This window comes from Panthera leo, chromosome B1, assembly GCF_018350215.1.
Source record: "Panthera leo isolate Ple1 chromosome B1, P.leo_Ple1_pat1.1, whole genome shotgun sequence".
In the NCBI taxonomy this organism is placed as follows: Eukaryota; Metazoa; Chordata; class Mammalia; order Carnivora; family Felidae; genus Panthera; species Panthera leo.
In genome coordinates, this window is record NC_056682.1 from 154347504 (window position 1) to 154491682 (window position 144179).

At 36.1% G+C, this 144179-nt stretch overlaps 1 long non-coding RNA gene across 1 annotated transcript; it reads right to left on the bottom strand.

Moving 5' to 3' along the window:
* Window positions 1-15902: 15902 nt before the first annotated feature.
* On the bottom strand, window positions 15903-88103 carry LOC122217136. Its single transcript, XR_006201305.1, has 3 exons — window positions 87920-88103; window positions 16212-16371; window positions 15903-15963 (listed from the first exon to the last, which is right to left on the bottom strand). It is a non-coding gene; the product is annotated as an uncharacterized LOC122217136 (long non-coding RNA).
* Between the last annotated feature and the right edge of the window lie 56076 nt (window positions 88104-144179).

Sequence of the window (144179 nt, forward strand, 5' to 3'; positions counted from 1 at the left end):
TAACTCTGTAAGCATCATACAGATGGGTTTTGATTTGGAAGGCATTCCAAGAAACTTCTTTGTTGCATAAACAAGTTTAACTTTTTACATTTATTGTCAACGCTAGTACATTTTTCTTCTTTTATAGTTTATTGTACTTGCTGTCTTTTGAGCTTCTTGGCACTTGTTCATTACATGTATTTTCCTCTGTGTACAAATTCTTAGATTTTTTTAATTTTTGATATTTTTATAACATCCATGCTATGTTTACTTTACAAAGATGTTAAGATATTAAATTTATACTTAGACTTATAATTCTCAATCCTGATTCCCTGGAAACTATAAAGAAATTAATACTCACTTCCTGTTTTCTGTGTATATTATCTGGAATTTCATTATTAACATTTTGTATTTCATGTAGTTTTTTCTCAATTAGGTTTTTGAAATTTTAGTAATAGACATAATATTATGTATACAGAAATGTTATTTATAAGGTCTTTTTAACTGAAATTAGTCTTTACTTAAAACTCCCATGCCATGTGACTACAAAAAAACTGACTCTAGACATGATTAAGTAAAATCAGTAACTTCTGAGCTTTATTAGTAATTTCAACTTTAAAATTTATTAGTAGAAAATTGTCCTTTACTTGCCCTTTTCCGTATCCTGGCTTCTAAGGGCATAATGGGAGGAGGGAGCAGGTGTATATAGCCTCACTCCATCAGAAACAAGTTGTCTTTGGCAGTCATTGAAATTGGTATATTTTGTTTGGCATCAGATTTTAGTTTTGTTTTGTTTTTTCTATTCTTCTGGGGGAACCATGCTAAAGCAGTGTCATGCAGCCCAGAAGATTATTCATTTTCTAGGCACCACTTGAGAAATGAGATGTCTCCTTTCTGTGCTCAAATCCCCACCATCTTAAAGTGCCCATCCTATACTTGGCCTGGCTGTGGATGCAAACTTCTAATGTTTGCACTGTTCTCCTATCTGGTCTCTTCATTACATATACAGCAGGAAATCTTGTTGTGCTTCACAATGCATTTTTCCCAAATCTATTAATATGGTATGCATTTTGACTCTAGGTACTCTAAAGTCAAACTATTACCTATGCCAGAAGCTTCAAGAATGCATTTTAAAACATAAAATCTCCACATACAATATTTAATGGTCTTCTCTTTCCATGTGCTTGTCCTTCACAGAAGTCTAGGTACTCATGTAGTTTCTAGAAAGCATGGTATGAATGTCATAGAAGTGCCAATACAGGGACAAAAAATATAACATCAAAATAATAACTCAGTGACCATTTTTATAATTACATTTTATAAGTGTATTGACAAAGTCTATTTTCACTTTATTTGGGTTTGGGTTTAAATGACAGGAGTTTGTCTCTAATTTCTTTTAAGATGACATTTGAATATTGTATTTGACTATTCGTGATCATATTTATCTTAGAATGCTTCTGTACTAGATTCATCCATGAGAACCACTAAGAATACATTTTTCCCCCTTAGGGTCTTACTAGTCTGCTAATTTTTGCCTTCTAAAACTATATATGCAGATAAGTCAAGGTCTCTAAACCAAATAAATTGTAACAAAAATTGAGCAACAATCCTATATTTTTATGCATTTACAGATCAAATAAAAAAAGATAAGTTATGTTTAAGAATACTTTGGAGGGGCACCTGGGTGGCTCAGTCAGTTAAGCGTCCGACTTCGGCTCAGGTCATCATCTCGCGGTCCGTGAGTTCGAGCCCCGCGTCAGGCTCTGGGCTGATGGCTCAGAGCCTGGAGCCTGCTTCCGATTCTGTGTCTCCCTCTCTCTCTCTGCCCCTCCCCCATTCATGCTCTGTCTCTCTGTCTCAAAAAAATAAATACACGTTAAAAATTTTTTTTAAAAAAGAATACATTGGATACTTGTTAAGAAAAACCTATGGACAGACTCTTCTTGGCTCTTAGTGCCCTTTATTAAGGTTAAAATATCCTTAATAATTACATAGTTATTTTTTTCTTTTTAAAGAAAAAAATTATAAATGCTAAAGCTTGAGTTATTTCCACTTATATCCAGGTACACATTTAAATATCACACTATTGAAAAATAAATTGCAAAGCTTACAAAGTTCATAGTAAAATTTTATCCAAATATTTTTTTCTGTATGAATTATGATAATAATTCAACATAGCTCAGTGTATAATGTTGCTAATAACAAGTAGAGATAGGCCTGCCCGTTAAACCTGCCCTTAATGGAGTCAGAGTTATGACTGAATGCTATCAGTGCTATCATTTTCAAAAATGTGCCAGAACACTTTCCTCTATTTGAGGGACACAGTTGCAAGCAAAAACCCATTTTATCTACCTTTCATAAAGATGACAGCTCCAAATCTCCTCAAACACATGAAAGAAGATGGAAAACAAAAATGTTCTGAGGACTGAAACAAATGTTTCCATGCTTAACTTATTTGAATACTTAATGTTTCTTTCTTAAAACTCCAAAATAAATATTAAATTTTAAATAAAAAATGCTTTGAGATTTGCTTGTAAAAATTTGAAGTGAGCATAAAAGTCTACTTTCCTCTGAGTTTCCTTTGCAAATGATCAATTGAAAAAAAAAAACCTACCATAAACACTGAAAACTTAGCATATCGATTAGTATATCCATGTCTGAGACCTCCGAATATTGTTTTTACATGTTGAAATTATGGGACAGTGAACATTACTGTATGAAGCAATATTATGGGGAGACCCTTAACTCACTACCAAAAACAAATGGAAATGTTTAAGTAGAAATTGTTTTTCACAAATAACCTGCTACTCAAAAACATTAATGGTCCAATATATGAATCAAGAGATACCACTGGCTGCAAGTTATGGAATAACCTATTCAAATACTTTAAATATTTATTATAAATACCAAGAAGTCTAGAGGTAGGTTCTTCCAAGGTAGTTCAATGTCTCCTTGTCACCAAAGATCCAGACACCTTCTACTCATCCATCCTGAACAAACTGGCTTCTGTTTTCATGGTGTGGCAACATGGTCGCAAGATACTGTATCCACAGTATCTTTATAGCATATTCTTAAACAACAGCAACCAAATGAGAAGTGAATGTAAGGTTCTATCTTCATAGCAATATCTTTTCATTAGGGAGTGTATCTCATACTGCATGTGTGTGTGCACATGCACACACTTACACACACTCAGTTTTTATTTTAGTTTTTGGCTAGAGCTATGGCCTAGCCTTACCGTAAGGGAAGCTGGCAAATGAGAACTTGACATTATCAGCCTTTATAATGAGAGGTGAACTTTGGCAGAGTAAAATGGGAAAGGAAATGGTTAGATCATCAAGGCACAGTGTCTGGCATTACATTACTGCATTGAATCAAGTTTTTAAAGTAATCAAAGAATGTAATGGGTTAAGCATTAAATCATCAAAATATACATTCTGTGGGATTTTAGTTTTAATTTATTTGGAAGATAATGTTTAATTTTGAGGAAATGAGAAATAAAATCCTTAATCATATGTAAATATATCAGATTGTTTTCAATAACTTTAACATGTTTTTATAGTTTAGGTATAAAATTTATCAGCTTTCAAATCCCCAAAGATCATCAAAAATCTGTTTCTCAACCCAAGTTAGATTTGTTAGTTTCAGTGTAAGGGAGAGCACCACATTGACAGAATCCTAGTTGCATCCCAAAAGCGAGAGATCAAGGAAGGAGACTTAGAAAGTTGAGGAAACCAGGATTCAGGCTCAGACAAGAAACCAACTGGTATTAAGCACAGCTTGTGACATAGAATTGGTGGATGCAGCAAGGTGAGTGTTTTGTTATTAGATCTTCTATAATATGTTAGTCCTTGACACCAGCAGTCATTCTGTTTTTCTGATAGGAAAGCTGTTTGCCCACAGGAGCATACTGTTTGCCCAGATAAATTGGTTTACAGCAATTTCCTGAAGTAAACGGTAAAGTGGTTGTGTGTGTGGTGTGGTTTATGCTCTTACCATCCTGGAAAAGTACCTCCTGAGACAAAGAGTTATGTCATAGCATCATGATCGCTACAAGTTCTCCATTCTCCCTTGTAATTCTTATACCTGTGCTGAATAATAAATCACTATCATCTGGGGACACAATCAATCCAATTCTGGACCATTCTTTGTGGAATATGATCACATAACAAGTTTCTGCTTGTGGTCATTTCAATCTCCATGAAGTTTATGCTTTCCTATTCTTTTTGGTATATGATGGTTTAGGGACAGTGGCTCTGTACCAGCAGTCGAGACTCCGGAGAGCAAACATTTGAGGACCTCAACATAGCAAGTACTAAGAAAAGAACACGAGCAGAGTTTTTAAGATTTCTTCCAGCCCAGAAGATAAAAGTGCCCAAATTAAACCAGGAGAACAGATCCTCTCACCAAGCTAAAAAGCTCACAGAATGAGATATTGGGGTATTAAGCAAACCATGTTGATCATTTTGTGTGCATGTATTATGTATACATAAATACGTATGTATATATGAATGTCTGGAGCTGAATTGGTTCTCCCTAAAATTCATATATGAAAGTCCTAACCCTAGTACCACAGAATGTGGCCATATTTAGAGATAGGGCCTTTACGGTAGTAATTACATTAAAATTAGGTCAGTATAGTGGGCACTAATCAAACAAACCAGTGTCCTTATAAGGAGAGGGGACTCGAATCCGAACAGCTGCACAAGGAGGATTTGTGAACACACAGGGAGAAGATGGCCATTTACAAACCAGGGAGAGAGGTCTCAGAAGAAACCAACCTTGTTGACACTTTGATCTTAGACTTCTACCCAACAGAATTATAACAAACTAAATTTATGTTACTTAAACTATCCAGTTTGTGGTCTTCTGTAATGGTTAGGTAGCCCTGGCTAACTAACAACATATGCTGATATTTTTCTTTAACCTTTTTTTTTTTTTAATGTTTATTTTGGGGGGGAGGGGCAGAGAGAGAGAGAGAGCAAGAGCTAGACAGAGAGGGAGAGAGACAGGGAGACACAGAATCTGAAGCAGGCTCCAGACTCTGAGTGGTCAGGACAGAGCCCAACGCAGGGCTGGAACCCACGAACCATGAGATCATGACCTGAGCTGAAGGCGGATGCTTAACCGACTGAGCCACTCAGGCACCTGAGTATTTTTCTTTAACTCTTAAAACTTGATTGCTGGATACTTGATTTATTTTTCCAAACTCAAGAAAAAAAGGGAGACACCCCCAGCCCCATTTCCTTTTCAGTGAAATATTTCCTCATGTTTGTTGTCAACATGTATTTTGCCCTTCTAGGTGGAAGGGTTGTTTAGGATGTGTTTACTATGGAGTTTTAAGAGGTCTTTGTATATTCTAGATACAGATCTTTGTCAGACACGTGGGTTGCAATTAGTTCCTCAGTTTGTAGCTTGTCTTTTAATCGGCAGTCTTTCTCACAGTAAATGGCTCTAATTTCAATGAAGTCCAATTATCATTTCATACCTCATGCTTCTGGTGTCATCTAAGAACATTTGACCCAAGCCTTAAATTTTCCCCTGTTATCTTATAGGAGGTTTATAGTTTTTGGTTATCTCTTTTGAGTTCGTTTTGGAGAAAGCTGGAGGTGTGGATCAAGGTTCATTATATTTGTCTACGGATGTTTAATTACTTGTGCACCCTTTGTTGAAAAGACTATCCTTTCTCCACTAAATGGCTTTTACACCTTTGTCAAAAATTAAAATCTGTATTTGGGTGGGCCTATTACTGAGTCTAGAGTGCTTTTAAATAAGTTACTGGAAGTGGTCGTATTAATTTTTGCACTAGTTTTGTCACTTTGGTATAGGTAGGTATGCAGTGTCTATATTGTATTCAGATAATCCTTAAAGACTAGTAAAATTACAAAATATATAATAAGTTTCTAAAATAACCTCTTTAAGATTACTAAGCAACGTTTTAGCACCTGGACTAATTTTAAATGTTTATTCAAACCTTTTTTGATCACTCTCTTCTCCATCCAAATAATGAAATAGAAATTATATCCTACAACATGAGATTACATTCACAACATAAAAGTTCTGTTCTCCAATTAGATGAAATATTCAAAACAGTGATTGGGAAAGCTTTCGTATTCTACTGGAATGATATGATATCATTTGGAACATCATGTAATTAAATACTAGAAATGAGCTATTGTTGAAATAAGAACACTGTCTAAATGAATAATCTTTACTTATACAATTCTTTGCAATGTTCAAACATTGGCCAGAAAAGTTTGGCCTTGTAAAAATGATCAGAAATATAATTTTTCCCATTTAATTCTCTATGCAGAATGAATCTAAAAGGACAGAGAAATTTTTTCATTGATGCTTAACATAGAGGAACTTTAACTGAATAACTCTAGGGGAAAAAAAACCAGCCAGCACTATTAAAAATCAAGTTTTATCTACATTCCCCAGCAATTTATAAAGTGTACCATCTAACTCTCTGCAGAGGAGAAGAGAGACAGAAGCAAGAAGTCTAAGCACTGTCCTCTTCTCCACCAAGTACATTCCCCAAATGCATCGTTTAGTTGATGCCCAGGTTTAGGATTGGTTCTTTTCAGTTTTCTTTACTTCGATCTCCTTCTAAAGAGTTCGGATTAAGGAAATACTTGTGCAACTCAGCAAATGGAGAACTGCTTACTCTCCTTGAGCCCAAGAGTCAATACAAAGCTACATTAATAGTATGTAAAACATGAGTGACATGTAAAACATGAGGAATCCTTCAACTTATATAAGAGGATTATAACTATCACTGCAATTCCTCCAATTATTACCATTATTTATCTGTGACAGTGAATTTTATGTGTTGACTGGCCATGGGGTGCCCAGATTAAACATTATTTCTGGGTGTGTCTAAGAGAGTGTTTCAGGATGAGATTAATATCTGAATCTGTGAACTCAAAGTTGATTGCCCTCACCACTGTAGAGGAGTTTCATCCAATACATTGGGGGCCTAAATAGAACAAAAGATGGAGAAAGGAAGAATTGGCCCTTTATCCTAGATCACTGCTTGAACAAGGAAATCTTATCTCATCTTCTCTTGCCCGTGGACTAGGATTTACAAATATCAGCTCTCCTGGTTTTCAGGCCTTCAGACTCTGACTGAGTTACACTACTAGCTTTCCTAGGTCTCCAGTTTATAGATGGTAGATTGTGGGAAGTCTCTACATTGACAATCAGATGAGCCAATTTCTCATAATCCCCATGTCCCCTCTCAGAGCAGGGTTATGTTTCTCCAAAGTACCCCAACAAACATATTGCCCTTTTCAAGTCACCTTCAACTGTTGCAAGTTCCAAGCAAAGTTCTTAAGTTACTCTTTTATATTATACATGAATATGGTAAGAAATAATTACAGTGATAGTTTCATCGAGATCTCATTCTTCATACCACACTGCTAAAGAAGCTCTTAAACAGATAAATTCTATAGTAATTACAGAACAGGAACTATCTCAGCTTTTATTACAATTATGGTCAGATTAACTGTGCCAGGCACTGTCTGACACCCCTTATCCGTACTTGGCAGGATAAGTGCCAAGAAAAATGAGTGCCCAAGATCACAGTATTACTAAATGGCAAATTCTGTTTGCTCAGGCAGTCCATCTCAAGAGTTCATATCCTCAGACTATAGGACTCAAACCACATAGTCTCTAGTGGAAACTTTTCCTTTTATAGATATGAACCAATCCCTATAGACGTTTTGGATTTTTAATCTTTTGTAGCAGAATTTATTATTATCAATGCCAAATGCTCATATTTTACCCTAGTATAATATGCTAGAAACTACTTAATATAATTTGAGTTATTCATTTTACAAGTCACTATAATATTAGAATTTGATATCTTTATTTGGCTCAAATATCACTTAGGTTCAGAATGACAACTTAGAGTCTATAAGTAACTATAAATCAGAAGTCTGCAATGATTTGAATCTTTCCAATGCTTGAAGGATAAATGTACACACACACACACACACACACACACACACACCAACCATTGCCATCATTGTATACATTCCTCATGTTAGCTGTATGTATATCAAATGTATGTGTCTACATACATACATGTATGTACATACATATGTGTTCATATGTGTGCATTTATATATGCCTATATATACGCCTGTACATGCAACATATATACGCCTGTACATGCAACATATATACGCCTGTACATGCAACATATATACGCCTGTACATGCAACATATATACGCCTGTACATGCAACATATATACGCCTGTACATGCAACATATATACGCCTGTACATGCAACATATATACGCCTGTACATGCAACATATATACGCCTGTACATACAACATATATACGCCTGTACATACAACATATATACGCCTGTACATACAACATATATACATATATACTCACCTACTTGGAAAAGTAGTATCAATGACAGCCTATTTTCTAATATGTTGATAAATGCACGACATATAAGTGTTTTTTTCTTTTTATATTGATGTCCAAATAATTTGGTCTCACTATATACTCAAATGTGTTAGAGAAATCTGGTAGACTTGAACAGTGTTCTCTCCCCCAGTCTCCGCAAAGTTATCCAATTAGCTGTTAGTGATTGGCACGTATGGCAAACCCAGTTGTGGTATGTTTTCTAAAGAGAATTGCTAGTTCTGTAAATACAGCACTTAATCTTCTATACTCTGTTATTAAACTTAAGCTCCGTGGACTACAAACTTGAGATCTAAAATGTCCTCCCAGCCCAAGAATTAGCAGTAATCAAACGCAAGATTTTCAGTAGGGAGAATATACTTAGTTATATTGGAAATTTTTCCTAATTTCTCATATAGCTGCTTAAAATAAAGCATATTTTTTATGTCAAGATGATACATTAATGATGTTTTAGAGCTGTGATGGACTTTAAAGATAAATGTCCACATTATATAAATGAATAAACTAAGACCTCCACATAGTAACTCATTTATTCTGGATGCACCACTAATTAATGGCACATAAAACATTGCCTAGCTAGAAAAGTACTTGTTCCACGAAGCCTGGTCTTCATCCACAAAGAATTTATAAGTCCCTGGACCCTTGGCAAGATGATCAGAGAAGATTTTCTGCAACTGGCCTTTGGGATTGAACTGGCGTATTAGAAAAATGAAGAGCAGACACATTTATTACAGGGCAAATCAAAGGTGGGATCTGTTTTAAATAACTAGAATCATGACTAATATTAAGTATTCATTATGTGTGAGGTGCTGTTTTAAGGATTTTACAAATATTGTCAGTGCACATTAACAATTTTCAGATAAAGTAACTAAATTACAGTGACTTTAAATAACTTGCCCCAAAGTCACCCAGATTTAAGGGTCTGGCTCCAGAATTCATACATTCAACTACCGTACTCTGCCACTGTGAGTAGGTTACAGCCTTTGTCAGAACAGAGGCCTTGACATCTTACGATGTGTCAGAAGCTGGTTCCTAACCTTGAATGTGATAGGCACATGGAAGACATTAATTTCGTTTCCACTGAAAAGCAATGGCTGGGTAAGCTGAAGCCTAAACCAGCGGTCTAATACATTTTCAAGCCTCGGAGGAGCAGCATCTTACAGTCCTTTGGCTCTCTGGCCCCAGAGTGGCAAGGATGCCTCAGCATTGTAATTCTCTAGGACTCATTTTGATCCACTGATCTGTCCAAATTAAAGTAGATCAAACAACAGCCTTGACTCCTTTCTCCTAGGCCAAACCCAGGCTCTGGGAGTTATTACTCTGTAGGTAATCAAGGACAGTATTTGTCATACACTTGAACAGAATTTTCCTAAGCTGCCACTCTGGACCTGATTTCCATCAGACTCTGCCCTGGCTCCTTTTGGCTTGAAACATGGAAAAAGGAAGAAGTGGAAAAATCTCAATTCAAAGAATGTAACATTACAAAACAAGAAAGTTCTTCAGACAAAGAAATACCTAGCAGCCTTTTTTAAACAGAAACTTGTAATTCTTCCTTCTCCCTCTGCCCTCTTAATATACACAATAGGCCTGAGATTTAAGTATTCCATTTTGCCTATTTAGCCTTTTATCCTTGAGATGGAAGAAAAGGCCAAAATATTTTCATTGCTTTCTCACATCCTAAATTTCAAAGTGATCCACTATTACTAGTTAAATAACAAGTTTGCTAAATTGAATTAAAGAGACCATAGGCCATATTAAAATATCAAGAATGAAAAAAAAAGTCTAAATTCTACCTTTTCCAAATTATGAAAATATTTCACAGACTATAAGAGGTCTTTTACCAATTTTTCCATTTATGGATATAGGATAAAAATCGTTCTATAAAGTATATTCAGATATATTACAATAGGTTAAATTTTTTAAAACTATTTAAATTAATGGTATTATCATTATATTTTCTTTATCAAAATTATTTTGATACCAGGGAAACAGCAGCTATGAGAATAACTTTTCAAGTTAACCACTGCTTATTTATATATATTTTTATTAAATCAAAAATCATTGCTCAATGGCCACACAGCATAAAGTTATCTCTTCTGTATGGTCAACCTAACTTCTTTCAACGTTTTTTTTGTTTTTTTTTTTTAATTTATTTTTGGGACAGAGAGAGACAGAGCATGAACGGGGGAGGGGCAGAGAGAGAGGGAGACACAGAATCGGAAACAGGCTCCAGGCTCCGAGCCATCAGCCCAGAGCCTGACGCGGGGCTCGAACTCACAGACCGCGAGATCGTGACCTGGCTGAAGTCGGACGCTTAACCGACTGCGCCACCCAGGCGCCCCATGGTCAACCTAACTTCTAATAAGAAATACTATTAAAAACTATACCGAGATGGCATTTCTCAACTCTTAGGCAAAAACCCAAAAGTTTGACAATCTACTCTACTGGCAAAGCTCTCAGGAAACAAGCATACTAAAACACTGCTGGTAGAAATACAAAATGGAACAACATTAATGGCAAATAATCTGGTAGTGTCTAGCAAAATTTCATATGCATTTCCCTTTGGCCCTACAATCTCAGGTCTAGGTATCTATCCAAAATACATACTGGCAGAAATACAAACTGAGTATTCACAAAACTATTCAATGCAGCACTATCAAAACAGTAAAGAGCACAGTCCACTCAAAAGTCTCCCTGTAGCAGATAAGTTGAATAAAATATGACAGTGTTACTCAAGGTATAATTCATGCTCTGAAATCAGCAAAATCCCCAGTGCAGTTAATTTTATAGGACAAATACTCTGGCCCCTTTAGCAAAAAAATTAAAAATGGAGATGAAAACTATTACTGAAAAGGACTCAAGAAACATCAACCATTTATCTATATGCACAGGGTTTAATTTCATCCTTATTTAAACCAATTGTATGTTGTAAAACTGAAGAAATGTAAATAACAGTATATTTGGATATTAGATGGATATTTGGATATTTGAAGATGTTAAAGTTATCAATGATTTAGATGGGATACTTGATTTGTCATGATTTTTAAAGATCAAACCAAAATATTTACAGATCAGCTGACAGAATATCTGAGATTTGCTATTAAATAATCATGTGGGAGACACTGGATGGGGCTATCAATAATAATAAGTGATCGGTCATCCTAATTATTGAAACTGGCTGATGGGTATTTCACATTCTTTTTACTAGTACCTTTAATATTACATATGCTTCAAATTTTCTATAATAAAAGTACTTTTATCTCTATGTAAACTACAAAAGTTTCTTTCATGCACTTTTATTATTCTATCTAAAAACCATGCACATATTTCAAAAGTTGGTAATTTTGGTGGTTTGTTACTTTTCAGTTTGGCATCAACAGTCCCATACACATGAAATAATTCAGAAATATTCTATGAGGAATAAACAGCAACTGAGCATTCAGTCTTTAACATTTATGATAAGAGAACTTATATGATAGGAGTTATGAAGAACCCTATGGAAATTTAGAGTCTTCAGGAACCTAGGAAATATCATACAAAAAACACAAGATTTTGTTTTATATTCTTTCACATAAAGCATATGCAAATATTTAGAATAACCAGAGTATATTAAACAGTAACAAGCAAGACTCATGGCATGCCACTGACTTTTATTCCTAATAACCTCAAACACAAGAAGTAATCAAAACGGATAGACTCTAGCTGTATCTTCACATCGTTACTGGAGAACCAGCTTGTATAGTTTGCTTGTGACTCACATTAATCAATGATTTTGCTATTGGGAGTCATGAAGCACAACTAGATCACGGAAGAGGTGCAGTATGTAAACAGATCATTCTAAGAAAGTAAATAGCCCTTATAAAAAGCTAAGTAAGGTCACAAGCAAGCATATCTCTATAGCACTCAGCTAGCAATGGGCCAAAGAAAGGTGTTTACCTTTAGAGAGAGAAAGAAATGCCATGTACCTTAGATACTGCACTTTTTTTTTCTTTTTGCACTGTCGTTTTTAACAAAGTCCGAATCAGTTATTTCTTCAGAAAACAAAGATACTGTGGCCAGTAGTCACACGCCATATGTGGCTATTTAAATAAAAATTTCAATTAAAGTTAAATAAAATTTAAAATTAAAGTTTTGAGTTGAACTAGCCACATTCCAAGTACTCGATAGACACATGTAGGTATAGGTGCAGCAACCATACTGGATGGTACAGATACAAAATATTTCCTTTATTGTAGAGAAGGTTCTATTATACACTGCTCCTATAGGAGGTTCCCATAAACAAAACATTTTAGGACTTGTAAACTGTTTTCATTCTTGAATCTAACTAACTGCTTAGTATTTTTACTTACTCCATTTTATTGTTAATAACCAGATTTGTCTGATTATAACTCAGAAAGTAGCCATTTGGGTGAGGAGAGTACTTACCTCTTTTTAACATGTATACATGTTTTATTGGTGACTGTAAAACTTTGTACATTCTGCTTTCATATATACATGTGTGAATGTGCATTTAAAAGATATACATATTTATTACAAGCAAAAGATGATGAAGTCCTTGAATCTCCTTTACTGTTCTCATCATGAGCTCCATCTCAGCTCATGAATTCGCTCATTCTAAAAATCAATGGAATCATCTTTAATGGCTCTCTTTCTCATACAAGACTTTCCTCAGCAAACATTGTTAACCCGCTCTCCAAAATATACCCTGAATTGCACCACCTCAACAAAAATCAAATGATCCAAGTCAAAATATTTTTTTAATTTACTTTTTAAAATGAGTTAACATTTATAGATGGTAAAACACACAAATCTTAAGTTTACAGCATGGTTTCTACATATATATATAAATTGTATATAAACATATAGGTATAAATTCTATATAAAATACAAAGCTATATAAATTCTGTAAAAACCTATATAGATACCATTCAAATCAAGATATATAACACTTCTAGCACCTCAGCAGGCTTCCTCACACCCCACCCAGTCAGCAGTCTGTGTCCAAATGCAAGGCCTATTTTAGGATTAATGTTTTGTTTATTCTTAATATCACTTAAATCATACAACACAGACATTTTTTAACTAGCTCTGTTCAGTTGCCACTAGGTCTGAGATTTATGTTATACATAGTTGTATTTCCTTTTTTCCAAAAACGTAATCAAAGTGGTAATGAAGGTCCAGAATGAAAAAAAAATCCTATTTTAAAGTTCCATTTTGGAAATATGGAATTTATTTATTCTTGCTGTTGTTGATGGGCTATTAGGTTGTTTCCAATTTGGAAGCTCTTATGAATAAAGCTTCTTATTAGCATTCTTGAGCATATCTTTTGATATCCAAATATATTCATTTCTCTTGGGTAGGTAAATAGAAGTAAATGTCTTGGTCATATGACATACATAGGCTTAGCTTTAGTAAATACCGCCAAGTTTCCCAAAGTAGCCATGCCAGTTTACATTCAACATCACTGTATGTATAGGTCTATATGAAACTGCCCCAATATCCTGCCTGAATTACTTATAGCAGTCTCTTAATTGGTCTCCCTTCCTCAACACTTGGCTTTCTACCATCCATTTGCCACACAACAATCAGAAAACTGACAGCATACCTGAGGAAAGATTTTAATAGAAAAGTAAACCATGTGAATAACCAGTCAAAGAAAGAGCAAACGTGAGTAAACTGATGCCATCTCATGACCTATCCCTTTGAGGAAGCCAAGGAGGCCTCTGTGGTTGGTGGCAAGTGGACAAGACAGGAAAACAATGGGAGATGCAGTCACAGTGGTAGCCAGAGTCCAGATCATGCAGGTCATATTGAGAAATTTAGAATTTTTATGAATGTGATGGAAAGTCATTGGAGAATTTTGAGTGTAGGAGTTACTTTAAATCAACTGCATAATTTTAACCCCCAAAACTACACCTTAAAATATTCACTTTATATATGCTGTGATTTCCTAGCCCATGCAAATCAAAGAAACTCGTATTTTCAACTTACCTTTGTGAATCAATAGTCCTTCAAAAATTGAAGAAATAAAAATCATGCATATGGAAAATCACCCTGAATAGATCACTGAAAGAGATTAACTTGTATATATTCCCATATCAAGTTGGTCAATTACTACAGCAATGGCTACTCAATTTCAGTATAGATTATTAAGGTTAAAAATTTCCTAAAGCAGTGGTCCTACTGTGGATTTTAGAAACAATTAACAGGGCATCTGTGTGGTTCAGTCTGTTAAGCATCCGACTCTTGGTTTCAGCTCAGGTCATGATCTCACAGTTGTGAGATAAAGCCTAGCTCAAAGAGCTGAGTCTATGTGGGATTCTGCCCACCCCCCCCCCCACCCCTCCACTTGTACGTACACACACACACACACACACACACACACACACACACTATTTTTTAAAAATGTTTACCTATTTTTGTGAGAGAGAGGGGGAGGGTCAGAATCCAAGGCAGTCTCCAGGCTCTGACCTATCAACACAGAGCCTGACAAAGGGCTGGAACACACAGACCACGAGATCATGACCTGAGCCGAAGTCAGATGCTTGACTAACTGAGCCACACAGGCACCCTTCTTTCACTTTCTCAAAAATACATAAACATAAAATAATTACCATGTGGATTACAAATATCTATTTACTGATATTTTCAGTTTGCAGCTGCCACAGATCCAGTCTACCTTTCTCTAAACAGAGAAAATGTACCTACCCTTTAAAACTCCATCGGTACTCTTAGCCAACAGTTCTTAAACCCTTCCAGTATCCAGAGTCAATGGAGGAACACTTAAAAATAATTTATACCATTAAAAACTTGGTCCCAAAGCTCATATGGGAAGAAAAACATGCAAAAATAGCCAAGAGGGACACCTAGGTGGCTTAGTTGGTTGAGCACTGGACTCTTGATTTCAGCTCAGGTTGTGGTCCCAGGGTAGTAGGATCGAGCCATGTGGCAAGCTCTGAACTGAGCATGGAGCCTGCTTAAGATTTCCCCCCCGCCTTGCTCACACTCCCTAAAATTAAAAAAAAAAAAAGTTTAAACAATAGCCAAGAACATACACCCCCCCCCAAAAAAAAAAAATAGAAGGACCAGCCTTACCAGAAATTAAGGCATACTGTAAGACCTCTATAATTAAAACAGTGTGGTGCTGGAGTACAAATGAAAAATACACCAGTAGAATTGAATAAAAAGCCCAGAAGTACACTCATGTGCATATGAAAATCTGATTACGGTAAAGGTGACATCTCAAATTACTGGAGCAAAATAATAGCAACATAATAATAACAATTTCTAATCCCCCTCCCATATCTGAAAAAATCTTACTCTCTGAGGGTGAAAACCTACAGTCTTTAAAATTCCTCAACGACCAGCCTGATAAAGCCATCCTGATATAGCTCCTATGTTGGTTTTTTTATTGCAATTATAACAAATTGCTACAAACTTCATGTCTTAAAACAACAAAAATGTATTACCTTACAGTTCTGGTGGTCAGAAGTCTGAAACGAGTCTTAAGAAGCAAATCAAAGGTTGTCTTTCTGGAGGCTTTAGGGGAGAACACAGTCCTTGTTTTTTCCAGCTTCGGGAAGGGGCCCATGTTCTTTAGCTCTTGGCCAAATCACCCAAACATCTAATTCTGTCCTCACGTCTTCTTCTTTGACTCTGACCCCACTACCTCCCCTTTATAAGACACTAATGACTCTAGTGGAGCCACCTGGATAACCCCTCCATCCCAAGAGCCTTAACTTAAACACACCTGCATGCCCTTTACCCACTTAAGGTAAAACACTTACAGGTTTCAGGAATTAGGACCTGGCCAGCTGATAGCCATGAAATCTGTTGTGAAATGTTGTTTTGCTCAAGGTATATGCAGACAATCTGGCCTCACGCAAAAATGTAGTTAGGGAAGGCAGACCCCAGACATCCTTGGAGCATACTTTGAAATTCCCCGGCCTAGAGAAAATTCAAAAGAATGAAGATTAGAAATTAAAGGATTGTCTTCATTTAGAAGGGAAAACAACAAAAGCAGGAGGAGAAGAAAGAGGACATAGGAGCAGAAAATTAAAGAAAGGAAACAAAATAATCAGAAAAAAGAGAAAGTAAAAAAGAAAACAGCAGGTGGAAAAAGAGACAAAAGAAGGAAATAAGGAGAAAGGGCAAATAGAAGTGGAAGAAAAACAACTGAGGAAGGTATAATAGACTGAAAATCAGCATGGTATGGTAAGACTATATTAAAGTAATGGTGAGAGAGAGTTACAAGAAGATTTCAATAGTATTAAACGCTAGAGAATACTTAAGTGTTTTTAGGAAAGGTCAATTGATTTGGTGACAAATACTATAATGATTATTACTATAATCAATATTATTGGTAATCCTGAGACATAAGTTCCTAAAATGGGATCATAATAACAAAATGAAAACATTGCATTCTGTAAAGATATAAGCATAGATTTTTAAGCTATATTTAATTATATTTAATTCATTTAAAAATTTTAGTTCCAATTAAAGAGTTAGACGTGGCAATTGCCCAGTGAGTTAAATGAAAATAATTTGGCACAACTTCAATATCCAATAATATGGCTTTAACTGGGGAGTAAAATTAACTGTCCGACAAGAGGGAATTAATTGAAGCAAACTAAATGTTTTTCACACCTAAGTATAAACTGAAAACAGAGCCAAAACAGTAGGAGATAAATAAATGGTTTATAATTTTTAAGTATAAATCACTGGGATCCCTAAATGCACTTACTTCCCTTTTATAATAAATATTACTTTCAGATTAATTCTAAATTTGACTTGTTATAAATGTGAGGCTTAGTACAAAATAATTAAGGTAAAAATATGTTGAAAAAAGGTGTAGGAAAATCACATGCATCCAGATACTGTCATATATCCAGATATCCTTGTCACCTAGTAGACCCTAAGACCTGACCGTTACTACCTGCTTGTACTCACCGATCTTTGTCCCACATTTTCCCCTAAGTTCTTCTTTCTAGCTTATCTCTTTTAAAAAAAAGTTTGTTTATTTTGAGAGAGAGATAGGGAGAGACAGAGAGAGAACACAAGTGAGGTATGCATAGAGAGGGAAGGGCAGAGGATCTGAAGCGGGCTCTGTGCTGACAGCAGAGTCCAATGTGGGGCTTGAACTCACACACCATGAGATCACTGCCTGAGCCAAAGTGGGATGCTTAACCAACTAAGCCACCTAGGCACCCCTCCAGCTTATCTCTGAACTCAGGCAAAAGACTCAAGGGGCACAACATCCCCAACAGAAACAAAAACTACCATTCAAGCAATAACAGCTACTCAGACCACCCAGATCAGTTTGAACTTCACCCCCGACTCACACCTGCACCGATTCCATAGAATGATCTCTAAAATGGGTGACAATTACCTTTACTTCATTATAATATTAACATCTCCCCCAAAGAGGAGCACAATCCTTATTTACCTAACATACAGTGTGCGTATCGGCATATTTCTTTAAGGTCCATGCATGACCTTATGCTTGCCGCCACATATGATGACAAGGCTTCCCTATCTAAATATGCATCCTGACCCTAAATAATAGGAACCCTGTCACCCTTGCGTGGAGAGTCATGGCTTTGTAAGTTATTCCCCATGATCTCCTTATTTGCCACAGATAAAGTTTACTTTGTGTGACAAGTCCACAAGTTTTATCTGTGACTCACCAAAGAGCAAACTCATGTTAGTTCAATTACACTACCTCTGGTAAAACTTTGACGTTAATATTTCCAAACCCCATTCTACGTGTAAGTAAGTTTTATTTATTTTATTTATTTACACTATCATATTTTACATAAGGATTTCATCAATTGTGGGATCTTCAAAGTGTTCTCCCTTGACACACTACTGTTAAACTTGTTCCTTCCAGTGCACTGGACTTAGATATTCTGGGTTTTCCAACTAATATCCAGCTGTTTGGTAGTAAAATTGGCCTAAGTTTATGTTACAAATAGCAACATACATATAATAAACTTAAAATTGACTGAAGTACAAAATTGAGGGAAATCTAAAACTAAAATAAGTAGAGATCCATAAAAATTTACAAAAAGCACAACAGGATACACCCAATATGCCAATACTCAAAACACTAGTAACTGAGACTCAGGCCTCAACAATAATTATCATGTTGATCAATTTGTTTTCTCCTAAATTGCTTTAGGCAATTAGCAGGAGAAAGCGTTAGGAAGCTGGAAGAGAAGCAAAAGTTAACTTCACAATACTGTTCTCTCCCAGGGGATGGAATAAATGATTTCTCCAGGAACTAGATTTATAGGGAAATAAATTGCACTCTATCACTGCCCAGATTGCATTCTCTTAACCTATGGGTCTTAACAATTAACCCTTTATAATTAAAAACAGGGATATGGCTGTACCCCTGGGTGGAGAAAACCATCATTCTCTCAGGCTACTCCTACTCCTACTTCCTAATTGTCCTATACCAGAGAAAGCTTTTGTGAATATCATTTGGGGACCACTGGATATGGTTTCGCTTTTGCCTCAAGAAAATATTAAATTATTAAGTCAAAATATTACACAAAATTAATTTCAAGGCCACACTGCCCTCATAGGCAAATAGAGTAAAATAAAATAAAATTGCTTCCTACAATAATTCCTATCCTACTGTTATATTTTGTCACAAATACTGATAATAGCTTCTTAGAAATTAGATTGAAATTTATTCAATGATGGCAGAAATACCTAAAAAGACAATATTTCAATATTTGACAGTTAAATCCTATTTTTTTTAATGTTTATTTATTTTTGAGAGACAGAGAGAGACAGCATGAGTGGGAGAGGGCAGAGAGAGAGAGGGAGACACAGAATATAAAGCAGGCTCCAGGCTCTGAGCTGTCAGCACAGAGCCCGACGTGGGGCTCGAACCCACGAGCCGTGAGATCATGACCTGAGCCGAAGTCAGACGCTCAAGTGACTGAGCCACCCAGGCGCCCTTGACAGTTAAATACTATTAATTACTCTCCCCTGTATCAAAGCCCAAGAAGAAGTTTAAGTGTCCAGAATTTAATTCCACTTCAAAATTACTAAAAGTTCAAGAAATAAAGTCCACAATAACCATCATCAATTTCTTACTGGTCACTCTCAGGCAGAGGGGTCTCATAGAATCCCCAGTAATTATTCTCTAGACTGTTTTTCCCAGGAATGGAAAAAAGTTGTCTTAAGATTCAAAGCTGAATTCATTGAACCCCAAATCTATTTATGTTTTAAATTATAAAGACCTTAAAACCATAGTCCCTGGCACATACTAAGAATAATCAATAAAATTATCATTATTATTAGATGTATGTATTGTTGAAAACAGTCTTAAACAGTTACTAGACACCACTTGTCATTGCAATACCAGCCCAATTCCCACAAAATTTAAAGAACAAAAGCAATTCCCAAGTGTCCATAGGCAACATTATGTTATATTCTTAGTATTATCTTTAAGCCAATATTGACCAAAATTCCCGTTATTCAAAGGAAGTTTCAGACCACAAATGTCATGAGAATAAAGGAAAAATCCTCTTGGTTTCACCTCAACAGCATGTAAATTAGTCTGTGAAGACTGATGGAGCTCACCATCTATTAGTTTAATATCAACAAATAGAATAAGTGGTTAATTATGCCACCATGTTTATCCTATGTCAGGAGGTGGAGAAGGATGGTGGGGACTCCTGAAAAGTGACACTCACGATGACTCATTTTCATGTAAAATGTGGAAGTCTACGGTGCCGATGCCCACAATCCCTGTGTCTTGCATGGTAAGGTCCCTGCTTCCCCATCTGGCATTCTAACCCACTTACCATTGCTTCTTGCTCCATAAATTGGCTATCTCTGATGAATCTCCCAACTAAAGAATTTTCTCCTATTTTTTTTTTCCCAGCTGGAAGATTGTCATCAGCAGAATCCTGAATCAAAGTTCAACGAATCCTTCTGAAATTTGTGTTTTGAAATTCTGAAGAGGACCATAAATCTACCTCAAAAATTTCCCTTTTGAGAACTTTTCCATTTTCCATGCCTTGAATAATTTCTACTACTTCAACAGTAGCAGAAACATCTAATTTTGCCAAATCTTTTTTCTGCTTTAATGGGATATCCTCCGTGTTCTGTTTTTCTCTGTTGTTTCTTTTAGGCAGACTTCGCATTTTAATCTTTTCAAGTTGTCCCTTCAAGTGTATGTTTTTCTCCACCTCTTTGCTTTTTGGTCAAGATAATACTTTTTAAGTTATTGTTAATATTAAATATTCAACTAACCCAGGATTAGATTCTGTTAATGTCCTGCCTGGTTTCCCTTTAGTATATTTCACATTCCCTATGCCTTTCTTTAGAGTCCTAACTACATACGTTCCCCTGGTGTGCTATCAAAGGATGTATGTCATATTGAAAATCTAAAACTCATAAGGTAAGTCACAATAATCTTCTTAGTCCCCTTTCAAATCTATCCCATTTTTTTTCTTATCATGTTAATATGTACCATTCCTTGATGAATGATTAGCCTAGTGCTATATTTACTGACTTCATGCCTAAAGTTTAACAGGGAAAAATCTCAGTCCTCCTTTGAACCAGGCTTTCTTGGGAGAATCACTTCAGTTTACTTCATGAGGTCACGCCTTTTCCATTAGGTTTCTCTGACCCAATTCAGCCCAGTAATAACTCACATATTTCTGTCTTTATAATATCATTTTAAAAGGAGTAAATTCTGAGTATGTCTGTTAGAATATGAATTCTATGAAGAGCAGGGATTTTTCTTTTATTTTTTTTACTAAAAAATATTGCAAGTCCCTAAAGAATTATTTTTCCAATGAATAAATAAGTCTTTATTTTTAGTCTTTCATATAGATCTAGTGTGACTTCAATGACCTTGCCTCCCTTTAAGCATGTCTCTTTAATAATCCTTATTACTTCCCAGTGTGCTTACTGCTATCTCCAGAGTTAAAATAACTTCCTAAGCTTCGTTCTTCTAACATCTTGAAATTCCTCTGGTGTCCCAAGTTCTTATACTCTTTGGTGCCAATGGATTCTCCACAATAAAGCATCCACATACAAGGGTTTTTTTTGGTTTTTTGTTTGTTTGTTTGTTTGTTTGTTTACTAACTTTGACCTTGGCATGTGTGGTGCTCTCATTCAAAGTTTATTCTACCCATTTCAAAAAGAAGCAATATTAATATTGAAATAGAGCCCCCGTTTCATTTACCTGTTCAATAAACATTCACCACTCCTCTATGACTGAATTTGCTAAATGTCTCCTAAAGTCAAGGTCCACAGTCGAGGCATATATAATCAATAAATGACATATGATTTGAAGCCATGTGCCAAAAGAAAGATGGGAGTGGCCCTATAACTAATGGGCAGGCTACATAAATTCAGTAAGTTATCTACTCTACAGTGTTTTCTTCTTCAGTCCTAAATATAGCTAATAATGAGATGAAGTGGGACAATCATTTTGGCTACTTATTAAATATGTCAACTTAATGCTCAACACTAAAATTATACAGCAAAAGCTTCAAGCTCTAATTATTGCTTTGTAGCCCATGTGACATATTGTTTGTCTTTGTAGTTTAAAGTCATAGCTTGTGGGCTTTGTTGAGAAAATACAGTGAGGAAAAGGTATCCCAACAACCAATGCGTCCAAAACCTATATACTGCTCCCTCAGAGGTAAGCCTCAATGAGACTAAGAGCCTCTCTCTCTCTCTCTCTCTCTCTTTTTTTTTTTTTTTTTTTTTTTTTTGGTTCTCTGGTGCCTGGCTCAGTTGTACCCACTTAAGCTACTTCTGTTATCCAAAGTCAACCACAGAGGCATGGCTAATCCTGTTGGCAAAAAACAGCCACCATTTTCTCCTCCTTTGAAAAAGTGTATCTTGAATCTTATCACTAAGTACTTAGAAATGTTGCACATACTTATTTATCTCACTGATATTTATGGAACACATCCTAAATGCCTGAAAGCACATTAGGTGCTAGAAATTAAATGGTCCCCCAAACCACATGGCTTTCAGTCCAGTCAAGAGTGAGGCACGGATGGCTGGGTGTCTCAGTCAGTTAAGCAACCAACTTTTTTTTTTTAATTTTTTTAAATGTTTACTTGTTTTTGAGAGAGAGAGGCAGAACATGAGCAAGGGAGGGGCAGAGAGAGAGGGAGATACAGAACTCAAAGCGGCCTCCAGGCTCCATGCTGTCAGCACAGAGCCCAACATGTGGCTCCAACTTACGAAATGTGAGATCATGACCAAACCCATGACCTAAGCCAAAGTCGGATGCTCAACTGACTGAGCCACCCAGGCGCCCATGACCTACTCTTGGTCTTCGGTCTCACTGTGAGATAGAGCCCTGTGTCAGGCTCTGGGCTGACAGCACACAGCCTGCTTGGAATTCTCTCTCTCTCCCTCTCTCACTGTCCCTCCCCTGCTTGCTCTCTCTCTCTTTCTCTCTCAAAATAAGTAAACTTAAAAAAAAAAAAAAAAAGAGGCATACAGGGGTGCCTGGGTAGCTGGTTAAGTGTCAGACTTCGGCTCAGGTCATGATCTCATGGTCTGTGAGTTTGAGCCCCGCGTGGGGCTCTGCACGGACAGCTCAGAATCTGGAGCTGCTTTGGATTCTATGTCTCCCGCTCTCTCTGCCCCTCCACCTCGTGCTCTCTCTCAAAAAATGAATAAACAGGTATTGAGGAGGGCACCTTTTGGGATGAGCACTGGGTGTTGTATGGAAACCATTTTGACAATAAATTTCATATATTAAAAAAATAAAAAAATAAAAATAAAAAATTTCAAAGAGGCATACATTAAATAAATAACAACACAATTATCTACAGTATTTTATCAGTGTAGAACACAATTTTTTTTCACATTTCATTGTAACTCACTTTTCTATTGTGTCTCACAATGAATGGTGTTTTACAATCTTTGAAAGCCAGGCAGCAGTCATCATGTAGTTGTCATGATCAGCATAGGACACAGCTGCCCACTGTTGTCACTCAGGTTAGAAAATGTGTGTTGTTGGAAATACACTGGTGAATTTCAGTGACATTTTAAATGACTCCCAAAAATCACACAATGATTTGCCCTAAAATTAAAAATGTTATTTTTATACCAAAAGAGAAAGACAGAGAGAGAGACAGGGTAAACCAGTGTAAATGTAATATGAGAGAAGAGGTAGTCAGTAGCCAGATAATGATAGTAGCCTATAGGTACATGTTAGTGAATTTTAATTTCATCATAAGTGCAATGGTAAACCATTGAAATAATTTATTTAGGAATTAACATGATCCAATTTATATTCTAAAAGATCAATCTGTCACCACTGTAGAAGCTGATTGAGAAATAATACCAGAAAGGGAAGCACTTAGGAGCCTATTAGTAATATAGGATGGTAGGGCAGAGAAAAGATCAGGAAAAGTATACAGTTGGAAATACATGTGGACATAGAATCCACAGGATTTGATGGTGAACTGAATTTAGGGGGAGAGAAAAAGGGAAGTGTCAGGATGACTCCCAGATTTCTAGACTGAACAGTCGGGCATATGATTTATTGCACGGTTATGTTTACTGAGATGGATGAGATTGAAGGAATGCCTAAGACTTGAGTCCACTAATATTGAAAATTGAGGACAAAAATACTTACAGTAAATTTTATCACTTCCTCATTATATTAGTCAAGGCAGTTAGGAGATGGAAACTAAACTGGTTATTGGAAAAGATAAATTCTAATATAAAAATTATTAACCAGTAAAATGGGGTTAATTACTGGAAGTAACACAAGTGGACTCTGAGGGAATCTAGAGGCATATACAAAAAAGCAGCCTTTTCCTCTAGACTGAGGATGAGAAATAATAAAAGAACTAAGAACCAGGAGACGCCACAGCCCAGCCAATGCTGAGATTCGGACTTCCGAAAGAGAGCGCGGCTGCCACAAAACTCACAGCCCACGGGTGGTGACAAAACTTGTCAGAAGTCTCCAGCTGACAACAGTCTGTACAGGCAACCAGCCATCAGGATGTGGGCAGACTGGAGCCCTCAGAAGGGCTGCCGGTGAAAGAAGATGGCCTGAGAGCATAGCTGGAGCTTGTCTGCATAGGCCCCTAGAAGACCGGCTCAATCATAAAAATAGAGACCTTAAACCTGAGTCTTCGATGGCTATCACCTGCAGGACCACTCGAGGCTCTCTATTGGTGAAGCTTAGCATTTGGTCAGCTGGCAAAGTGGCTTAGAGAGCCCAACTCCAGTATCACGAGACAAGGTAAATAAGGGTAGATGAAAGACAATACATTTATAAATGGTACAGTCATTTACGTTTTAATTCTTTTGATAATAATTTACTACAGATATATTAGTTACCTTAATTTAATCTACTATAATTAAGGCGCCAGCTGAATATAATGCTATCCCTAACTAACAAAAACAGATGTCAAACACAAACAACCCTGGACATTGGTAAGGAAAGACTTTATTAGGAAAAAATAAATATTGTAAGGGAAGGCAAGAAATTATCGTAATGTGGGGAGGGGATTACAGCAATGGGAAAAAGCTCTGACCACAGATCAGCAAGTGTCTCAAAGTTCAGGAAGAAAAGGGTTTTTCTGATATAAGGAGTAAATAAGGCTAAAAGGGAATCAGAATGAAAGGATAGTAGATAGTAAATCAGAGTGTGTTTTACCACTGGGACCTCAAAACAGCTTGAGAGAGGGAGTTAAGAAAGGTTGTACGATGAGTCAGGCTGAGGGTACCAATGTCTAAGGGCCTGGGGGAAGGAAAGAAACTTAACTGAAGTTTGGTTAACAAGCATTTTTTTCTGATTGATCAGCAGGACAAGAAGTTCAGCTAATCGTTTAGAAGACAAAAACATATGGGAATTTGGAGAGTCTGTGTCTGGCCCTGTGATAGGTAAACCAGTCTTATCCAAGTCATGGGGGGAGGTATGGTTCTCTGCGGTAGGCCTTTCCGAAACATAAAAAGGTTGGAGGACCTCTTTAACCTTCATTCTTCCATGGTCATAGTGCTCAAAATTCAACATCATCAGTATTGATCTGTTTGGAAAATAAATACTGTCCTTTTTAGGATTGTTTCTATAATAAAAAACTAAACCAAGTAAATAATTTATCTTAATTCTTCCTAGTAAACATATATAAAATTCTTAAAGTTAGAATACACAAAAAGGGACCCTTTCAAATTACTTGAACCATATAGATCAAAAAATGTAAGAGAAAAAAAAAGCTAGACCAACAAAATTATACATAAGACTTTCCTATAAAAGCATTCTTTTGTACCAGATTTTAACTAAAAGAACTATAAGCTAAGTATTGCCTAGTGCTTGGGACTCAGGACAAATCCTAATGTCACTTATGCAAAACAATGTTAAGAAAATTAAATCCATAATTAGAGTTCAGAAAAATAAAAAAAGAAAGTTAAGTGCAGAGTTCAACCAGGAGCTATATTACTCAATGCTTCCTTAGCTCAAATTCTGAATGACATCTCAAAGGAATGGTTGTCCTTTTGCCTACCACGCCTCTCTTTTTACTGTTTTCACACACAGGCTAGAACAGAGAAAGCCCAAACTGCACCTATTTAGAAGCAGCCTATCTATCATATCCTATCAGTATCTGGAGAGTGTTACTAAGAGTATTTCCATATAGAATGTTAATGTGACTAGTGTTGTAGTAACAACGAAAATGCTGATGATAATGTTGTTGGTGATGATGATGTTGGTGATGATGATGATGATACAAAAGGTACATGCCCTAGGAAACCATAACTCTGAAGAGTGTTATCTTTCACAGGGAAGAAGAGATTTTAACATCAATCTGAAAGCCCACTATAACGTTAATCCTGATTTTTCCCCTTATTTATTTAAACTGCATCTCAATTTTAACTGTCATTTATAAGAGGACAATATTTTTCAACCCAGAGAGGCTATAGCCAGGGAGAATTAACTTAATTTGTGAAGCCCTTTGCAATTTGAAATTATCCTTAAATCATCCCTTTCAACCACTCTGGTAAGGAGATATATCCAATGTCATGCTTTAAGAGCCAATTAATTTTTAAAGTCAGAAAGATATAAAATAGGCATGTACCTGCCCTGAGAGAATTTTGTTTATTACTCTGCCTTATAGAAGGTTCCAAGTTTAGAATTAAAATTATGCTTGCCTTACTGTCAAAATATATTTAAAGTCACAAACTGTAAATTAGCCAGAAAAATGAGAATAGTTTACCTCTCTTTGTTTAATCCTCAGTAATAGGCTTTTATTCTGTGTGACCGAAACCCAAAAAGAACTTTATTTCTTTTCCTTTGTCATTACAATTAGCCGTATACACTCAAATATACCAATTAATCAAAAGCAAAGGCCGTGCCCTATTCCTTTTTCTATCTGACCAGAACAAGGTCAGTCCTCAGTATCTGTAGCAGTGTGTAACTCTACACTCTTATGGACAACACTCAAATCAGGGTCCGATGGAGTCAATTTTTGAGAATGTAATTCACTTCCATATTTCCTCTACCAGTTATTCCAGAGTACATTTCAATAACTTCTCTTGTCTCAATATTCTTTTTTGGAGAGTCAGCACTTAATGCTTTCTTCCACTGTCCTAAACAAATCATTCTCTGAATAACACGCATCTTTCAAATATTTTTAGTTTATTCACCCAATTCCATTTGCAATGAATCCATTTCCACACAGCGACAATAGACCCTGAAATTATTTTAATTACAAATTCATTTTGGTTTGACCACAAAAACTACGTAAGTTTCTATATCTGACACATGCAGAGAAAGTCATTTTTAATTACAGGAAATGAGTGGAGAGAATAGGTTGCTACTAATATGGAGGATGGAGGTGCAAAGTAGGATCTTAGGAAAGCTGAATTTTATAAAATATAAGAACAAGGGACCCCCCCCCCACCAGATAACTAGAAACAACTGCAGTTTGGTGAAGAGAAAGTTATAATAACCATATGGAATGGAACTTCTCATTCTTCTGACTGAAAAATGTCAAATGAAGAGAATTTTGCATGAAGCAAAGAAAAGGTGAGGCAGTGGAAGTAGGTAAATGTGTCAAGCAACAGAGGAGACCTAACAGAAGAATAAACGGTCATTTTTATTCCCTGAACAAGCTCTATCCTTTGCAGATCCCAAAGTTTTGGAGATGTGCACATTGAACCACTCTGATGTAATTTAACCATCTCATCCTTTTATATTTCTTGCCTAAATAATCCATACCAAACTTTATTCAGCAGATTCAACATTTCATCATGAAAACAACCTCAGAGAAAGGAAAGAATACTCTATGCATTCATGAGTATAGTAGCCTCGGTTGTTAAGTGCCTAGTAATCTACTTGGCTGAAAGCTGCTATACAATGTAAGCCTATCATTTACATAAATAGATTACATCTACAATTGGTTTGCAGAAGTTTCTTAAAAGATTTCCACCTCTTAATTATTTTCTCTGAGCTCCTTCTTGCAATAACCATTCATTATTGACAACACTGTAGTGCAATTCTTTTTTCAAATAAAGGGTTTTATTGATTTAACTAGCAAAACACAGTAACTCAGAGACCCATGGAGAAACTTCCACAATGATAAAGAAAGATAAAACAAGCAAAAAACAAAACCCCCAAAAGATAATGAAAGGCATCTAAACACGCATGTTTTCTCTCATGTATTTTGCATGGAAAGAGAAATCTTCCAAATATAGATAAACTGAAAGGAAAAGAATGTTCACTTCACTTTCTCCTTTATTTTCCTTTATTTCATTAGGTATGGTACTTTAAAAGAGGCTACAGACTTTATTAGTAGGAAAACTGGAAATGAAATTTCTCGATGGTTCATGTTTGTACACATGGACTGCAGCTCTGAGATCTTGAAAGATGGGATTTTAGAGGCAAAAGGCTTTCCAGGAGTATTACTGGGAAAATATACTCTTCACAAACAGATATCATTAATGGAGGAAATCAAGCCTAGCAGTTACTTTTAGTAGGAGTGACAGACTCAGAAAAAAAAGAAAGTTGTATTGCTGACTAGTTTTTTGTTTTGTTTTGTTTTCTTGTTGTTTGGGTTTTGACAGTTTTTGTTTTGTTTTGTTTGCTTTAAGACTGGCTAGCCAGAACAAAGAAAATTTTAGATTGCTGTGTCAAAAGCCTTCTACTAGTTTTCTTCATTTAGTAAGAGAAAAAATGTGTTTTTCTTTTGCTATACATGTTTAGTGCAAATAAAGTAAAGACGTGAAGGGAAAAATCTTTCTTTGAGAGATAAGATTAAGGAAGCAAATTTTTCACTGAAGTGAGATATTACCTGAAGATTGTTTGTTTGTTTGTATTGTTTTTATTAAGAATACATAAGGTAGGAGTTAACAGAAAAGTTAAAGACTTAAAGGTGGGCAAAATTTGTGTTTCTATAATTAATCTGTCTCATTATTCTGAGACCTTACATTTTGTGTACCCACTACTGCATAATTTCACTTCAGAACTTTTACCTCCTATTGATAACTTATGATAATTTGCATTTTTCCTGTATTTGATGGCAGGGAAACAATCTGAACATACTTACGTTTAATATTATATGTGTACTGCCTGGATTTCAGAAAAGGTAAAAAGCATGGGGTATCTCCTATAAGAGTTATTTATTTTGAGGTTAACAAAGTATAAGGAATTATTTTCTGCAGTTTTCACTCGAAAACCCAAGATCTAAAATCACTTCAATGTAAGAATTCAATGTTTCCTCTGGAGATTAAATTGATATGTCTCACATATCATAAGAATAACACACATAAGGGGCACCTGGGTGACTCAGTCTGTTAAGCGTCCGACTTTGGCTCAGGTCATGATCCCATGGTTTGTGGGTTCGAGCCCCACGTCAGGCTCTGTGCTGACAGCTCAGAGCCCAGAGCCTGCTTCAGATTCTGTGTCTCCCTCTCTCTCTCTCTGCCTCTCCCTGCTCGTTCTCTCTCTCTCTCTCTCTCTCTAAAATGAATAAACATTTTAAAAAATAAATTTTAAGAGTAACATACATAACAACATAAGAATAACCTGTATGGCTTAGCTAATTTCTACAGCATGAAAAAATTTTGAATGAAAGTCAGTGTTGAAAATCCCATGGCAGTTAAGCACAAATTCAGATCACAAGAACATACTTATTTAATATTTTATTTCTTTTAATTTATTTTGGAAATCTTTTTTCCCTAAGATTTCAATGATTAGAATCCAAACATATTTCATATAAATTAGTATTGAATAGGGGCGCCTGGGTGGCTCAGTCGGTTAAGCGTCCGACTTCAGCTCAGGTCACAATCTCGCGGTCCGTGAGTTCGAGCCACGTGTCGGGCTCTGTGCTGACAGCTCAGAGCCTGCACCCTGCTTTGCATTCTGTGTCTCCCTCTCTCTCTGCCCCTCCCCCGTTCATGCTCTGTCTCTCTCTGTCTCAAAAATAAATAAAACATTAAAAAAATTTTTTTTTAATTAGTATTGAATTTATTTTCTCTTGTTATTCCTTCAACTTAGGGACTGTGTGGTTCAAAATCAGAGAACATAGGAATCATTTTACAACAGTTGTAAAAATTGATACAATTTTAAAATTAAAAAGAAACTCAAGAGATACTTTAATTCAGAAGCTATACTATTCAACCAGAAATAAATTTTAAGTTATCATAAAATATCAAATTTGGATATCTTTGGTTATGTTTTCATATGAACTAGAAAAAGCTCATATCTAAATTAATATTCCTTTATATGAAGGTATTTTTCTTAGCTCAGTCCTTATAATTATAATTTCCTTATAATTCAGGAAATAGCTGTAGCAACTTTTTTCTAGATATGTCGCCTGAGGCAAAGAAAGCAAAAGCAAAAATAAACTTTTGGGACTACATCAAAATAAAAAAGCTTATGCAGAAGGAAGGAAACAATCAAGAAAACTAAAAGGCAACCTACAGAATGGGGGAAGAAATTTGCAGATGACATATCCAATAAAGGGTTAGTATCCAAAATATATAAAGAACTTATATAAACCAACACCCAAAAAACACATGACCCAATTAAAAAATGGACAGACAGAAGACAAAAACAGACATTTCTCCAAAGAACACGTTCAGTTGGCCAACAGACCCATGAAAAGATGCTCATCATCACTTATCATCAGGAAAACACAAATCAAAACTACAATAATACCTCACACCAATCAGAATGGCTAAAGTCAACAAAAGAAGAAACAACAGGTGTTGGTGAGGATGCAGATAAAAAGGAATACTTGTGCACTATTGGTGAGAATGCAAACTGGTGTAGCCACTGTGGAAAATAGTATAGAAGTTCCTTAAAAATTTAAAAGTAGAACTATCCTATAATCCAGTAATCTCACTACTGGGTATTTACCCAAAGAATACAAAAATAAATATTTAAAGGGATACATGCACCCTGATTTTATAGCAGCATTATCTATAATAGCTAAGATATGGAAGTATCCTAAGTGTCCATCAATTGATGAATGAATAAAGAAGATGTGGCATATATAAACAATGGAATATTACTCAGCCATAAAAAAGAATGAAATTGTGCCATTTGTAATGACATAGATGGAGCTAGAGAGTATAATGCTAAGTGAAATCAGTCAGTCAGAGAAAGACAAATACCACGTGATCTCACTCATATGTGGAGTTTAAGAAACAAAAGAAATGAGCAAAGGGAAAAAAAAAAGAGTGACAAACCAAGAAAGAGACTTAACTACAGAGAACAAACTAATGGTTACCAGATGGAATGTGGGTCATGGAGATGAATTAAATAGGTGATGGGTATTAAGGAGTGCACTTGTGATGAGCCCCAGGTGATGTTTGGAATTGCTGAATCGCTATATTGTACACTTGAAACTAATGTAACACTGTATGTTAATTAACTGGAATTAAAATAAAAGCCTAAAAAAATAATTCAGAAAATAGATACCACTACCTACCATGTTTGATTATTAAGGATTCCTAATAAAGGCTAATAGAACGTCCTAGAAGAAACTGAAGGGGACTAGGGTGCCAACATGATTCTATTATTGCAGTTACGATTTTCTTAAATGCAGATATTCTAGAAAAATAACTTTGTTTTTGCATTTAATAAGGCATTAACATAGTATTTTGTACATAGAAAATACTCCACAAATATTAGTTGAAGAATACTTCTGGTATTGCATTATTTTTCTATTGCTGTGTAACAAATTACTACAAACTTAGCAACACCCATTATTATCTCACAATTTCTCTATATGAGGAATCTGTGTATAGCTTGGATGGGTCCTCTCCTCAGCATAGCAATAATCAATATGTTGGCCAGGCTGTGGTCTCATCTGGAGGCTTGTCTGAGGAACAATCCACTTGCAAGCTAGTTTAAGTTGTTGACAGAATTCATTTCCTTGCAGCTGTATAACTCAGGGTCTCAGCTTTTTTTCTGTTAGAGAATGCTTTCAGGTCCTAGAGGCCATCCACAGCTCCTTGCCATGTAAGCTTCTTTAACATGGCTGCTTACTTCATCAAATCTACAAGGAGAAGGCCCAGTATCTATTTGAAGGGCTTTTGTATAATTAGATCAGATCCACTCAAAATAATCTCTCTTTTGATTAATGCAAAATCAACTGATTTAGGACTTGAATTACATCTGCAAAATCCCTTACCCTTTGCCATATTCTATTGTCTATTAGCAAGTCACAGATCCTACCTATACTCAAGGGACATGAACATCAGGGTATAAGGATCATGGGGTCTCCCCTAGGATCTGTATGCTGCAGAGGTGATATGTTTCACTAATATATTATGAGACTTACAATTAGACAAACAGACCCTTTCCATTCCTTTATGTGTGATTTAGGATAAAACATTTAACCTCTTTAACCCTCAATCTCCTCATCTTTAAAAAGTGATAACTATTTTGCATTATTATCACTATGAACAAAAGATTATGAATATGTAGGAATTTGTAAATGGTTGGTAATGACATTTTTATAGTCTAGCCATTGTGTGAGGTATCAGAAGTGAGACCTGACTTTGTCTTAAGAAAATTCATTAAATTCATCAGACCTAAACTAAACCAAAAGTATCTGTCACTAATGGATTCCAACTTCTTGCTTCCTTCTCTGGTTTCAATTGAACATTAGAGTAGACCCTTTGCACAAGTAAAGATGAACTATGGTCTACTAAGAGCCTATAGTTGGTCAGGCTTTGTGCTAAATGATGAGATAGATATGAAGACAGAGACCTAGAGAGACGTGTTTGTATGAATATGTAGATTATATTCATATACATAAGGAGAGAGAAATATTATTATTCCTATTTCACATGAGGACACAATCCATGACTCTTAGGAAAATAAAATAACATATTGGTTGTCACACACAGTAACCAAGAACAAGAGAATTTAAGTTAAAAAATTTCATTTAAGGGGCATCTGGGTGGCTCAGTCAGTTGAGCATCCGACTCTTGATTTCAGTTCAGGTCATGATCTCACAGTTCATGGATTTGGGCCCTGCACTGGGCTCTGTGCTAACAGCGTGGAGCCTGCTTGGGATTCTTGCTCTCTCTCTCTCTCTGCCCTTCCCCTGCTCGTGCTCTCTCTCTCTCTCTCTCAAAATAAACTTCAAAACATCTTCATTTAAATGACAACTCTCCACTTAACAAATTATTTAATCTCTCTGTGCTAATGATAATAATTCTTACCTGCATGGATTGTTACAAATATTAGTTTAAATGACATGTAAAATATTTTGCGCTTGCCTAAAATACAACAAATATTAGTTATTAATATTATTATAAGGGTTTGGAATTGGGATTCAACTTCAGGTTCTGACCAATAATAATTATCCTTCCCAATGCCATTGTAGGAGTTGCTAATTCTCCTTGAAACTAAAACTACACTCAGGAGAGTAGTTAGCCCAGACATGTGAATTGCACCTGCAGCTCTAATAAGCTGGAAGTTGCACAGCTGCCCAGGGTTGAGCCCACTCCTTCCCAAGTGCAGCCAGAGATTTCAGAGTTCCAACACAGAACAAGCAGACCTCATTAAGGGCCTGTAACCTGGAAAACTTCATTCCTACTCCTAGAATGAAATAGGGAATTGCAAACCATCTAGGGGGCTTTTTGTTTCCCCAATTGTCACAGAAGTGCCTGTGTCACATGTAGCCTGGGATCCTCTCTCTCTCCATAGGAGAGAGGACTCTCCATATTATATTTTCTAATACTTCAGTAATTTTCACTCTTTATACCTGCAACCTCTCTTAACCAGTTAATATAGTTCCAAATGAAGAAGTACCTAATAAAGAAAATACAAATTAAACAAAAAAGTGGTATTACCTCAAAACTCAATCTCAGTACCACAAGTCTTTACAGGAAACAAATAAAAAAAACATATCGACTTAATATTAATCATCATCCTTGGTGTATGTTAAATATTTCACATCATCTAGTGCATTAACTGAAATAGTAAATTTTATCTCCAGAATTTACCCTGAAAATCAATTTTGATATCTTAAATTCTAGCTTCAAATATAAATGGAAAATAGTGAAGGACAGTGGGGAGCAACACAGAAGTTACATCCATTGGGTTAAACTGGTCTCTGGGTCAGGTATGGAAATAGGTATTTGGTTATCCAGGTTGAACTTTTTTTTTTTTTTTAACTGGCGGCTGTGAATCACATAATAAAGAAGTCAAAATGTGCCTACCATAAAGGAAATGAGAAATCAATAGAAATAACTGTCCTCCTCCAAACTTCACACACCTAGCTCGATTTACTTTCTTCATAAAACTTACCATCATGAGAAATGCTCTTACTCCTTTATCTGTTTGCTAATTTACTAATCTGTTATTATTCTCCACAAGAATGTGAGATCAGTTAGAACAATCATCTCACTTGTCTTGTTTAGCACTTTATTATTAAAATCTAGAACAGTTCCTTGCACATAGTATAAGGTCAGTTGACATTTACAGAGCCTCTTTTAATGGCCATTAAGTCTAAGAAAATAATTTGCCATAAACTCCATACTCATTTGCTTCATGGCCATGTGAGTACTTGAAAGTATCTGAAGGTAATTTTGATGATATTGAATACTTTACTTGTAGAAGGTGATAATGACAAATATCGAGTCAGGTGTCAGAAAAAAGCTGCAAAAAATTCATATATAGAGAGCTGTGGCTATTCTGTACTTCAATTATATTTTCTATAAGTTAAAAAATAATTTTATTCTCATCTGAAGATTGTTAAGGAAGAACTTGAATTTGCAAGTCTTATTTCTAACAATTGTAAGTCTCTGGGTCACCTGAATGGCTCAGTTGGTTAAGCGTCCGACTTCGGCTCAGGCCATGACCTCAGAGTCTGAGAGTTCGAGCCCCGCATCAGGCTCTGTGCCGACAGCTCAGAGCCTGGAGCCTGCTTTGGATTCTGTCTGTCTGTCTGTCTGTCTCTCTCTCTCTCTCTCTCTCCACCTCCCCTGCTCGTGCTCTGTCTCTCTCTCAAAAATAAAATTAAAAAAAAAAAAAACATTAAAAAATTAAAAAGAAAAAAAAAACAATTGTAAATCACCAAAAAATCGTCGGATTTTGGCTTTGGAAGGAACCCTGGAAATCATGCAGTCTACTCCCTTATTTTCTAAATGTGTGAAGTGAAACCTGGAGAGGCCTGGCAACTTGCTTACCTTACCGAAGTCATAGCTCTCAAAAAAGGAGTAGAAGTATGTTCTCCTGACACTCAATCTGGATTTCTTTCCGCTAAATTTATGGCCTTCTTAGCAAAACTTTTTCTTTTTTCAACGTTTATTTATTTTTGAGAGAGAGAGACAGAGTGTGAGCAGGGGAGGGGCAGAGAGCGAGGGAGAGACAGAATCTGAAGCAGGCTCCAGGCTCTGAGCTGTCAGCACAGAGCCCGACGCAGGGCTTGAACCCATGAACTGCGAGATCATGACCTGAGCCAAGTCAGATGTTTAACCAACTGAGTCACCAGGCCCCTGACAAAATTATTTTTCTAACTTCAATCCTGCTGAAGTTCGGTTAGTCTGTGTGCATGTACATGTGTGTATGTATGTGCGTGTGTGTGGTTTTTTTTTTTTGTTCTTTGGGGTTTTTTGGGGTTTTTTTTGTTTGTTTTCTGTTTTTTGTTTTTTTGCCTTTTGACAGTTGTATGCATATTTCTTTTCACAGTACATCATCACTGGTGCATTTATTACCACACATTTTGATGCTTTATACTTGGCTTCAAATATTTACAGCAGATGCACTGTGTAATGCTTTGTCAGTTTTTCAATAAAGGTAAAGACAGCAACTGAGGTATGTACCTATTCTATTAAAAACAGGGCAGCAGGACTATCAAGTTTTAAACTACTTTTGATGGCTGGTATTAAGAAGCCCTGTCAGAACAAAGGGAACTCAAATTCTGATTGATTAGTGTTGTCTGGTACATCACAGTCAGCTGCCTTAGACCAAGGGTCTTGTGTTAATGCTATTTGCGTGCTACTGAAGTCTGTGGAAATGTGATCACACCATCGCTGTTCTGCAGCCCCCATCACAAAAAATAATGTGATGAATTTCATAAGAGAGTCTCAGGGCACAAAAGTTTTTCAATAAAGAAAAAAAAATGTGACACGGCATGCAATATTTCAAGAATATTGTTTTGTTTGCCTACTTCCCTTTTTAGATATTGTCTTCTAACACGTTTCTACTTTATCTGTTTATCATTGTGTCTGCCTCAGCATCTACCGTGTGAGGGATGTTGAGGCTTGGGAAATGTGTTTTATTGTTTTCATTGTCATTTTGTTTCCGGAAAGTATCTGGTAATGTGGAGAATAAAACACTGCACAATTCTGTCCTAGGTTTCTCCACTTCTAAACTTCAACATTTGGTTTCATTTTTAAAAGCTATGAAAAGTCAAATATGGAAAATCCTATTTATATATAGTATTCAAGATGCTGTTCAGGCATTCCAGTTCTGGGCATTGCTTTATAAATTGTTTACACTTATGTTTGCTTAATTAATTCCTGTTTTCTTGTAGTTCTCATGTTGAGTTTAAAATACAGCAAATATCAAAGGGAGTGAAAAGGAACTAATCGTTGCTCAGAGAATACGACTTCCCAGAGTTTTTATGTGCTGGTACTAGTCCTAACTCCTCAAATCAATTCTCTCAATGGTAAAGACTTTCATGTGTTCAATCAAGATCAATCAGGCCTTAGTGTAGATTCATCCCATCTTTCCAAAGCATTTAATATTCATCAGATGGTGTGCAAATTTAGATACATGTCTACCTTAGGATTTTTAATATTTTTATAAATTATACTTGCTTTAGGGGAAAAACTCATCTGCCAGTCATAATTAAGCTCTCTAGCTTAAAATATACAATTATGACCATGGAATTTATTTGTCTGTTATGTTAATACCAGATGGAATTAAACCTCTTGAAGACATTATTCTATAATACATATTGTTTACCTGGTTCTGCCCACTTTCAGTACAAAAGTTTGATTCTTACAGTCAGAGAAATTCCACTTCAATGATTTTTTAACTTATTGCTGTACAAAATTGATGAATGGATTTCTTGAAACTGAAGGCATTTTGATGATGTAATGAGAAAATCTACAGTTAAAATGTGTGTGTGATATGTAGAAAATTCACAAATCCATTTTCAGTTTCTCAGTAAAGAAATTTGGTGATCCTTAACCAGTGTTAAGATCATTCTATTTTGATCTAATATAGGTTTCTCTCTGAAAGTTCGAGGCATTACTTCCTGTTACAAACAGGTTATAGTTTGTCTCAGGCTGTTTGCAATAGGATGTGCATGTATTATTTTAGCAAACTTGTTACTATTTGCAAACCTATTTGTTGAAAGGACAAAAATCAATTTCCAGCTCTTAAAAAGTAGATGTACTGGGGTGTCTGGGTGGCTGAGTCAGTTAAGCGTCCGACTCCTGATTTCGGCTCAGGTAATGATCTCACATTCATGAGTTTGATCTCTTCATCAGGCTAATAGTGCAGAGTCTGCTTTGGATTCTCTCTGTCTCTCTCTCTCTCTCTCTCTCTCTCTCTCCCTCTCTCTCTAAGCCCCTCCACTGCTCATGCTCTTTCTCTCTCAAAATAAATAAATAAAACTTAAATTTATTTTAGGAGATGCACTAGAATGACTCCTTGAAAACTGAGAGAGTGTGTCATTCCTTCTGTACCTTTCTCCATAAATATCTCTGAGCAGTGGGTGGGGATAGGAAGGGGAGGGCAAGGCTGATGTGACTGTATCACTGCCGAGAACAAAAGGGGTGGTGACTGCCATCCTTGGATGGTAGGTAAGGGAAACTCATCTGATCTACTGGAATGGATGGCAGCAATATGGGCATCTTGGTGGAATCTCAGGTATAGCATGTAAAAGGTAGCAAGGCAGATGAAGATGATGTCTACGTGTGTTGTTAAAAATTGCAGAAGACCACAGGTTGCAATCTAACTGAAAAGTTCTTCCGGGGAACCTAGCATAAACAGGATGCAATCCTTCACCTTCAAATCATCATGCTGGCTTCTCCTGGGGACTAGAGCCTAGCCAAGCTTCATGCATTGCAGATAATGAAGGCTTAACTATGGCAACATGTGAAGTCAGGGCAAAATGGAACAAAACTAGAGAGACACGAAGTAAATACACAAGAATATGGAACTTCACTTCCATGAAATATGTTAGCCCTTTGAGTTTCATGAACAATGAGACAAAAAGGGAGTCCCACAAGAATAGTCCCATAATTCCAGACACATGAACAGAATTTAATTTTATTTCAGTTTTCCTGTCCCTGAGTGAAATCCTAGGCAGGCCTCCAAACTTATCTCCTGACTCTTGAAAAAGAAAAGCTCTCTGTTCGCCTTTAGTTATGAGCCTAACCTCATTTATACAATTAACATGCAGATTATATGAAATAGAACTCTGAATAACATTTTGAGTATAAGTTTCTCTCCTTCCCTAAATTGCACATGATGCAAGTGGGAAGATTTTATATGACTAGTACTGTCATAAGGGTCATGGCACATTCTGGACCAGTGAGTATCTAAAGCTAACTCTTTCTTTCATGGAGTAGTGTTAGGTTCTCTGGACTCTCTTCCATTACTCAAGATGTCTAATGCTCTTGGACAGTGTCTAAGCCCAAACAAGGTCAGCTTTCCTTTCTACATATGGCTCAGATCTAGATAAAAAGAAACATAAAGCCTTGGCCAATTTTGTTGGGAGTGAGAGTGCAGTTACTTCCCTAATGCAGCACCCTATTTTGCAGCCACGGGCCATTTCAGCCAGCCTCTTGCCTATTAACATTTGTTTATTTATTAATTTGGAGAGAGAGAGAGAGAGAGAGAGAGAGAGAGGTAGAACAAGCAGGATAGGGGCAGAGAGAGGGAGAGACAGAATTCCAAGCTGTGGAATTCCGACAGCTTGTGTCAAGCACAAGTTTATGTGCTGACAGCACAGAGCCCGTCACAGAACTTGAACTCACAAACTATGAGATCATGACCTGTGCTGAGATCAGAGGTCGGACAACTAACAGACTGAGCCACCCAGGAGCCCCATTGCCTCTTAACTTTTTGAGGGGAGAACGTGAGTAGGCAAGACATTCAGATATGAATGTGATACTGGTCCACTATGTTTCCAAACTGCAGGCACCATAAATCAAGATCCTCATGATTGGTTTCAAGTGAGGTAAAGCACAATCCCCCCCTACTCCTTTTTAAACAAGTACAAATCTCTCCTGAGAAATCTCCCAATTCCCAAGCTCAACCTTTGAGGCTGAGGAAGATATTTTGCCAAAGATTGCAAAGCTGCATCTGGATCTCTTCATCTGCAGGTCTAGCATAAGTGTGTGACGCCTCACTTTGGAGTGCCAGAGCACTCGCTACCTGATATTTTAGTCTTCATCTTCTTCAGACCATTTGGGAGTTCTGGTACATAGACAAATAACTGAATATAATAGCACTTGCACCTTAAGTTAGCAGAACTACTTATATTAGTTTCCTTCCTTTTAATATGTTATCCAAAATGGTGGCCACCAGCCTCCTTAGTTGCAAGAAATGTCTGGGTATTGTTGCATTCTTTACTGTCAGCTTTCTTATTCTGTTCCTGCTGATCACAAGCCATACTCTTTCTTCTCTAGTCAGCATTCCCATTGTCCTCACAGCCTTGCCTACAGTGATAACAGTAGAGATGTTTAAAATCCTTTGGCAGAAAGATTCATTTCTTGCCCAAGGTAAGTTATGAGCTGAATTATGTCCCCCAAAATCTCATATGTTGAAGTACTAACTTCCAGTACTTCAGAATGTGACTATATTTGGAAATGAAACCGTTAAAGGGGTAATTAAGGTTAAATGAAATTATTGTGTGGGTCCTAATCCATCATAACTGCTGTCCTTATATGAACAGGAGATTAAGACACAGAAAGGCACAGAGGAAAAACCATGTGAACATTCAGGGAGAAAATGGGTATTTAGAAGCCAAAGAGACGCCACAGAATAAATCAACCTTGCTGACACCTTGATCTTGGACTTCTAGCCTCCAAAACTCTGAGATAATAAATTTCTGTTGGTTACGCCATGCAGTCTGTGGTACTTTGTTATGGCAGCCTAGCAAACTAAGACAAGGTCCATGCAGAAAACGTGTCCACATTGGCCAGAAACAGGGACAATATGACATTTCTTTTGCAAGTCCATTAACATAGTTTTTTTCTCCTGGTCTTCACACTACAGCAACTCAGGAAGGGCTTTTATTTAATCATCTCAAACTCATTATCTCATAACTCTGACAGTCTATGCAGCACAGCAGTGAGTAATTGAATACATCAATATTTTCCCTTAAAGAAAAATGAAGACATTTTGTAATGAAGAAGGTATATTTTTGAGAAGACAAAACAAATTTAACACCTATTAAAATAGCTATTAAATTTTAAATATTTGTGTAAAAATTTGCTTAAATTAGAAATGTGGAAGAAGGAAATGAAGGTTTAAGCACTCAATTGCTGTTTAAATTTTGTGTTATTTGTGGACAATGAGTTAAATAATCTGTTTTCTTAATTCTACATATTTAATTGCAAATGTCTATACAGATTGAAACGAACTTTTAATTATCATTTAAATATATTGATTTCTGTGACTTAGGTTTACTTTCAACAAGACAGCATGTGTAAATCACAATTTTTGCCACTGTTTTGATAATAGTAAAGATAAACCATAGATAAATAACTTATATGAACAATTAACTCCCATATCTGAAAGAATTATTTCATTTCCTGATATGTTCAAAGATAATATATCCAGCAAAGAAATCAACTGAGTTCTTGGGCTAACACTAACCAAAATAAACCAATTACGTTTTTTTGAGTCAAGAAAACCCTTATTAAATTTCCTCCTTAAGAATAAAGGCAGTTATTCCTTTAAAATGGTTTATAGAATTTAGAAAAAGATCTAGCTCTGGCATACAAGATCTATTTAGTCCATGAATAATAATAATGAAGTTAAAGAGCAAGAAACTAATTATTACCTAATCAATTCTCTCATACACATTTCTATATCTTCTCTGTGGTAAAGGCATTTCATTTTTCTAGTGGCATACATATTATTAGAATTCAAGGAAATCATTTCATGTTCATTGCCAAAGACAAGTCTTCTCTTTTGGAGTTAGTGATTTTTATCATAATTGATCCTCCTTGAAATCAATTCCTCTGTTAAGGTAACATTTGTTTAAGTAAGGTCAGACCTTTAAAGATCTATGAATATTCAATCTGATTTAAAGGTGGTATTCTTTTCCAAAATATAATGATTTCTTAGTAACTAGCAGACATTTTACAGTTGTTGAAATAAAATATATTCACATAGGCACCTTAAGGATAAATAGAAGCATGCAAAGTATAGAACTCTCCTGGATGGCAGCAAAACAATAAATTATATTGAGCTGAAATACACAATTGGGAAGAACATAGTAACAAAACTTGGGAGATAATAAAGTAGATAAACAAGTTTGTATATGTTATGTTTTATATGTACATCAGGGCATATGCTACTGGATAGAATTTATGATTTAAGTTATGATTTAATGTAACTCATAGTGATGAAATTAAGCATATTAGATATATGTCTACCTTGAGAAAACCTATCATTGGAGTTTAAAAACCTGCTAATTAACTTGTACCCCAATGTTTATAGCAGCACTCTCAACAATAGCCAAATTATGGAAAGAGCCTAAATGTCCATCAACTGATGAATGGATAAAGAAATTGTGGTTTATATACACAATGGAATACTACGTGGCAATGAGAAAGAATGGAATATGGCCTTTTGTAGCAACGTGGATGGAACTGGAGAGTGTGATGCTAAGTGAAATAAGCCATACAGAGAAAGACAGATACCATATGTTTTCACTCTTATGTGGATCCTGAGAAACTTAACAGAAACCCATGGGGAAGGGGAAGGAAAAAAAAAAGAGGTTAGAGTGGGAGAGAGCCAAAGCATAAGAGACTCTTAAAAACTGAGAACAAACTGAGGGTTGATGGGGGGTGGGAGGGAGGGGAGGAGGGGTGATGGGTATTGAGGAGGGCACCTTTTGGGATGAGCACTGGGTGTTGTATGGAAACCAATTTGACAATAAATTTCATATATTGAATGAATAAATAAATAAATACCTGCTAATTATAAGTCCTATGTAAACTGAAATTAAGGCCTTTTTTTTTTTTTTCAAATCCCAGTGCATAGTTATACTATACTATCAACAAAATACTTCCCAGTTAATTATTTCTGTAACGGGTACTCTATTGTCCAGTGACTAGACTTCAGTCATATCTGTATGTCCACTTTCTTTGTCACTTTTATCTTAAATATGTTTCTGAATGTCCAAGTGGTATTTTAACATGGAGAAAGTTTTAAAATTTTAATCTGGAAAATTTATCAGTCTTTTCCTTATAATCTTCACCTATAAGGCTCGGATAGACTTTTTTGATTTGAGATCAGCTAATTACTAATGTTTTCTAGATTTTTAAAATCATTGGTTGTTTGTGTATTTTACTTTTAATAGTTTAATTCATCTGGGATTTGGGTGTTTGGGATATAACAATGGTAAAATTTGATAATTTGTTTTAAAGACCACTTTTCCACACTTGTACCCCAATGTTTATAGCAGCACTGAGAAAAACCACACATTTGTTGAAACTTTTACTTCTTTCCTATGGTGTGTAATGATGTCTTTATTATATACTAAGTATATAACAAATATTTGTCTATTATGTTAATATATGTATACATATTTAGTTTGGGAACAATATAGTTTAGTCTTTTCTTTTGATCTGGCTTCTAATCCTTGTTCAGTTTTATGCTATTTTCATAATTGCATTATTTTGTTTTTATAATGTAACATCTTTTTATACCTGGTAAGGCAAATCTATCCTTGTAACATTCAAAAACATTTTAACATTCTGTCCTTACTATTTGTTTCAATAATTTTGAGAATGGAGTTGAAGAGAGGGGGGAAATGGCATTTCCTTGGCTTTCCACTAAACCAATACATTTGGGGTTAACTGATTTTTTTAATAATTTTATATTTTATTTAAAGATATGGCATGTATCTTACCTTATTAAAACGTTCCTTACATTTCTCAATAGAGTTGTGTGAAGAACTTCAAACAAATACCATGTATTTCTTTTTAGAGTAGTTTCTAATTATTTATGATTTATTGTTGGTAGTGCTTATTACTGTTTCCACACTGTAACTTCTGAGTATAGCTGGCATATAAAAATGCTCTTAGATTGTGTGTAACTATCTTAAATATAATCAATATATTAAATGTTCTCATTATTTCCAGGAATTTTCAGTTGCTTCTCTTTGGTTTTTTAACCAAAGTAGTGGCACAGACTACTTTTGTCCCACACAATAGTCCTTCTCAACTCCCTTACTAAGAGATCCCTGATTTTATTTGATGTACCAATGCAGATTTAACTTATTTTTATTTTAGAGAGAGACAGCACAAGTTGGGGAGAGGGCAGAGAGAGAGAGAGAGAGAGACATAGAGACAGAGAGAGAATCCCAAGCTGGCTCCATGTTCAGTAGGGAGCCCAATGTGGGGCTGGATCCCATGACCATGGGGTCATGACCTGAGCTGAAATCAAGAGTCAGCGCTCAACCAAATGAGCTACCCAGATGCCCCCAATGCGTATTTTAAAACTATCTCTCAATCTCACTTGGGGAGCAGAAATGATCATGGAACGTAGTTTGTATAAATGTAAATTCTTAAATGGAGTTTCTCAAAAAAAAAAATATTTAAATAGCAGGAAGATCACCTAGCCATGATCTTTTTTTTTCCCTTTACATTTGTCCTGATTTCTCTTGCTCAAGCTAAATAATGATGACTAGGTCTAGTAGCTATCTTAAAAAACATGAACAATAATCATGCCCTAAGGAAGATGGAACAAAAACTAGAAGAAGCTTCATTCTCCAATAATGTCAGGAAACTCATACCAGTACTGAAATTCCTACCTCCAGTAGTCTTTTATGTACAGAAATAATAATAACAATAACAGTATTAACAGTAATACTGTTATTAACAATAACAACAACAGTAATAATAATAAATGTTATTATTTTGTGTAAGTAACTGTTTCTTGGGACTCTCAACTAAGATGCAGTTTCTAAGAAATGTAACGTTGTATGAATTGTAAATAATGAATTTATTTTAAAATTTATTGTGTACAATCTTATTACATTGGCAGGATGTTACAGACCATGTTAAATAATAATGGTGACAGCTTCTTGGATCTGGAATTTGGTTCAAATGTATCTCCAAGTCTACTTGAGTCTTGCCTATCTCCTGATCCCCAATCTTTAACATACTCTGCCTCACATTCTGGTGGGCATCCTTAGAATTAACAGGTCCCTGTATTTGTTGCCAAACTCGAATTCCAAGCTTTGCCTCTACCTTGCAGAGGTCACTATTCATTCATACTCAAAGTGATTGAAATGATCTCACTTTAACCCTTCTTCCATTTGTACCTGCAGCGAGTGTGAAGGAAAGTAACACAGGGGATCATGATGTAGAATGAAGTGTTGCTTATAATAGCCCGATCAATGGTCTGGAAGCTACATAGAATTCTACTACCATTTGAAGTTTAAAAATAAAGGTGCTGAAAGAAAATTAAAACCTGAGATATAAAATGTGAAAAATTGTATCAAGTAAGTGAGATAAAAGCTAGCATTTAGCCTTTGATGAAAAGGCTTCAGGAAATTATATACGGTCATGAAAATATTACGTTTCAAAAGACCTTTTCAAAAGAAATAGTACAAAACTATCTTTTGAGACAGTTTTGTGATTATGAAAGAGAATTATGTCCTACAGAACAATACACCTAACAGCTGAAATAGGAAAATTATTTTTTACATGTAAGTCCTCTATCAATAAGAACAAATATAAAGCACAAAACAGAAAAAAAAATTCAATCAGATAATAACTCCATTAAGAGTGATGGTCTGAAAAATGAGTTTCAATATCTCCTGTACTGAAATTCTCAATCAACCACCATAAAACAAATCATTAAAAGTATTATTAAAAGTAAAGAAAATGACAAAATGTATAAGAACTAACAGAAATTACATAAAACAGTAAGTAATGCATGAAGCCACACTTTGTTTAGAGATGTTATGCTTAAAAGGCTATAAATAATAAAAACATATACTGGCTAATTACGTGTATAAAAATATGATGCATGGAGTATTCATTTATGACAGTTAGGAACTGGTTATTTCAAAGACTGGCTTATTTTCATTTCCACTGAATACTCTTCCTCTCCTACATAAGGACATCAGAGAAAAAAGAACACTGTAATCTCCAATATTAAAAGAATTCTATGCCTGGTGTCAGAGAGAAAGGGGGAAAAAAAGACCAGCAATTAATTGTACATGAATTAAGAAAGCTGATTTCTCTCCTCTCGGCTAGGGAAGAATTCAAGTAGGCTGAGAATGAATGAGAAGAGCTGTGATAAAAAGTGAGTGAGAACCCACGCAGTGCTGTCTTCCGTGCCTATCGCCTCCATCCCAGTACCACCCTCAACTCCTGCTACAGAAGAAGAGCAAAAAAGAGACATGTAAAATGTGAGCCCGGAAAAGTTATCTGTTGAGTACAGAGGGACGAAATTGGAGTTTGGCAATTTGGGAGATTTAACATTTCATCTTGTCTCTCAGTACTTTCGCTTTGTCTACAGGCTAATTCTGCACAGGGTTGAAGTTAGGTTCATTTCTAGCCATCTTCAAATGCCCACCCAAAACAATATTCACAGAAAGTGTGTTTCTTTGGTATTAATCCTCAGTATACTTCCTCTCATATCTCAACAGCCAGAATTTTTTCTTATGTCCAAAGCTAAACAATTATCCTGAAGAATGAAATCATCCAGATCGCCAATATGGTAAATGATACGCTGGGCCATGTCCCAGGCAGGGATATCAGTGTTTTTTGTAGCTTTTTCTTTTTTTCAATCAGATGCTAGTAAACAACAGAATCACATTAATATTATCTACTCTAATCGGTGCCTACCACAAAATCTTGTAATGGTGATTTGTCTTCCCATACTACCTGTCTATAGGGAGATAATATATAACTCTAAGACAGAAGTGTCTGGGCCCTTTCACAGTTATTCCTCACTCGAAAGTAACAAATTCACTTGCTGGTTTCATTTTAAAAAGACAAAAGAAAGATGCGTGTTATAGCCAAAACTTCCTGAAGCCAGCCTTGTCAAACCAATCTCCTCCAAGGAAGTATTCCAGGAGACTATTTACAAGATGGGAATAGAAAAGTGAGAATAAGAGTATGCATTGATTAGGTGGACCAGTATTAAAAGCTTTCTAAAAAAGCAGTCTAAAAAGGGTGAAGTAGAGATCATGATTAAAGCTGAGGTGAGGCTTCCCTCTAGCTCTAATATTAAGTGAAAGTGTTGGGATTCTGCCATGTTCTGCTCAGCTCCATGCTACAAGAACATGAAAGTTTGGCATGATTCTTAGAAATCTATTGTTTCTATATTTTATAGATGTGGGAATATATATTCAGATACTGCATGCCATTGAATCTAAGAAGCCATTGATTTTTAAACATACCATTGTTTCATGTAATATTAAGAAATAAAACTACCAATTAAATCTTGACATTACTGTTGAGAACATAAAGGATCTAAGATCTTAGTCTATTTGGAACGTGACAAGTTAGCTGTCCTCAGTTTCACAAACACTGGTAGAGAATATGATAGTCCTGAGTCTGAGATAAAGGACAGTTTATTATTCACAATTATAGCAATAGCCAGAGTATCAGCATACTTGTGCCAGTTCCCCAATTACCAGTTAACATAGAGCAACATAAAGAGGATCATATGACACCTGCTCACAATAGTGGGATGCATTACCGACGAGGAACTATATGGAATCATAACGGGACCCGAATCTCTTATAATGGGTAGTCAGATACTTGGCAACCATATCAGATGGGTAATTTTTAGGTCTCATTACCAAACATATATATTATTTATAATATGATAATTCCCAGCTCATGAGATTATTTTGAGCATTAAATAAGACAAAATGCATACATGTATGTGTAAGGTAATTGGCACATAATAGCATTTAAGAAAGGTTTATTTTCAGGGGCACCTGGGTGGCACAGTCACCTTGATCTCACCTCTGATCATGATCTCACCGTTCGTGAGTACAAGCCCCACATCAGGCTCTGTACTGATGGTGTGGAGCCTGCTTGGGATTCTGCCTCTCCTTCTCTCTGACCCTCCCCCGTTTGTCCTGCTTTATCATTTACATTGAATGCAAACCTAAAATATCATTACTTAAGTTAACCTTTTTCGACAATGTCTCCTTTTAAAGGAAAATATCTCTAATAAGTTTAAAATTTTGCTAAGAATTATTTCTATTTTTTTCTAATGTCACCCAGTATTCATCATAGGTGCTAAGCACTTATATTGGGTGACAGCTGCATTTACAATCTCCATGGTACATTTATAGAAATGTGCCACAACAACACGTACTTAACATATATAAGATTATACACACATTGGGGAAAGCTTTTAAGTAACGATTAACCTAATATTTAGCATATCATTATACTTGATAGCTGTATTTTACAGAATTTTTATGGAAGTCACTAATGGTCACAAAAAGTATATTTCATGACTCCAAAAGCTTCCAATAGTAAGATTATCTATTCTGAATATAAATGGTGTCCTCAGCTTCCCTATGTCATCTATAATCTTTGGTTGTAGATATGGCCTTACTAGATACCAAGAAAATGATGCCTCCAATTAAGGGTTTCCTTGTTATTCAGTAAGTCAAAGCCTTCTTGTCATCCACTACCTCAATATTTTCAATGTTCATAGCACTCAGATCTCTAGTTATTTGCTATCTGTATTCTCTTTGTCGTTCTTACTAGGGTTTCCATCTGTCAATTATTCTTTAAAACGACCATATCAAAATGGATTGCCTTCTCTTTCAACATTGTGCGAATCCAGTAGGGCACAGGTTCCTGTCAATATGGCAATAAGAGAAAAGGAAGAAAAGAGCAGAAACACACACACAAACAGATACACATCCACACAAAGTCACCAACATACAAGACAATATCAAAGGTAGTGACAAGAAAAATTCAGTTGTGCCACTTCTCCCTTTCCCCAGTGTTAAAAATTGCATATTTAGCTGCCTTCCTTCAACTAACTAAATACCCTATGGAATAAACAGTCTTTAGTTTTTATCAGATGGAGAGTGATGAATCCGTAGCCAGCTTCTAAATCAAAAGGTGAGAGAAGACAATGTGTGTCTGTTGGCCTACGGCAACAGTGAGGCACTCTTAGGCAGCCTTATGTAGACATCCTCATGAAAATGTGCTTAAGGTTTCCCAAATGAAATCCAGACTAGCCTGACAAACTCCTGCTGTGAAAGCCATGGCCCTGCACAGTCTACAACTGCTGATCACAATGTCACTGCCTCATCTGTCTTGTCAGAAAGGCAGCACTTCATTGAACAGAAGCTTATTGAGTGCTACACTTGAGCACAAAGACAAGTGATGCCTTTACATCCAATTCCTTCAGGAAGCTGTGGTGTTAAATATCTGGCTTCATGTTTTTAAAAAATTCAGGAGGGTAATTTCAAATGGCACTCTCATATTAAAAAATAATTAGAAACAGTGGATGTGGAATTAAGCATTTAATGGCATTTGAGGCTAATTCTTACCCCCATATCTCTAAGAATGTTCCTCCCCTCCCTGGGAATGCCCTTTCTTCTCTTTACCTGTTCTGCAGAGGTCATTTTGAAGCTCACATCCTCTGTGAAGTCTTTCCCAGATGTTTTTAGCCATATTGGTTTCTCTCATCATTGAACCTGAACTTACCATTCGCAAGGCACATTTGACTATTCAGTCTCTTTCTAGTTATTCTGCTAAATTATAACTTTCTACAAAAAGAATATATTTATAGAATTCTTTTAAATATGCCTTTCTTTATATGCTAGGAATAGAGAGCTGGAATAAAAACAAGAACCCTACCCACATGGAGGTTACTTTTTATTTGAAGGAGACAATCGACATGCAATAAAATATATTCAGATAGTTATAGGTGACATACAGCAGAAATTAAAACATAGCAACGTAATTTAATTGCAGAGGTGGCAGTATTTTCTGTTGGAGGATCAAGAAAATCCTGTAAAAGGAAGCAATATATGAGCTGAGTTCTAATTTATGAGAACAAGCTCAGCAGGCATTGATCGAGAAGGGTGTACCAGGCAGAAGGAAGAAGTTAATTGGTGAGCTGAATTTTTTGTTTCCTTCAGAAAGAAAAAAAAAATGTAGCTGGATCTCTACAATTTGACCCCCATTATACTCTTGCTCTATAGCCCTGCCCCTAGCCCTTTGGTTTATCTTTTTAATCTCTCTAATTAGGTTCACTTATCTTTTCTTCACCTCCAGGAGTGGGTAAATACAGGAATGGAATTGAGCTAATCTAAAGAAAAATCAGGAGAGGAGAGATTAATGAGTAAAAATGATGTTAATAAAAATTAATTAAAAAATGAGAAATGGAAATAAACAAATTTGACAAACAAGGGAGTTTTCTATTAATGTGGAAAAACAAAATGATTTGAGGAAAGCCAAATCTGCCCCATTCAACACACTCTCTTTTCATGGTGACTTGTTTAGCAAACATACAGCAGAATCTTTGAATCATACTTTTCTATGCAGAGCAGATTTTCTCAAACTTTTTTTTTCCAGCAATAAAAACATGAAATTTTAATAGTAAAGACATGACCCAGTTGGGACACAAAGTTTGCTTTAAAGACTTATATGGGGGGAGGGAACCTTACATTTCTATCCAATTAAGGGAAAAAACAAAGGCCTAAATTTTACAATCTCACTTTTTGTTTGTTTTTATACAATGAATTATGCAATTAATTCATAGGGAATAGGTTCTCACAGCTCAGGCTCCTTTCCATTGGTTCTCACAAAGCGTGCTTCTCTGGGTGGAGCTGGTTGGTACTTTGAGTGAACCCAGGAAACTTTCTGTTTGGCTTCCTTCTTTTTTGATCATTTTCCCTATTGAGTTCCTGGAAGCTATCATGGTTCTTAGAGTATGGATGCTCAATACATACATTGACTCTCTTGGCAAGAATCTTGCCTCTGTTTGTTTATACAACAATGCCAACAGCATGCATACAAAACATGGTAGCCTCTTCTATTTTCATCATGGGAACCTTTGTAGGGCACTCCTTTTGGAACAGTGCCCATTCCCCTGATGCTGCAGCACTGCCTTACTAGTAGATTCACATGTATATGGCTAAACAAATGATTCTGTATTTTTTTAAAGACCTAAAGTATACACAAGGAGTGGTTTTTTGTTTCCCTTTGTGTTGGTCATTCTGGGGAATCATCGGAAAATGGCTGTTACCATGGAAAAGAGCTCAATGTTTTGTTTTTTGTTGTTTTTTTGTTGTTGCTATTGTTGGTTTTAGCCTACTCAGGTCCAATCAAACTTTTAGCCTATGAAAAATAGCACCTATTGTTTCACTGTAATGTTGAGGGGAAGTACATGGAAACGTATCTATGAGAGATGTCCCATTTTAGAGAAACCAGGCCAAGCAAAGATATTAAAATGAAAGCCAGTGCCCTTGTCTAAAGAAGAAAGTCATAAAGGGAGCCACTGCCTATAGACTGACTATATCTTTTGACTAAGGTAATTGTGGATTATCATCCACTTTATAGTACATAAAGTCATTGTAAGCCTCCAGGTTGCTAAAATCCTTACAATACCAAATAATCTCTCTTTAGATGCTATTTACCCCTCCTCTTGATTAATTCATTCAAGAATACTATGTGCACATACATTCTAATCAGCTCAGGGGAGAAAAATGGATCTATGCTGTGATAACTGAAGAGGAGAGTGAAATGTCAAGAGGAGTTCCTCCACTGTAAAAGTCATTGTTTGGTTTTTGGTTTTTGGTTTCTTCTGATTAAGGTAACTGCTTTGTGTAGCTTCAGATCTGGAAAGCCCTTTCGGCAAATAGTTTAAATTGCACACTTTAATATTTAAGCAGGAAAGTGGTTGCAAGATTTATAGCACAATAAAATACCAATTGGTAACATACTGTGTTAGTCAAAATTATTATTAAGAGCTACTTAACTAGGTATTTCCCATTTCACATCTTCATTAAACACTTGTAGTACTTGGCTCTCTCCTCAGTCTCTATGTCTCTGAGGTGGGAGAGTTGGTTAATAATATTTTCTCTTTATTTCCTAGATGCATAAGGACTATTTCAATTTAAATTCATTGAGATGATTTAAAGGCTTTCCCAAAGAACAAAAAAGAAACTGAAAATGTCTTTAAGAATTTGAATAAGAGTTCATGTTAAAAACAAGCCTGTTAAAAAAAGTTTAAACTGTACATCTTAAAGAGCTTATCTACATTATGCGTTTAGGAATCTTGTTTGTTTGTTTTTTTTTTCTTTTAAGTAATTCACGGAACATGTCAATTGCATAGAACTGGAGAAAGCATTTTAGGTGAGCAAAGAGCAGGTACCAAAACATAAAATCATGAAATAACTGAACTATTACAGTAACATATATACACACACCATAAGAGTTAAGACTTTTCCCTGAGGGTAACTGAGAGCCACTGCATATGAGCACTGGAACAGCATGATCAGATTTCATTTCAGAAAATATAAGTTCTGGTCATAATGTAGAAAAGGGATGTAGAAGGACAAAGCTGTATGCAGGAAAATGTGAGAGGGACAATAGTCGAAGAAAGAAAAAAGGAATGTCTGAGATCGGTGAACGGAAATAGTGCTAAGGCTGGAGAAACTGTTAAGAGATGAGATCAATAAAGAAAAATATACGGACACTTCCAAGATTCTAGTCATTTTTAGTAAACATCTATTTACTGATCACAGTTTGTGTACCTCTCAATATTCACCCACAACAACCTATTCATCACGGAGACTTCTTACAACATCAAATGGATGTTTCATATGGTAAACCTTTTTAATATAAGGAAGTATTTTAATAGACCATTGCCGCATTTTTGTCTCACAAAAACGACGCCATTATTTAAAAGTCTAAGTAAAATGACTAAAGGGAGGAGATGTGCTGTGTTTTTCACCACCTTGCCTCCATCCTAGGGCACCTGATAAACAGATGTTCATTTGTGCCTCACTCAAGTCTGACCTCTATTGTTGGATAGTTAAATGATGCCTCTCAGCAAGCTAAACATCTTCTTCAATGCTTTTCTAGTTCTCCTAAATGATTCATCCAATTAGTCGATATTTTACTTCCTCTCTCCCTCTCTTTGTCTCTCATTATTAGCTATCTCTAGGGCCACTTACAATGTACTAGTTATAACGTATAAATGCACAATAACATGTTAGGTAGATTTCAGCCAGTGAATTATCTTTTCTCTGTCTTTTAACCCTTTGGAAAAGTAATATATGTCCCTCTAGTTTTCTCCCTTCTTTCTTTCCATCTCCTCTCCTTCCTTCTTGCTTTTTTCTTTGTTTCTTTCTCCTTTCTTTTTCTTTCCAAAAATATATTTCACTATCTAAAAAAACTTTATCAGTTCTTTTGAGGAATGTTTCATTCTACAGTCTCCTGTTGCAGATCCATAATGCATGTAAGCCTATTAAAGTCTAATATTTCCTGAGGTAACAAAATTTATTTCACTTTAACCCGGCATTTTCCAAATATATGCAACCTGAGGGTTATTAGTATATATGTCAACACCTAACTAAAAATAATCCAAGAAATGCACTTGGGAACAATTATCAGAGAACTCTAAAAATGATTTGCTTATGAAAATACCTGAACAAATAGCAGCATGTTGTTGCTTTTTGTCCCTAAGGAGAAAATTGTGTAAACGTGTGCATGTGTGTATGTGAAGAGGCAACTTTCTATTACCTATTTTAATGGGGACATAAAAACAGATGAATTTTAGTCTGTGGTTAAGGTACTTCTTTTGTACATTTTAATATATGGTGTCATCTATGATACAGTAAAAAACATTATAATTTCTGGCATCTATTTCATTAACTGTTACATAATTATTATTACACTGCTTTTAGCTGGAAAAAAGTGTATTTGTTGTATGTGATTACATCTATTTCTCTGCATGTATCTTTACATACAAATGCACACTGGAGTTTGGCTATGAAAAGTGGAGATAAAAATACTGATGCTCCTATAAAGGCTGTAAAAGGCTGGAGGAAAGCTGAGGCTGAAGGCTGCCGCTTTGAGTTGCAGAGGTGTAGCTATATAAGTACGGTTGAAAGAGTTCTCCTTTTATACAAATAAAAGGATCGGTGATGCTAGAGGTTCCTGGTACAGAGCCGTAATATAGAAAGGCCATGAGTAATGGATTGATATCATGGACTCTGACCAATTAAAACCACAGCAATGTAGATGGACCACAAGGATCAAAATATATTATTTCAAAGGGCATTGGTTTAAGCTTGGAATGCAAGGACAGGAATCATGAAGATCAAGGCTGTGGCCTTCTGACCACACTGTCTACTGCTGTCCTTTTGAGGCAGCGCAGATCTGAACAGAATTAAGTCTCCTCTACATGACCTTTCTTAAGCAAGAGGGCTAGAGCAGTCACTCTGACTTGGTTGCCTTGATTTTATCACTTCAGTCTAAAGTTGGGCAAATGACTTAGGGAATTTATTTTAAACTCTGAAGTTTTAGGAAAAAATTAGTGGACATTAAACACATTTTATGGACCAATTGGACAGTCAACAGTTTTACCACAATGCAAAATCACATTTCTTCTCAAGTTCACTACTTTCACTCGCTGACTGGTGAAAAATGATAATTCTTATAGCCCAGTATGACCATACCTAGAAAAGCAGGGAAGGATTTAAGAGAGAGGAAAGACTTTGATAGTCATATTATCCTTAGATAACATATCCCTAGATATGATATTCCTATGATATGAGATGAGAACAAACATTTATTATTTTATAATGTGTAGCGTTAGAGATATAAGAGTAGTTTAGCTGGGCGTTTACGCCTTGGCATCTCTCACAAGGCTGCAAACATTGTGACAGCCAGGACAGCTGTCCTCTCAAGGGTCAACTGGGGAGGATCATTGCTTTTAGTCCTCCGAAGATTTATGCCCAAATTCACTCACATAAGCTGTTGGCAGAAAGATCTGCTTCCAAGCTCATGTATGGGGGATCCTCCAAAGGGCTGCTTTGGAACATGAAAGCTGACTTCCTCCAGAACAAGCAATATAATAGAGGGAGGGAGAGCATCTGAGACAGAAGCACAGACTGTTTAAAACCTTATCTCAGAAAGGACTACCCATCATTTCGCCTTGTATTCTATTCATCAGAAATGAATCAATCCAAGTTTATCTTATAATCCATGGGACAGGGTTACACCAGGTGTGACTACCAGGAGGTGAAGACCACTGGGAGCTTTCTTGGTGGTTGCTACTACAAAACAGAAATTAACTGGCTCCTCAAAAAGTTAAGTGGCTTGGTCATTAGAACTTGGGTCTCTTGACCAGTTTGCATTCAAGTGTCTATTTCTAAGAATCACGTATGGCTGCTTAACATTTTTGGACAGTGAGTTTTTTGGGCAGGATCTTAAAAAAGTGGTTATAAGTAACATCTGAATAATGAAGAGTATGGGAATGGTTTGGCATAATAAACAAAAGACAGGATTCTTTGAGTTTATCATGGTGAAAATGATAAGGTTTGCAATTTTAACAAATGCAATTTTTAAAATTCTTTGCTACATGGTATAAGATAGCGGTGGTAACCTTATCCTACAAATATCAGTAGTTGAATATGTAGTATTTGTAACCTTTGTGGTATTGACATCGCTGGTCCAATATTTCCCTATCAGAGGACAAATAGACATTTCAGAAATAGATACAGTTGCACTGCAACACAGAGTTCATCCCCAGTGTTTTGAGAGAACATCTGATTCTATTCCAGGTATTCCAATGCAAGAATTTCTTATAATTACAGAACTATAATCATAAAAATTGCTCTCAGAAATCATTTGGTCTAGGATCATTAAATTTACTTTTTAGAGCCTGCTCAAGGGAAAGGGTGGGCTAGTCACAGTGCATAGGAAGTGCAAAAACCCATGAAGTAAAAGAATAATTTGTGTATTTGTACACAGAGCAAAGATGCCCAAAAGCCAGAGAGAACAGAAAAAGAAAGAGAAGTTTGGAAAGGCATGAGATCAGAGGGACAGTAGGTAGAGGAGGGCCGCTCATGTAGGGCTTTGTGATGTGAGGTACCATATGGGGCAGGTCGTGTAGGGCCTAAGTGATATGGGATACCATTGAAGAGTCATGAGCGCAGAAGTGACCTGATTTTACTTATCTTTTTAAAAGCATTATTCTAGCCGCTCTGTTGAGAATAGACTGTAGGGTAACAAGGGTGGCAAAAGGGAACCAGTTGGGAGGTTATTGCAATAATACAGGTGAGAAATGATAATGGTTTTGAACATGGTTTATAACAGTGGGGACAGTAGGAAATGATCAGACTTTTGAAAATAGAAGCAGTAAGCCGAAGGTGTCAGATATAGGCTGTAAGAAAAAAAGAGGAATGAAGGTGATTCTAATATCACCATTTTAATAGAAAAATCTTTCCTTCAATTAAACCACTGTTAACAAATGGAAGCAGTCAAACTGATTGAATCAAAGGTGTTAAACTCAGATCCCTCACCCAAGGCACCCTTTTGACCCTAATGTCACTCGGAAGACCTGTAGAACTCCTCAGAGAACGGTTTGAAAAACTGTTGGTACACGTTTCTCAATCTGTGTCTGCCTTTTTTAAAAATTATCCCTGAACTGAGGTTGAACTTAGTTTCAAACTTTCATTCCAAATGACTACCAAAAACATAATCTTATTCAATCTCAGATAAAGTCACTTCAGGTTATAAGTAGTCAGGTTTAGAACCATCTGCAGCTCCTTTTAACTACGGATTTGACAATGCCATAGTGACATCAGTGGAGAAGGTAACGATATTTGCTCCTATTGCTTACTGTGTCACCATTTATAGCTACTGCGATGTAAATTACTGTATAGTCATAGGTACCTCTCCATTCATCTAAGTGCCCCAAGTTAAATGCAGTTTACATAAGTATGGCTCTTTCAACTGTTATGTCGCCTTACATTTGACTGGGGCCCAGTAAAATGCAACTATATTCTTATCCCAATCTCGTGCCATAGGAAACTTGGTAGGGCTACTTCAAACCCTACTTGCCATTTACAGCTAGAGTGATTATCTAATTTACCACCTGAAACTGGGACATATTGTCTGAGACAAATGATACTGAAAAGCAGATGTAAATCAGGACTGTCCTGGGCAAACTAAACTATATAATTATTCTATGTCCAACACTGATAGCAATCTATCTTCTCTGTTCTCATGCCATGATGGCATAGTAAATGCCTGCACTGCTGAAGATTTCCAGGTTTTACAGACAAATCTGGAGAGCATGGTTTCTCAGATACCCAAAGTTATCTGCCAATTTTATTACCCCAAACTTGAATGGTAACCTTCAGGAGGTGAGGGGTTAAAGCACCACTTCCTTTACTACTCACTTTCCATGACTGCTGTGTTTAAAACTCAGCCCAGACCTTTAATCTCTTCTGGTGTGGGAGCAACTCACTTGGGGTCTTACATGCTCCATCTGCTATAACAAATGCCATAGACTGCTGTCTTATGAACAAGAGAAATTTATCCCTCACAGTTCTGAAGGATGGGAAGCCCAAGGTCAAAGCAGATTCAGTATCTGGTGAGAGCCCACTTCCAGGTTCATACAGCCCCTTCTAGCTGTAAACTTACTTGGAATAAAGGGCAAAGGAGTTCTCTGAGGTCTCTTTTGAGGGCACTAATCCCATTCAGGAAGGCTCTAATCTCATGATTTAATCACCCCTCAAAGTCTCCACCTCCAGTTACCATCACATTACAAGGATTTAACATATGAATATTGGGGACACAAACATTCTGTAACATCCAGGACGTATTTTTCCAGATCTCTTAACTTTACCTGTGTTCTATTACTTGAAAATCAAGCACGTAGAGTTTCTATTTACTGGCTTTGCAACTGTGACCTCATGAACAACTGTGACCTCATGACTCAAAATGGGCTCATGTATAGGATTAAAGGAAGAGTGGGGTAGAGTAAAAACACAACAGTAATTTATGCTATCAATCACTAAATATGGTTCAAATAAAATCCTTCTCTGGATGACATTACTTATATCCTAGATCACACAGCAAGTTAACAGCAATATTGGGATGATAATCAGTTCTCCTAATGCCTCCTCTATTGGACTTAATTCTTTGATGATACCTTTAAAAGCATTGAATCGTCTTGTTTTTATTCTTGTTGTTGTCCCTAAACTCCTACCAAAAAATATTGTATCAAGGTTTTAAATCTCTAGGCTTTATAATATTCACAATAGATTAAGACAAATTCGAAGTGTCTGCACTCTCTCGGCATATGTCAATTTCTTGATTTAATCTACTATATTTTTAACTCACCTCACTATATTTTAAAGGCTCTATAAAATATGTAGTGAAATAATTCAATCAATTTATTTAAGTTAAAAAAAAGCAAGGAAATCTTTATAGAAGTTAATAGTGCTATAAAGACTACAGCGATTTCAAAAATCTTCTCTATTTCAAAAATTATAGAGGTTTTATCACTTACTGGGGTTAGTAAAATATATCCAACACCTTACACCAGGTTTCAGAAGTTTAAATGTACAAAGGGTTGCATTTTTTAGATTAATAACATCTTGTAATAATTAAAGGTTATGCTGTTCAATTTATAAAATAACTGTTAATCAGAAGGGAGCAATTAGGAACATGCTTTGTTCCTAAGTGTAGGTAATTCATAGCATATAAGGCTAGAACCATCCAAGCCACGGATTATCAACATAAAAAGGAAATAACTCACTTTGCAAATATGGAAAAATAATCTACGTATAAAATTAGGTTGCACTTATATTTATGTAAACTCCTAAATTTTTACTTAAGAGTTTTAGTCAAAATATTTTCTTGATTCTATTTGAATCAACATACACAAAAAGACTAGAAAGAAAAGCAGATGTTAAGTTGAGCAACTGAATTTCCCTTTTAGGAATAAGTCAGTAAATTTTCTACCAAAGTATAACAAATTAAAAGGTAAATGAAAAGTGACTATTTCAAATTCTCTTACTTATTCATATGTTCATTTGTTAGACTTTTTTTTTTTTTTTTGGTATGTACTGTTGCTTAGGTCCTACTCTACTCTATCTGGACTAAAGTAGTGAATAGTACAAAGTATCTGAACTCAAGATAGTTTAGAATCTAATTAGGGAGTTCATTTAAATAAATTTAAAAATAATTGTTTAGAAATATAATGTGAAGTTGTTTTGAGCTATGTAAAAAATAAAATAAAATGAGTAAGGGGATAAAAAAACTGAAAGGTGTTAGAGAGGAGGGTGCTATTTCAAATGTCTTGGTCTTGATCCATAAGAAGAGCCTAAGTCAGGGATTAATGTTCAAATGACTTATCAGCTAAGTATTCTCAGGAGAAGGGGAATACTTGAAGTGGATAGGGCAGAAGAGCAAAGCTTAATAAGAATGTAGTCTCAGCTAGAGACTAGCTTCAATCTGATCCCATGGGGAAGCTGGGGGATATCAACAGACCCAGAAACTTGGCCTCACATCCCTGCAAGTTAGTGAATGGCCAGTGTCTTTAGATTTGCTACCGCGAGGAGAGGCTAAATTCCAAGAGCTTCCTCCCGACCTTCCCTTCTAGCTCTTATTCTACAGATCAAAGAAGTGTGAGGATTGTACCAGTAGCTAAATATATTCATTTAGGTACCAGAGAAATGAGCATAGGCTGAGCCAAGGTGGATCCAGTGGACCCACTATGAGATGAAACTGAGCCCCTCTTATTAACTGATCCCCCCTCTAATGGGGGTGGGGGAATGAAAACATTTTGGATCCCAAATATCATTGTCAACTCACATCCTGCATCGTAGAGTCCTCTAAACACCTATTATTCTAGTTTGGGGTCATATGGTTACCCAGATAAATGGTCATAGGTCATTTTGGGGAGGGAGTCGGTACTGCTGTTTAACGATTTCTAAATCTTAGAATTGGCTCATGTCTAGGAAATGAGCAAGAAATCAGGACTTTCCATTGGGGCAGGTGACCTTCACTTCTGCTTGCCCCTTCCTGATCTTCAAATTTTATACTAAGCACTTATCAACTTATCAACTTGCCACTTATCAACTTGCTCCAAGAACAGGAGAGTTCCCTTCACATCTTATCAAAAGTCACAAGTCATCTGAATTTATTTTCAACCCTTTTTTTTTGTTTCATTAGTGCTACATAATTAATGTTGCTAAATGATAATTTTCACATTATAATTTTAATTCAACATACCACCTAAATTTTTTTAATTGAAAATAATATTCCTTAATGTAAAATAATAATAATTATCTGCTCGTGTTAGGCACTATACTAGGCAATGTGCTTGCTTAGAACCAGAAGACTCACATTCAATTGCTGTGGTGATTTTGGAAATCCAGAGGCATATTCTCTCAACCCCACTCTACAGACTGTAGATATTCATAGTACACTATGAAAACAAAAATATTTGCCCGATATTACCTTTCCATTTTAAAGTTCACAATTAAAGATATTTTTTGAAAAACATAAAAGCCCTATTTAAATTTATTTACATAATTATATTCATTTGAGCAAATGTCTCATATGTGTGCTATTTTAGAATATGTTTGTGTATATATGTGTACATATAGTATATATATATGCATATGGAGAGAGAAATTAATACATAAGTGATGAGTTGGAACATTAAAAATGGTCTAATGACAATTTTATACTAATAGTCATTTTGTTAGCTTATAGAAGAATGTTACTTTTTTTCCCCCCTCTTTTTAAAATTCACTCTACTATTCTGGTCCTAAAATAAGAATTTTTTTTTTAGTTTGAATTTAAAACTGGCCTTTCCAATACCATGACTTTTCTTGCTTTGGAAAAGGCCTCCTCATAAAAGCTACAAAGGACTCTCACACTTCAAATAGTTCCCTCAGACATTTCGATAAGTGTAAATGAATTTTTTAATCTTCTGGCAGATTCATAATGCCCCACAGATGTGTCCCTGGCTAAGAAAATCACATAGACATCTATAAGAGGAATGCTGTCCACTAACAGCTGCTATATTGCTTCCAGTGTCTAAAGTGCTGTTCCCAGCTGCCATTTCATTCTTCCTAGAGTGCTTTTATGTTACAAACTTCCAAGTTTAGGAGAGCTTCTCTTATTACAGCAGTTCAGGAGCATCTTCCTTCTGACAGACTCCACTGCATATGACTTGAGACTGAGAAAACGGTCACTGAGTCACTTTAAAGGTAACTTGTCAGGAAGAAAGTCCAGGATGGCCAGGAGGGGTGGATGGAGGGAAGAAGGAAAGGCTGAGAGCGGTTTACACAGAAGCAAGTTATTTACCTGTTGTAGGTAGAATGTATTTTTTCACCCAGAAAGTTCTGTGTTTTCTAAGGAAATATTACTGAGGCATGTTCTTCAACAATATTTGCTCTGAGGAACCTGACGGGTAGACGGGAAATGGAAGAATTCAATCTGAACATTGCCCAGTGGTACAACTAAAAATTTCTCATCTATGAATCATGTCTTCCCATAAACTCTGTTTACAATATCAGATCTTTAAAGTTAAAGCAATCTACAATGCTATGGTTTAATATGAATTAAAATAACATAATTACATAGAGCAAAAACATTTATTGAGCATGACATTTGCCATTTCCTGTTACCTCTACTGTTATACCTTTTTTTTTTTTTTTAAATGAGGCATGGCTAAAAAAAGTAAATTTTATAGGTTACGGTTTCATTTTTTCTTTCAAGCGTCAGGCATTTCATTTCAGTGCTTCACTTTTCAATTTCTTTTTCTCATTATAAAATGTATTCATTTTAAAGATCTTGTAGTTTAACAGGTATTCACTTCAGAGGGCTTTTCTGGAATGGATTTTCTACCAGAAAGGTAATTTATCATATTGAGTACTGTCTCTCAAGCTAAAAAGGAAATTGGTAGATAATAAACATTCCAGTGCACCCTTAGTATTTGCAAGTGCAGTCTTTAAAACAAGATGGATACAGTTTAAGCAGGTTGAACAATGGTGTGGTGCAGTGGCTAACATGTGTGTAAATTTGGTCCAAACCATTTTTGGAAGTTGGCTGTCTTTCTTGGCACACTATATTAAGCATTTGTAAAGCCTGAAACCTAGCCATGCTTTAAGATAACCAGAAGTGCTACTTTTATTTTATAATTCATATACCTATGATAGATACATTCTATTTTAAGAAATCCTGACATGAATACACCTTTCCAAATATGTATTTTTATAAAAAATACAATTTAAATTGTAAATATGTGATCCATTTACAACACTTCATGTTTTTCGAAATTTTTAATAAACATTGATTTTATACCCAAGTGTTTGGAAAGGACTGTTAAGGACTGCATCTGACCTGTAAGGCGGTGGGAAAATTAGCATGTAAGATGGTTGTTTCAATATTGAGGGCTGGAGCGCCTGGGTGGCTCAGTTGGTTAAGCCTCCGACTTCACCTCAGGTCATGATCTACGTGATTTGTGAGTTCGAGCCCCACATTGGGCTCTGTGCTGACAGCTGGGAGACTGGAGCCTGCTTCAGATTCTGTGTCTCCCTCTCCCTCTGCCCCTCCCCCACTTGTGTGCTCACACACACACTCTCTCTCTCTCTCTCTCTCTCTCTATCAAAAATAAATAAATGTAAAAACAAATTTAAAAAAAATATTGAGGGCTTAGTTGGGGGGAAAGTCTGCATCTCCTCTTGCATCTAAGTGCCAAATTATATTTTATAAACGTACATTTAATGAGAGACTGGACAAAATATTTTACAAAAGCATTTTGATTGACTTCCTGAGCCTTCTCCATCATTCCAGTTGTACAGAAACTACTGGAACATGAAGGACTGTGGCACAAGCACTGTATGCTGAGTGCCACGGCCTCTCCAGACCTTCATTCACTCATGTGACATACATTTACCAAACATGTCCCGTTGGCCACATATTTACTTTCATATGATATGAATACAACAGTTAAGAAGAGTAACAGGCTTTACCCCATGGAACTTAATTCTATTGGGATTTTATTTTTAATTTTCTTAGTTTTCTCTTTTTCTTCTTCTAAACAAAAACAAATATTTCAGATAGTGACAAGTGCTATAAAGAATATTAAGCAGTGGAAAGGAACAGAGATTGGAATGGGGACTGGTTGTTAACTGTGATGATGGGGCGCCTGGGTGGCTCAGTCAGTTAAGCATCCAACTTTGGCTCAGGTCATGATCTCACAGTTTGTGGGTTCGAGCCCCGCATCAAGCACTGTGCTGACAGCTTAGAGCCTGGAGCCTGCTTTGATTCTGTGTCTCCCTCTCTCTCTGCCCCTCCCTGCTCACACTCTGTCTCTGTCTCTCTCTCAAAAATGAATAACTATTACAGTCAGGGAAAGCCCTGCTGAGGAAATGGCTGTGTATACAGAAGGAGTGAGTCACATCAAGAACTGAAGGTGTCCTGTTCAGACAGGGGAGGTAGCACAGCCAAGGAAGAGGAGACAGTGGGGGATAAGAAACAGACTGGGTCAGTTGGAACCTTGTGTATCATGGTTTCCAGTTTCAGCTTATTCTCCGTGTAAAAAGGAAATGCTGAAGTCTCTCAGCAAGGAATTATCATGATGAGACTTAAAAATTTTAAAGATCACATTGCTGAAAAAAATGCTCAGCATTCCAAGGAGCTGTGAACACAGTGACGGCAAACATAACGTTTAGAATCTTTATTTTTATGTTTGCATCTCCACTGCCCAGCACAGTCCTAGACATGATGACAACTACTCAATAAATGTGAGTTTAATTACCAATTTCAAAGTAGTTATGAAAGCAATGCACAGAAGACAACCATAAGCCCACTCCTGGTGGTGGTCTAGTTCTTTGAGGAAAGATTTAAGTGGTTGGTCTGATATTATAATTAGGCAAACATGTTGTCTAGTCATCTGTACATTGTTTACTAAAGACTTCCCTTTCTAGGACTACAAATCCCATAACAGGGCATTACCTCGTTCCACATAGTCCGAAAGGGAAACTGTCCTCTTAGGGACAACAAGGCAGTTTCTTTACACTCACAGAAACAGCATGATTTGTAAATATGGTTTTCTAACACTTTCACTCAAAGTCCACGGAAGACTTGATCTGCTCAATATATACTTTACTTAAAGGGGCACGATAGTAATACATCATAAACATTTCTGAACATTGAGCATATGAGAGACATAAGGAACAAACAACAGAAGAATTTCTCATGGTAATCATAGGGTCAAGCCTCTATCTGAAGTAAAAGGGTAATTCTATTTCGAAACGTATTATGTGACGGAATGTTTACAAACTTGGACCCAATTTCTGGTGAAGCTGATAGCATATATTTAGAAATTACACGTTTTTAACACAGTCATTACACAAGCATTCGTTTTTTTCTGGGAGTGTTTTGTATGTGAGCTCCTTCCTCATGCCTCACTCACTTTCAAACCACCCGGTTTCACTGTTTGGAGAATAAAGCTCTTATTCATCACCACATGCAATTTACAACACTGATGTTTGGGTGGATGTTTCTTCTCTAAAAATGCACATGCACACATTGCTACAGAGTCTACTGTCTTCTGAAAGCGATCTTGAAATGATAGCTACCAGCTCTGTTATCACTCAGAAACCTGAGGGCAGCAGCCTCAGCTGCCCTGAAGCATTCCCTGAGTCACGGACACTGTCCTTTTACTCTCTTCCTCTTGGCTAATTTGGTCAGTTTTTCAATTCATCCCAGTTGTCAGTTTATATGAGATATCAGTATCTTTCAAGTGTCTCTTTGTATCATGCAAGGTGAAAAAAATCCAAGTGATGACCCGATTCTTGGGATCAAAAATATAAAGAACTCTCCAGAATAGAAAGTAATAGAAATGGAAGCAAATATTAAAGACAGCAAAAGAAAGATAACTAAGGAAAATTTATAGTTTGGGAATAATTACCCTGCCATTATTCCCTAATTGTAAACTATGATATATGTTAGAAGAGATTCCACAATATCATTCAGTTAGTAACTTTAGTCCTGTTGAATGCCTACCATTTGCCGGGCTTAACACTGGTGCTAGAATTAGAGCAGTGAGCAAGACAGGATTTCTATTTCATAAGGAGCTTACATTTTAGTAGATACATACTGATAAAAATGTAATTCCAATGTAATGAGAGAAATGCTATCAGGAGAGAAGTATGGATTAATTAAATACCAAAAAAAAAAAAAAAAGGTTTTGGTAGTACCTTAAAAGAGCACCTCACCCAGATTTGAAGGTCAATAAAGGCTTCCTGTAGAAAGTGTTATCTAAACTGAGACCTTAAATATGAATTAGATTCTTGGCAGAAAGGGCGCCAGGCCAAAATTTCAACTTGTACAAAGTACCAGAGTAAGAAGGAACATGGACTTTTTCAAGAAATGCAAGTGTAATTTAGCTGAAGCATAGAGTATAAGAAGTGAGCAAGAAAAGAAAAGGGTAGAGAAGCCGACAGAAGCTGTATTAAATTGTGCAAGGAATTTCATTCAATCCAGTGGTCACCAGAAACACTGAAGAGTTTACGCAGACATCATTCTGTATGTCGAGTTAGGAATGAACTGGAAAGAGTTGAATTGGAAGAATGGCAGAAATACGAACTAGGAAATTTCCATAATATTCTAGCCAAGATCTAAGTTACCATATTCATATTGAGAGTGGAAAAAAGTTGATGGCTTGCATAGATATTGAAGGGATAGAACAAATTTTATTCTCCCAGGTAATTCATTAAATATCAGAAGATTGAAGAGTTATGAATGACTCCCAAATTCCTGACTCAACCAGATGCTACATTCTCAACAGGTGACACAAGTGTGTACATATCAGACAGAACCTCTTTTCATAGCCTATCGTATTTCCCTAGTTACTCAGCCTATTTTTTGAAGAGTTTCTCATTATTCAACAAATCTAAACCCCTGTAACTCTCTGTTATGGACTGAACTGTGTTCCCCTCACATCCATGTGTGGAAGCCATAGCCCCAAATGTGACTGTATTTGGAGGTAGGTCCCTTAAAGAGGTAATTAGAGTTAAATGAGCTCCTAGGGTGGGTCCCTAATCCAATATGATTGGTGTCCTCACAAGAAGAAGAGATTAGGACCTATAGAGAGAAACAGAGAATAAGTCATGTGAGGAGACAGAGAGAAGATGGTCATTTACAAGCTAAGGGAAAAGGTCTCAGGAGGAACTGATGTCTTGAGTCTCGGATTTTTTCCCTCTAGAACTGTGAGAAAATGAATTTCTGCTATATAAGTCATCCAGTGTGGTATTTTGTTATAGCAGACCTAGAAACTAATACAGCCCCAAATCAGAATTCAACTAAAAAGCAAATTCCCCAAAATCATATAGGAAAGATATCCCATTTATGAGAGATTATGTTAAAGTCCAGGTATAGTGGGGCACCTGGATAGCTCAGTCTGTTAAGCTTCTGACTCTGGACTTTGGCTCAGGTCATGATCTCACAGTTCATGGGTTCAATACCCACGTCAGGCTCTGTACTGACAGTGTGGCGTCTGCTTGGGATTCTCTCTCTCTCCCTCTCTCTCTGCCCCTCCCCTGCTAGTTCTCACTCTCTCTCAAAATAAATTTAAAAAAGAAACTTAAAAGAAAAAAGTCTAGGTATAGTATACATGTTTAAAAACATAGCTTTTAATGAAGGATAGCAAATACTATGTTATAACAAATACTCTTTCTCAGTTTAATGCCATTGCAAGTAATTTCACGATTTGTTCAGGCCAGTGGAAAATGTCTCAAGAAACTAATCATGACAACTTAGGTTAACACAGTAAAATCATTCAATTAATGATCTCATGCAGTGGTTATGCCATGGATTGTCTTGAGGAAGATACCCCCCCCACACACACACACACACGCATACACACACATACTCCTCTCCATCAGTCCTCTAACAAGAAAAAGATAATACAGGCTTGGATTTAAATTAAAAGATAAATAAATAAAAATGTAAAATAATAATAATAATAATAATAATAATAATAATAATAATAAAGCTAACTAAATAAATAAATACAGCCAAGAGGTAAATTCACTAACCTATCTTCCAACCAGATTTCTGGCCCTCAGACTCTACTTCATAAAACTTCTAGCACCACTATGAATCTCCTGCAGGCTTTTAACTTTGTTTGTTTGTTTGTTTGTTTGTTTGTTTTCTGGTAGCTGTGTAGCAGTCTCAATACTAGTGGGTTTCTGAAATTTAAAAAATGGCCCAGCATCTTATCAATGAGTCATATTACTTTTCGGGGGGGGGGGGGTGGTGGAATACTTTATACCAGTGATTTCTACCTTCATAAATTCATAATATTTACTGGGAAGATTAAAGCTCACATATTAGATTTTTTTTCAAAGAGTTACATACTCTATCCAGGATTTCCTAAACTGTTTGCACTATTTGTTAAAAATCAAGTAAGAGTAGCAATTGTAACACCATAAAATCAGAAGTACTAAATTTACAAATATCTTTTCTCCCATAATATTTTGAAAATAAGAATGTGGCTATTTAATAAAATTTGAAGAGGGTGTCCTTAAAGTAAATTGCCATACCAAAACCTCAAATATTTTAGGGTCACTTTTGTATTATTATGTGGAAATAAAATAACAATTGAAAAAATTCCCTTCTCTGCACTCCTACAATGCATTTTACCATTTTTAGAATTTATTATATGTTTGAATTTTAATAGTTACTTGCAATTGTCTTATGTTTCCTAATATAGTAATTTATGAAAATTACCTTACATTGTTTGGTTTGATTTCTACATGCACAGTATCACTCAAAATGGCTCAAATACAATATATACTTCTAGACTGGATGTAACCAGCACATGTGCACGCGCGCGCACGCGCGCGCGCACACACACACACACACACACACATATATAGTCATGGTATAGTGTATATATATATATACTCACACATACTCACTGAAAATGAAAAGATTTTCTGTAGACAGCCTGATGATTCCAGAGAGACTCCAGGAACATACTTAGTATTATTCCTGTCAGTTCAAAAATGAACTATACACTCCAACTAGTCTTCATCATTGATGTAAATCTTATCAAACAGCTATTACTGAGAAGGAAACTAAGCTTAAATTACATTGAAGAAAAACTCCACAAGGAGTTTTTATTCTTTTTTAATTATTAACATCAAAGGGCGAATTTAGTGGCATTAATCCAGGCTTGAAAGAAGGCACACTACCTATGGAAAAGATGGTTCCACAGGGATCAATTTATAAAACCAGTGCAACTAAAAATGTAATAGCATTCAACAAGTCTACAGCAAAAATAGTTGAAAACTGCTGGTACAAAATAGTCTAGTCTTTTTCCAAATTAGTGGTGGCTCATGGAAAATTAATTCAGGGCTCCAAACTACTGTTTAATGGTGGTCAGAATTTCTGTTCTCTTCTATACTGCATCATAAGGGATACTGCTCTGTGTCTAATCCACTGAGAGTGTTTTGGGGTACGTGCCTCTGTGTGTGTGTATGTGTGTGTGTGTGTGTGTGTGTGTGTACAAAATAATAATGGAAATAAAAATGGGTCACAAAGACAAAGGCACAAAAATTATTTTACTATTAATGCAACAGTTATATGACAACATCTTCAAATTACAGAATTTATAAACATTTAATATGCAAACCACAATGTAAATAGCATGTCAATCAAACCAGGAACTTATGTGCTTGGGCTGATGGAATTTAAATCCTAAGATACAGAGCAGACTCACAAATATTAGCCCCAACACATCCAGATGTCTAGTTTTTGTCCTGCATATTCAGATGGAGAAAATAAAGCATAAAATAGAGCAAAAAGTAGGAGTTGCATAAAATGGGAGTACTAGAAGGACACAAAATGAGGAAAATGAGGGCAAGTCATAAACGCAAGCCACAGAGAATCTTGAGGGACTCTCTTGAGAGAGAAAGGGTGCTCTATTGACAATGAGCTAACCACTATTAAGAACTGGGTGAGGGGCGCCTGGGTGGCGCAGTCGGTTAAGCGTCCGACTTCAGCCAGGTCACGATCTCGCGGTCTGTGGGTTCGAGCCCCACGTCAGACTCTGGGCTGATGGCTCGGAGCCTGGAGCCTGTTTCCGATTCTGTGTCTCCGTCTCTCTCTGCCCCTCCCCCGTTCATGCTCTGTCTCTCTCTGTCCCAAAAATAAATAAAAAACGTTGAAAAAAAAAAATTAAAAAAAAAAAAAAAGAACTGGGTGAAAAAGGGGGCGCCTGGGTGGATCAGTCGGTTTCGGTTAAGCATCTTACTTCGGCTCAGGTCATGATCTCACAGTTTGTGAGTTCTAGTCCTGTGCCGGGCTCTGTGCTGACATATGGGAGCCTGAGGCCTGCTTTGGATTCTATATCTCCCTCTCTCTCTGCCTCTCTCTCTCTCTCTCTCTCTCTCTCTCTCTCTCTGAAAAATAAATAAATGGTTAAAAAATTATTAAAAAAAAAAAAAAAGAACTGTGTGAAAAAGCATTACTGAGAGATCAGGAGAATGGAAATCAAAGTCAAGGTTGTAGAACTTAGTATGTTCATGGGCAGCCAGCCATTGTACAGAGTATACGGACTTTCAAACACCAAATTCTTCCTGCCTCCAGCAATCAGGACATTTTCTAATACCATTTTACCTTGCAGACTGTTTCTTGTAACAATTCACAGAACTCTTATAGATGATGTGAAACGACGTTGCAGTTTTGTTTCTAAAACTACCATGCTATCAGAGCAACCCAGGCCTCTTATTCACTCCCGTTGATACAAAAGGATATTACATAATGCATAAGATTTTTCAACATCTAAAAGCACTATATTTCTTTGTCTTGTGAGCATTAGCAGCTCACAAGAACGGTGCCACACAAGCAAATGGCAAGCGGTGACACTTTCAACATGAACAGCTTAGCGCTCTAAAACAGGAGTATTAGAGATAGTTAATTAACCATTGCTTGAGTATTTAGTATAAGTCAGCAGAACATATTCGTGTAAAAAAAGCTAACATGGCAATACCATTCTCTTTTTACTCATGTGTATGTATTGATGTTAAGACTGAAGGTATGAATATTGAGTTCTTCACTAATTCAGTTGTGGGATTATTTCTAAAATCCACCAAAAACCTGACCTAAAGAAACCAAAATGTGTCCCTAGTTTTTAAAATTAAGGATTTTTTAAAAGATTGTAAACTTTGAACTAGAAAAATGCCTTTATTGTTGGCTACCATCATAAAGCTATACCGCTGGCAAAGATTCTTCTCAATGAAATGTGGCATCACAGATGGAAAAGTTTAAGGGTTTATCTTGCACAGAGAGTAGGTGTTGGGATCACAGTGTCACAACATTTCTGATAAGCTGCATGACACTTTTCTTTCTTGTAAGCAAACCAGGTGATAATTTGGAAATTTTGCACCTATCTTGGCACCTGTGACAGTATTTGTCACAAAGTTTATACAACAATATGCTTCCAGTTTGTAGCTCCGTAGCTTGCATGCGATGCTTGTGTTTATGGTGCCTCCTACATCAGTATCAAAATCAATACAAGATCTAGTACACATACACACTATAAAGAAATATTTTTCATTTTCCTTAAGTTGCTAAGTTTTAGTTGTTTTACTATTTAATTCGTTTTTTTTTTCCCCTCAGAGATTCACAAAGGAGATTCACAGCTTCTCTCAAATGTTTGTAAACTATTCAGAGCATTTTCCTTCACAAGAAAATTCTGCACTAGAGATTTGTATCCTAAATAACTGTCACATGAATTTTACTTCAGAAACTGGGACATTTTTTCCAAAGATATTGTTTTTAAGTTAAACGAACTATTGGATTTTATGTGAGTAATAGGATGTACCACTACAATTTCAGCTCTAGAATAAACAGAAGACATATATTTTTATACCTTTTGTTATAAAACATATACAACAATGTTGCCATTTTATTAGATAATATGGCCAGCTGTCGCATTAACACTAAATCAAAAAGCTGTAAAATTTCTGGGGTTCTTTAACAAACTAAATTTCTTTGCATTTGCTGTATCTTACTTCCTCAATGCAAAATTTCTTTACTGACTTGAAAATACAAATTCTCATCAACCCAAACATACCTTCTATTACTCTCCAACACCCAGTACTGCTTTGGTAACGCAATTTGACCTGTGCTGTCCCTAATGGAAGTTCTCTCCTATCTCTGACCTTGACCATGTTCCACTTCACTTTGGGAATGCCCTAACTACACTCTCTAAGGACCCAAACAGCATTCCTTTGATAATATACACATATAAATGATGTTATTTCAAGGAGTAGTAAGCCAGTCAAGAAATATTATTAATGCATGTTATAATTATCTAACTTTTTTATATTACATGACTTTGGAAAATTAAAATTTTATTAAATAAAATCTTGTGTAGGTTCGGAGACTCTTAAAGAAATAGCTTAGTAAATTCCTAGCATTTTACTATATACTAATAGTATGCTAGAAATTATGAAAACACAAATAATTTACCTTTAAAGCAAAGCATTGGGTAAAATGTTAATGCATATATGTGCTTGCATATCAGGTATTATCATGTTAATTTAAATTGATAGCTGCCCTAGGCTCCCTGGTTCCCTTTGACTTTAGTCTAGTGTACCGAAGGCAGCTTCAAAATAAGAGCTCCCAGCTCTGGGATAGCTGTGCTCATTAGGCTTCAGAGTTTCTTGACATGTTTATTCACCCCGAGAGAAGTTCTCAGGAACTTCTTTAAGGACAATTTCACAGAACATTTGATTATAAAATGCCCCTTATTTTGACCTAACTTCTCCCCTTTTTCAAGTGAAAAATGAACTTGGAGAGTTTGTGGGATTGCCAGACAGGAGGGGGGGCATGGAAAAATGGAATGGGTAGGAAGGAGATTACAGGAAGTGAGTAGGAATGAGCGGTTGATGGCCTTGCAGTAAGAATACCAAGTTTCAAGAGTGACAGAGTCAGAAAAATAAAAGAGGGGTGACAAAAAAAAGACACCCAAAAAGAGAATGGAGTTGCTGACTGGTATCAGAGCAACTAAAGCAATGCTATTTTTCTTGTACTTAAAAGTAGCATGGCACACCAAATAGTAGATTATTGGAAGTGGAATAACAATCACTACTTCAGACATAACCCTTATCCTTGGATGAAGAGAAAGAGCTGAGTTTGTGCTCACTTTGAAGGGAAGAGACCTGGATTTGAGACCTTCGCAAAGACACTCTTGAGGGAAGGTAAACTGAATCCCAATGCAAGTTGGCCAGTTGGAGGTCAAGAGACTTCTAGTCCAAAACTCTGCAAATACATTTGAATGTGTGGGTTCTAAAAATATTTAATTCGGTTAATTAATTCAACAACAAATAATGACTGGCACCTTTATATATGAGAGAGGGCTAGGTGCAGGAGGAATCGTTTTGCTACTGGCTTGCATGGAGAGTAGTCTATTGAGCAACCTTTTTAAAGTTCTTTGTATTATATTTCTCTTCTATTGTTCCCAAGCCTTCAGTAAAATCTTGTTAAACATTCCAACCTGTTCTCAGCGATTCCTGTGGGGAACTAAACAGCCAGCTCTCTGCCCAAACTGAAAATGAAGCAGTTTGGAGCAGCAGCAGCCACCTGAGAGAAGTGAGTCTTAAGATAACGGGTGAGATTACATGGTATGGAGCATGTGGTAACCCTTGAGCTGGGTGCATAGCAGGATTCTAGAGCCAGATGGCCACGTGAGGTGACAGTGACCAGAACAGGTGTATATGCATTCTCTGGAGACCACCAGAAGTTCTAAAGGAAGGACATCTGGCAAAAGCCTAGACGTAATAGAGTCGGCTAGAGTTCCAACTACATACTATGACTTAGAGGGAAAAGCCATGTGACAGACTGACTAAATTCTAATTATCATTAGATTAGTAATAACTGCATATATTATATATATTATAAATATATATTAACATTTTTAAAAAGAGTAGATGGTCCAAGACTTATTTTCATTTTGGTGCATTTTAATAACTTAATATACCAAGCCATTTTTTCCATGGCTTGAAAAAATTTAAATGATGCATAGTTCTCATACTAAGTAACTGTCATTATGTATTTACCTATTCTTTTCACCTTCTAAAGTTCAGAGCTTTTTCTCAATAAAATCTTTAAAAATAAAACATTATGTCCCAAATGCCTAAATGGTCTCCTGCAGTTCACCTACTCAGTGGCAGGGAAACAGCTTCAGCTCAGCAGCAAATCTAGAAATGAATCTATCATTCCTGGGTGTGCATATGTGAGCAAGTGACAGAAGACAAGAAGCAAGGAGGAAATAAAACGAAAGGAAACAAATGGAATGATAATAGAATAGAGAGTGTTCCCCTTCTCCTTTCCTCCGTTTTTTTTTTCTAATTTTTTAACGATTTATTTTATGTTTTGAGATACAGAGCATGAGCAGGGGAGGGGCAGAGAGAGAGAGAGAGAGACAGAATCAGAAGCAGGCTCCAGGCTCTGAGCTGTCAGCACAGAGCCGGACCTGGGGGTGGAACACACGAACCGCGAGATCATGACCTGAGCCGAAGTCGGAAGTTTAACCAACTGAACCACCCAGGCACCCCATCTTTCCTCCATTTTAGACACCAGTGCAGCTCTAGACACATTTTAAGTATTAATGGATTCTACTCTGGATGCCCCTTCAGATGTATAAGCACATAGGAAATACATTCCATTTTAAATCCCCTGCCACTTAAAAAGAAGTTGTATCTTCTTGGACATATGGAGCTTATGCATCACTCCAGAAAGAATAGAATTTCATAGGATATTTCATATTTACACTTAAGAAAAACTGACATGAGAATTCTTACCTAAATTTTGTTGGTAAGGACTGCAATAGCATGCATATTTTTCCCCTTTGGCTATATAGCGTCCCAACAAAATATAATACATTTAAGATGAAAAAATTATAATACAGCCTTGTCCCTATCATACATGTTCACTAATTTTGTGTTACAAGGTATATTTTCTAAATTTGCATTTTAGGAACCTTGCAAAGCAAAGAAACCAAAAAGTTAAAGACTAAATTACTGTGCTTGTAAAATAAAAATATGACCTAACTATAATTATTATTATTACTTAGAGTTGCTTCACAGATGCTAAAAATAAAAATTGCCAATGACTATTTTAATAATTTCAGAGCTCCTACTCTGTGTGTAGGATCTTATACTGCGGCAGATTTACTACTATTTTAATGTAATGGAACTTAGTTATATGTTCACAGAACTATGAATTTATTCTAACTGAAATTATTTGAGATTCAATGTAATTTTTGCCAGCAGTAGTATAAAATGTAGGACTTTAAAAGTTGTGTACCTTACACTTAATCCTTTAACTTCTTTCCATTTAATTTACCTCAGCAAGTCACAAAGTAGTTAGGTAAATTTCCTTTCATTTGCAAGGACTGAATCAATTCAGAAATATGGGTTAGAAATAAATTGGATTAGAATTTTTGTCTTACTTTATTCATTTTTGTCTGTGACAACTCAAGTTTTCAACACCAAAACTTTGTTGAAAATTAAATTTGTATTTTAAAACCTGATTGTTGTAATCCCCTTGATTCTTAACGCATTATTTCACAAATAGCTTACATTCTACTCTATCATTTACAAAAATATCCTCCTTGATTCTTTATTATTATATTCTTTTGCAATTATATCATATTTTATCATAGAATCCACAAATACTCCAAATTCTAGCTGTGCTCCATTGGTTAAGAAAGAAAACATTACTATTTCCAATGTCCCTTACTTACACAAAGGTTCTTATTGGATCTGATGTTTCAAATAACACACTTGACAATTTTATTGTTGTCAGTGATAAGAGTGCAGCTCAAACAAAACAAATGTCCTTTGCTGTCAAAGACAAGGATATCTCATGTCTCGAATGCCATCACAGACAGGAAATTGCTAGCACTGGTTTGAAACAGGGATTTCAGGACAGAAAAGGCAAAGGCTTCTTGACAAACTACATTCTTTAAAAATTGTCCATCAATCAAAGGAAGAAAAATTCTTTAGATTAGATGTTAACTCTTCTAACAGATGCATATGGTTATGCAATTATTCTCTATACAAGAAAAGCCCAAGAATTTTAATAATTACAAGGGTATATTGTGAAAAAAATAAGCTTTACTTATTTTGTTGAAATACTGTTCATTAAATTGTATATAATAAAATGAAACTATATGGAAACATGCATGGTAACTATAACTTTAAATCATGTTGATTAAATGCAATGACAAAACAGGTAAACTTTTGAAAAGAAATAAAACTTGACTGTTCTAATTTTTTAAATGCAATCAGAATTTATAATGCATGTATTAAGTGAAAAGGGCATGTAATAAGTAAATCACTCAAATATTTTAAAGATCACACACTAGAAAAACAGCTTTGTGTATATTCCTTCCACATTTAGTGTTACTAATGTCTTGTTATGTTCTCTGGGGTGAAACCGCAATTGACTGGTAACTGATTATTCAATCCCTTCTGCTTCCAGAGCAACAAGACATTTTATTGCATTTTCTTTCCTTTGCATCTTGCCATAGTCTTTTTATCAAGATATACTATGTCAAGTGTGCTCAGCACATTTTGAAGAAGAAAAGTCTCCAATTTTCAATTGCCTCTGGGATGTGGTCAGAAAATTAATTAAATGTATTATATCATATTATTGACTGAAGGACTTCAGTGTCATCATTTACATTTCTCAAAATATTGCTACATATCACAGAGGCAAATCTTATTTATGAAACAAATCCTAGCCCATGAGAAATTGGGTTAAAAAGTAGTTGTTCACAACTGAGTAAGGTTTAATCAATAATTCTTGCTAACCCATACTATCAGTAAGTTACTGCAGAACTCATATATATTTCATGATAAAAAGATATAAAGTAAAAATGAAAAAAAAAAATACCACAATTCTTTGTCTCTGAAATTAATAGAATAAGAACATAAAGATTTAGGAAGCATTTGTATATTCTGGGCTCTGTGTGAGTGAGGTGTTAGATGAATTAGTTAACAAAGAGCCTATGCTTAAACCTGTAACTGAACTGGAAAAATATTGTCACTAATGGAAAAAAGGGCAGAGGCTTTACATCTTTCCCGTATTCCATCTCGCTGTGAAGTCAATGGGGCGAGAAATATAGGCAAGTACAGAACAAAGATTCATGACTAAGAACTCACTGAGAAACAGTTTAACATCTTAGCAAGAACAGAGAAGGCATCCCTAGTCATTAATTATCAAAAAGTCACAATAAAAAGCATTACATTGAGCCTGTTATGCACCAAACTGGTAGTGCTTAGCTGGAGGCAATATTATGTAGGACTCTGAGCTGGGATTTGGGTGTCAGACAGCATAGGCTCTTTTTCTCGTTCTGTCACTCCAATGTTTTATAACCCTGGCAAACCCAATTAATCTTTCTTAGCCTTCATTTCTCCATATTGACAAATGGAGCTAATAACTACAGTACTGAAGTACACCTACGCCTTCAAGTCAATTTCCGCTGCTTCAGACGCTGCACTGATGAACCTTGTATATTGACCTACAATAACTCCCCACAAGTCATCAATGGATTAAAATCGCCATGGAACTCTTAGCTATTGATAGTCTTCTTAGGATGACAAAGTAAAGACCTGCTCAGAGTGATGACTTTGAAAGTTTTACAGTAAGTTAAAAGTTATGTACTTGCTAATTCTGCTAAGGAGAGAGGACGCACGATTTGACCCCCCCCCCCCTCCAAAATGTACATGATGGCCCACATTAGGTACACAAGTTCAAATTGTTCATGAAAGTGGGCATGAACAGTCGATAGTATTTCCCTCTATGTTCAGACAAAAGTATGTGAATGATATTGACTGGAATGTTTTGTCCCATGGTACTGATGGAAGTTTATATAAAATTTCCAGGTATTCATGTCCCCAGTGAAAGCTATTTCTTATGAAAAAAAGCTACAGGTAGAACATATGACTTGATTTTGCAATACGTATCTAAGGATCAACAATTTTTCTAATTAATTATAATAATTTGAATTAAGAAAAGGCTGAAGATAAATATATATTTCATTGTTATTATATCCTGAAAACTAAAAAGGTCAAATTGTTTATATTAGCATAGTGAGACTTATTCTAGCAAAACATTAACAGTCATAAAAGTAACTACTCTGCTCTATGCCTCTCAGATGCCCATCAGCCTTCTTTCTGTTCTGCAACCACTCCAGACATGTTCCCACGTCCTAATCTTTGCACTTGCCATTCCTTTGGGTGGTATGCTCTTCCTGTAGATGTTCAGGTGGTTGAATCTTTTTTATTATTCAATTCGCAGCACCTCTGTCATCTTTTCAAAGTTCTTTGCTGACCACCCTCTCCAAAGTGCCTGCCCCAGTCGCATTCTATCACATGACAGTGTTTATATCCTTCAGAGCACTTACTGATCTCAGAAGTTACCTTTCTTAAATCACTAGATACATATTTATATCTGTCTCCAATACAGTCTAGCCAGGATAGGAGACATCCTCAAGATTAATATGAAGGGATTAGAGTGGGAAGATTCTAGACTTAATTGCTGGTGGCCCTTTTTAGAGACCGGGTACTGAGGGCCCATTTATCTTCAGCTTTAAGCCTTATATTCAATTTGAGGCCAATAGAGACATTCCAGAGAGCTTACATTGACATTGTTCTTTAACAAGAAACTAACCTATGGTCATGAATAGGTGAACTTAGAGGTAGGGTAGAGGGTATAGTTTTCACACTTTACCTTTAGCTGAGAAAAACATATCTCATTCCAATTACAATGTTAAATACTGTTTACGGAGGTTTTGTTGTTTTTTTTCTGAACTAGTGGCAGAGATTCAAATTTCAGATAAACCAAAGTCAAAGAGAAATTAATAATTGTGTTACTATCCTGTTAATAGTTCATTTATCAGGGCACCTGGGTGACTCAGTAGGCTGAGGGTCTGACTTCAGCTTAGGTTACGATCTCACAGCTCATGAGTTCGAGCTCCGCTTCGGGCTCTGCACTGACAGCTCGGAGCCTGGAGCCTCCTTCAGATTCTGTGTCTTCCTCTCTCTCTGCCTCTCCTGCACTCGTGCCATGTCTCTCTCTGTGTCTCAAAAATAAATAAACGTTAAAAAAATTTTTAATAGTTCATTTATCTAACTTTAATTCAAAACCGTAAATGGTCATGAACAGATTTTGTAGAGATATAACAAATTTCAAAACCTCTGTCAATTCTTTGTGTTATAATTGAACAAATGTTTAATAGAATTACTCTTTTCACTCAGTAATTAGTAGAATTATTTATATCTTCCATGTCTTCCCCAATACAGTTAGATCCATTGGCTTAATGTTTTGTTCATTTTCTTTAAACAAACAGAAACCCAAGTCTCTGGAAATCAGCAAGTAGAAGGCTTCAAGGAACCCAAGGAGCATTCTCTTTCTGTCTCATATATCTGATTCTTTCTGATTATCTGTTTAAATAATTTTTCTCAGCATATTCTCTTTGCTACTCAAGCCACATAAAAATGACCACCAACTGCCCCTTAAATCCAGTCACATGGAGACAGACCAAATTGCAGACCAAATTTTAATCTTTATTTTTCTCTATTTCTCCAGCCCAACTCCAAACTCCTCCCACTATCCAACCTCCACGAAAAGTTTTTAATTGCCTCTGCACTGTCCATTGCCCATCCCTGGACCGAACAAAGGGCTATCAAGAGTTTCAATAACAGGGCACTTGGGTGGCTCAGTTGGTTGGGTGTCCGACTTCAGCTCAGGTCATGATCTCACAGTTCAGTTCATGATCTCATGGTTTGTGAGTCTGAGTCCCGCATGGAGCCTTCTTCAGATCCTCTGTCTCCCTCTCTCTCTGCCCCTCCCCCCCGCTCTCAAAATAAACATTTTATTTTATTTTTTTAAAAAAGAGTAATGGATTCTCTTTTACAGTTAAGGGAATTCTTTGGACAGTAGTGAAATTCCCAAAGATCTATTGGGTCAAGGTCATGAATCTGGCATGCCTTCCTAAGGTATCTGGACTTTTAACAGTTGGTAATTCATTGCCATTTAAGGTTTCTATCTAAAATTTGGCAGTGTCATATCTGTTTTGTAACAACAGTAACAAAAATTAATGGAAATGGAGAAAATAGTTTAGAACTAGACAGTTTCTAGAGATAGACATAAGAGTCAGGAAGCTATTTTCATAGTTTAGAACACACACAGAGTTTCTAATTTAAAGCAATGTCAGTGAGGTTGTGATCAGAGAAGACAGATCTGAGAGATATTTCAGGAAGAATCTGGACAAGGCTCAATGAATGATTATGAAAATTAAGGGACAGGTAAATGCTAAAGATGACTCTCTGGTCTCAATTTTGACTGGTAAGTTAGATGGTATTTCCATGCATTGGAAACACAGAGAGTATTCCATGCTGTACAGACAGTCAGAAGAGCAGATCTGGATTGTGGACAGGATGAGAACAGTGAGTTCAGGGAAGAAGAGAGAGGGAATAATAGATAAAAATCAATATAAAACTAGGCAGGCATGCTCTGGCTGTAAAACCCAAGATTCACCACAAAGAAGTATGAATCTCTTTTTTTTTATTATTATATGAAATTTATTGTCAAATTGGTTTCCATACAACACCCAGTGCTCATCCCAAAAGATGCCCTCCTCAATACCCATCACCCACCCTCCCCTCCCTCCCACCCCCCATCAGCCCTGTCTGTTCTCAGTTTTTAGGAGAATCTAACTCTTTATACACTGACTAATCAGGAGAGTTTGATTACAGGTTTTCCTGAGAATGTGGCCCAAGGATATGTGCCATCACACTGGTAAGCATTTTTCAATAATCTCTTTAGACCCTCATGCTCTCAAATTTTATTTTCAAAATACTAAGAATCTCCCTTTCCTTCTATTTTGTGTCAGCACAACCACAATGTCACACTGTTCACCTTTCACTACATTTCCTCCAAGTCTTGACACATTTCCAACCATGACTAGTCCCTTGGAAAGCATCGTCCATCATCCATTAACTGCAATTCTTGACATGAGCATTTTGCCTAGAATCCAAGTAAATAAAGTCTTATTATAACATGTCAAAATTTGACAGTTATCAATATACATAAATACTAAAAGAAGTGATAAAACTAATTAAAAATAACAGAGAAAAGTTTACTGAATCAAGCTGGGTCACATGTGAGAGGAGAAAATAAAGGGCCCTAAAAACCAGAAGACAAGAATCATTGGCAATTATCAAATAAGCAAAATAGAGAAATTACTTTCAAAGACTAGAGCTATATTAAATTAAATTTGAAGAATCAATACAGCAATGTTAATATATAATATTGATAAGCTTATTTCATTCATAGATAAAAGTGAATATTAAGTCACATTCAGCTCATTGCTAACTTTCAGTAGTTTTAATTTTAAAAAATGTCCAGATAACCTTGTATTTGTCAAAAATATCTTCACACTTGGGAATGTGAACAAACACCATATTCACAATTACTCATATAAACTCAATGGAATCTATGTATTCTTTGAAAAGTAGACTATCTCAGAGAATCTGTTAGGAAAAAAGTCATGTAATCATAAACCTTAGCATGTTATCAAATTAAACAGACTCCCAGTTATAAATGTGTACCCAGAAAGCATCTTGACAAGTTTCTGTAAATCCAAACAAACTTATTTGCCAAGCCAAAATTGAGCCTACATTCTTGAACCTGTGTTGTTGCTCTCTCTCCATCCCTCCCTCTCTTCCCCAACTTCACACACACACACACACACACACACACACACACACACATTATTCATCTTTAAAGATGCTTTATATCTCACCATTAACCTAAGAAAGAGTATATTTGCTTATATTTTTTAAATGTAGAAATACCACAGGATGCAATCAGCACAATTCAGACTGTGAGAAACTCTGTAACACAAACTATGTTTTCTTGAACAAAAATTGAAACTCTGTAACACAAATTATGTTTTCTTCAACAAAAAATGTAAGAAAAATAATAGTGAGATGGAGGTAGAAGCTATAGCTATAGTATGAGACTTAAGATACATGACCACCAATTGCCATGCATGGAATTTATTTGGATCCTGACTTAAAGAATAAAATTTTTAGAAAGAATTAGATATAAGTATGAGAATTTAAACAAATCTTTGTATGTTTCATCATATTAAGGGATTCTAGTTAGTGTTTTATATAATAATAGAGGTTACATTTTTAAATGAGTTATCTTTTAGAGATGTATTGAAATTACATATAAATGATATAATATGATATATAGTGTGTTCTCTCCAAAATAATCCAGAATAAAGGAATAGGAATAGGATGAGAGTATACTTGAACCCAACTGGACATGAGGTTGGTAACTACAGAAATGATGACTATATGACGTTATATTATATAATTTTCTCTTCTTTTGAATACGTTTAATTTTTTTCAGAATAATATTGAAATGCTAAAACAAACAAACAAACATTTGTCTGGGTCTAACCAGAACAAAAATCAAAAGAGAACATAGAGTAGAAGCTCTAAGGAAGTTAATGGCCAAGGGGAAAACATCAAGAAACCTGTGTCCTTCCCTACAAACTGGTTGGCCAAAGTCAAGTTTTGTTATCTTTTGCATATTCTGTCTGGAAGAAGTGATACATCTAATGAAGCTAAAGAATTGAGTGGAAATAAAGAAAGGAAGTATAAAGGTATTTTAAGATCATGAGCTATACGTTTGTCCAGAGGAACCGAACATTTAAATAGAACTTCTAACAAAATTACAAAGGAATAAGAGCAGAGATCAAATCTGTAATAATTATTTTCCCATAACTCTATCTGAAAAGAAGAACTGAGGAGGGGATACCACATGACAAGAGAAAAACAGATCAACAGTTGTTCTGGTTTGTATTTACTCATTCGGTAGTAATGAAACTAAACAAACTAAACTACCACAAAACTGGAGTGGCCATAAAGAGATGTAGAAGGAACACTGACAAATGTCCCAATTTTTTTTAATCCATCTTAGTACGTGGTCAATAAAAGACAACCTCTAAAGTCTATGAGTCAACAAAAAACATGTTTAAGCATATTATATATCACTTACTATCAAGATATACTACTATTGAAAATTCTGTCCTTGGGGCACCTGTGGCTCAGTTGGTTAGGTGTCCAACTCTTGATTTCAGCTCAGGTCATGATCTCACGGCTCAGCTCGTGAGTTCAAGCCCTGCGTTCAGCTTTGTGCTGACAGTGCAGAGCCTGTTTGAAATTCTCTCTTTCTCCCTCTCTCTGCTCCTCCCCCTTCAAAATATATACATAAACATTAAATAAAACCACGTTATATAAGTTTATAAAGCTAACTTCAATGAATACCAAAATAAAAGTGTAAACTTCCCAAAATAGCAGAAATAGAAAAAAAATCAAAAAAATTAAAACTAAATAGCAAATCTATAAACAAAATACAGAAAATATAAATGATACTCTGACACATAATACATATACAACATACTACTATGATAGAAGTTTTCTTTTCAACATTTTATAAAAACTGATCATACGGGGGGTGCCTGGGTGGCTCATTCAGTTGAGCTGCTGACTTGATTTTGAGTCAGGTCATGGTCCTAGGGTGGTGGGATCAAGCCCCGTGTCACACTCCATGCTGAGCGTGGAGAAACCATACAATTCTCTCTCTCTCCCTCTGCCCCTCTCCCCTGCTTATGCTCTCATACTCTCTCTCTCTAAAATTAAAAAAAAAAAAAACTGATCATGTAAAATCCTCAATAATTTGCAAAATATTTTTAAACTACAGATTCTATTAGCTCACTATGTAATCATTCTGAAAAGTTTTCGAAGTTAGAAAAAAAATACTTTATCACTTGGAAATTTTAAGACTTTATCTTAAACACTCTTAGGGTAGAATACAGTTAACAACCTATGGGGTGTCTGAGTGGCTCAGTCAGGTAAGTGTCTGACTTCAGCTTGGGTCATGATCTTGTGGTTTGTAAGTTGGAGCCCTGCATCGGAGCCTGGAGGCTGCTTCTGTCTCCCTATCTCTCTGCTCCTCCCTTGTTCACACTCTCTCTCTCTCTCTCTCTCTCTCTCTCTCTCTCTCTCAAAACAAATAAATAAACGGGGCACCTGGGTGGCTCAGTCGGTTAAACGTCCGACTTTGGCTCAGGTCATGATCTCACAGTTTGTGAGTTCAAGCCCCATGTTGGGCTCTGTGCTGTCAGTTCAGAGCCTGAAGCCTGCTTTGGATTCTGTGTCTCATTCTCTCTCCACCCCTCCCCTGCTCATGCTCTGTCTCTCTCTGTTTCTCAAAAAATGAATAAACGTTAAAACATTTTTGAAAAATAAATAAATAAATAAATAAATAAACATTAAAACATTTTTTAAAAAGAAAACACTTAAGAACCTAAATGTCTGGTTATTTAGAAAATAATTGTAGAAGCAATTAAAATTATTTAGGAATATTCTATTTCTCCTTTGTTGGTGGGCACATTGTACACACACTTCCCATTCCACACTTTGATATTTCCACATTGATAAGCATTTGTACAATTTCACTGATTAAGTGTCCTTCCATTCTTCACTATGTATCACATCACTGGTGTCATAAATAAAATTCAATAAATGCATGTTTCTGTTTCCAAGCCCTGTGTTCTATTCTATTCCTTTTTTTAAATTTATTTTTGAGATGGGGGGGCGGGCAGAGAGGGAAGGAGACAGAATCTGAAGCAGGCTCCAGGCTCTGAGCTGTCAGCACAGAGTCTGACGTGGGGCTTGAAGCCATGAACCGTGAGATCATGCATGACCTGAGCTGAAGTTGGACGCTTAATCGACTGAGCCACCCAGGCACCCCTATTCTACACTTTATGGGGGTATCTGTTTTAATGACTATAGGTTTATAATAAGTCCTGATATCTAAAAGGACTAGTCTTTTATTCTTAATATCATTCTTCAAAAACATCTTTGTTATTCTTGGTCCTTTACACTTCCATGTAAATAGGGGCATAAAGATTTTATTTTGTGTATTGTTATATTTAGAATAGATAGGTGGTATTGTGCTGGAAAGCTTATTATGTTACTTTTGCTTTTTTTTCCCCACAAATAACTATGTTTCTAAGAGTTATCAAGTTCTTTGTGTACATCTAGTCATAGTTTCCAGCTGCCCCAGGATATGTTGGAGAACACAACCACATTACACGTATCCATTTTCCCAGTGATAGTTAAATTGCCTCTAACGCTTTGCTACTACAAATCACCATCAATGTCTCCTTACACCCTGTGTAGAATTTCTCTGGGACATACCCCTAGGAGCTGGGTTTCTGGGATGTCAGGTAGGCATACTTCACCAAGTGATATAAAATGTCTTGACAATGAAGTTGAGCCCACCGACACTTTCAACATTAGTATACAAGATTCCTTTCTACCTACATATCTTCCAGCACTTGGAATTATAAAACTGTGTATCGTTGTTTCTCAATCTGATGAGTAAAAAGTAGTATCACATTTTGATTTTAATTTCTGGGATTACAAAGAAGTTTGAGCATCTCTTCATATAACTGTTAGCCATCTAGTTTCCCCTCGTTTGTATTTTATAACTTGGCCTTTACTGAGGCTTTGCTATCTTTTTCTGTAACACAGGATTCTCACAAAGAATGAAATTATATTGATACCTTTTTATCAATAATATTGAATCTTGGAACATAATACCACACAAGGACTATTATTTTGATCTTTGAATTCAATCCAAACAACCCCCAAAATTGAGACATTCAGATATTCAAGAAAAGAAACTCAAAATTGGGGAAAAATGAATCTTAAAGCACAAATTCTTAAACTAGAAAGCAGAAGAACAAGCAAACCAAGTAAAAAACAAAACACATTAATAAAGCCAAATTGGCTCTCATCACAATTGCGTATAAAATGATAAGCATTTTTAATTTTTATCCTGAGAAAAAAAGAAGATAAAAAGTATCATTAGGCATCTACGAGACACAACTATAACTATGATAGAAATCTAAAATGTATAAATAACTATTATATATAATTTTACCATCCACGCATTTGAAGATAAAAATGAAATTATCGAATTCAATATTCATAAAGTCAAATGATTATTTTTCATTAAAAATATGAGGAGGGAAAATATTCCTAGAGACTTTCTAGTAAATTCAGAAACAAAATAATGAAGTTCTAATCAATATAATAACCAATAAAAAATAATGAGTGTGAATATTTAAAAGAAAATGAAAATTATCATTTGTGCAGATAACATAATTTTATACCTAGGCAATAAAAATATAAACTCAGGCACTAATAGATTTACTAATTATCAGGATTGTCATAAACTACTCAGAAGTGAAAATCAGTAGTTTTTTCTATAAATAATTACAACCAGATATAAAGAAAATAAACTGTTGGCTTGGAAGTTATCACTCCATTGTAACAGCAAGTAAAAAGTTGAGAAGGCTAAAAGGTCAGCAAGTCTTCTAGGATCCTAGAAAGGGGTGTACACATAGGGCACTCTGCTGCCCTCAGGACTAGAGAGACAGGCACCTACAGGAAATGGCAGCTTCTTGGAGCAGGGACTCAAAGTGCAGGAAGAAGTACCAGGATAGAAAAACCTGAACGGTAACTGACCAACTGCCAGACCTCAGTACATCTCTGACCATTAAAACTCCAATGGGACTTAATCATAGGGGACCCCACAATACTGTGAGATTTGCCACCAGGAGCATGACTGGGTTTCCACAGCACACCACAGAGGGAAATTCCCTTTGGCCTATAGCAAGGGAAGGTGGGGCGGGGGACAGCCATTTTGAATTATACCACAACATGGGGTTCTTCTTAACCAGGCCTGTCCTCAGGTGAAACCAGGGAACCACAGCCTAACCTGCTCAGTTATTTATTATCGGAGCCTAACTGACCCGGGGAAAGAATTCCTAACTCTGGCTCTAGCCTCCCATGTGAGAGAAGGGAAATACCCAACTCTAGCCCATTCTAGCCATCTGTCCCACTTAACAGGGGTTGGGGCAGGGAGTGAGAAACTCTCGTGAAGCACATAGTCCAGAGGCACAAGCTAGAACACTTCCCCTCCCCCACATCCCTCACTACCACATTAATAAAGGCCTATTTACACCAGTTCCTTTTAGCCAGTACATCAGGTCCAGGTATCAAGAAAAAGTGACAAAGCATCCCAAAAGGTAAAGGTCAGTTTGAAGAACCTGAACAAGCATCAGAACCAGACATGGCAGAGATGTTGGACTTCTCAAACCAGGAATTTAAAACAACTCTTGTGTTAAGGACTCTAACGGATATAGTAGATGGCACACAAAAATAGATGGGCAATGCAAGTAGAGAGATGGAAATCCTAATCTGAAAAGAACCAAAAAGAAATGCTAGGGATGAAAAACAATGTAACAGAAATGAAGGATACCTTTGATGGGCTTATGAGTATACTGGACATAGTTGAGGAATGAATCTCTGAGCTCGACGATGTATCAATAGAAACTTTAAAAACTGAAAAGCAAACAAGTAGTGAAAAAAATAGATAAAAAAATATTGCAATATATTCATGTATCAAATCAACATGTTGTATACCTTGAATTTGCAATGTTTTACGTGATTATATCTAAATAAAAGGCAAACTTTAAAATTTTTCCTTTTTAAGTGTTTATTTTTAAGAGAGAGAGAGAGAAAGAGAAAGAGCATGAGCATGGGAGGGGCAGAGAGAAAGGGAGACACAGAATCCAAAGCAGGCTGTAGGCTCTGAGCTGTCAGCACAGAGCCCGATGTGGGGCTCGAACTCATGAACAGCGAGATCATGACCTGAGCCGAAGTTAGACACTTAACCAATTGAGCCACCCAGGCGCCCCAAGAGGCAAAAATTTTAAATGTAAAATTCTAAGAATAAAACTAATAAGAAATTTACAAAACTTGAACAAAATTTTTTTAAAAACTATGAAACGTACTGAAGATACACTTACACTCAGTCTCTTAAATGATGAAAAGAGTCAACAGCATGAACATAATAATTCTTACCAAATTCATGTACAAGCGACAGGAAATCTCAACCAAAATTCCAACTTTTGAAAAAATATGTTTATTCTGAGAGAGAGGCAGAGAGAATCCCAAGCAGGCTCTGCACTGTCGGTAAGGAGACTGATGTGGGGCCGAACTCACAAACCATGAGATCATTATCTGAACCAAAGTCAGACCCTTAACCAACTGAGCTACCCAGGCACCCCCAAAATTCCAACTTTTTAATGGAATTTGAAAAGCTAATTCTAATGAATGGAAGATATTTGTACAAAAGAAAAGCCACCTTTTTTGAGGGGAAAAAAAGAAATAATGTATGATTACATGCTCTAGTAAAAGCTTCTAGAAATATAGAGTTAAATGAGGTGTTAAGAACAGAGATAGGTAAAGTGCAGCAATAGAACAGAAGAGACATTCCAGAAACACTTTCATGTTATACATAAATAAGAAGTCAGTGCACTTACTTTTTAACTTGTGAGATCAGTAGGGAATATAGAGTTTAACAAATAGGTTAGAATAATATTCAGCCTTAAAAAAGAATGACATTTTGCCATTTGCAAGGACATAGATGGAGCTAGAGAGTATTATTATGCTAAGCAAAGCAAGCCAGGCAGAGAAAGACAAATACCATATGATTTCACTCATTTGTGGTATTTAAGAAACAAAACAAATGAGCAAAGGGAAAAAAAAAAAAGAGAGGCAAAACAAGAAACAGACTCTTAACTATGGAGAATAAACTGATGGTTACCAGAGGGGAAGGAGGTCAGGGGATGGGTTAAGGAGGACACCTGTGATGAGCACCAGGTGTTGTATGAAAGTGTTGAATTACTATATTGCACAGCTGAAACTATTATTACACTGTGAGTTAATGAACTATAAACAAAAATTTGAAACATTAAAAAATAAATAAAAGAAAAACTTAAATGAAAAAAATTAAGGAAATACAGTGATAAAAAACCAAATAGGTTAGAAATCATTGAGAAGTTTTTTTTTAAGTGAAATACTTCACACTACATTTAACAAAAAATTTAGTATCTTAAAGAACAAATTTATGAAAGATATGGATAGCTTATTTTTAATTATTTGGAGGTAACAAATTCTAACAAAACTCAGAGGCCATAAAGAAAAAGACTGACCTGTTGAATTACATAAAAATGTAAAACTTCTAAAATACAAAAGAAATTATTAAAAAGTTAAAAGTCCAATGTCAGAAGAAAATTATTTTTAATTTAGATAATACACAATAGATTAATATCCTTAATATGTAAATTACTTCTAAAACCAAAAGGAAAATATAAATTACTCATTAGAAAAAATGGATTAAGTTTAAGATATTTCAGAGAAAAGCATATAAGCAGCCACTAAACAAATGAAAATTTGCTCAGACACAATTTTTTTTTTAAGTAGGCTTCACGCACAGCATAGAGCCCAACGGAGGGCTTGAACTCACGACCCTGTGATCAGACCTCAGTTGAGATCAAGAGTCTGACACTTAACTCATTGAGCCACCCAGACACCCCACACTGAATATTTTTAAAATAGATATCCATTTTTCCATTGCGCAAATAAGAATATGTATATTTTTTCAATATAAGTCAGCGGATGTATGTTGATTCCGAAACTTGGGAGCTTCCTGGGTGAAATCTGAAACTTGTCCGCGAACACGGAGGGCAAAGAGGGACCAAGGAGAGAGGCAGGCCACCCCAGGTTGGTTGGTGGCAGTTTAAACAACAAGCGAATTTCCTTACCAGGTTTATCTTGGGTAGCTGCAAGACGAGTAGATCTCCGCCAGAATCTTAAAAGCTTCCATCAGGCCTCAACTGGGTTCAGGCATGAAGTCCAGGCGGTGCCAATAGCACGTTACTCTCTTAGGGCTATGTGCTTGAAAATAGCTCTGGCTGGGGGAACCACGGAGGCAATATATATTCCAAGGACAGTGGAGGAGGTGGCGAGGAGCCACGGAATGCCCGGATCTAGCTCTGAGGTCAACTAGGGGTCACATCCTCTTGAGGACCTCCTCTAACAATTTATTGAGTAAAAATGTGTAGAACCTTGATGAAAGGCAATTTTCCACTATCACCTCCAGAAATTTATTCTTTAAAATATTCCAATATTTTTACAAGCTACCACTTGTTTAAAGAAATAAATTAAACGCTATATAAATGCCCATCAAAACAGGTAAATGGTTATGTAAACTATGGTTTTCTATATTAAGAATACTATGTAGCAATTTAAAAGAATAGGAGATCTATTCTGAATACAAGAGTTTCTCTGCCTGTATTGGAATTTAAAATCAGGTGCAGAGGGTCACCTGGGTGACTCAGTCTGTTAAGTGTTCAACTTCGGCTCAGTTCATAATCTCCCGGTCTGTGGGTTTGAGCCCCATGTTGGGCTCTGTGCTGACAGCTCAGAGCCTGGAGCCTGCTTCAGATTCTGTGTCTCTGGCTCTTTCTGCACCTCCCCGACTCATGCTCTCTCTCTTTCTCTCTGTCTCTCTCTCTCTCTCAAAAATAAACATTTAAAAAAAATTGAAAAAAATCATACACTGTGTGTGTGAGAGAGAGTATGTGTATGTGTGTATACATGTTCTTTTATGGATACATCTATATAGTTATGTGTGAAATGATTCACAGCAAACTGACAACAGTTGTAGATAGAATAGGAAAGAAAGGTGTTTTGATTTTGTTCCTGTTTTGATTTTGGCATCTATACAGTTTAAATCCTTTATAATAAAATGTAGTTACAAATTATTTAAAAATTAAATGAAGTTTATTTTAATGTAAGTCAGTTAAAGCCATGATCTTGAACACATCTGAAATCCAAAAACTTTAATTTTATTACATGTAAAATGAATGGGATTACCTAGATATTCTCAAAGTCTGAAAGGTCTAGAATGAAGTCCAGTTCCAGTACTCACAATAAAATGACTCTGAGATTCAGTTTCCACATGAGTAATAGGGTTAAAAGGAAGTAGCTAACTTTCAAGTCTCTGTGAAAAATCAAATTCCTACGAAAACTGCAAAAAGTAAAAATAAAAAATGTATTATAATTATTATAATCTTGTAATGCCATGGATCTATCAGTAATATATCCTGTTGTCTAAAAATAATATAATTATATGTACTATTATATAATATATACTATATATACACTGTATAATATATACAATTATATTATATATATTTACATACACACACACACACACATATATATATAATTTTCCTTACTCTTACAATATCAACTTGTTTCTATAATACACTCCTCTGTCGTTTGGTAACCCCAAGCCTTAAATGCAAAGAGTCTGTGTCTGTACTAGCAATATTTATAATATATATATATATATATATATATACACACACACATATATATATGCTAGCAATATTTATAATATATATATATTAGCATGAAATTCTATTTCTAAAGAAACTTCATATACCTATAAATTATTCTATCTTTATTTATAAGTGAAATGTACATTTTAATTGAACTAAAAGTACTGATTTCTCATTTTTGAGAGAAAAAATGGAAATAGCAACTTAATTTCTTGGAATAGTTTTTACACATCATGGACGATTAAGTGGATGCCAATTGATTTCTCCTCACTTGATTGTCTCCATGTCAAGGTAAGTCTAGCCAGCCTCACCTCTAACTTTCTCATTCCCCTAAGCTTTAACGAACTGAATCTTCCTAATAGGACAATTATGGCCATATAACTAAATCAATCATCCTTCCTGAGGCATGGGCTTGCTTTTACTTGTCTGGATCAGAAAGGCTGAGGATAATGGACCATTAAGAACTGTACTTTCCTAGCCACAAAAAAAAATCATGAGGCTTACTGGCAAAGAACGGGTTTTTAGATGAGAATAAAAATCTTAAGAGGGTCAATTTGTTTATAATTTGCTTGGAAGAGTGCCCTTTCCTTTAAAGTCCCACGCTGACAGAGTTGCTTATTTTTACTTCAGAACAATTATTTTAAATTAGGACCATACAGTTATGGAATTACTGACACTGGAAATCTTTTATAAGAAAAAACAAATCACCTCAGATTATAAACTTTAACATCAGATTAATAACCGAAAGCTATTTTGAAAGAAGGAAAATGTATCTCTGTACAAGTTAATGTTAAGTCATATCCAAAATCTGGAGAAAGAGTAAACATTTCAAGCAGAATTCTACTTGATTTTTTTTTAATTCCCCAAACTAAGCAGCGTATTTGAATTGATATTTTGCCAAACTCGAATTAAAAAAGAAAAAAATTCTCCACTCCCTGTCGAACTCAGCCATTTGCAGTAAGAAAAATACGTATGTGAGCCTACAGTTCTAGAAAATGGCAAAGGTGAAAATGTTTCTCCTCTGTAAGCGGTTCATCTCTCAGGTCCCTTCTCCCTATGCAATAATATCAGCAATGAATTTAAGACAGCCATACTGCAGAGACCTGAAAAACACCCTCTGATTACTTATCAAGAGAAGAGTGTGTATGAAAACTGACACACTATTCTATAGAAGCACATAGGAGTTATGCCCTTTGTTCCCCAGACCAGCACCATGAGTCGGTCCACAGTGATAGCCTGTTTGGGGACCACTTTCTCTTTGATCACTCTTTCTTTCTTTGCAGGCTACCACTCAGAAGCGGCAGCACAATGGCTAGAAGCACTTTCTCAGAGAGGCTATTTGTTTATCGGACAGGAGGGCTAATGACACCAATGGGAACTGTTGGTGGTAGATTTGCATCTACCCATGCATATTAGCCTGGTAAAATCAGGCTTCTCTGTTTCATAAAAGGTCCCACACCTGACAAAGTGACCTGCATTTTGGCAGCCATTCCTTCAATTCAAAGACTCTACCAAAAAGCAAATGCCCTTGCATACCAGGCAACAACAACAACAACAACAACAACAACAACAACACATTCAAAGGTGCCATAAGGTGAGTTTTCATTTTTTTTCCTTTGTATATTAAAATTGATAGAGTTAAAGAGAATAAACTATTGGATGAATTCTGTAGCAGTTTAGAAAGCTTCTGCCATTATTGGTAAAGGGGATGCATAGCCTTTTCAATAGCTCACAGTTTTTGTTTTCTTCTTTTTAATTAATAATGATTCCTTTCAAAAGTTTTGTTAATGAACTATTGTTATGTCTAATGGGCTATGTCTTATCAAAACTGCATTTCTAAGGCACAGCTTCATGGTCTCAAATTATTTTCAAAACTATTTCTTTACTTCCCCAATAAATTCTTTTTTTTATAATTTCATAAATATAAAGTGACACACAGATGGTAAATATAGGACCATAATTTTGTGGGTGAGAAAGCTAAATCCTATGTGCAAGTTAAGGATTTTAGAATCCCAGCTGTTGACTCAGCTGCCGCAGCAAAATCTCCCACATGGGTATTAGTGGTAGCTACCAGGTGCTGAGCTCACTCACCACTTCTGCTTCTAAGAATGACCTGAGGTGACCCCAGTTTGAAAACCAACTTGTTTGCAAAGTATCTGTTGCCTGAAGAACAGAAATCTATCACCCTGAGCCAACTACAAGGAAAAGTTACTTTTCCAAGGCACAGCAGGAAGCCATGTAACAATACCACTTAAGCTAAGATCCCTTAAGAATAAAAGGTCTATGTCTATTTTGTCTGATGCTCTGTACTCTGTCTAGATTAACAATGCCTTAAAAAAGACTGCTTGGAACTGGGAAGCTGGCAGAGTTATTAGTCATTTTCAGAACAAACCTAAGAATATTACACTGCTGGGAGTTTGGTTTGTTTCTGCATGTAGCTCCCTAGTTGACCCAAAGAAGCTGCAAGTTAAGGGTATGAGGGATCTTTACACCAATGTAAAAGGAGGAAGACAGAAAAAAATTCAAAATTATAAATTATTTACACCATTTTTGTTTCTGAAAATTACTGCCCTTTGACTAATCATGTGTATCTGTTTAAAAGAATTTTTTTTTTAAGTATAGACAGAAAAAAAAAAGTTTGGCCACACAATGGAATGAAAGAAGCAAATAACTACCATTCCCCTAGGAGTAGGAATTCTTCCTTCTAAATTTGGAGCATGGCTAGCCTGGCAGGGTCAGGATGTATTTTAACAGTGGAAAGGTCCTAAGTAATTAGATGAGCACTATAGACAATCTTATGCAATACACTGCACTTTTTAATTGCTCACTTATTCGAGACATGCTGATGTGGCAAAGAAGTTTCTGGGTGTCTTTTTAAAGTAAAAATGAAAAGTTTATAAAACATGTTTTTTAAAGAAAAATGGAAGTAGGTCTTTTACAACTGAAAGAATTCACATTTGCCCATACAAGGCAAATCATGTAGGTCCCTCCAATTTTGTTCAATTACCTGCAAATTCCCTTCCTAATAATCTTGATTCTTTTAATTCATTAATTTACTAGATCTTATTGAGATCCTATAGTATAGGAGGTGTTCATCTAAGCACTGGATACAGGAAGAATAAGATCTATATGGTTTCCTGCCCTAATAGAATTTGTGGTTTTAGAAGAGGAGAGAGATACCAAATAGATAATTGGATTGATAAGTTAGGGAGTGAGTGAATGAATGAGTGAATGTCAATTTTGATACAACCATGAGGGCAGGTTTTAAAAAAGAAAAGAAAAGTAAATATAAGGCCATGGAAGGAATAGAGAGCCTATACCATCTGCAGGTGAAGAAGGCTTGCTGACTAAAGTGACATTGAATAAGGAACCAAATGACAGGTAGGGTATCCAACTGAAGAGATAAGGGAAGCACATTCTAGGAAACCAGTTCAAACAGTTGAGGCCAATGGAAGAAAAGTCATAATGTTTGCACAAGAGAGTCCTTGCCCTCTCAGAGAAACTTACACATTTAAATTTGTAAATTTAGTGTAAAGATGGGACTTGCCCAGTTAAGATTTCTGTGGCTTAAACAGTTCTCAAAGGTCTTCAAACTCTCAAAATGTTTCATCAAATAATTCCTTAAGAAATCTGATTCTTGGGGCACCTAGGCGGCTCAGTTGATTAAGCATCCAACATCAGCTCAGGTCATGATCTCACAGTTTGTGAGTTTAAGTCCCCCATCGGGTTCTGTGCTGACAGTTCAGAGCCTGGAGCCTGCTTCGGATTCTGTCTGTCTGTCTGTCTGTCTCTCTCTCTGACATCCCCCACCCCTCAAAAACTAAATAAACATTAAAAAAAAGAAATCTGATTCTCAATAAAAACAAAAATAAAAACAAACAAAATTAGCTTTTACTCAACAAATATGGTATTCTATAGAGAATTGTTTACATACATGGACTTTAATTCTGCATTCTACTTGGAAAATTTCAGTTCACATAAGTGAACTTAATAGACTTTGTTTTACAGGTCTGATGTTAAGAATCTTAAGTTGCTCTCAGCAAAACTGTAGAAAGAAAGAAACTGCACATAATATGCACATACATAATTTCAGGGCATAATTTTTAAGATAGGCATGATCAAATAAATAATAGAGAAGACATCTCTGTTTAGTTTTACACATGTTGGGAAATTATGAGCTATAAATATTTCTGTATTCTTAACAAAATTATATCCATTCAAATTTCCTCAGTAAATATGTATTGCATACCTATTACCTGCTAGGTTGTGTGGTTGGTACTGGAATTGGAAAAATAAATAATAACCTGCACTAGCCTTCTATTAAGAGGTGATAGCCAAACCACCTGAAAACTCAGAATCTTCTTTAACCAACTTCAAGTTTTCATAGGTATAATTAATATTATAATTTTTCTATGCGTGATTAATAGTGTGTTAAACGCTATTATAAAGAAAATCTCAGAGGGGGCACATGCGTGGCTCAGTTGGTTAAGCATCCAACACTTGAACTCAGCTCAGGTCTTGATGTCAGGGTTGTGAGTTCAAGCCCTGCCTTGGGCTCCATGCTGGGTGTGAAGGCTACTTAAAAACAAAACAAAACAAAACAAAACAAAACAAAACAAAAAGGCTCAGAAGCAAAGAGAGGAGAACCTTCTGGAGGATGTGGTGAAATCATTCAGTCATGAAGGAGTAGATGAGTGTAGGGAGCCTAAGCAAAGACTACATGTTTTACACAGAAAAAGTAGCATGCATGAAGCTATGAATGTGGAGGAAAACATGGAACACTAAGGTAAGAATGAACCAGGGGAGACTGCCTCTGTGTAAGTAGGATCAGAATGAAATTAGGCAATTATATCTTTACCAAGTTCTTAATGAAAGATGAATCACGGAGGTATGACTATAGATGTAATTCTACTTTTTTTTTAATTTATATCTTACCATTTATTTATTTATTTATTTTAATTTAAATTTTAGTTAGCTAATATACAGTGCAATATTCATTTCAGGAGTAATTCAGTGATTCATCACTTACATACAACACCCAGTGCTTATTACAACAAGTCCCCCCCCTTTTTTTTTAATAGCTCAATTCCTGTTCCTCACTTCTTTTTTTTTTAAGTTTATTTATTTATTTTGAGAGAGAGCATGAACAAGGGAGGGGCAGAGAGACAGGGAGAGAGAGAGAGAATCCCAATCATGCTCTGTGCTAACAGCACAGAGGCCGATGCGGGGCTTGAACCCACGAACTGTGAGATCATGAACTGAGCTGAAATCAGGTGTCAGACATTTAACTGACTGAGCCACCCAGGCACCCCGGTTCACTTTTTAATACCCATCACCCCTTTAGCCCATCTCTCACCCATCTCCATTCATCAACCCTCAGTTTATTTTCTATCATTAAGAGTCTCTTGTGGTTTGTTTGCCTCTCTCTTTTTTCCCCCTTTCCACGTGTTCATCTGTTAATGGTTCTTAATTTCCACGTATGAGTGAAATCACATGGTATTTGTTTTTCTCTGACTTATTTCGCTTAGCATAATGCACTCTAGCTCTATCCACATCATTGCAAATGACAATATTTCATTCTTTTTGATGGCTGAGTAATACTCCATTTTGTATATATATAACATCTTTTTCACTCATCAGTCAATGGACATTTTGGCTGTCTCCATTGTTTTGGCTATTGTTTATAATGCTACTATAAACATCTGGGTGCATGTACCCCTTTGAATCTGTGTTTTTCTATCCTTTGGGTAAATACATAACAGTGCAATTGCTGGATTGTAGGGTAGTTCTATTTTTAGTTTCTTGAGGAAACTCCATACTGTTCTCCAGAGTGGTTATACCAGTTTGCATTCCCACCAACAGTGGGAGAGGGTTCTCCTTTCTCCACATCCTCACCAACACCTCTTGTTTCTTGTGTTGTTATGTTTAGACATTTTGACAGAATTGAGAGGTACTCATCATGGTTTTGACATGTATTCCTCTGATTATGAGTGATATTGAGCATCTTTCCATGTGTCTTTTGGCCATCTGGGTGTCTTCCTTGGAAAATATCTATTTATGTCTTCTGCCCATTTCTTAACTGGGCTATTTGCTTTTGGGGTGTTGAGTTTGATAAGTTGGTTATAGATCATGGATACTAACCATTTGTCAGACATGTCATTTGCAAATATCTTCTTCCATTCTGCGGGTTGTCTTTTAGTTTTGTCTTCCCCAAAAGAACCACCTGAGAGGGTGCTATGAGTACACAAGAAAGAATATTTGTGGAGTAGACTGACAAAGTATGCAATTTTCTCCAAAAAAAAAAGGAGTCTTCAAAATACCTACAAAATTTCTGGCAATAGAAAAAGTTAATTTTATTTTTTTTATTTTAAATTTTTTTTAACGTTTATTTATTTTGAGACAGAGAGAGACAGAGCATGAACGGGGGAGGGGCAGAGAGAGAGGGAGACACAGAACCGGAAGCAGGCTCCAGGCTCTGAGCCGTCAGCCCAGAGCCCGGCGCGGGGCTCGAACTCACGGACCACGAGATTGTGACCTGAGCCAAAGTCGGACGCTCAACCGACTGAGCCACCCAGGCGCCCCAGAAAAAGTTAATTTTAAATACATGCCAGAGCCAGAGCACACAAAACCATTCTTTTAGGGTATCATTCAAGTTATTATAATAATCATTTTTAATTTTTTTATGGTTATTTATTATTTTTGAAGGAGAGAGAGACATATCACGAGTAGGTGAAAGGCAGAAAGAGAGGGAGACGCAGAATCTAATATAGGCTATAGGCTCTGAGCTATCAGCACAGAGCCCAGCGTGGGGCTTGAACCCCTGAACTGTGAGGTCACAACCTGAGCTAAAGTCGGATGCTTAACAGACTGAGCCACCCAGATGCCCCTATTATAACAATCATTAATCATATAATGATAGCTAATGCATATAGAGGGTTTAATATTTGCCAGACACTGTTGATATATACACACACAAATACACGTGTGCACATATCATATTTTATCAATTTCAGTGTGTCCACATTCTCACATCATAACACTTTTGAAATCCAGATGCATTTTACAATCAATATACTTTTATGATTAGCCATTAGCCAGTTATGGCACAGTTATCATTGTCTGTGCAGACCTTTATTTGGTCGTTTCCATGACATGACTGGACTACTGCCCTCCGCCCCTTAATATTTTAATCAGTAAGCCATTTAAGGATTATTTGAGGAAGAAGGAAAAGTCCTGATTACCTGTTTGTCTAAAACACTTTTCTTAATATCTTCTGATAAAATTAAAATGACACCTTCATCAAAACTTGAAAGAAGGGAGTCAGCCACTTGGAAGAAAATTCCATAAACAGTAATGGAACATTCTTTTAAGAAATGCCCTATCACTAATGATGTTCATGGCATAAAAAAAGGAAAGTATGTAGAAACACACAGACGTTAATGACAGTCAGATAGTGATTCCAACATGTTAGACTGAATGTGAAAGAGTTTTAGAACTACATTAATAAATTTATCTCACTTATAGCTTCCTTATTTATATATTAGAAGGGTCAAAAAAACTAGATATAAGTAGATACAAAAATTATTTCAAAAATTATAAAATAAACAGTAAAAATGATTTAAAGTAGTATTGTGTCACATTTTAAGGGGCAACATCTGTTTTCCCTTTTTTGTGGTACATCACATAAGTATGGTTTTACGATCATTAGCATCTTAGATTCTGTTAAATATGGTGTATTATTTCATTTCTCACAACAACCCTATGAAATAAGTGATATTTTCCCTTTTTTTCCTTCTCAAACCCTTAAGGTCAGAAATAAAAGTTTATCAGTAGGGAAAGAAATGAGAGAGAAAGAGGAAAAAATCAGAATAACATCTTCCCAAAAAGCAGGCAGTGCATCCGCAGAAGCTGAGGGACCTGGGAAAAGTCTTAGCTTTGAATAAATACTGAAGTGTCAGTTAATATAGTGAAGCTGAGACTTTAATTAAGGCCATGAACCCAAACTTGCTTTGCTATTGACACTAACCAAAATACTTCTATCCATGAAGAGTGAAAAGCCATGCATTTTCTTCCAAAAGTAAGGAAAGTCTATCCTGCTTGACCAGGGGGATAAAAAGAACAGTGGCAGATAAGACTAAATTTGCATTTATGATTATACTCCATGAATTCTCCTTGTTTAGTGTACCTACTAGACATGGAGTCAGTTCCTATTTTGAAAGAAGTCTGTTAGATTAATTAATGTAGGTGGACTGTACTTGGCTTTCTTCCTTGTATAGATGATGAGACAGAGAGAAAGTGATAAAGAAAGAGATAGAAAGAGAGAGAGAATCCCTCCCTTACCAATAGTCCACATTCCTTGAATAGAGGACACTAATTGATATTTTTAGGTTATTGGGTAGGGCCCAGTGATATTTTTGCCATTAGGGTATATAGATAGCAAGTCACTAAGGCAACTAGAAGCTTCTTCTCTGCCCCCCCCCAACTCTTGCCCTCCAGCAATATGGTACAACTTCAGAAAGGTATGTATAGGGTATTTTTTTTTTTTTTAGGGAAGGATGTCTTTTTGCTACATCCACTTTTCAAATCTATGTTAACTTCTAATTTCACTGTGCTTCTCTCTCAGAACTCAGTGAACTCACCCCTGAGGCCACTTGCAAACTGTTTCCTAGAGTAGTTCCCTGGCTTGAGCCTGAGGGTAAAAGTCATTGCTGCCAGCCTAATTATTTACAGGAGAAAGAAAGAGGCAGCTCTTTAATGAATCACTGTGCTGATTGCTCCCTGGCCCACTCTCACTTTTACATGTTGACTCTGACCTTGGAGTTTCTACAGAAGATCTATGCTTATGTCTAGTACCAAGCACTAGTTTTCTTTTCTTACTCTTTCAGCTTTATCACCTGATTTCTATTCTCTAAGAATTCCTTAACCTTTTGTTGTTCTAGCAAACCTTTTCTTGATTTCTAATGACAGTATTGCTGTTTGTTGCTTATAAGGTTTTTCTATAATTTCAGTAGAATCCTCAGGGAAGAGGAAATAGTTGCCTGAACTTAGTATTTGGAGACTCTTTTAAATGGTTGAATTCAGCCAGAGATATTTTTCAAATGATTGCAGCCATTCATAGTAATATATTAACTTGATCTATGATAGAATTTGAATGGTTATTTTCTAGATCTGGCTTAAAACATTCAAATAGGTTATAATTTAACTTTTTTTTTTTTTGGTATGGAGGCATTGGTGCAAAGAAATAGACAGCAATTTTCCACCTTCTAAGAATTAAGGTAAAATTAAAATGCCTTTTGAATCTATCAGTTCCTTGAGAACATCAGATTAAAAAATTTTTTTTTAATGTTTATTCATTTTTGAGACACAGAGAGACACAGTGTGAGCTGGGAGGGGCAGAGAGAAAGGGAGACACAGAATCTGAAGCAGGCTCCAGGCTCTGAGCTATCAGCACAGAGCCCGACACGGGGGCTCAAACTCACAAACCCTGAGATTATGACCTGAGCCGAAGTCAGATGTTTAACTGACTGAGCCAACCAGGTGCCCCCAGATTGTTTTTATTCTCTTTATTTCTTTCAAAAAAAATCTGTAGAGAGGAGCCTCATGATTCCATCTGACCACAGACTAGAGCTAGAAAATAGGAAACCAGGACCACTCTCCCTGTCTCTTTGGTGGCACTTTTCTCAAGCCTGACTCTTCTGCTCTCCAGTAGCTTCAGCTTACGTGTGGCTTACGTACGTTGGACTCCACCTCGACTTAAGGTAACTCACTTGGTAGCTTGTGGATAAAATTTAGCTCTTTCATATTAGTCATTGTGTTTTCTTTTGTGACTTGCAAAGGGCTACTCACATGAGGTTAGAGGTAGCTGTGGTATAGCAGACTGACAAATGAACCAAAAGTCAGAAAATCTCAGTTCAAGAACTCAGATGCTCGCCCAGTCATTAAACTTCCAAGACTCATTCTTTTCCTGTAAAATGAGATTAATAAGAAATTTCAGAGGGACTTGTCAGAATCACATTATGCATTTTTAAAAATGGGGATGGCATTATAAAATCTGTATAAAGCTTAGTTGTTATTATTAATTGGAAAATGTTATCTTTTATAGTCAGAAGTGACATCATCTGGGCATAAGCTTAATGTAATGTAAATTACAAACATAAAAGAGGACATTTTTTTTTCTTTCCGAATTTGAACATAACTGGACACAATTCAAAACATGCATTCACCACCTTCGGGGAAAAAAAAACCCTCTGTGTTCTGAAAGTAGTGGTTCCACTTCCTTACAAGTAAGCTAAGCAGGAAAGGTATATACAGGTCAGATGTAACAAGTTACACTGTAAAAAAAAAAAAAAAGAATTAAGTAACTCCTGACCAGACCAAGGGATTTGCTTTCTCTAGAAGAATCTTTCAACCCCTGAAAAGTGAACTTGTTCAGAAGTTCAGAAGTTCAGTTCAGCTAAGTACCCAAAAAATTTGGCAGTTGATCCAAATGTTATTTGAACCTTTAGAGCACATATAATTAGACTGGAAATCTTATTAAAACAGGATCACTGTCTGGTACTATTTCCACAAATTTTGCCTCTTCATATAACCATAACAGAGGACTAGAAACATATGTAAAAGTAATTGATGAAAATTACCCACATTTTTGTGAAATACAGGACAAGACTAAAGTTGGATCATGCTCATGTATAAAGTTCAAGTTGTTTTAAAAGCACTCCCATGTGGCAGCTCAAGAGGGTGAAAAGTGAATGGTTCAGGTGATGGCTTTCTCCTAAACTAAATTGTGAAAGCAGATTAAAACAGCCAAGTTAAAAAAAAAAGAAAAAAAAAAAGAAATTAAAAACAGCCAAGTAAAGAAACCCACCAATTTCTTACGTACAGTAAAAGAGAGAGAGAGAATCATCATTCTCCATTTAAAATCCAAATATATATATGTGTATATATACAGAAATATACCCTGGTGCTATTATATATGTGTATATTAAACATATGTATATATTTACAGGTGTAAATATATACATAGATATAGATATCTATATTAGGAATACGAGTCTTCTTATAGGCTGATAAAAACCTTGGTCAATGATTATAAAATTCTTTAGAACAGAAATCATACTGTCGTTTAAAAGATATCAGCTAATTTACTCCTTTTTAAAAAAAACTTTTTATAAGCTTATTTATTTATTTATTTATTTATCTATCTATTTAGAGAGAGCAGGGGAGGGGCAGAGTAAGAGGGAGAATCCCAAGCAGTCTTCATGCTGTCAGCTCAGGATCCAGTGAGGGGCTTGAACTCACCAACCTGGAGATCATGACCTGAGCTGAAACCAAGAGTCAGACACTTAACCAACTGAGCCACCAACTAACTGCCCCAGAGCTAATTTAATTCTCATCTCCATTCGAGTGAGGACAACATGCTTGCAAATGTAGGATATAAATTTCATTCCCCCTCTCTTCCCAAATAGTACTCTACAGCATAACTACATGTTACTATCTAATGATTTCATTTTAAAACACAAGAATAACATGACCTTCAAAAAGCCTAAAAAGTGCTCCTGATCCCTGCGTGAACGCTGTAAACTCTACCATTACCTAGAGGGAAGAAAAAGAGGAAAATTTTTTTTTATCGTCACTCCTTGTCAAGTTTCGTTTTCTCATATTATTTCATTCATCATCAGTCTAACCTTGAATACAAAAATGCTGTGGAATTGTGCACATAAATGATAAATATTATTAAAATAACTGTGCAGTAGAGAAAGAAGGTGTGAAGGCAGAGCCTACAGCTTGAAGTCAAGCTTTATTGCTTATTATTCCAAGTGTATTTTGGTAAATATAGGCTTATGACATCCTACTTCTCAACCCATAGGAGAGGGGGAGGAAGGGAGGGACCGAGAGAAGGAGGGAAGGAGAGAGATTTCTGCAGTTTGTCCACCCCAACTTGCTTGGGTCAATGTATCCGTTAGTATTATGGTCACCTTTATATAACAGCATAAACAGGGCTTACAGAATTACATGCAAAAAAACAAAAACAAAAACAAAAACAAAAACAAAAACAAAAACAAAAAAACGTGTAATTCTCTCTAATGAGTAGTCCAGGCTGGAGATAGCAGCACCACGGTCACGCAGTCCCCAAATTTCTTCTCCCTTTTTCTCTAAAATCCTTGCTTCCAAGATCTTGAGGTTACATATTTCCTTGAGATCCAACAATTCTCAGGGATTAAAATTTCTTATTAAAGATATTTTTCATCCATAAAGGATACAAGTACTTACCTAAGGATTGTCTTTTATTTCAAAGAGCTTTCTTTGTAAGTCATGCTTTCAAGGTGCTATCCTGTATATTTTTATTTCCACCTTATTCAGGGATACTCCTTATTTCAGTTGGAAACTAAAAAAGGCTCATCTTGGAATACAGATTTACAGGGTGTGAAAGAAATAAAATCGGGGTGCCTGGGTGGCTCAGTCAGTTGAGCATCTGACTTCGGCTCAGGTCATTGTCTCACGGCTTGTGAGTTCAAGCCCCACACTGAGTTTGCAATAATAGCATGGAGCCTGCTCCAGATTCTCTGTCCCCTCTCTCTCTCTCTGCCCCTCCCCTGCTAGCATGCCTGTGCTCTCTCTATCTCTCTAAAAACTAACACAAAAAAATAAGAATTAAAATCCGTTCTCTAATAATTCAGCTTCTTAGGCCGGCAGGTGGCAAACACTCTGACTGTTAAACAATTTGTTTCTGAATCATTTTACACAATTCATTTCTGCAATAAAGTTTAAAATTAGTCCTTTTTTTCCCCCCAAAAAAAGACAATGAATGAAGGAATCCAAAGTAAATTTTTCAAAATCATGTAAAACAACAGCAAAAATAAACATGGAACACAGAGAGAAATAAACTCACCCTATGTAGTCTTTATTATTATTACTATTATGATGATGATGATGATGATGATAAAGTACACATGATCTTTAACACTTTAACCATCTTGTTTTATTTATTTTAAATAATCTCTACTGCAAACGTGGGGCTTGAACTCATGAACCAGAGATCAAGAGTCGTATGCTCTTCTAACTGAGCCAGCCAGGTGCCCACATTTACCCCATGTAGTCTTAATGCAGAAAGCTCACTCTACCTATAAGACTACCCACACGCTTTTAGAAACCCACCAGGGTATGTTCTCAAGGCATATTTTAAGTGGCTATTTGGCCCCAAATTCATGTGTAGTACAAATCCTCTCCATTTAATAATTCCTCAATGTTATTCCAACTTTCAAAGTAATTCACATATAGTTTATATATTCATAAATTTCACTCAAGAATTCTTAGATACAGTTGGCTGTCCCTCTCTTAACACTGACAAAAAAGACCCTAAGATGTGATATAGTAGGTATAGAGCCAGAACTGGCCCTTGAGAGAATAGGAGAATGTCTTACTTATCCTAGAGGTACATGTTTACTCATATCAATACCAAAAATAAAAAAATGACCTAAGGACTAAAGCCATTTTGATTTTCCAGGAAGTCTGTCTCCTTTACATCATTGTAGCATACATTTGAGAGACTGTGAGTTTCATTTACTTATCGTCATAAGCACAATTATTAAAACCATCATCTCACCTTAAAATTTACTCAATTATTTTAACTTTATTGTTTAAAAAAACTTTTTTTAATTTCCTTAACTATTAAACAGCCTCTGAGGAAGGCAGTAAATCCTTGCCCATCATCAGTTCAAAAACTTTCTTCATATTGAATTGAGCTAAAAAAGATTTTAAAGGTACCTGGGAAATTTTATAACAAAATGATGTTTTCGTTTTCTATTTTGATTATTGATGTGTTCTTTGCAGAATCCCTAGAAATCCTACTGGTGTATAGGCCTTAAACAGACACCTGTCAGAGACAGCCAGACCCACCAATTAACAGCAAATCTTTTTTGCTGCTAAATCCTGGCAGCAGACCCTTTCTGTAGAAAAGAGCCTCCAGAAATCTCATGAACTGCTTTTTCCTTAGAGGGCAAGAGAAATGAACCTCTATATTAGCAGAAAGACAATATTAAACAGCTGCTCACAAGTCTCTCTCCAAAAGCACTTGATTTCTATAATAAACAGAATTAAATTGTGTCCATTTCTGGTCCTAAACAACAGGGCTGGGCTTTCCAATGTAGACCAGGCACATAAAACCTCACTGTAAAATCCAGCCTCTATCATAAATGGGATAGTCTAGGGAAATTCCAGATTGAAATGGCCAGCCAGAGCTTATTAACCAACTGCTTTAAAAGGACATAGTCAAGTTTTGTTTTAATTATTTTTTATCTTTATTCCTGGAAACGAAATTAAAAACAAACAAAAAAACGTTTTCTTTGACAAAACAACAGGGTTTTTCTTCTTTGATTTTTTTTCCTTCCTAATTTGGAATGATGATAAAATTAAAATCACTCCTCTCGTTTAAATGCCAACACATGTCATTTGTGCCAAAGAGGCTTTATCTGTGTCCCAGCCCCATCAGTTAAAATCCGCAAATATGAGGGACTGGGAGATTTCGTGCTTGACCTGTTGAGCGGCCAGTGAGCAAAGAACTTCTATTCTTTCATATGTAATCCCTGTTGATGACCTGATTGCACAAAAACCCTGGTGACAATAGCTGGATTGTTTCCAGGCTCCTTATACCTTCCCAAATTCCTCAAGGCTCAATTGTTATTTTGCTCTGGGTGCCCTGAAAACACCAGAAGTGAGCTCTTGGATCTGTCCACCTAGGACATGATTCCCTTGGTCTATTTAAAGGACTCCCTCTTCAAATACTTGAATCAAAGAAAGCAGAGGAAATAAAGGCAGAGAGCCCATAAGAAATATTTTTGTATGGCAAGAGGCCTGAAGGGTAGACATTTGGGAAGGTCTCTTGGTTGTCTTGGGATTTTCTCCTCTTCAACTATGAATAGATTCGACCTTGAACTACAAGAAAAATACAATAGTGATTTAAGCTTATAAACCAGCACAAGCCTTATGCCTCAGGTTCTTAACCCGGGCGTGAGAACCTAATAAATAAAGAATAGCATCTTTTAAATAAATAAATAAATGGGGCGCCTGGGTGGGTCAGTCGGTTGAGCGTCCGACTTCGGCTCAGGTCATGATCCCACAGTTCGTGGGTTCGAACCCCGCATCGGGCTCTGTGCTGACAGCTCTGAGCCTGGAGCCTGCTTTAGATTCTATGTCTCCCTCTCTCTCTGCCCCTCCCCTGCTCATGCTCTGTCTCTCTGTCAAAAATAAATAAACATTAAAAAAATAATAAAAACAATAAATAAATAATAACAAACAAACAAATAAATAAACCTAATAAAGAAGGATAGCTTCCTGAATGAGGACCTGGCCATTCAGAGACAAGCACCACAATGCAAAAAGGCCTATTGGTTACCTTGGGCCATCTGAATAAATGAAAAGTTTAGTTCTAACATGAGCTACTTGCTTAAATAGTTAAAAACAAATTATCTTAGGTGCTGCCAAGTTCAGTCAAAATGTGTTCAACTCAATTACTAACAGGCCTGATTAGCAATGAGTAGAAATCATAGCAAATATTTGTAAAAGTGTGTTTTTTTTAAAACATAAATTTGCTTTCATAAAATATATATGCATGATTGGAATATAAAAAAAATCATAAGTGCCAGGACTTTCCAGATCCCTGAGCAAAAATGTAAAATTAGTAACCTCAAACAATTAAAAATTATTTTAAATAAGTAATGTTTTAAAAATCATATATGTGATAATGACTTTCACAACGCAGAGTACTAACCACTATACGATCACGGCGAGCTGTGACTTTCATATTATTTAGTGATTTTTGCATTTCCTCTTGCTATTATATTTATAAGACTAGAAATACCTTGAAATTAAAAAAAAATATCCTATAGCACTATTTCAAAATTTTCAATTGGGTGACATTGAGAATCTCATAACCTATTTTACTCTACCATAAAGATACTTGGAAAATAAATAATTTATTTCATCAAATAAGTATAAGAATGAAAGACAGTCTGAAAACTTACATACTAAAAATTCTAAAAATGAAGAAATATTCAAGTTGAATTAATTCTATGTCATACATAAACATGTAGATACATGCATAAATGAACAGCTCTTCCCATTATTTGTCCTTTGAATTCTATTATGTTTAGGGAACATATTGCAAATAAATAGACACATATGGAGGAAAATTTGTATTATATTCGTGTCTACAAGTGTGTGCACACATGCATGCACGTGCATGTGACACACATGTGCGCCATACACTTATATGTATATTTCAGTCAAGATGCAAACGATAGAACCCTTTCAGGCAGGTTCCATAGAAAATGAATATATTAGTGAGTAGGTGGTCCCAAGATTCTCTGGAATCATGCTCAGAAGCTACATAGTTAGAGACATTTCCCAGAAAAATAATAGAAGCTGATCATGGACACAGACATTAGGGTCTCTGCTACTTAGATTCCAAAAAACTGAAATCTCTTCAACAGGCTGTGCCACAACTGCCAGAAAGATCCTATGAGTGCCTCCCTCTTCATATCTCTCTCTTCCAAACAGAATTCTTAAATAGTGTGTCTGGTAGCATTTAGGTCACATACCCATATTTTAGCTACAAGAGAATCTGGAAAAGTAGAATAAATACTATCCATTTTCTAGCCTCCCAGCATCACCAGATATTTTTCTTGCACATTTAAATTTCAAACGAGAAAGTGCCCCACCTAACATATTGCAAAACTATTCTTCATGCATATGAAAATACAAGTGCCCTTATTCTCAAAGAGTGACATACCCAAAGCCTCATAGGCTTCAGTGTCCAGTTCCAAATCAAAGATAGTATCTAGATGATAGTCATAACTCTTCTAAGTGTATGATAATGCCATCTTAATGTTTCCTAACTTGTGAACTAAATTGTAAAATATAAATATATAAATATAAATTAATAGGGGAAAGGAAGAGAAGAAAAATATTTGAAGGTATGTAAATACGTGTAAGATACTGCAGGGAGTATGAATAGATACTATATTCCCCATTTCTGGAATTGTTCATTATATCAAGTTTTGATTTTCTTTTTCCAATATATATTTGAGGTTTCTTTTTCCTTCAAACCATTCCTCAGTTGTTCAAGGTTCCGATTTGTGACGGAAAACCAAATTTTATTTCTTAAATACAGAAGCATTGGTGGTCCTTCTTGTGTATTTCTATCTATGGTAGTCTTCCATTCACTATACCACTAGCTATAATAACACTATTAAGATGAGAATATATCCTATATTTCAAATATTTATTCCTATACCCATTGTGTAGTCTCTCCTTATCTTTGATAATCAGGATCAATCATCCTATCAACATTCTAACTCCCATTACTGGTCAACTTATAAGAAGCTTGTAATGATCACGAAGCACTTTCAGCTCCTAGTTCTATAAAAATATAGTTAAGTGTCAGGGAGAAGCATTATTCACTTGGCTGCTAAGACTTCCAAACCAACAGCCATGAATCATAATTTTTGCCAATAGGTCATAAGGAGTAAAAGTAGAGGTGATATTCTGACTCCTAACATCTTTGTTCCCAGATTGTTGGAAGAAAAAGCACCATATACTAATTAGTGGCACATAACATATGCCACATTCTTCAAGGTGGCATACCAGTCATGTCACAAGATTCGTACCATAATGTGTATTCAATAATCTTTTACACATCTATCAAGACAAGCTGCTTTTGGGTGATAGAAGTACATAGCTGGACCTCTAAGTCTAGTATGTCTAATACGTCTATGCTGTAATTCTGTCCCTGTAAAATCAGTTCCTTGGTCAGAAGCAGTGGTACATTGGCTATCATAAAGGCAGACAAGACATTCAATTAATCCACAGATATTATTCCTGGAAAAGAAAGAATGTAACTTTAAATATCCAAATCCAAACTAGTAATTTATTTCAGTGAGTCCAAATCACTGTCTAATTCATAATAAGTTGTCACACACAACAATGTGGGTTGTTAAGGATTATATCAGGGTTAAGCGTTTTGCTGCCTGAGACTTCTATCACTGGCAAACTGCAAATGTAACATAATCAATAAATGGCTAGATCGTGTTAAGGAAGGACATGTTGATTTGGTACATATTCTCCACACTGAAAGCAAGAATGGGCCCATTCAGTATTGGCGTAATTACTGACATTTATTAGTGAGGTCATCTTTTGTATCTGAATATTAATAACCTCCTTCACAGTGAGAGCCCTTAGTTTATCATTAGTGTGGGAAACAAATAGTCTCACATTCTAGGTACATTTTGTTCTCCATCTAAATAGCTCTTCCTTAACATGTCTTGTCAGCAGCCCTCCGTTCTCATTTCTTCTGAGTTTGAGTCCATGCTGAATTATTAATCAGTATCTATGAATGGGTATAAAAGGTACTTCGAGTCTTATTTCCTTCTAAGTGGGCAATGAAAGATATTGCCCAAAATTCTTCCCTTTAGGATATTAATTCTCCACTGTCTTTTAGGTACATCCCTGAGTACTATTCTAACACTGCGGAGGTCCATATTTCTTATATACCATGCAGGATGGTCTATAAACCAAAGCAAGTTCAACCTTTTCCTTCTTTGTTAATTAGTCATTGGGAACTTCTAATGAGATCATAGGAATAAATTAATGAGATGGATGAATTCACTTGATGATGGAGACTTACTATACATGCCCAAATTTATGATTTGTTACATCAGGTAACACCTCATACATAATGGTAGCTCCTCGTCCAAATGAAACTCAAATAGATGCTTTGAATTGGCAGAGCCTTCTAATTCCATGATCCAAGTTGCAAGGGAGGCTGGGAAAGTCAATACCTGGTATTTTTCTTGAGAAGACAGGACTTATAAGGAAGAAAATCACCCCAAACATGAAAAGGAGTGTTCAAAATGTGGTGAATAACCACTAAATATGAAAAATAATCATGGCAACATACTCATAGATCCTAGATGCAGATAGAATTCTCATCCAAATTAAAGATATTGAGACAAAGAATCAAATAACGACATATTACATACTTTTTGGTAGAAGATAGTGGTAAAAAAATAAAAGAAAAAGCTAAATTGTCTGATCTAGATATTCTTTCAAAGGAAGTTCAAAAAATCCACTGGAAAGAGTAATTCATTTATCTGTGCTATTTATTTAGAGCATATGACATGATGACTTCATTGCTAAGCACTAAAGTTAGAACATTGCCTGCATTCCAGTAGGAAAGCTTAAAGAATCATATAATTTGAAGTCAGACAGAACTCTATGATACAGACCCTCAAAGCATTGCCAAATATGGAGCTAGTCCCAACAAATGAGGCAAGTCTGTTGCTTACTGAATAAAAGTGAGCAGAGACAGCAAAATTAAAGATAAAAAACTCTATTAAAAAAGAGAGAGAATTTTGATGTCATCACAAAAATGTGTTTGTCCAGAAATGCAATGAGCTATATTGAATGGCACTAATTTCTAATCCATTCCTTCATAGTGATTAAAGAACTTAGTGAGATGTCTTGGTTCTTTCTGGTCTGTAATGTTTTCTAGGCATTGCTTTTGCAGTGCCAATAGCCAGAAACAATGAAAGAATGAATAAAATGAAAATGACAGAGTCATTGATTTTTTTGGTCAACAAATTCCAAGTTGATAAATTATTTCCAGGTCAAGCTTCCAGTCAGGGTGTGAAATGTTTCTCTGGCTAAACTTTTTTTAAAAAGGCACTATATCACGCATCATCTTATTTCATTTTATTTTATTTTATTTTATTTTATTTTATTTTATTTGCTTGCTTACTTGGGAACATTTTTTAAATCAACCATATTGAATATAACTGACAAACAGCAGAAAGCACCCATTTTAAGTGTATAGTTCAATGCATTTTGGCAAATGCATAAAATGCATACAGGCATGTAGCCACCACCATCATCAAGTTATAAAACACAATTATCACTCTAAAGTAATCCTTTGTTCCCCTTTCTGTTTATGATCCCTCCTCCTGCCTCCTCACCATCTTTTATTTTTAACCTACAAAAACCCCTAACATTTGTATTTTCAATTATTTTTTAATCTAAAAAATGGGATATATATCCTAAACTTCTAGATGGACATTTCATTGTCTCTGCGTCTCTGTAGCCTCCCAAATTTGTCTTCTCATAACAGCTGACAACAGTCTTCACAAGGTTAAACTCATTCTACACTTAACCATTATGTTTGTCTGTCATGGAATGTTGTTAAATCTGTAGGCGTATATCTCTTTATGCCTGCAATAGGGAAAAAAATCATTTAAATCTTTATATCCCTGTATTTCAAATATTATTGAGAATTTACTTTGTGCCACACATTATATTTAGTGTCAAAATATGGTGCTGAAAAGATTAAACAATGTCCCTGCCTTCATGTATATTACAATCTAAGGAATTGAATAAATTTACTATAAACAGACCCAATATTCTATTGAATCCTATAGTATATCATGTACAATTTTGACACCAAAAATATTTTAGCTGTACAGAATTTTCATATATGTTATATGCATATAATTAAATCTATATAATCAATAAGTCCTTTCATAAATAATAATTGCATATTGAATTATTAAATTTAACATTTATTGACTTCATTCATTTGGTTGGTTTGAAGAAGTATGATCTGCATGTATATACAAGAGAGTGGTTTTGAAAACTAGTTGTAAGAGTCTTCTTTCATTGAAAGTAATTAACAAGATACATTATATGGCAGCCAAACACTTCCACCAACATCTCTTCATTTTCTCCCCCGTATCTGCCAGCTTCCTTATCAATTTGACAGTTGAAAAGATTTTTAAACGCTTCTGTTATTTCCCATAATATTCTGACATTTAAAAAAAACTGTTAAAGATTAAACTTCATTATAAATGTCTTTCTTCTGAGTTAAAAAAAAAAGTCAAAATCAACTCTACAACAAAATATAGAAATGGCTCCACTGAATGTGTGCAAGCCAGGCAGCAGAACAGGCACAATCTGTATTATATGTTGCTCGATGAAATAGAAATGGATGATAAACTGAATGAAAAAAATATATACAAGCAAAGATGGAATACAGCCAGAGAGCTAGTAAATGGAAGGTTGTAATTAAGCAGGCACCTAGTGGATTAGAGGAAATTAGACCACTGCTGCTGTGTTTCTGCTGCCAGCACGGAATGCTTTTTAACTCAAAATAGTCAACAGCCTACCAAGAGGACTGTAATTATATATTTTTAATTTTATTTCACAGGGTATGATTGCAGACAAGAAAGAATGAACAAAAGTTGAGAAAAGGGCCTATGACTATCAATGATACTAAGCTTGATAAGTATATCAATGTGAGAAGAGTTATTAAACTTTAAGTTTAAAAAGTTAGATTGTTTATTTCTTTTCATCGCAGTCATGTGACAGCCAGTCAAAGCCTCCCAGATAAAAATCAAAAGGTAAATATGCGAAGAATTTCATTGCCAGCATCCTGCACAAGAAACATCTGGCATCATAATCCTAAAATAACATATATAGAGAGCAAATGCCTCGAGCTGAATAAATTCAAAGCATCTCAGGCTAGAGTATCTACATTTTGAATTAACTCAGTTTCCTTTGGAACTTTGGGGGCCGGCTTTCACGGAAACTAAGGAACTCAAAAGTTTCCAGACTTGTCTATTAACTCCCTCTTCTCTTTATGCCAAGCCTGCCACCCACCAATGGGTCTATAACTCCCATTCAGTTATTTACTTCCCATGGGCTCTTTCAATGCTAGTTCCCCACAATATTCCCCAAAATGGCTCTGGTTTACTGTCCTTAATGTCAGAAACAAACCCAACAATTTATTTTTTAATGTTTATTTATTTTTGGGAGAGACAGAGTGCAAGCAGGGACGCACAGAGAGAAAGGGGGACAGAGAATCTGAAGCTGGCTCTGTGCTGACAGCAGAGAGCCTGATGCAGGGCTTGAACTCATGAACTATGAGATCATGACCTGAGCTGAAGTCAGATGCTTAAAGCATCTTAAAGGACTGAGCCACCCAGGCAACTCATGAATCTGACAATCCCAAGACTTAAATCACTGATTTACATGCTACTCATTCTAAGAAAACATCTACTTCCAGCAAGTATTATGACAACTGCAGATTGAGTGGTAGAGGATAGTTAAAGCAAAGACTTCAAGAGATTGGAGACAAAAATTCCAGAAATCAATGCCTTGTCTAGTAATCTCTGGCCATCCTTTTTTCCTCCTCCCCGCCCCCCCCCCCCACCCCCAGCTCCAAATGCCACTGCTTAGGTTATAAATCTGCCTGCTTCCTCTTCCATTGCCATCACCAATTTTAACATTATGAATGGTTTGTGACTGGTTATAATTCAATCAACCAAGTTGCTATTGAGCACTTAAAATTATATAATTTTAGAATTGGAAAGCACTTTAGAGATGATTTAGCTAAATACTTTCATTTAAAATATGATGGTATTGAATCCCTGAGATAAAAATCCATTTGCATAGGGTAGCACAAGTTAAAGCTGGAAGGTCTATGTCTCCCAATTTTCAGAGTAGCACCTTTTTTTTTTTTTTTTTTTTTTTTTTAATAATTTTATTTATTTTTGAGACAGAGAGAGACAGAGCATGAGCAGGGGAGGGGCAGAGAGAGAGGGAGACACAGAATCCGAAGCAGGCTCCAGGCTCTGAGCCATCAGCCCAGAGCCCGACGCGGGGCTCGAACTCACGGACCGCGAGATCATGACCTGAGGTGAAGTCGGACGCTCAACCGAATGAGCCACCCAGGCGCCCCGCACCTTTTTTTGAGAACAGTGAAAATGGAAACAAAGAATCGTTTCATGCCGGTCAATTCACGGAAATGAAAATGATTATTGAACATGTATTTTTCTTCATTTAAAAGAAAAATAATTTTATTAAGACTACGAAGAAAAAAGCATATTCTATACATTATATTGTTAACAGAGGTTATTTCTGAGGAGGGAGATAACTGAAAAATTTCACTTTCCATGTTGCATATGTAACCAGAATATCCCACAGTCTTTCAGCCTTCCAGAGTTACCCTTTATTAACATCTTCACAAAATCAACTCGAGTCTCCATTCCATAAAACTGGAACAGGTTCGTTCCTACTCTTGCTATCTCTGAACCTTCCTGAGATGCCATACAAAAGGGTCACAAAGGAGCACATAGACTTGTCCAGATACTTTGTTTTAAATCCCTGCTCCTGACTCAGTTTTCCATTACTCAGTAACACCCAATACTGCCACAAGTTGCTTGGGTTTTCTATGTGTCATTTTATCCGACATCTTTTGTTTAATGTTTATCATATGCCTAAAAGTGGTATAAGAACTTTATATGCATTAACTGATTTCATCCTGAGTACAACTCTATGGATTAAGTACACTTTACCTCCATTTTGGGGCTTAGGTAAATGAAGCACAGAGAGGTTGGTAGTTGTATTGTTGGAGCCTAGATTTGAACCAAAATAAGCCTGGCTACAAAGGCTGAGATCTCAAACATGTCTGTACTGCTTCTATTTCACTTCCAAAGGTACAACTAATATAATGCTGTTATGCAAATCTTCTACCAGATCCATAGTATGCTGGAGCATAATTACTGCAGTGCAAAAAATAAAAAATAAAAATTTAATGACAGCATTGTTTCTAAGTTCCTAGACATCTCTGCCACAAAAAAATCTCTTTCTTTTATTTGTTCTCCAATTTCTCACATTAAAAAAAAAAATTAATGTTTATTCATTTACTTTGAGAGAGTGAAAAAGAAATTGAGCAGGGGAGGGACAGAGAGAGAGAGACTGAGAATCCCAAGCTGGCTTCACGCTGTCAGCACAGAGGCCGATGCAGGGCTTGAACTCACAAACCATGAGATTTCACAACGTGTGAAATCAAGATTTGGATACTTAGCCAACTGAGCCACCCAGGTGCCCCCATAATTTCTCGCATTCTTGTTCCCCTTTTAGGGTCATCTTTTCCTCTTTTTCCTCTTGACTTGAATCGTTGGAGCAAACCAGTTTTCTTTCTTGAGTCTTTTTTTTAAATTTTTTAAAATGTTTATTTATTTTTGAGACAGAGCATGAACAGGGGAGGGTCAGAGAGAGAGGGAGACACAGAATCTGAAACAGGCTCCAGCCTCTGAGCTGTCAGCACAGAGCCCAACGTGGGGCTCGAACTCACGGACCGTGAGATCATGACCTGAGCTGAAGTCGGACGCTCAATGGACTGAGCCACCCAGGCGCCCCAATCTCTTGGGTCTTTAATAGACAAAGGACAGCTCAAATATCATATTATTGTTTTGAATAAAAACTATTTCTCTTTTGTCTCCTCTCCACAGTAGCCTGGGCTTTAACCTTCATAATCAAAACTCTATTATTCTGAGTTTCCTTTAAAGTTTCCTCTTTTTAAAAATTTCTACTTTTCCTTTTAAAATGAGACTGTGAATATAGTTGAATTTCAGTTGACATTCTTCTTCCCATTGCGTGGATTTTACAAAAAGAACAGATTGTTTGGAAACTAGAAGAAATTATTCTAAAGTTATAAAGTTGGATTTACACTTAATTCTTTAAAGTGTCAATATGGAAATTGACACTGTTTTCTAGCCACTAAAATGTAATACTGTGATACATTCTACTGGAATAGTAAAGAGTCCTTTCTGCTTTTTCATTCTGGGTATAAATGAAGGACTCTACTATAAATCAAATGAACTTATGTCTGTTAAGCTATGGGATATTAGGATATTCATAAAGAATCCAAAACAAACAAACAAACAAAAAAGTTACTTGCATGAATATTTTTTTCTTCCAACTTTTTAAAAATGTTTATTTATTTATTTATTTTGGAGAAAGAGCACAAATAGGAGAGGGGCAGAGAGAGAGAGAGAGGGAGACACAGAATCCAAAGCAGGCTCCAGGCTCTGAGCTGTCAGCACAGAACCCATTGTGGGGCTCGAACCCATGAGCCATGAGGTCGTGACCTGAGCCAAAGTTGGATGCTTAACTGACTGAGCCACTGAGGCGCCCTGATGAATTATTTTAATGTAATAATTAGAAAATGTTCATCTACTATGCAATCATCATTTGAACTATTAAAAAATAATCATCTATAATTATTTAAGATGTTTTTTGCTTTTGATTACTAGCTTAGAATTTGATGAAAACTAAAGACTCTTTATGGAGAAAAGTATACATACATGTAGACAAAAAGAATTTTGTGCAAAATAATGGAAAGTTGATCCACTTTAGGGTCCAGGCATCTACTGATCTCTAGGTTTAAATTCTAGTGTCATGTTAAAATTATTTTTAAATGTATATTTTATATAGTTTATTAATCTTACTTTTAGTAATGAATATCTTTTTCTAAATTTAAGGTGTATTACTATATTTAATCAGATCAAAGTTAACTTCAATTGTAACAAGGCTCCTTATTTTATGTTTCATGAAGAAAAGAATCATCCAATTTTAACTGTAGGATACCACTGATTGTAAGATGTCTACAGGTTTCAGAGATATTAAAAATGTTTTAAAAAGTGCATCTTAGGGGTGCCTGGGTGGCTCAGTTGGTTGAGCAGTGGATTCTTGATTTCAGCTCAGGTGGTGATCCCAAGATTATGGGATCGAGCCTGGAATTAGGCTCTGCTGTGAGAGAGTGGAGCCTGCTTGGGATTCTCTCTCTCTCCCTCTGTTCCCTCCCTTTCTCTCTCTAAAATAAATAAAATGAAAAAAAAAATTAAGTGCATCTAAGAATCAATGAATTATGGTATTTCATTTTTTATTTTAGATATGAATTTACTTCAAATAAATGAATATATGAATAGTAGGTCTTAGAGTCTTTGCCATTTTTCTCTATTATTTTCCAAGAACTGAATTCACTTTCCTTCAGAAATTCATACACGTGTACCTGATTTTATTGTAGACCTATTATTTCTGAAAGATTATTTTAGCATGTCCGACCTTATCCTGCAAGCTTCCCACCTCCTTCTTGCTTAAAATGATATCTCATGACCTTAGCCCACCCACTGTAGGAGATAGTATAAAACAGGGCAGAGGCCAAACAGCCTTCAAGTTCTAGAATCATTTTTGTTCTCCTATTACCTAGAAGTTGAATTCTATCTTCTGATATTTTTCAGTTGGATGTCTTTGGATTCTAGGACTGAGATGTCTACCAGACTACACCTATTTTGGTCCTGTCTCCCTTATCAGCATTATGTTGAAATAAAAGGCTTCTGAATCTTTGATCCAAGTCTCTGCTTCAAATAAGTCCTAACACCCCCTTCTGATCCATCTCTGCCAGAAGTTATCACTAATGCTGACATTAACCATGGGGCTGGCAAGGAAGGTTTCCAATCCCAAAACCATCTGGATCATGGTTTTGGAATTGGATGGCTTTTCCTCCTTGTTTCTTCAAAAGCTACATTTCATATCATTATCTCCATTGTCATACACCAAAGGTCAAGAGTAAGTAAACCAAGAGAAAGCCGGAAAAGTTTAAACATTAAAGTACAGAAAGCACTTAGCCATACCAACATCTTGTGGTTTCTTTCTGTTCGTGTCCAGAAAGAAACCACAGGTGGGAATGTTGACAGGAATTAGGCTAAATTATTTGTGTTTTAATATCTTTAATTTGCTAAGGGCTCGAGAAGTCACTTGACTGATAAGATCTATCCAACTCATCAAATGTGTAAATAGTAGAAAAAAATTACTTCAATCTGAAGTATCTTTAAACAAAGGAGTGCAATTAATACTTTAGATAATTAACTTTCAATGTAATTTAGAAACTGAAAATATTATACAGGAGTTGGGCACTAGCTTTTTATACTAAAAACTTGAATAATGGCTAAGAGATTTTGACATAGCTAAGTAAAACCCACAAATGATAAGCAATTCATAGACGTAAAAACATATTCGAAGTATTAGCAGTTAAGCCAGAAAATCAAATATAGGAGACATATAATTTCCTACATTATGACATTTATCTAATAACAGAAATATACTAAGAATTTTAAACATTGAAAGGTGTCGATGCCACTACAGAATTTTTGTGTATGTTAGATCATTGACTTACATTACTATGACTTCAGGGTTTATATGCATGTGTATGCTTTACAGTTTTCAGAATTACAGCAGTACTTGTCAATTCTAAATATATATGTGTGTGTGTGTGTGTATGCAATATATATATGTATATATATGCATGATATATATGTATACATATATATGCATTATATATGTATATGTATACATATATATATATATATATATATATATGCAGTCTATCTTCATTGTTCACAGATTTCATATTTGTGAATTTATCTACTTGCTGAAATTTATTTGTAACCCCAAATCAATACTCTTGGTACTTTTGCTGTCATTTGCAATCATACTCATGCACAGAGCAGCAAAAAATTTCAGCTGCTGGACATTCACATTCCCAGCAGAAATTAAACAAGGCAACACTCTGCCTTCTTGTTTTAGCTTTCATACTGCAAATGTGTCCTTCTTGCAGTTTATGTAGCACCACATTTTTAAAAAACATTTTCGTGCTTTTTGTTGGTTGTTTTGCTTTTTAAAATGTTCCCTAAGCACATTGGCAAAGTGCTGTGTAGTGTTCCTAAGGGCAAGAAGGCTGTGGTATGCCTTAAGGAGAATATACATGTGTTAGATAGGCTTCATTCCAGCATAAGTTATAGTACTGTTGGTCATAAGTTCAATGTTAATGAATTAACAATGTATGTTAAGTAGGATGTCTTTAAGCATAAACAGAAATAAAAAGAAGTTAAGTATTGATCAGCTGATGAAAATGTGATCAAAGGCTCACATGAACCTAATTCTGTATTTTTCCCCGGGTGTAATGCTTAGTATTCACTAATCCTTCAGTGTTCAAGGAGATTTTACAGAACATAACTACCACAAATAACAAGAATCGACTGTATGTATGTATGTGTGTGTGTGTGTGTGTGTGTGTGTATAATGGAATGCCAAGTTCAGAGGACATCTGTTTTTCTTCAGTTTTCCACTACTCAAGATTTCTTCTTATTTGATGGAGAAGATTCTCCTATTATTTAAGCCTTGGTTGGCATGTAAGTTGGCAAGCTGAAGAGATCCAGATATTGTCTCTTCATAATCTTGGCAGTAAGGGTATAGTCACCTGACAGTTTCAGTCATTTGAAGTGAGATATTGAATGTTGAGTTAGGATGTGAAGACAAAGGTGTGGTTTTCAATATATTCTCGTGGGCAACCATCAGTAGTAATAGTATTTGGTCACAAAGACCAGACCAGACCAGGCAACTTTGCAATGTTTCCAGAGCTTGGAATCTTGATACTAATGCTTCCTTGTTTCCTGTCCATTTTCTGAGCCTGATTCACCAGTCTTCACAACAAGATGGGCTGATACACTTCCAATAAATTTCTTTTCTGATAAGTTAGCCAGACCTTGTTTTCGTCACTTGCAACCCAGAATCCAGACTGATGTAACTATCATATGCCAAATGTTACACCAAACACTATCAAGTTATATTGAAAATCTATATGAATTTGGGATTATTTTAGAAAATATAAAACATATATGAAGTAAGTGTATTTCCCTTAAATGATTTATCATTTTATGTCTACCCTTTATCTAATATTTAATCTAAATTATATTGGAGAGAACCAGAATTTTTAAAAGGTACTTAATATATTTTAAAAGATTAATATGTAGTCAATAAAACTATTAAAATCTATATCAAAGGGTTAGAATAACCTTGAATTTGAGTCTAGATGTTAAATTATTTCACCGATAAATCGATTTAATTTTCACTTTCTTAGAAAGACCTTTCAAGATTTTTTACCTTTCTACAATCTTCTGAACCTTAGGGTTTGACATTTTCTCCTGCCAAAGTATCTTATAATTATAAAACATCATAAATTACTTTTCAATTCCATCAAAATGTATAAAAATTTATCTTACTAGGAATTAAAAGTTAATAAAGTCAAACAACTCTTCCATAGATGTTTCTTACAAATATAAGTTTAAGTAACTTGATAAAATCTGTATATTGATTTGCCACAGATAATTCAGTGTTTATAGGGTGATTTTCCTGGCATAAGGCATAAAGCCTTTTGCTTACACCCTCTTTCCTATTAAGCTGCATATTAAGTATCTAAATCCACCAAAAACATGCCTGTAGATAATTCTTGTATTTTATAAGCTATTCAGTGTCATGGTGCCTTTGGTTTTGTTTTGTTTATTTCATTTTCACATTTCAGAAGTGTTGAATAATAAAACTGTTTTCACAGATTATGTTACTCAAAAATTGTTTATATCTACTTGCAATTTCTCTCATTTCTTAAAAAAGATGGCTCTTGGTCCCACATGTTGAAGTGTTGAAGGCCCCAGGAGGAAGAAATAAGAGTTTTGTTACTCCTAGATTAAGCTTATTACTGAAAGCAGTAAGAATTACTCTTCACATATTGGAAATACAACTGTCAAGTTCTAGAAATAACAGTCACCAACCCCACCTGAGATATAAAGCTGACACAGACCCAAAAGAAGCCTTGTGGTTGCTGAATGTCTTGGCAGCTTCTAAAGCCAATGTTTCTGGGTATTTGTAAACTAAGTGAGCATATCAGGCCATCAGTGAAATATGCAAGTATGTCACCTATTCATATAAAACCGTTAACGTTGAAAAGGAATTATACCAATGGTAACATGGTGACCAACCAAAATGACATGGCCCTTCTTCATCCACACTGTAGAAGACGGAAAAGCCACAAGGCCAACCAGATATTCTGCATCCTATTATCTACACTCTCTGGAAAATTGCCCCTTTCACTTGCAATTTTTTAGACATCTTTTCCTGGAAATATATTCAAATTCCTAAAAAATCAGTTTTATGTAACAGGATATTGGCATTATTTTTCCAAATGTTTTCAATTGTCCAGTAAGACATTTTAACAAATATTGTTAATCCTAAGTATTGTTAACAAATATTATTAGCATTGTTCAAGTGTCCATAGCACCCAAAGCCATTTATAGATTTAATGCAATTCTTATCAAAATTCCAATGGTATTTTTTACAGAAATAAAGACAACCATCCTAAAATCCACATGGAATCACAAAAGACCTCAAACAGCCAAAGCAACCCCAAGAAAGAGTCCAAAGATAAAGCATTACCTTTGCAATCAACTAATATTTGACAAGTGAACCAAGAATGATCAATAGGGAAAGGATAGTCTCTTAAATAGTGTAGCAAAAACTGGACAATCACAGGCAGAAGAATAAAATTGGACCCTTATTATACATTGTTCACAAAAAAATAATTCAGAATAGACTTAAACATAAGACCTGCTCCCAGAGATTAAAAAAAAGGGGGAAAGCTACTTGACATCGCCTTGGCAATGCTTTTTGAATATGACATCAAAAGCACAAGCAAACAAAGCAAAAATAAGTTAGACTAAATCAAACTGAAAAGCTTCTGCTTGGCAAAAGAAACAATTAACAAAATTAAATAGCAACCTATGGAGTGGAGAAAATAGTTGCAAATCATATATCTGATAAGGGGTTAACATCCAAATTATATAAAGGACACTTACAGCTCAACAGCAAAATAATTAACAATATGATTTATAAATGGGAAGAGGATCTGAACAGACTTTTTTCCAAAGAAGACATACAAATGGCCATCATGTATGTGAAAAGATGCCCAACATGACTAATCAGGAAAATGCAAATCAAAACCACAATGAAATATCACCTCACACCTGTCCGAATGGCTACTATCAAAAAGACAATAGATAAGAAATGTTGACAAGAATGTGGAGGAAAGAGGAAACTTGTACACTATTGGTGGGAATGTGGATTGATTTCTGCCACTATGGAAAATAGTACAGAGGTTTTTCATGATTCTATGATCCAGCAATCCTGCTTCTGAGTATATGTCCAAAGGATCTCAAAGAGATACCTGAACTCTAATGTTCATTGCATTAGTCCACAAAAGCCAAGAAATGGAAACAAGCTAAGTGTGCATCAGTGGATGAATGGATAAAGATGCAGTACATATATACAATAGAATATTATTCCACCATAAGAAACAATGAAATCTTGCAATTTGCAAAAACATGGGTGCACCCTGAGGATACTATGTTAGAATAAGTCCAATAAAGCAAAATAAATACTGTATGATATCATTTACGTATGGAATCTAGAAAAAAAATCTAACTCATAGAAATAGAGTAAATGAGAATTGTCAGGGGTAGAGGTAAAGGATATAAAGGGATAGTAGTCAAAGAGTACAAACTTCCAGTTATAAGATGAATAATTTCTGGAGATCTAACACATAGCATGGTAACTACATTTAACAATACTGTATTATGTGCTTGAAAGTTGCTCAGAGAGGATATCTTAAATGTTCTTGCCGCAAAAAAGAAATGGTTGTTATGTGAGGTGACAGAGGTATTAACTAACCCTACTGCAGTAATCATATTACAGTATGTAAGTATATAAAATCATCATGCTTACAACTTAAAATTACACAAAGCTCTATGTCAACTATGTCTTTCTAAAGCTGGAAAACATGTCATATATTAAATGACAATAACTTATATGAAGAAACAAAGAAAGGGGCAATGTATAGAGAATTTCAGATGCTAGATGATAGATATTGTCTTTTCTCTGTGTGGTGACAGTTAAGAATCACATGAGAAATACCCATGAAATCTCTTGGTGAAGAGCACAATGAGAATAGCAAGTGAAAAGCCCTCAGAAAGGAACATGTTTTGCATATTCAAGAAACTGCACGTTGGCCAGAGTATTTGAACTCAGATGAAACCAGGAGGAAAATAGAGGATGAGATCGTAAAAATGCCATGGAAGCCACATCATTAGGGCTTCAGATTTTAGCCTTGTGGAGATGGGTGACAACTCTAGGGCTTTGTAGGGAATGGCATGATTTGACATGTTAAAAAGAATCCTCCTGGTTGTGTGAAGAGACTGAACTGTAGTGAGACAAAGGTGATGATAGGTCAGTTATAAGGTTATTGCAAAGGCCAGGCAAGAAATGATGGTGTTTTGGATGAAGATGGTAGCAATGGACGTGGTAAGAATTGCAGTGGAGGTGGCGAGAATTAGTCAGATTCTGTATTGTATTTCAAAGACAGACATGATACAATTTGCTATTGGTTTGGACGTTGGGATGGGACTATAGAGAGAAGTCAATGATAACTTTAAAGACATTGGCTAAAATTATGGAAACAACCTAAATGTCCATCAACTGATGAATGGATAAAGAAATTGTGGTTTATATACACAATGGAGTACTACGTGGCAATGAGAAAGAATGAAATATGGCCCTTTGTGGCAATGTGGATGGAACTGGAGAGTGTGATGCTAAGTGAAATAAGCCATACAGAGAAAGACAGATACCATATGTTTTCACTCTTATGTGGATCCTGAGAAACTTAACAGAAACCCATGGGGGAGGGGAAGGAAAAAATAAAAAAAGAGGTTAGAGTGGGAGAGAGCCAAAGCATAAGAGACTGTTAAAAACTGAGAACAAACTGAGGGTTGATGGGGGGTGGGAAGGAGAGGAGGGTGGGTGATGGGTATTGAGGAGGGCACCTTTTGGGATGAGCACTGGGTGTTGTATGGAAACCAATTTGACAATAAATTTCATATATTAAAAAAAAACATAAAGACATTGGCTAACTAGCTTGAGTAATTAAACTGATTTTTACTAGGATGGGGAATTGCAGGGGGGAAAAGCAACTTTAAGAAAGAAAATCAGGAACTTGATTTTCGATACATCAGTCTGAGACATCTAAGTGAAGATGTCTATGGCAGTTTGATAAACATGCCTGGATTTCATGGAAACAGTTTAGGCTGGAGCTAGAAATTCGGAATCATCAGAATATTGATGCTTTTTGAAGCCATGTGGTCCAATGAGGTCACTGGAGGTGAGTTGCTAGATTGACAGGATAAAAGCTTCAAGACTGAGCCTTATAGACATTTTACCTGAACCTGTATACATTATAAAGAGTGGAAGCAACACGAGCAGGCTGAGGAAGACCAGCCTGTGAAGTAGGAAAAAAAAAATGAGAGAGAATTTTATCCCAGAATTCAGGAAAGAAAGTGTTTTAAGAAAGGAGTGATGAAATACTGCAAATGTTGCTGTTGGGGCTCGGGACATGTTACCTCAAAATACAACACTTTGATATATTGAATATTTTAAGCAAAAGGAGTTGGAGAAAAGAACAGGAGCAGGAAGATCCCTCTGACCTCTACTACTGCTCATACTTTTTCCCCTGAAACAGCCATCAAACCCTCAACTGAGATGCCTATACCTGGGGGAAAGGAGCATCCTTCTCTGCAAAAACAAAGGGACACCAAGAAGAATCCTAACAAACATCCTGCTACATTTCCTCCAGTTTATTACAATTACCTCATGTTTCTTAATTTACATTTCTCCATGACTGCACTCCTCAACAAACCTAGCATGAAATACTCAGGTCCAACTGTTTTCTAAGGCTTCATTTTCTTATGAAGGCTTCCATGTGGGAGACTATGAGGAGACTTCTAGAGAAAGAATTGTTTTACATGAAGCAGGAAGTCAGAAACCTCCTCTTTCCTAAGATTATGCAGCAAGAAATCCCTTCCCATCCATAGTGAAGGCATCATGAACAACAAAATGATCTGTTTGTCTCTCTTTTAATTCTTCTCGCATCCAAACATGAGACCACTAATTTTACCACACAGAGCACACCCTGCCCCAGGTGTACTTCTCAGAGCTAACCAAGTTCCACTATCCGTGCAAAACTAAAATCTGATAGAGATTAGATTAAATAGCAGTGGAACTAATCAAGGGGATACCTCCTGAATCATCAGGCTATGTTTCAGGTAGAGGATGAGTGAAGTAATTCTGGATTGACTGAGTAAACAAATCAAAATCACTTAAGTTACTTCATGGTTTACATAGGCTTTTTGTAATTCAGAAATAAGTTATATCAATGCTACCAAGCATGAAAGTGGCCTAGGGGTAGGTGCTTCATAAAGGTGTTACCAAAATAGTTTCATTTAGTATGTGGATAGTTGTGATGGGCCTCAGTGTCCCTACCCTGATTGACTGTTCAGATGTCTTGCAGTTTACTCCTGGTTTTATAGGACTGGGGCACAGACTATCTCTTAATACTTCTGGGATCTTAAGTCACTTGCATTGACCAACATCTCTGTAATACACTTCCTGAAGGTGTAGGTTTCATCTCCTGTTACCTATCATTTAGATTATCTGGCCCCCAAACACTTGTCCTTTTAATAATACCACTAAGGAGGTACAGAAAGGCATAGTTATCACCATCTGATGCTGGAAAATTGAGAAAAATCTTGCTGAGCATTTTATTGAAAAGCAAAGGAGGGTGCAGTTTTCTCTGCTTTTTCAAGTTGATGCACTTTGTTTCCATTTAAAGGATAAGAAGTATCATGTTTTTCATAAAATTACAAGAGATCAGTTTACAAGATTAACTATGAAGTTAATGTAGTTTACACTTCAGGGCTCTCATTAGACCACACTTCTCCCAAGGCCCTGGGAGGAGGCCTACTACGTGTGTCTTCCTAAGTTTGTACTTTATGTCTTACAAAGGGCTCCCGAAATGTTAAACAGGCTTCAGGCACCACAAAATCTGTATCCACCCTGCCTAAAAGTCTCCCATTTGATGGACACAGGGCAAAACAAATCTAGTCACATAGTACTAAGTATCATTAATTAGCATTTGTTGAATAAATAAATCCTCATAATTTTGAAAGAATATAATCTCTATTTTGTTTAATATGTGAAACGATATGTTTGAAGGGGAAGTAAAAGAATGAAATTTATTATGATCAAAGTGAGAACCAAAGTTGTAGGTTTATGTCACTTTCTGAACACTTTCAAACTTATTTTAGGATTATTGCCCCATTTTATCCAATAGTTCTTTTTGAGTAGGAATGATATGCTTCATTTATGTGGTAACAGTGTATAGGGTTTCATGTTTTAGTATAGTAAGCCATCAATAATAAAATCTTTGATTGTAGGTCTTAGGAAGACTATTTAAACTGGCATTTCTTTATGTGATCTTAATCTTAGTTTTTGTTTATCTCTAAAACTAATCAAGTAACATCTATGACTACCTATATGTTTGCAAAGCATAGTGACTCATTTTATGGAAATCCTTTCATTTTGAGACAAAAGATAACGTGAAACCTTCATCTATCTACTCTGTCTGCAATGACTTGTCAGTCTTTGATGTACTCATCAATCCTCCCCTGGCCATCCTATAATTTAAAAGTGGTCACTGGGACTAAGACAGAACTTCACTAAATATTGTTCAGTTTGCTCAGGGAGGATAAACTAAAATGAGTTTTAGAAAAAAGTGTTCGTGATTTTTATGTGTATAAATTCAATCTCTCTTTTCACATTCTCCCAAACCCAAAGTAAACAGGCAGAATTCAGCTTCCTCCTGACTCTTTTTCCAAATATTGTTTGACTCCATATCTGGGTTTTTTTCCCCTCAATTCCACAGTTGTTAAATGAAGTTGGATCGCAAGCTCAAAATGAAGAAAACCTAATTCTTGTTTTGCATGAAGCTATAGTTCTGAGAAGTAAACGCCCCATCCACATGGGGAATTAAAGGCCTATAAAGCATGTGCATGATGGGGGATTTTTCTCTTCAGTTGTATTTTATTGCTTCACCTATTGACTTGAACATATTAATTCTCATGCATTTAATTTCTTGCACAGATGAGAGCATTAGGGTGAAAAGAGCAAAATTAAAAACTACTCGCACACATAAAGTATAATGATGCCAATCTTTCTCGCTTTTTTCTCTCTCACCCCCCCATTTCTTCCAAAGCCCAAAGAACTGGAAATAGAAAATGTTATTGATAGGAAACACAGCATATGCATGGACTATCCCTTTGTCTTTAAAGAATGTGAAACAGAAGCAAGAAATAACTTTCCTATTAGTCTCTACAGACCAAAGTGATGAATAGAGCCCAACTGCTTCCCTTGTAAATAATATTACAGAGTTTCTGGCTCTCAGCTCAACTTTGTTTTTGACTATGAGCAGAACTGAACGTTCCTTGGTATTATAAAAATATTCTGAAATTTAAAAATTCTGATTGCTCATCAAATATATTACTGACCATTTTAGTTTTCATAGATAACTATGTATTGCAAATGACCATACTTGTAAATCTCTGATCTCTCTGGTTCTTTCTCTTGCAATATGCCTCTCTCTTCTTTCTGCAAAATCACTTAGAAATTTTAGTTTAGAAAACTAAATTTGCTCAAAGCAGCAAAAAAGATATTGGTAGAGATGGGCATATAAGATGTGTCATCTAAACTATGAAATTTAATAAATATATCAAACCTTAGTAGGGGAAAGGATTTGAGTCAGCTATCCTGGCAATTTACATCACATTACCCACAATGCCCAGTACTTGGAATAGTGCTTAAGAAGTCATGATTACATAGGAAAGAATAAAAGAAAACCCTAAAAAAATGTCTGATTAAATCATTGAATCAAATTTGTGGTAATCACCTATTAACTTGTGCTGATAAATGCTTTTCCATGCTGTTTGTAAATAAATTTTAAAAAGAACATGAAAGAAAGGTAATTTTGTCACACAATAAGGGATTGCATTTTAATGCAAAAGCAGGTCTCTACAGGGCCATCAGACAGCTTCCTGGAGTGGAATAATTAAGTTTGAGATTGCCGGAGGAGACTGCAATGGTATTTTAGTTTATAGCCCCAAAGCCAAGGGGACCCATTAAAATGAAATAAGTGAAATTGTGCTAGTTCCTTGTAGGCCAAGTACCTGAGTGATGTCACCATCATCAAGGTAACGTACTTAAATGATACCAGGCTACATTTAATACTAACGGAATCTCAGACAGCCTTTCTGCCATACAGGGTAAAACAGTGCTCTAAGGAAAGAGACCTGACAGAAAATAAGCCATGAATGGGGGGAACAATTAATTAACGAGTCATTTGGGAGTTGAGAGAGCTGATAAACAGTCATGAGAAAGTCACTAAAATCTGATATTAAATGTGATTTAGCTGAATTCTCTTAGAAGGTAATTTCACATTGTGACTTCCAGACAGTCTGTCTCTAAAACCCAGTTTTCTCATCTCCAGTGGGAGATGTGGTGGACACAGCAGTGTTCTGACCCTGAATGACAAAATCTAAGCAACATAAGTGGGACTCAAACTCTTCTGGGGATCCCTACGTTTCAAAATGAACTGTTATACCATAGCCTGAAATAGTATGGCGCACACACGAAATGTTGAGCATGTATGATTCAAACTTTCTAATAATGGAAATGATAGAAACTAAAATGTTTCCATTGAGTGCTAAGTACTATTACACCCTATCTACGCATTGATGGCACTATAAAAAATATGTTGCGTTAAAAAAATGAATCAGTTAACAATATGGGCACTGATTGCTTGGATTCTAGTTAAGCAGCCTAACTTGTATGATGAACAAACAGGACTTGAGACATGAATAAACCAAGTTTCTTTTGCTCTCTCACCACTCTTTTAAACTGTCTTCAATACAGTCCATCTTTGTGTAGACCTGGAGGGAGGCTCAGGCAGGTGCTGAGGCTTTTTGCACATTCCTGAAGAATAGATCACAATATGATCGTTTTAATTGCAAATAAAATTTAAGTTCAGCAGTCAGAATACCCACCGTAAAATATTTGAAACACTCTAGTCTTGATATAGGTTTAATTCTCTTCCTTGCCCCCAACTAGAAGCTCAAGGAAGGTGGGCTGGGATGGTGCTTAGTGCTTCTGCTATCTGCCACTGGGTCCTATCTTTCCTTTGCTTGCAAGCTGTTATTTGGCTCCTTACTAGATTTGCTTCACGGGAAAGCCCTTAACAGATGATGAAAGCTCATTCTCATGACCTTGATTTTATGAGCTGTGGAATGGTTCTGTTCCTCCTCTTACCTAAAATTCCCTTGTCCTGGGTTGATTTGTCTCTGCTGTAAGTGAACTCTTGTGACCGTCTCCTAGTCCCAGGGTATTACGAGGGTGCTTCCAGCCCTCATGTCTATTAGATCCCTAATAAACAAAACCCCTGCAAAACAAACAAGCAAACACAAATCCTCATGGTATGGCCCACATCTGGTTCCCTAGAAAATCACACACCTCCTTGCCTTGATAAGCCTGGAGAGGGAGGGCCAATCCCAATGAAGCCACCAAAGCTATTTAGTCAGAACTTCTCTCTTCCTCTTGATTTCCTGGTCAGGAAAGACCTCAGAACACATTCTGCTTTAGCTTCCTTTGTTGTGGTCAGGCACTGGTAATCAAAATTTCCTGATTATCTTAAAGATCTTCAACTCCAAGCCTAGGAGCTCCTCCTCTTCAAGCTAGGGATTGAATTTCTCTCCTTCAAAAAAGGATGGAAGAGAGGCTCCTGGGTGGCTTAGTCAGTTAAGTGTCTGACTTCTGCTTAGGCCATGATCTTCCAGTTCATAGGTTTGAACCCCATGTCGGGCTCTGTGCTGACAGCTCAGAGCCTGGAGCCTGATTTGGATTCTGTGTCTCCCTCTCTCTCTGCCCCTCCCCTGCTCATTCTCTCTCTCTCTCTCAAAAATAAATAAACATTAAAAAAAAAAGAGGATGGAAAAGTCAACAGCTCTCTCCAAAGAAATCTCTTTACTAATCCCCTTCATAAAATCCTCTCTCGAGACCATGATCCTCTTGTATATTCTCTAAGTACACGAAGGTGTTCAAAAAGTACAAGAGTGCATTCTTAGTTTCTTTTAAAATCCCTATGGGTAGATATTTCTCATACTCACTTTGGTATCTGATATTATGAAAATAGAGTCTAGGCTGAAACTGAAGCAGGAAGAATCCAATACTATCACACAGCCTAGAGTCATATAAATGTCATGTTATCTTTGACTAGAGATAAGCTTATTAAGCTTACTAAATTAAATCATTAGAATGCACAAATGAAATGTACAGCTTTCAGGAATGTCACTTGGATGGTGTTGAATGGCTTGGAAATGAAGTGGGACTAGTCTGTATTTGAGCAGGGCCTGTCAAAGCCAATAGTGTTAGTGGATTTTAATCACTGAAGTAATGTATTGCCTCCATCAGTTAAAGGGCAAGATAATTCATTTATTCAGTGAAACACTGAAAATGAAGGGGAAATTAAATCTTTTCCTGTGGAATTATATAGAGGCAGAAAGCTGGGGCTTCAGGGGAACTAAAGGTGTTGGGAGTCATAGACCATCAGAATTTAGAATCTGATACCTAATGCGAAATACACCCCTCCAAAAAAAAAAAAAAAACAAACACACACACACACAGACACACACACACACACACACACACACACACAGGCTTAAAATTATTGCATACAATTTCAGTCATGAACTTTAGTTTAGCACCCCTCAGGGACATGACAGTTATTTGTTAAGTGAGGTTGCTGCTTAGAGGAGCAATTTGTGTGTTAGATAACACTGTGGTTACATCCTTTGCCTAACGAACTTCTGTTAGTGGATCCCTTCAATAATTAGAGTCCATAATAGAAACGTTTATGAAAAACAATATAAAGGTATTCCTCCTGGAGTTTGCTCCTGCTCATCTATAATGGCAACCTGGGCTTTATTTCAATCTCCAAATTTAGATATTATATCACAGATATATAAAATTCTATAAAACTCTATGGTGAGGACAAAAATAATATGAAAATACAAAGTAAAGAGAATGAAGATACAGAAATGCCAGTTCTAAAAATCACTTTATTTTTGTTGCCCAACTCACTAAATGTACCCAAGTGAAAAACACAAATCTTTAAAATAAAATATAAATGAAGTTTCTATAATTGCTGAATGGGGAGAAATCTTAGGTATAACCCCATCCTACACTTTCTCTTCCTCACAACATCTATACTGCCTCCTGAATATATTAGATGCCCACCTTACATGTGCAAATTAAGCAAACATTTAGTTTAAATTATTACTAAAAATTGCTGTCTTATTTTTCAGTTTTATTAAGGGGATTTTTAGAAACGAGGAAATAGGAAGAACCATCTATAGACAAAAGGGATAAATAACTAAAAGGGAAAAGATCAGATAATTGGCTTCCTGCAATTTTATGCCTTCTGTATCTCTTTGGGAAATTTTTCTGACAAGTGACATTGATCTTCATAATGAGAATTTTCCCCATAATATGTGCACAAGTGTCTGTTTGTATGTGTGTGTGTGTGCATGTGTGTGTATATATATATATATATATCAGATAATATTTGACCTCATTCTATGAAACATCTATGAATTCTCATTACTATTTTCACCTTTTCAGCATGTGCTCACTAATTAGAAATTCAATTAGAGAAGTAAAGCATTTGAAAATTAAATGACGTATTCTCTTTATAATGCTGAAAATGCTTTGCCATGTAACACTGAGCTTAACCAATTTATTAGTTTGCATTTTAAAATTTCCTCAGTCTCATTAATATTTCAATTATAACAAAAAATATTTTGTATATATCTAAAAATAACGAGACAATATTTAGGAAGCTGTATTTCTCTCATTTTAAATCTAGAGTTGAAAACTTTATCTAGTCAGGAGACCATCAAATGAATAGGCTCTCTGGCCACTGGTCTCAGGTTGAAGTTTCCACTATGCTATAAGTCAAACCAGATTATTTTAGGCTCCTGTTCCTCAGAAAAGAATACCATAGTCTGAGGACAATGGTGTGGTAAAGGACATACCAGATTTATACACCAGGGAATAGATGAAGATCTATACATGTACATACATAAGGACTTCAGGATTTCATAGATCTCTAGAAGTGGGCATAGATCAGTGCTATCAAACCAACTTTGTCTTTTTATAACAAATATTTGCAAATTATTTGCAAATACACACTTTAATACCCAGAAATGAAGATCATAGATACGAAGATCTACTTACACATAGATTTTTAAATTTTTTTTAAAGTTTATTTGTTTATTTTGAGAGAGAGCAAGAGAGAGAGATAGTGCACGAGAGTTTGACTGGGGGAAGGGCAGAGACAGGGGGAGAAAGAGAATCCCAAGCAGGCACCACGCTGTCAGCCTGGGCCCATGTGGGGCTGGAACTCATGAACCATGAGATAATGACCTGAAATGAAATTAAGATCAGATGCTTAACCGACCAAGCAACCCAGGAACCCCTACACATAGCTTTTTAAATATATATAATGCCCTGTCTGCAATTTAATTATAAGTAATAAGAAAGCAACTTAGGAAAAACAATCTGACATTCAGTATGTATACTTTTAGGCACAACTACACAAGAAGATTCATGAAATAGGTGCTGATCTCTATGTGTATAATCACGTAAATACGAAACTATAAATGTTGTCTAATTCAGGTGTGAAGCATTGAGGACTAAAATTCTATGAACAACTTGCTATTGCTAAAATGATTTTTCTGGAACAGCAGCTGATACTGGATAATTCTGGGTACTATTCTAAATAAAATAAAATGCAATAATCCCTCGATATACACAGTAATTTGTTTTGCTGAAAAAAAAAATCTCTGGAATTATGCAAAAAAACTATTTATATCTCTCTCTATAAAAACATGCTTGAATTTCTATTCAAATAAATCTGAACAATCTTTTTTTTTCCTGTGTGAATGCCCTATGTGTCATTTGAAAATCATATGGAACAAAGAACAATTGAATATATAACATTTCTGGTCACTTCTCACTAAAACAGCAAGTTGCACCTACTTCTAATCATTATGAAAAAGAAAGGCCTCAAATAATATCTAAATGATACAGAGAATGGATGCATGGCCAATTAAATACAGAATGAACATTAAAGGCTATCTAGCAGAGGTTAGTGAGTGGTTTCAAGAAGATCTGCTGAAATTGGTTTGACAAATGATGTCAATGCCTCAGGTAGGTATTGAAATTCTTAGGTTGGTCACAGATTCCCCATTTATACTGATTATTCTATGCTCACTTTCCCTTCTAGCTCCTAAAATCATATAAGTAAAAAATACCTGATTTTAGTCCAACTTCTCATTTTATAAAAAACTAAGTTCAAAAGTGAGTTGGACATTGAATAACAGGGAAATCAAATCTTCTAATTTCTTTTTCGCTGGAAGGATCTAAACCCACAAACTTGGCAATAACAAGTGGAGGGATTTCATGTAAAGCACATGTAACTGGTCATTGAATGAAACGTTTTCCAATGTCCAAGAATCAATGTTCAATGTCTGAAGTTGAAGACAAAGAGGCACTGACTATTCAACATTTTAAAGAGATCTGGTCAACAGCTAAGAGCAATCACAGCCCTCACTCTCACTCCTGAGCTAATTATGGTTTTGGAGAACCAGCCTTAACTTTGCACCCAGCTACTATTCCATCATTTTTCCTAATCTAAGAAAGAGGGTGGGTCAATGTGGAGTAAAAGATACATACATTAGGTTGTGTTTCTTGCAGAAACTGTAAGCTCTTCGAAGAAAATGATTACTCTCTGTTCCCACAGGGAAAGGGGTGCTGCTCCTCAAAAACTCTGAAACCATGTGATACTCTTAGAAATAGATTTCCTGCAAGAAAGGGAGCCTGGCATAACAGTACTTAAGTTAAATATCTGTTAGGCTGTAGACCCTTCATAGCAGGACAAGAAAATTAAAGAGGGGTGTGTGTGGAAGCAGAAGGAATAGAGTGGCTTCTCTTCAGTATTTGGCATGTTAAGAATATGTGGATTTCTCAGAGTTCAGGGAAATATAACTGAATGTCTGTGCTATCTTACCAGTATACCATGTATGAGGACTGACCCCAAAGCAAAAGGAAGACAGCAGCACAAAGTTTTAGAGAGACTGCTTGCCACAGGAGCTAAGAGAGGAAGGAAAGCTGAGCTTAAGACTCACCTTCCAGATCAGAAAACTTAGAGTGGGGATATTCCCTACCATTCTCTTAATAACTCGCATATGCAATCCAACATAGCAAATATTGGATGTCTGCCACAGAGGTGTCAAGAATACGTCTGTATTTGTTTCCTAAGGCTATCATAACAAATTGCCACAAATGAAGCAGCTTAACCCAACAGAAATTTATTAGCACACAGTTCTCGAGTCCAGAAGTCCAAACTCAAGGTGTCTGTAGTGTTGGTTTCTTCTCAAATATCCAAAGGTGTTGTTCATGGTGGCTGCCAGCCATTCTTGATGCTCCTTGGCTTGCAGATAGAAAACTCCAGCTTCTGGTTCTACATTCACATAGCCTTCCTCTCTGTATGTTTGTGTTTTCTCCTTTTCTCTCTATCATCAGGACACTCATCATTGGATTTAGAGACCACTATACATGCAGGAGAACCTCATGTTGAGATCCTTAAATTAATTACATCTGCAAAGACCCTATTTCCATATATGGTCACATTCACAGGTATCAGGGGTTAGGACATATCTTTTTGAGGCCACTGTTGTGTATCTTGAGAAGCTGTATGTGCCACAGAAGGGGATTTCATCACTTCCCACCTAAATAATAAGATAAGTCTTGTCTCCTAAGTTTTGCTCCCAGTTCTTGACAGAGAATATTTTGGACCTGGAAGAGAGTGGTGGAGGATGTATCCCAGAGCCACACTACACTTCTCAGTGCTGTCATCATGTCCTACAGCCAGGAATCTAGTCTGTTCTGAGGAGAGGAGAGGAGAGGAGAGGAGAGGAGAGGAGAGGAGAGGAGAGGAGTGAGGAGAGAAGAAGGGAGGGGAGAGATGGGAGGAGAGGGGAGGAGGAGGAGGGGAGGAGAGGGGAGGAGATTTAAATGTATTTGAGGCCCAATTTTCTAACTGGACTGCTTTAATAGTGAGAGTGACAGGGTTTAGAAAATCTCCCAGATACTGCTTAAGGAACCAGAAGAAGAGATTTGTTATAGTCTAGATGAAAGCAATGATAGAAGAAAAATAAAAAAAAGAAAAATAAAACTGCTTCATGTTTTTAGGCAATTGAATATAGACAGTTCAACAGATTAGTTACATGAACTTCAGAGTTTTAAATATATATATATATGTTTTAAATATATATATATATATATTTAAAACATATGTTTTAAATATATATATATATTTAAAACATATGTTTTAAATATATATATATATATTTAAATATATGTTTTAAGTATATATATATTTAAACATTTTAAATATATATATAATATATATTTATATATTATATTAAATATATATTAATATATTTAATATATTTTATATTAATATTTATATTATTTATAATATTTTTATAATAATACATATTTTTATAATATATATAATTATATATAATTTTTATAATAATATATATTATATAATATATATTACATATATTAATATATATTATATATAATATATATTATAATAATATTATTTATTAGTATTTATAATATTTTAATAATAATATTATTTATAATATTTATATTTTTATATTAATATATTTAATATAATATATATAAATATATATTATATTAAAATATATATATATATATATATGAAGTTTGAAAAGGGTAGTCAAATTGTTAGAGGAAGGGGGAAGTGACAGGACACCAGTAATCAGATCACCTCCCCACCCAGAATGTATCCCCACATCCAGGACCAAAATCTACCTGACACATTATCACCTCTTGAATCATGTATTTAAAAATTTATTAATATGTCCTTTCTCCTATCTCTGGTGTTATGTTTTTCATGAATATACAAATACATGGTATCTTTTCAACCAGGATTTGTGGGTAAATCTGAGCTGAAACAATTGCATGTTCTATTTTATGGCCAGAATTTATAGAGGATGAATAGTAAAGTGGTTAGATGAAGAGTGTAGGAAATTTATCTCAAGACTGCAAAATATAACTTAAGTCTTAGTTCATCCTTTGGATAAGTGAAAAGGGCTGAAATTAATAATAATTTCAATATTTTTAATGGATAAAAATCTCACACCATCTAATCAGAAAAAAATCCATTGGAATATATATCAAATTAAATTAAACTCAATTACATTAAATCTTAATTACTTATGTATTACTGTGAGTAGTACCAAGAAGGGAAAAGACACAGGTCCTGTCTTGATGGAAATTAAAAGCTAACTGGAGACATTAGACCTGGAAAAGAAACCTGAAGAATTTAGATACCAGTGTGGAAAAATTTATAAAGAGTATTTGCAAAACAATAACATAAGATTTCAGAGAAGAGACGGTTAAAGAGGGTCAAAAAGGATGTCCTTTTTGAAGAAGTATAATTTGAAGAAGAAAAGATTTATCATAGGAAAGAGTTGCCAGGTGAGGGAATCATTTCTGTAGATGCAGATTCATTTTTTCCAGACATGGTAATCAAAAACCATAAGTTTTAGAAATGCCAATTATTAAGATAAACACCTTGACATTATTTTAGCTTCATTTTAGAGTCTGATATGTTTACCATTATATTAAAATGTACTCACTAGGGAGTGAGTACATCTATTTAGGGAAAAATGATTATTGACCAATTCTTCCAGAATTTTTGTTATTGAAATAGTCTATTGAAAAGCTTTTATAAATATGAGAGAATTTCTATTAACAAATCTGCTGAGCTATTTCAAAGACACTGATCTCTAAGTATTGATGAACCCTTATAAAAATATGAAAAGCAATTTTTTCAACTAAGATGATGTGTAAGAGCTATGTTTTATGGGTATCAATGTATTTTTCCTATGCTAAGAATTTTTTTCATACAATTTGTGGCAAGTTTCATATGCATTCTTATTCTCCATGCGATACTCATAACACTGCCACTTTTATAGCTTCCCCCCCATTTATCTAATGTTCCTAAGAACTAACTTCCTTGCTTTTTCAATAGTCTCTGTCATTTATATGCCAGTTGATACTTATAAGATCATTATCACAAGCTTGATAGAAAACTAGGCCAAAAATAGAATTATATCTTATTTCTGGTTAATTGACTAAGAATTCGTGTTTATTTAACCAAATATATCTTGCCAATTATTATTGCTAAGTATTTACCAGGGGTTGATACAAGTTTTATAGAGCCTAAAATTCATATGACTTGGGGCTCTATTTAAGAAAAATAAACTTACATTCTTCAAAAAGCTGATTGTAGCATAAAATCAAAATTTAAGGGGAAAAATATTTGTATTAGTTAAGTACCTAACACTTTCATACACCTTTCCTGTATATTCTGAAAAATATATAAAATTAACAAAATTAAGACATACCGTGTAATTTAAATTTTCTTCTAGATTATACTGACCTACATAATTATGTAATCAAATTATGCTTATATTCTGTGAATGATAGCAGAATTTATTGATCCAAAATATCCTTTCTTGGCATAAGTATTATTTTGAGATGATTATTTTGAGAAACAGCAGACATAGGAGAAGCTCTGGAAACAAGTAGAAGTTACCCTTTTGAAAAGGAAATTTATATTTATAAAGGAAATCTCCATTTATAAAGGTGTCTTCAGCTAAGTACCAAGAAGAGAAGGATGATTTTATTTATTTATTTGATTGTTTTTATTTTGAGAAGGATGACTTTAAATCACAGGAAAATCTTATCATTGGAGAAGGCCTCACTTAAATCTGTATAACAAACTTTACCCTCCTTTGCTTTACTTTTCCTGGTAACCTCTATAACTAGCCTCCCCTCCACCCTCCACACACACACACACCCCTTTCTTTTTGTGTGTGTGTCTTTAGCTAAAGATGGTATTTAAGCCTGAGTTCTAAGCCATCTCAGAGTTATTCATTTTCCCCTGGATATCTCCCATGTATACATGAGGCATACATGTTAATAAATTTCTGTTTGTTTTTCTCTTGTTAATCTTTTATTACAGCAATCCCAGCTAAGAACTCAGAAGGGTAAAGGGAAAATTGTTTTTTCCTGCTCTACATCTGTATTCTTTGTTTTTCTACATTTACATATCCAATTGTAATTGAGTTAAAGAGCAATTAGCAAAAGGTCAACCCAGCTACCTCTCCTTTCTCCCATTTTCACTTTCCATGTTCTAATATTTAAGAGTGTGTGACAGTATAAAGAGAGGCTAAAGAAAGTAGATATGAATTAGTGTCCTCATTCCAGCCATTTCTCTATTCTTCCAATGAATGAATGAATGAATAAATAAATGAATGGATCCTATGCAACATTTAACACAACATTCTGGGCACAGTGTCTGAAACATAGTAAGGACTCCATTCTTTTCATGGGCTTCAGCTATTCTTAAGAGCCCTTTAAAGGGTCAAAGACCATAGAAATAGTATACTTTTAAGATTACTTCTTGTTCTTACATCAATGTCTTAGTGAACAAGTGAATTTACTATTATTAAAGAGCCACAAATGAAAAAAAATGATCTTAGACTCTCCTTCAACCATGGGCAGTCTCGTACAATGCTCTTATGCATGTTTCAGATGCAACAAGGCTGAAATACACACGAAGTCAGGTGTTTGCAATGATCAGAGATCTTGTGATATGCTTCCCTTTGAGACATGTTCTATCACCACATCACATACATTGCCATATCCAGTTATGATTTTAATCCTCTTAGGTTTTTTTGCAATCCACAAAAATACCCACAAAGTCTTTCTTTATTTGATCCATTCCTTTTTTAGTGCAAAACTAAGACAATGCAGAGAAAGCATAATGAAAATAAAATTGGATTTATAAATATAAAATCCTAGGTCCAGGGTATTCTCCAGGTTTGACTGTTTTTCTCCTCTGCAATGACAAAAAACAGTGTTATAATCAACATGCACAAATATTGGACAAGCCAAACTTGCCTAATCCGACTGTGAATTTTAGTCAGATTTAATGGGGATTCATGGCCATGACACAGCTTCCTTATATATCAGGGACTTAAAATACTGTCAACTGCACTTTTACTGAGCCTTTAAGTCATGTGTTGAGCATGCGAAGGTGAAGGATTCTATCAATTTTATTCCGCTCTTCCCTTGCCCTCTACATCGCACATCTCTGAATAGATTTTTCAAATAATTTCACTGAAATCAGGATTCTTAGAGTCCCCTCTGGCAGATCTATAAATCATATGCTGTAATAATGACTTCTATTTTCTGGGCCTTCTCTATTTTTCTATTTAGTTTGCACATAAGATTTTGTTGTCAGCCTCTCAACTTCCATGAAATATAAAGTTATATCCTTTAGCATGGTGTTCTGATTTTTTCTGGATCAGCTAATTTCACTCTTTACTTTTATCATGAGAGTAATAGTAATTTATCTTATACTCTGTCCACAGCTGCTTCTGAACTTCCAAAATTTCTATTGCTATTACAGAATGCATGTCTCTAACAGCAATGATCAAGAAACTTTTCTGAGCCTGTTAGCTAACAAAGAAATTGCTGTGCCAAAGAATTCACCTTATGATAAGTGGTCAAGTGCTCTAGAGTTGTTATCCATATAAAACAAAGAACCCTTGAGATGAGATGACCTTATAGAAGCATCAAAACCTGGCAAAGGAATAAGTAAATTTAATTGCCAAAGATTAATACTTAGGAAGATAAAGGGGGCAGAGAAGACTAAACTATACAGATAACACCACAAACTTCATTTAATCATTACTGACACATACTCTAGCAGTTTTGATGCAAGCTGGCTGGGTCTGAGGACCCAGAGGGGTCCAGTAGGGCTAGTCAAGTGGGTCCTTGGCTTCGCACAGGATGGAAATCAAACTAAAGCTGAGAGGCAGTAAGAGCAGAGTTTATTAAAGATATATAGAGTATAGAAATGAACAGAGTGTCCAGGAGACTCAGAAAGGAAAGAAGAGTGAGTTTAATCTTTGCTTGGGGTCTAGGGTTTTTATTGAGGATGGTGGTCTTGTGCACATGCTTTCTCAGTAATCCAGGAACAAAGATGAGTGTTTAGGTGTCCTCCATAAGTCACTTATGGACAAAGCCAAGGGTCTTGATGAGTCAGTGGTCTTGGAACCATTCATGATGACCCTGCCCAGTCACTCCTTAGATGTTATCTATTGTGCCTGAAGATTCCAAAGAAATCATTAACTCCTTGACTTCTACAAGCAGGACATACATTCTGTGTTCTATAAGTTGTGTGTAAGACAGGGGTGTAGGTCCTAGCAAGAATAAAAGCAAGAAAAGGAGCAAAAAAAAAAAACAACAGTTTTTCTTGGGGTCCCCTTAGTTCCCCGTCTCAGTTTTATCTCTGTTTTTTTCTTTCTTTTTTAAAGTTTATTGATTTATTTTTGAGAGACGGAGAGAGAGAGAAAGAGAGAGAGAGAGAGAAAGAACAAGCAGGGAGGGCCAGAGAAAGAGGAAGATAGAATTCCAAGCAGGCTCCACACTGACAGCACTGAGACCAACGAGGAACTTGAACTCACAAACTGTGAGATCATGACCTGATCCAACACCAAGAGTCAGATGCTTAACCAACTGAGCCACTTAGGCACCCCTATCTCTCCTTTATTTCTACATGATGCTTCTGAAATGGGATGCAGCAAGCAAAGTGAATCTGCAAGGGACAATGGAAATGGAAGGAAAAGTGATAGTTGTGAATTGTCCACAAATAAGTTGAGTGTCTTTTTAAAAAAAATCTAAGTTGGTAGCTGGTACATAGCTTCAGTCCTGAGATGATGGCAGATACCTGTTGTTGTGATTTTTTTTTTAATGAGAAAGAAGTTAAAAGCAAATTCAAGCTAATCCACAGAAAGAAAATGGCACCTTGTAGAATGACTTCTTTGAAAGTATTTAAATACTCAATGAATTAGAAATCTGAAGGAATATTACTTGGCAGACTTTCTTGGGGAAAAAAAAGTGAGTATAAGGATTGTAATGTAGCCAAACAATAAATGAAATAGAGACAAATTCATTTCTAAATATAGCACTTCGGTTTACAAACTCAAAACAATCATTTCTGAATTAAAAAAAAAAAATAAAAGCACAAGATGAAATTAAAAAGATAAGCCATCGAATCTCAAGGGTCCTTAAAGACTGAAGAGGCAAGCAGAAGAGATTCCACCTACACCTGCCTAAATAACCCAGAAAACCGCCAGAGGATTAGCAGAACGGAGTCTCCAGAGCCAAGCGCAGACGAGAGGCCCACGGAAGAGGGTAGGAAGGGCGGCGAGGCGGTGCGCGCTCCACGGACTGGCGGGAGGGAGCCGGGGCGGAGGGGCGGCTCGCCGGCCAAGCAGAGCCCCCGAGTCTGGCTGGCAAAAGCGGAGGGGCCGGACGGACTGTGTTCCGACAACAAGAGCAACTTAGCGTCTGGGAGGTCATAAGTTAACAGCTCTGCTCAGAAAGCGGGAAGGCTGGGGGACAAAGGGAGGGAGAGCTGCTGAGCCCCCGGACGACAGAGCTCAGTTTGGTGGGGAACAAAGGCGCTCGCCAGCGCCAATCCCTCGCCCATCCCCCAGCCAAAATCCCAAAGGGAACCAGTTCCTGCCAGGGAACTTGCTCGCTCCACACAAACACCCAACTCTGTGCTTCTGCGGAGCCAAACCTCTGGCAGCGGATCTGACTCCCTCCCGCTGCCACAGGGCCCCTCCTGAAGTGGATCACCTAAGGAGAAGCGAGCTAAGCCTGCCCCTCCTGCCCCCGTGCACCTTGCCTACCCACCCCAGCTAATATGCCAGATCCCCAGCACCACAAGCCTGGCAGGGTGCAAGTAGCCCAGACAGGCCACGCCACCCCACAGTGAATCCCGCCCCTAGGAGAGGGGAAGAGAAGGCACACACCAGTCTGACTGTGGCCCCAGCTGTGGGCTGGGGGCAGACATCAGGTCGGACTGCAGCCCCGCCCACCAACTCCAGTTATACACCACAGCACAGGGGAAGGGCCCTGCAGGTCAGCACGACTCCAGGGACTATCCAAAATGACCAAACGGAAGAATTCCCCTCAGAAGAATCTCCAGGAAATAACAACAGCCAATGAGCTGATCAAAAAGGATTTAAATAATATAACAGAAAGTGAATTTAGAATAATAGTCATAAAATTAATCGCTGGGCTTGAAAACAGTATAGAGGACAGCAGAGAATCTCTTGCTACAGAGATCAAGGGACTAAGGAACAGTCACAAGGAGCTGAAAAGCGCTTTGAATGAAATGCAAAACAAAATGGAAACGACGACAGCTCGGATTGAAGAGGCAGAGGAGAGAATAGGTGAACTAGAAGATAAAGTTATGGAAAAAGAGGAAGCTGAGAGAAAGAGAGATAAAAAAATCCAGGAGTATGAGGGGAAAATTAGAGAACTAAGTGATACACTAAAAAGAAATAATTGGGGCGCCTGGGTGGCTCAGTCGGTTAGGCGTCCGACTTCAGCTCAGGTAACAATCTCGCGGTCCGTGAGTTCAAGCCCCGTGTCGGGCTCTGGGCTGATGGCTCAGAGCCTGGAGCCTGCTTCCGTTTCTGTGTCTCCCTCTCTCTCTGCCCCTCCCCCGTTCATGCTCTGTCACTCTCTGTCTCAAAAATAAATAAACGTTAAAAAAATTAAAAAAAAAAAAGAAATAATATACGCATAATTGGTATCCCAGAGGAGGAAGAGAGAGGGAAAGGTGCTGAAGGGGTACTTGAAGAAATTATAGCTGAGAACTTCCCTGAACTGGGGAAGGAAAAAGGCATTGAAATCCAAGAGGCACAGAGAACTCCCTTCAGACGTAACTTGAATCGATCTTCTGCACGACATATCATAGTGAAACTGGCAAAATACAAGGATAAAGAGAAAATTCTGAAAGCAGCAAGGGATAAACGTGCCCTCACATATAAAGGGAGACCTATAAGACTCGTGACTGATCTCTCTTTTGAAACTTGGCAGGCCAGAAAGGAGTGGCACGATATCTTCAGTGTGCTAAACAGGAAAAATATGCAGCCGAGAATCCTTTATCCAGCAAGTCTGTCATTTAGAATAGAAGGAGAGATAAAGGTCTTCCCAAACAAACTGAAGGAATTTGTCACCACTAAAACAGCCCTACAAGAGATCCTAAGGGGGATCCCGTGAGACAAAGTACCAGAGACATCACTACAAGCATAAAACGTACAGATATCACAATGACTCTAAACCCGTATCTTTCTATAATAACACTGAATGTAAATGGATTAAATGCGCCAACCAAAAGACATAGGGTATCAGAATGGATAAAAAAAACAAGACCTATCTATTTGCTGTCTACAAGAGACTCATTTTGGATCTGAGGACACCTTTAGATTGAGAGTGAGGGGATGGAGAACTATTTATCATGCTACTGGAAGCCAAAAGAAAGCTGGAGTAGCCATACTTATATCAGACAAACTAGACTTTAAATTAAAGGCTGTAACAAGAGATGAAGAAGGGCATTATATAATAATTACAGGGTCTATCCATCAGGAAGAGCTAACAATTATAAATGTCTATGTGCCAAATACGGGAGCCCCCAAATATATAAAACAATTACTCACAAACATAAGCAACCTTATTGATAACAATGTGGTCATTGCAGGGGACTTTAACACCCCACTTACAGAAATGGATAGATCATCTAGACACACGGTCAATAAAGAAACAAGGGCCCTGAATGATACATTGGATCAGATGGACTTGACAGATATATTTAGAACTCTGCATCCCAAAGCAACAGAATATACTTTCTTCTCGAGTGCACATGGAACGTTCTCCAAGATAGATCATATACTGGGTCACAAAACAGCCCTTCATAAGTTTACAAGAATTGAAATTATACCATGCATACTTTCAGACCACAATGCTATGAAGCTTGAAATCAACCACAGGAAAAAGTCTGGAAAACCTCCAAAAGCATGGAGGTTAAAGAACACCCTACTAACGAATGAGTGGGTCAACCAGGCAATTAGAGAAGAAATTAAAAAACATATGGAAACAAACGAAAATGAAAACACAACAATCCAAACGCTTTGGGACACAGCGAAGGCAGTCCTGAGAGGAAAATACATTGCAATCCAGGCCTATCTCAAGAAACAAGAAAAATCCCAAATTCAAAATCTAACAGCACACCTAAAGGAAATAGAAGCAGAACAGCAAAGGCAGCCTAAACCCAGCAGAAGAAGAGAAATAATAAAGATCAGAGCAGAAATAAACAATATAGAATCTAAAAAAACTGTAGAGCAGATCAACGAAACCAAGAGTTGTTTTTTTGAAAAAATAAAATTGACAAACCTCTAGCCAGCCTTCTCAAAAAGAAAAGGGAGATGACCCAAATAGATAAAATCATGAATGAAAATGGAATTATTACAACCAGTCCCTCAGAGATACAAACAATTATCAGGGAATACTATGAAAAATTATATGCCAACAAATTGGACAACCTGGAAGAAATGGACAAATTCCTAAACACCCACACTCTTGCAAAACTCAATCAGGAGGAAATAGCTTGAACAGACCCATAACCAGCGAATAAATTGAATCGGTTATCAAAAATCTCCCAACAGGGGCGCCTGGGTGGCGCAGTCGGTTAAGCGTCCGACTTCAGCCAGGTCACGATCTCGCAGTCCGTGAGTTCGAGCCCCGTGTTAGGCTCTGGGCTGATGGCTTGGAGCCTGGAGCCTGTTTCCGATTCTGTGTCTCCCTCTCTCTCTCTCTCTCTGCCCCTCCTCCGTTCATGCTCTGTCTCTCTCTGTCCCAAAAATAAATAAAAAACGTTGAAAAAAAAATTTTTTTTTAAATCTCCCAACAAATAAGAATCCAGGACCAGATGGCTTCCCAGGGGAGTTCTACCAGATGTTTAAAGCAGAGATAATACCTATCCTTCTCAAGCTATTCCAAGAAATAGAAAGGGGAGGAAAACTTCCAGACTCATTCTATGAAGCCAGTATTACTTTGATTCCTAAACCAGACAGAGACCCAGTAAAAAAAGAGAACTACAGGCCAATATCCCTGATGAATATGGATGCAAAAATTCTCAATAAGATACTAGCAAATCGAATTCAATGGCATATAAAAAGAATTATTCACCATGATCAAGTGGGATTCATTCCTGGGATGCAGGGCTGGTTCAACATTCGCAAATCAATCAACGTGATACATCACATTAACAAAAAAAAAGAGAAGAACCATATGATCCTGTCAATCGATGCAGAAAAGGCCCTTGACAAAATCCAGCACCCTTTCTTAATAAAAACACTTGAGAAAGTTGGGATAGAAGGAACATACTTAAAGATCATGAAAGCCATTTATGAAAAGCCCACAGCTAACATCATCCTCAATGGGGAAAAACTGAGAGCTTTTTCCCTGAGATTAGGAACACAACAGGGATGCCCACTCTCACCGCTGTTGTTTAACATAGTGCTGGAAGTTCTAGCATCAGCTATCAGACAACAAAAGGAAATCAAAGGCATCAAAATTGGCAAAGATGAAGTCAAGCTTTCGCTTTTTGCAGATGACATGATATTATACATGGAAAATCCGATAGACTCCACCACAAGTCTGCTAGAACTGATACATGAATTCAGCAAAGTTGCAGGATACAAAATCAATGTACAGAAATCAGTTGCATTCTTATACACTAACAATGAAGAAATAGAAAGACAAATAAAGAAACTGATCCCATTCACAATTGCACCAAGAAGCATAAAATACCTAGGAATAAATCTAACCAAAGATGTAAAAGATCTGTATGCTGAAAACTATAGAAAGCCTATGAAGGTAATTGAAGAAGATATAAAGAAATGGAAAGACATTCCCTGCTCATGGATTGGAA